The sequence below is a fragment of the Plectropomus leopardus genome, chromosome 3 (genome assembly GCF_026936395.1).
Source record: "Plectropomus leopardus strain MGB_pleo_1.0 chromosome 3, ASM2693639v1, whole genome shotgun sequence".
NCBI classification, from domain to species: domain Eukaryota; kingdom Metazoa; phylum Chordata; class Actinopteri; order Perciformes; family Serranidae; genus Plectropomus; species Plectropomus leopardus.
Genome location: NC_142178.1, coordinates 2,526,314 through 2,641,899, shown reverse-complemented (window position 1 = coordinate 2,641,899; position 115,586 = coordinate 2,526,314). Strand labels below are relative to the sequence as shown.

The following is a 115,586-nucleotide window of genomic DNA, read 5'->3' as shown; positions in this document are numbered from 1 at the left end:
AAACACCTTCTAAGATGCTGATTTTTCCAAACTATCATGTGGTGCCAGTTTATGTTGCAGCTGGTAAAGGTGGCGCTCATTTTAATAATTTCATACAGTGGAGCAGGAGTAGCATAACATGGAAATTACCCAAACTCAATATATATCTATATATATTATCTAAAAAATGAAATAAACATTTCTTCAATAATATAGCTTTTAGTATGTACCAAGGTCCAGCCGCTCTGTATGCTGCTATATTTTGATTTTTTTTCTGTGTCAAATTTTCAATAAAGCTTTTTTTTGAAGTGTGGGGGGGTTGTATCGTCACTTCCTTAAAGTGTGTACGCTACTTCCGCTAATTTCAACACCGCGCCACCGTGGAGAGCAGCTGATAAACAGGCGCTTCACGACGCTGGAAGTTCTTTGTTCGTCTTCAGTTTAGCTCGGAGCGTTTTAACAGCATGATGGCTGATAAGATGAGCATGTCTCTGGACGACATCATCAAGCTCAACAAGAAAGGAGGCAGCGACCGCGACAGAGGATCGTCCGGCTCGGGACGAAGTTCAGGTCGGGCCGAGGGAGCATCGAGGCCGGTGCGGAGCCGACAGAACAACTTCAACCGCGACAGAAACAACAGATCTACTCCGTACACCAGGGTAGGACAGAAGCTCCAGAGTGCCGCACAGAGGCTCCTCGATAGTACGCTCTTTGTAGACTCTTGGTTACTAATAGTGTCACACCACAACGGATTTCCGCCAACTAACGTTACTGGGCGAGTGCAGTTTGAAAAGGGTTTCTCACCGGAGTTTCCCGGTTAAGGTTTTTTCTTGCCCCGGGTGCGTTCCTGACGATCAGGGCCATAAATAATACAGTCTTAATATTATGAAGAAAAAAAGTAGGAATACTTTGAAAAAAAGGAAGTAATATTGCGAGAATAAAGTCGGAATATTTTGAGGAAAAGAATTAGTAATATTATGAGAATGATGTCGTAATGAAGATAGAAAAAAAGTCATAGTTTTAAATTACGTTATTCTCGGAAAAATTTCAACTTTACTCTCAAAATATGACAACTTTATATTCATAAAATGATGGCTTTTTTTCTCAAAAAAATTACAACTCTGTTCTGGCAATATTACAACGCTATTCAGAAAACAACTTTTTTCTTATAAAATTAAAACTTTCCTCATAATATTGCAATTTTAGTCTAACAGAAATAAAAATAAACCTAGAATAATGTTTGAAAAAAAGAGCAATTTAGTGAATGTCGAATGTTCTTTTTCTTTCAGTTCAAAAAGAAATTTCTTACCCAATAAAAAAAAAAAAAAAAAAAACTCACATTGTAGCTCTGTGCGTCCACCGACAGCGACATTGTTTTTCTGTAAGTTCTGGATCTCAGAAACATTGGGAGAATCTCAGCTAGATCTGAAAGCTGATAGGCTGTCACAGTGCAGCGTCATGCAAAAATTTAAACTTTCCAACCTACGCAATGGACGTGTAAATGCGAAATATGTGTTTTCGCGTCCATCGTGCTGCCTGGCGTGAATTGAATCTATTCATGTCTTTGCATTGACTTTGTTTGTAAACTCGCTGCAGGAAACACTTGCTTTAGGTAAAGTAGTATTTCTCTTCTCAGCAGTCCACCCTCTGAGACTTTGTTTAGCGGGACACTGGAAGCTGAAGACATTGTTTTCTTTTGTTGCTCTTCGCAGCCCAGAGAGTTACCGGACAAATGGCAGCATGACATGTTTGAGGAGCACACCAGTGAACGCAGAGGACAGAGTGCAGGAGCAGAAAGAAGTGGAGAAGCCAGCGGCAAACTGCTGGTTTCCAATCTGGACTTTGGCGTCTCTGACTCGGATATCAAGGTAATTAACTAAACCCGATGAATCCGCTTTGCTAACACGGACGTGCTGTGAACATGACTGACGTTTCTGCTCTGGTCCGCAGGAGCTGTTTGCAGAGTTTGGGGCATTACAGAAAGCATCTGTCCATTACGACCGCTCCGGGCGCAGTAAAGGAACCGCAGACGTTCACTTTGAATCGAAGGCAGACGCACTGAAAGCCATGAAGCACTATAACGGCGTCCCACTCGATGGTGAGGATTCGGTTGGCGTGCTGCAGTAGCATTGTCATACTGTGATTGTTTGTTCAGACGTTCTAATGAAAAATGCTCTCTCATGTGTTGTTATTTTTTTAGGTCGTCCTATGAAAATCCAGCAGGTGACGTCAGAAGTCGACGCACAGAGTAGAGCGTCCTCGCGAAGGTGAGTCGTGGTGGAAATGGCCGTTCACTCTGAATGCACTTTGAGTTCGAGAACATAGTTGAAATTGCAAATATGAAAAACGCCTAATGGAAAGCCGTGAGTTAAAAAAAACTCCCATTTATCGCAAATAAGCGTTTCTACTCAGGCGATTCCAAAAATGCACATTTTGCAAAAATACTTTTTTGGCTTTTCTAGGTCACATGATGCTATGGTTATGTGCTTGTCAGTAGGAACTGGCTCCCTCATGATGCAGCAGGAGCTACAAGAGGTGTTATTGCATCACATATTTCACATATTTCGCATTTCACATTCCTCTGTGAAATCATGGACTATCACCTTCCAGTAATCCCTCGTATGTGGCCACTAAAAATGTCAAATTCCAAGGCGAAAGACCAGAAAGACACCCAGAAAACACATGTAAAATGCACCAAACTGTCCGTAAAGATTATATTGCTAACTTCCATTAGCGTTAGATAAGTAAACTCCAAAGCTGCTGTAGCTAACGTGTGTGGAGTTCAGCCGTGTGGTGGCCCCGCGTTGTTTCTGTGGTCAAAACAGACACACAAAAATCAATGTAATGTTGTTGTAATATAACATTACGCATTCTGGACCGTCCTGCTGTCATTGTCTACGACTGCTTCTCTTTCCTCTTTCCTCCTCGGTAATGGTGGTAACTGGCGTTTAAGGGTCATCACTGCCCCTCTCTTCTAGTGTTCATGTGGTTTACAAAAAGTCTGGCGAAGCAGCGTTTTGTTTTTATGCAGCAACAGCCTAGAACAGACAAATAACAGAGGAAACCTCTGTAGATTTCTGTGCTCCTGCATTCAATTAATTCCACCTTCATTTCACCTTCACTCTGCTGTTTAAGATTTCTTTTATATTTTATTTTTTTGTTTTCCACCTCTGGACGGTCTGCAACTTATTTTAAGAGTTATGGTGTCCATGTGCTGTATAATTATTTTATTGTATTGATTTTTAAATACATTTATAAATATATGTATTTCTATATATTGCAGTTTTAATGTTTGACATTATTGTATCTAAAGCAGTTTGAGCTGCATGTCATGTTTACAGGGAGCTAAAGAAATAAAAAGTATCATACTTATATACTATCTATATATATATATGTAAAGTAATTGGAGGAATTATTATATCTCAATCAAGCAAAATTGTATTGAGAAAATTATTATTGTTGTTTTATTGCCCAGCCTGAAGTCTACACATTGTCTTTTTTTTTTTTTTTTTTAAGGAAAATACTGCGTAGTTTATCCTTAATTCACTGTAAATACATTGTCATGATCTTTTTTGACTTTTTGCAGTTCAAACAGAGGGTTTGACCGCAGCAGGCTCGGACAACCTAAGTTTGAAAGGAGTGAAAGGAGTGACTGGAGTGAAAGGAGCGATAGGAGGCAAGGTGGCGGCGGTGGAGGTTTCAGAGGGCGAGGGCGAGGACGAGGAAACAGACCCCAAGTCACTGCAGAGGAGCTGGATGCACAGCTGGATGCTTACAATGCCAAGGTACGTACTCAGCCTTTAGGAAATATTTTTATTCTATATTTTAACCATACTGTCAAGATTTATGGCTAATTTAATAACATTTTTCATATTTTAGTTTCAGATGGACACCAGTTAGAAGTGCTGAGAAACGATTCTGCTGCTGGACTTTTCTTTTTATTTTGTGTTAAACTTGATTGATCACATATGACGGATCAGACCATATTACACTTTGGTGTGTTTTTAAGCCATTTTATTGTAGGGACCATCATATTCTTTTGATTTGATTTTATTTTTTTCAGGGTATTTCTGTTGCCATGTTTTCTAGAGCAATTTTATGTTTTGGGCGATTGTCCTCCTTGGCCACCAGCTCCTGTGCTCTTGTCCAGATGTATGGACGATTGTCAAAAACCTGCAACATTATAGATCTTCATTTTCTTAACTTGTGTAAACATGATTTATTGTTTGACAGACTGTCTTGTGTAATGTGAAAAATGTTAATGTACATTAGTTCTGTCATTTGGTACTGTACACTTGACATATTTCAAAAGGTTTTGTACATAAATAGTTCTATTGAATTGTTTCTCTGTTGTTTGTTTTTTGTTTGTTTATTTTGCTTCTCAGTACAAAGTGCAGTTTCTCCAATGTTTCTGTCTTTTTAAGAAATGACAACCAAATTTGACCAAATGAAAACAGAATTGTCATATATTTTCTATTATGTATATTTCTTAATATGTCAGTCAGAGTAACTTTAGTTATTTAGTAGGAGATGACCAATATTGGTTTTTTAGAGCGAATACAGATTATTAACAGTCAATGAGACCGATAACTGATATATGGAACCGGCAAAATAAAATTGAAAATCTTTCTGTCAATATTTAAAATTTACAATATAACAAAGTCCATCAAAACAAAACAAAACTTTGGTTAACTCCTTTACCAAATGTTTAACCAAAACCGAAATGTTCAACATCATATACAGCAAGTTCCCATGAAAAGTCAAATGAAAATTTTAATTAAAAAATGAATAAGTAAAACAGCTCCCTGAGGTTTTACAAAGTAAAAGTTCCTCCCATGCTGACACTTTCTTCGCACTTTTTAATTATTAAAATTTATTGACGATGATTGAAATAAAACGCTGATACAGATAATCGGCAAAATGACAGATATCGGCCCCGATAATCTAACGACCCCTATTATTTAGATGTCAGCTGGGACAAAACTATTATGGGATCATGGTAAACGATGCCAACACAGTGTGACACAAGAAGAGAAGATTAATGTCTGTTACACAGCGGCATTCACTTAATTGGCTTGCAACAGCCGTCACAGGCAGGTGGTCATTCCAGCTGTTGCAGATTTTCATTTCTAAGTGGAGGATTCCGTTATTATGTCTGAGGTCACATTTGATAAACAAATCTAACCATTATTTAAGATTCTTTTCTAAGAACATTAATCGTAGGTTCTCTAATCCTAAATACTGCGATGTTGAAAGAGTTTTTGAGACACCGTTTTTAGGTGTTGTAATTGATCATTGATGATTGATAATTAATTGATATTAAATCTTTAACAGCTGAATTGACATCGGTTTTCCTGTGCTGTGTTCAGATGCCTTTCATAAGCATTTAAACCTCTGAACCTGAGAAAATTGATTTGATTTCTTTTGAAAACAGGAAAAACATAATGAGCAACTTGGGAAGAAATGTCCCATAAATTGCAAAGAAGTAGTAAAAGATTACAAGAAAATGACTTGGTAACTAGCTTTGGGGGATTATTATTTGTTTTAAAAAAAAAACTACGGTAAAAATGTTGAGGAAAAATAGATTTATATATTTAAAGTGATGTTGCAGAAGATCCCTGTTTAAATCTGGGCATATTATAAAGTATAAGGTGTTGTATAATTTATTTATTTTGTATAATCTGTTTTTCATTTATACCTCTTTATATGTCTAATTGTATGGAATTTTGGGATTCGCCCTCTAAAACAATTACAAATTCATTAGTCTTGCTACAAAAAAGAGCCATATGCATCATAAATAAGTCTGATTACTGTCACATTACTGCATAAGTTTTTCAATTCCCAAACCATGAATCGATATATTCGAAAATAATCCAAATAATGTTCAGAGAAAAAAACAGTCATTCCCAGTCTCTGTACAGATATTTTTAGTACAGGATAGAAAACATGATTTAAGAGGTATTTATAAGTTTACCATGCAAAAAGCTTTAAAAAAAAGATTAAAAGGAGATGTTTTTGTATTTTCGGGGTTAATTTTCAGCATTTGTAAAAAATTTTTCTAAAGAATGGTGTTCAAAGCTATTTTTGAGGGCTCAAGTCAGAATGATTTTTCTATGTTTATTTTTTTATTCTTGGAGGGTAGCTTAAATTGTTAAGAACGGAAAACAGGCTTATATAAGCTTTTATTTCTGCCTGAGCCTTTTCAATCACTACTTAAGACTGTTGAGCTGTACTGTTGCTTATTGTTTTATGTGTGAGGACTGAATAAAACACATACTCTCTAATTAGGTCAAAGATTGGTGGTGTCCAATACTAAAAAAATGAAACCGAAAAAAACTATCCGAGTATTCATGGAGTTAATGGAAGAATTCTACAATTTTGTTTGTAAACTAAGCCTATATGCAAAAAAATCAATGAAACATGGTTTTGGGTGGCGCGCGGCACCGCGCTGCACGTCACTGGTGTGCAGCGTGCGCGGCATGGTGCGCGGACCTGTTGCCGGAAGCAACATTTTTTCCAAGGATGGCAAAAGCATGACCCGCCTTACTCTACTATAATTGGCTAATACCACTGAGATTCGTTGGTTTGATTGGTTGAATTTAAGCATGGCGAATAACATTGGTCAGAATTGGGAAAAGAATAAAAAGATAAGCCAATCAGTACGCGAGTAGGTTGGGTCGTTCCTTCGCCGTCTTAGGAAAAGGAAAACTCGCGCGCGGGGCGGCGCCGTTCCCTTGTTCGCCATACTTGCACGGGAGCGCAGAGCAACGAACGCACTTACTGCAACGGCACCTGAAATCACTACTGCATCAAATATAAAGGTACGTCTCCTCACTACCAAAGGCAGCTAAAAACATCTCCTCTGGAGTAACCCCAACCGGCGGACATCGCTGAAACCGCTTTCATTTCACTCCTGCGCTCCGTTAACTGATGACAACTTGTCCGGCTAACGGTAGCCGCAGGCTCCGGTTAGCTTGGCTGAATTGTTCCCGGCGAACCAGCTAGCATCTTGTCTCTTTCTTCAGTCACACCCTGTATGAGAGGGTCGGCGCCAAGAAAAGTTGAGGCCCTATTGTTAAGTATAATTTATTTAATCTCACTGGCTCGTTAACTTTAATTTTGGCGAGCAGGTTGCCGCCGCCGGTTGCACTGTTAAAAAAGATGTCGGTTTTCTAAAAAGATATCAGTCCACAGCGGCACTGTTAGCTAGCTACCACAGACATGACATGCACCGTGTTAGCGCTGTGGCAGCTGCGGTTAGCCTCTTGACAGCTATCTCGACTGACATTCTTGTGGAGGTTTCTTTTCATTGGCCTCGGCAAAAGGACATAATCACGTTATCACGTTTCTTCCATTATTGGTCATTAACACCGACTTCTAAATGCTGTGATTTGTTAAAAAAAAAATCGTACTCGTGAAAACTGAAGTAACACATTTATTACAATGGCAAAACATTTTTTTGTTTATATTATTTACATATAAGGCTTTATTAATTGACATGTCTTCTTTGTATTAGTCCAACAGGGACCGAAATGACACGATAGGTAGTGCTGCTACCTGCAGGTTATTGTTTAATGCAAAAATAGATTTAAACAGTAGAAGGCTAGGCCAGACAGAAGAGGTAAACTCCAGCGAGAGTCCAGCTTCCTGTGCATTTCCTCCGTGTATGTGGATTTGACTTTCTAGCTTTGTGTCTTGTCATCCTGAGCTGTTAACCCTCTGAAACCTGTTGAGATTATTACCTCTTCAAAATATTTAGGACATTGTTTCTGCTGCAGTTTTGTGTTTTCGATGCTGTCAGCACCATTCACCTCCACTGTGCGAGGGGTGGCAGCACATGTTTTTTGGATACCTCAAAACCCAGATATCTAAAACAAAACAAATAAACATAAAATGGCTAAACACATAAAGTTAAAGAAAATATTTTGAGTTAGAAAACAAGTAATGGGATTTTCTTGTAACCAATTTCTTGCTAATTTTTGGGCCAATTCTTTCATTGCTTATTTCCTTCTACCCATGTTTTTAAAAGAAATCAAGCTCATTTTCTCAAGTTTCGAAGGGCACATTGGATTACAATGCAATCCTGAAATTTTCTCATGTTGATGTTTTTTATGACAGTGCTAATAACGAGGCCTATTACATTAGTTATGATAAACTCCTCAAGTATTGACTTTTTGAACTGTAGAAACAAGGCAAACAAGATGAAGCTGAATAAGTCGATCAATAAATCATACTTCCTCTGAGGAATTCAGAGGGGTATGCTAAAAAAAATAAAGACCATAGACATCTCTCATCAAGATCAACTTCCTCCCACTGCAGTAATGTACATGAAGTCCTTCCACTGAAAGTGAAGGGAAGAGGACCTTCTTGATTTTTCACCAGAGTAACAGAGTTTAATCCCAGCAGTTACATAATGCATTCACTCTGAAGCCCCCTCCCCCACCAGCACCTCCCCTGTCATCACAAACAGCCTTAATCCAAGTGTTGTCTCTTGCATAAATCAAATTTAGTTGTGCAAAAACAGCGGGGTGCATTTTGAGATCAAAAGAAAGGTTCATTCAAAAGAGTCTAGACTCCTTTGTGGCAGTGTTTTGTTTTATGACCCACCCATCCTGTCTACACAGTCATTTCTATAAAGGTTGAAAGATCTCTGCAGTCACATTCTTATTATCAAAAGGCACCACTGATAAACTGTATTCAAATTTATTGTATTAATATTTATTATAAAATGCATCTCATTTAAAGAAAATTTGATCATAGAAAAATCTGTGCAACTAGTCGAGGTTTCATTTGAGTTTGATATTACACAGATGCTCCTTCAGATACTTATTTTTGGTTCCGTCAGGTACCAGAATTTGTGATGGAGTATTAAAGAAGAGGAGAGGACATATTTTTCAGCGTGTTTTGGACCCTGCTCAGGCTCGTTTACATGACTGCAGACCTTAACTCCTCAGTTGGCAGTGTTCGTTCCTTTACTGCATGCAGACATTCCTCTGACGGTTGCTAGTTTGGGCAGGTCAAAGACTCTGGAGGTTTGTTCAGAGATTCTCACTTCAAACCAGAAGGAGGAATCTGTATAGTGTTAATCAAAACTGGCTTTATAGATGTTTACAGGATTGTTGTGAGTAATTGTAACTCAAAATATAAAATACTTCACAGCTGTTTTCGCCCCCTTATTTTTAAATTTCCAAAGTCCAAAAGTAATTACATTTGTAATTTGTAATATACAGTTGGTTGTGCAGCTGCTATCGTGGCCTCAAACTTTCTCAGTCAAGTCCACACACTTAACTGAGCTCTGTGTTTGAGGGCACCAACTGAGAGCATTTAAATCCCTCAGTGGTTGCTGCTGTTGTGTAATGTAAACTGATGTCTAGTAGGTATTAAAGCACTGTTACTGGTTTGCAACTGTAACACACAGTTAAGTTTCTTCAGAGCTAAATGCATGTCTGCAACTAGAGGTCACTCTCTTCATCAATCATTAAATCGTTTTGTCCGAAAATAGTTTTTTTTTTTTTTTTGTTTGTTTTTTTAAATAGACTGCTCACATTTGAGTGACTATTGGTTAGGGTTGCTTCAGTTTGATATTTTCATGGTCTGGTAATCATCTCTGAGAATATCATGGTTTTTTACGGTATCAGGGCATACGGTATTACACAATTAGTATTACCATTATCAGTTACAATAAGCTTTAAATGAATGATGACAGAAGTGGTTTTTTTTTTTGGTTGAACAATTACATTATTGTTATTGAAACTTGAGACAACTTTTTCAATGAAGTGTGTGTGAAAAGGCAGTTGAAGGGAAAAAGGAGATATGTATGTGCAGGAAAGATTCCCAACCTGATAGCATTTTTTTTCCAATTTCATAGCAAATACACATGATTCAATATCCGCCAACTTTAATACCATGGTATACCTTTAAACCGCTATATCGCTGCAACCCTACTTTTGGGGGAATTCTTCTTTAAAAATGGCTTAAAGATTCATGAATCACTAACAACTATTTTCATAATTAACTAATCTGCTGATCATTTATCCGTCAAAAGGCATATCACAATTTTCTAAAACCCTGTGTGAACCCAAAGATGTTAAGTTTACTATTATGTAGAACCCACTTAGTCATTACATTTACATTACTTATGATTAACAAAACATCCAACTCTTCCTGGGGATCACACATTTCTAATATAGTATAGAGAAAAGCAGCAAATCTCCAGTTGACTGGCACAGATTGTTTAGCATTTTTACTTAAAAAAAGACATAAATGAAAAATTGATCATCAAAATGGTTAACAGTTTTCTGTTGCTCGACCAATAGTTTAATGGATTAATGAATCAGCTGTAGTTGAACGTGAAATGTCTGGTTTGTTTGCGTGACAGGTTTTCAGTGCCATTTGTTGAGGCCAGCTGAATAGCCACATATTTGGCACAACAGAGAGGGATTAGACTCATTGCACAGTTTACATCCTTAATTCTCTCTGCTTGTTTTTCCACATTACTGCAAATTTATGTTGTGCACAGAACCATTATTTACAGTTCTCCTCTGGACGGAAGAGCCCAACATGGTACTGTCGTTACTATTAGTAATAAAATTGATGCACTTAAAGCTAAAGGTGATTACTTTTATAAAAGTAACATGTTGTATTTGCTGAAACTGTCCCGTGTCCCTGTGTGCGTGTCCCTTTTTTGATCATTCTGTGCCCTCTCTCTAAAATGTGACATTTTTGCAGGACCGTGAACTCCTTTTGAATTTGAGTTGTGGTGTGGTCAACTGATCAGTTGACTTGTTAAGAGCTGATCAGATTAATGGATGAGAGGAGAAGCGCAGTGCAGAGCGAGTGAATGCAAATTTCTAGAATCAGTACAATGAATGGTTAACTTTCACTTTCACTGCACCTGGTATTAAGCTGCTCTGTCAGTGACAACCATGGTCTGTGGGGACAACAGTCAGCTCAGTGCTTTGTGGGTGTGGTGTCATTAATAAACACATGCTGTGTATATTTTAATAGCCGTATGAAATATGTTTGTGGAGGCAGGTGTTGTAATTGTAGTGGCCCACCACAAGTAAACGAATATGTGGAAAACCCTGCAGTAACAGAATCTAGATTCATATTTGATCAGTGCTGCCTAGTTTGCCATTTCATGAAAAGTAATTGATATGACTAAAAGCTGTGTTTGAGACTCTTAGACTTTGATTGGTTGTTTTTGTTCAGAGGAATATGTTTTTTTCTCTGACACTATCTGTCTCATGTACAGCTGTGTGGATACAGTAACAGTTCCAGTAAACATAACAAAAAGTAATTTTGATAAAAGTTAGCAGCTGTAGCTTTTAGTGATTAAAGATTAACAACCAGTACTGGGGTGGTGTAGGAGAATGTAACTTAAAAGAACAGAGTGGACATAATATTTCAAATGTCTCTTTTCAAGGCTTATGTAGTTCTGCTGGTGGGATGGCCTCAATGTGAATGTCAGGTCTTTTGGTATAAAGCTCTTTTTGCTTTTGTTACTTAAGTTTCAGTAGAGGGGTTTTGTCCAGCATTAACCTTCTCACCAAGGTATGACCTTGTCATTAGGGAAATACATAATGAACACATACGTAAGAATATGAACTGTCACAATGAAATTTAAGCCCATTATATATGCTTTAATGTAACCTGTGGATTTTTGCTTTGAGACTTAATTTCCTGATAGGAATTGAATGTTTTATGTGCCTAAAAGTAATCTTGTGTTTGCATTTCAGGATTTTTTTTTCTTTTTTAAATCAGGCAGGCATGCAACTGGGGAATATATATATTAGGGCTGCAGCTATCGAATATTTTAGTCATCGAGTATTCTACTGAAAATTAGATCAATTAATCGAGTAATCGGATAAAACATATTTTTTAGTTAAAGAGCAATTATAAATATACATAGGACAATAAGACATTTCACCTAACAATGAACCATTGGTTTCCTTTTTTAACTACCCAGTTAGCTTTATTATGTTTTTATTTTCCACCCCCATCCCTCTACAGCGCTGTGTTTTTACAGATTAAATAAAGCCTGTATGAAAGGCACATTAGCCACGCATCGACAGTAGTCATAATTAATAGAAACCTAGCCCTCCGCAGGGCTAACATTATGTTAGCAAGGTACAGTAACGTTAATCTCATTAATTAGCGCTACGTTAACTTCATTTTGCCTTGTCTCGGGTGACGGTCCTCCGCTCTCGGAGTAAACGGGGCCTTCGGTGGAGATGCTGCAGCATTGAAGACGTACTGTTGTGGTATACAAGCGCTGTCTTACAGTGAATACACGCAGCAGTGTTCGCCTTGGTGTCCAGCTTGAAATGCTCCCACACTTTTGACATTTTCTGCCTTTTCTTTGTGCCTTTCTCTTCGCTTTCGTCGCCTTCTTCGTCGTTACCTCTACATCCATGGTTAAAACCAAACATATCCGCCGCCTCTTTCTTCTTCCTTTACGTGCGTGACGTCAGCGCGTTGTGCCGCATTAAAAGTAGTCGGGGCGGAATACCATGCTTTGAGCTGGCAAAATTAAACGATTCCTCGAGGCAGAGAAAATTCCTCGATCATTTTTTGTAATCAAGTTACTCGAATTATTCGAGGAATCATTTCAGCCCTATATATATATAATTTAGATATACTGCATTGCATGCCGTTTAAAGCCACTTGTTAAAGCCTCTGGGAACCCAAATCACCAAAAACTTTATTAGTGTGTAATTTAGGGTCTTACATGCATAATAAAAAGTATAAAAAATTATCAGGCATTAGCCTCAATCCAAATCTGAAATATTGTCATTTTAATTTTTTCACAGTTTTCTGAAGCTGGGTTGATTTGGGCGTGGTTATCGCTGATCCATATCTCAGAATATGGATGAAGCCAATCAAAAATTCAAAGTCAGTTGTCTGTTGATACTAATTTAACATGACCAATTAAAATCCCTCAACACTCCTTTAAATGCTGTAGATGTAATGTTTCAGATGTGGTGATGTCATTCTTCAGCTAATGTAACGTCCTATGTGCAGCACGCAGTATTTGTGTGTTACCTGGCTTTAATCAACATTACACAGATCCACACCAATGACTGTGGAAAATGGGAAAGCAATAATGTAGTAAAAATACATTAATAATATGGCTCCAGCGGTAGCTAACTCTACAGTTCCACCATTTATCATTGCATTCATAGGTTTGATAACAAACAGGTGCATCTCAGCTCATGTCACATGTGCTACGATATGCTAACTGTATACTAAAGTTGTGACAGAGTGAACTGTATTATTTTGAGAATCTTCTGATTCTGAAAGTTCAGAGGGTGCATTCAGAAACACTCACTCTGAGTGCTGGAGTGCACTCTGGCACAAACTGGACTGTTAATGGGGAGCACTGTTGGAATGTACTGTTCTGTTATACAGAGCATGGCAGTCTTGAACAATATGGGCTGCACCACACCTACTCTGCTTTGCTCCATGGCTGTCATCGTGGAGACGAGAGACAGTCGATAAAGGTGGGATCCATGTTGGTGTCAATCAAAACGTGATCTGCCACGCCCACACAGTCTGGAGAAATATCCTCAAATCCTCAAAATGAAATGTTTTCAACTTGGTTTTCTAATAGTTGGAAACATTAATTTTCACTCAGTTTCTTTTTTTTCTTGAATTTCCCCTCTGGGGATAAATAAAGGATCATCTTATCCTATCTTAACTTTGATATAATATGTGCAGTCTTACTATTTCAAGTCACGTTTCCAGAGGCTTTAAACTCTTCTTCTTGCATGGAAGTAGCACCAGAAGTGAGAAAAACATCCCTGTGGGTTAATATTCCTCATGCCAAAGGAGCATGCTCCCTTTTCTGTGACCTACATAATGCCTGGGTCTAAGAGGGTCCATACCTCCCCAGTGAGCGGCTTTGTATCATGTGATGCGTGACGCCTCATTCATGACTTTCCTAGTGGTGATGATGTTATTTCAGAGAAATGTGTTTAGGTGATATCACACAGCAGCTAGAGTTAGGTCAGCAGAAGCAGGAGGGAAAAGAGAAGCTGCTGCAGCCATCTTATCAGCACAAGCTCACCTTGGCACAGCAAAGCAGCTTCAGATCCAGAGATCCAGTAGGTTGGACACTTTCCATCAGTATTCCTCACTTGCATTACTGTTGTGGTCATCTGTTTGTTCAGTGATTTACATCTTCCCCAAGAGGCCAAGTGTTCCAGAAGGAATACAAGAGGAATTCTCTGCACGCTTTGCATCAGAAACTCTTTTCTACTTATTTTTCTTCCCTTTTTTCTTCCTAAACCCTACCTGTTTATGTCTCCAGACATGGCGGAGGATGACGTGACTACGGAGCAGCTAGCAGCCATTGCCGCCGAAAATGAAGAGCCAGAGCCGGTGAACTACAAGGCTCCAGCCCAGAAGACAGTGAAAGAGATCCAAGAAATGGACAAGGATGATGAGAGCCTACGCAAATATAAGGAAACCCTGCTTGGCTCTGGGGCCACTGAATCTGGTAATTGTGTGTGTGGTTGTTAGAATATGTCTCAGCTGTAGAGCATAGATCATAGATCCATGTCTCTAGAATTAGATAGACAGACAAATATTTTGAACATGTAAAACACACAAACAGAAAAATATGAAAATTAACCAAAATGGCAATAACAAAAATGAATGAATTAAATATGGTTCTGTATGGAAAGTTTTGGAAAAGTCAATCTTCTGCCATATTTAAGTAGCACATACAAAGACATGAAGAAAGCCTATTAACTGCACAACAGCCAAAATAATTCAGATTTTAATAGAATTAACATGTATTAACTACAGCTGTGAGTAAATCTCCTGGTGACGGTCTTTATTATAGCTGGCAAAACCAGCACGCAACATCTTAACCTGTCTACATCCTACAGCTTATTAACATACTGCTATTTACGGGACTTACAAATTATATTGTAGCTCTTTCAAAGTGCAACTTTTAATGTGAATAAATAATCATTCAGCCCTAAATCAGAGTTGTAGCTGACATTTGGGAGTTAAAAGTAGTTCAAGGTTTGTTTGTATCACAGCATTTTTGTTTTGACAAAATGAGCTCTACATTTGAAGGAAAGTTTGATATTATACCATAAGATTACATCTTGTCAGCGATGTTGTTTGCAACTTAGATTAATTGAGGGCGGTCTAAAGCGGACTGGAGGTTCACATCCTGTTAGTTCAGTGCGACAGCCAGAGCAGTGTGTATTCAGTGTGCATGTATTCATGGCAGCCTCTGACCTACTATTTAGCAGTATGTTGAGCTCTTGATAGATTAGCATGCCCTCTCACAGTGAAGAGACACAGTTGCTTCAGTGGGACTGAGAATAATCGTAAGTGTAATTAATGCAGAGGCTGTCCCAACTACAGCAGCGCTGTCCTGATTTCACTTCCCCTGAGCCCTCTCACTCAGACAGCTGTTTCTTAAAGGATGCATCGTGCAGGCCGTGTTTGGAGCCTGCTGTTGTGAGCAGTGTTGTCACAACAAATGCCAGGACAGTCTTTGTAAGATTGAACTCTAAAAAATTTCTGACCAGTTTGAAGTAGAGCAACAATGATGAATTGATTAGCTGTCAACTATAAGTTTAATCACAAAGTAGTCTTAAAAATGTTAAATCACCTTGAGTAATATTTAAAGAAAAAAGAATTTGTAATTTCTTTGATTCAAGCCTCTGAAATGTGAATATTTTTCAGTACAGGTCGACTGATGCTGTTTTTTCAGGGCTAGTACTGATTATTAATAGCTAATGGGGCAGGTAACTGACATGTATTAATGAAATGAAAATCTTACTGTCAAAATTTAGTAACTGGAATATAACAAACTGCAACACAAAACTTTTTAATGGCAAATGTTTGATCAAAACTGAGACTTTCAGCATCATATACAGCAAGTTCACAGCAACTTTTTTTTAAAAGAGAAAATGTGAATAAATAATGAATGAATAAAACTAGCTCCCTGATGTTTTACAAATTAACAAAATTCTTACAGCTTTTTAAGGGCTCATTTACTTGCTTGATTTTTAACTTAATCCTTCTTAATACTTAAAGGGTTAATCGAAAATTAACAAAAATCGGCATAAAATTGAAAAAAAGCAATCACATCAGTGGTAAACAGTGGTGAATACTCAAAGGTGTTTAATTAGGAGCTGTGTGAACAGTGTCAAAAATGTCCTGTCTGGTCAGGTATTTTTGTCTTTATTGAACCATCTGTTTCTCTCACCCAATCTCAGATCCCAGTATTTCAAATGTCCAAGTGACCCGGATGTCTCTGATCTGTGAAAGCGCCCCAAGTCCGCTGGTCCTGGACCTGCAAGGTGAGTCCTGTTCAGACTGGGTTATGAAGCAGAAATGAAGATTACCCTCTTATTACATGAAATGTAATTAATGTCAGCAGTGTGGGTGCCCTCAGATCGTCCTCACAGACTGTTGTCAAATTAAAAGAGGTCATGAGCAGCAACTACATTTGTGTCAGTCAAATATAGCATCAGCAGTGATCCAAGCACCCACTCTGCCTACTCTGACTTTCATCTAACATCACTGTACTTAAAGATCCATGTGTGAAGGGTTGAGTCTGTGCTGAGCATGCTGTAAACAAGTATGGATTCACTGGTTACATACAGAGGTAGAGAGGCATCAATAAGGTACATAGATTTTTTTTTTTAACTGTTTGGCTTGTGAGTTTTAAAACTGTACTTATGATATTCCCAGTAGCCATTGAGCAGTTCAGACCCTGCCTCTGGAGCTGCTCCTGCCTCAGCTGACCCAGATTTGATTCCATCCAGAACATTCTGTCCTGTTCCAGCTTTCATGCATCACTTTTAGTTCTCCTGCTTTCTTTGAAAGAGGGATCCCTCATCATCCTCTGCCGCTCTTCCTGAGGTTTCTTCCTGTTTTTTCCCCCATTACAGGGGTTCTTTTTTTCTGGAGTTTTTCCTGGGGTGGCAGAGGGATGTCGTACACTATAGAGCCCTCTGAGGCAAAGCATGTTTTGTGATAATGGGCTCTATAGATAAAATTGACTTGACTTGACTTCTAAGGAAAGATTAATGACTGCCCAACCTGCACATAGAATTAGTAGTCGACTGATATTGCTTTTTCAGGGCTAATGCCAAAACCAATTATTTGTAGTCAGTGAGACTGATGACTGATTTTTGGAACCAATATGCATTTACAATATTTCTGTTAATATTTAGGATTTGGAATACAACATACAAGATAGATTTATTGGTCATTTTCAAAATGTATTTTACTTTCCTGAGGTTTTACAAAGTAAAAGGTCCTCCAATGCTGACACTTTCTCTGCACTTTTTAATTCTCAATTTTATCAGCCATCATTAAAAAAAATACCCATACAGATAATTGGCAAAATGTCAGACCTTTCTGTGGATAGTTTGCAGTATCTTTCTTTATGATATATGTTTAACGTACAGTATATACAGTTATATACTGTAAGTTCTGTCTATCCCCATATATATAGATGAGCGAGACAGATGCTCAGTATAAAAATTTGACACTCCTGGGATTTAATGCAAAAATAACTAAACTAACTAACTAACTAACTAAAACCTTCATGATATCCATAGGCTTCAATAAAGTCCTCATATCACAAGTTTCACATGATTATGATATTTCTCAGAGTTGTTGGATGCTGCTGCAGATGAGTCATCCAAACTTAGTAAGTGAGTCAGATCAGTGCCAGTAAAGGACTCAGTGCAGCTTCTGCATGCTGAAGCCCATCTGAATTTGGACTATTGTGGCTTTGAAAGTCATGCACCAGGTTTAGCTCAGAGGCTTTCTAACTGTGAGCCGCCCCCCTCAACTAAAGGGGCTCTAAAACAGGGTGTAACACAAAGCTCATTGAGTCAGATAATACTTGGGTCAAAGTGGGTCCCACTTGGGTCCCTAAGTTAAATCTGATGCTCTTGATAGGAATACCATTATCTTATGTCCACCACAAATTAACCTCCACAAATCTGCAAAAAAATCATAAACAAAGACACTGCCATAACTTCACTACATGGAAGCATTATAACAGGAATGAGGAAGTGTTGTTGTCTTGATTTTGCCTAAGGGGGCCCATGGTGTCAGACTTGGACAACCCACTGTTAGCAAATAATATGAACCCTGTGACATGGACGCATATGTTGTCATAAGCCAGAAAACCTCTCAGAAGTCCTTGTATAGAAAGATGGAGGTAAAGATGAAAGATAGAAATGGACATGTGTGTGCATGCATGTTTAGTGTAAATCCTCTGTGTGAGTGTCAGTGTGTGCACGTATGCAGGTATATGTCTTTTTCACAGGTATTAACTTATATTGTTATTATCATCATTATTTTAAACTTTGGCCACACTTAATAACATTGTAACTAGGGCTGTCAAAAACATTTTCATAGCAAGAAATCACAGGATTTCTAAATTTAACCCCACTTAATCACATTTTTAATGGCATGCTTTCAATTCCATTATTTCACTTTACAAAACAGTTTTGTCCATATTGACAAGGTGAAGCCATTCTTACCAGATTGTCTTAATTAGGAATCAAATGACAGCAAAAACCTGCATAAAGTGGGTGTGTCTGTAAAGGGGAGACTCATGGGTACCCATAGAAACCATTTTCATTCAGAAAACTTGAGGTCAGAGGTCAAGGGACTCCTGTGAAATGGCCATGCCATTTTGCCATCACCAAAATTTAGCCTAACTTTACCATTCTCATGCTCAATTATGTGTCATAAGATGTTACAGCAATTTTTGGGTTGATACCATTTGTAACACAGCTTTAGTGCTAAATTTAAGCATATATTACCACTCAGGTATTGATAAAAAAAATTGTCAGACTCCCTCCAAAATACCACATGAAGACCTTTAGGAACATCACTGAGAAAGCCATGCAGATTTGGGATCAGAAACTTCTGACATTTGGAAGTATCTGTAAGAACTCTTTCTGCAATTTGATGGCGAACACTTCCGTTCTGGAAACTGCAGAGAAGCCTCTTTGTCGTTAACATTCCTATGAAAGCCCTGAAACCCCGTCCCAACATCAGTGAGGAGTACTGATTTTGGAGTTTGTTGTTGCTAACGGCTGGAAATTCATTAGCCAAAGATAAAACAAGTTTTGCATTTTTTTGGTCCATTGAGAGCACTTGATGGTGACTCGGTCCATAACACTGAACATGTTTCACTTGAAAATGTTGTGTGAAAATGAATCTCTGTATGTCTGAGTGAAGGTATGCTGCATTCTCCTGATGATCATGATCAGCATCACTGTGGCTGTTGTGAGGAAAACATTGATCGTGTTTTTTTTTCTCCTTTGGTTTGTAACAGGAGACCTGGAGACCTTTAAGAAACAGGCGTTTATTCTGCAGGAGGGAGTTGAGTACAAAATAAAGATCAGCTTTAAGGTGAGAGCTGCTGTCCACAGAGATAGTCATATTCCATGGAGACAGACTATGATCACGTTCCCTGTCTCTCTATGTTATTCACTGCCATAATAACAATGTGATGTCTCAATACATCATAGTTGGTAGTATTTAAAGATCTCTAATATTTGGATCATCAAAAAAAGTTGAAGTCATTGCACATCTTTGTCAGTAAAGACACAACTTACAGAAATAATAACGAAACCACTTGATAACAAAATGCTAGTTTAATGTTGAAGGCATTGGACTGCATATTTTGATATTAATAATGGGGCCATGGGAATATTTATGATATTGATTTAGTATAAATCCGGCTCTTCTCAGAGATCCCATGTATCTGGACAAATGTCGAGCAACAGTCATGAGGCGTCTTTTGATATGTCAGTGAAATACTCTGTAGATTCCCATTCTTTCCCTGATCAGAACCTGTCTGCTGGTGTCTAACAGTGTTTGTCTCCTCAGGTGAACAGGGAGATTGTTTCGGGTCTGAAGTATGTGCAGCAGACATACAGGAAAGGAATTAAGAGTAAGTGAACAATCTGTCGATTTGTTTGAAAACTTACAAGAACACCAGTTCATCCTGTAAACACAAGTAATTAGGTGTGTTCCAGCCATGTCTGGAATCAAGCTTAAATCCTAGTTTGTAAATTTCACCAACTTTTTGACATTTTGTTTTCACATTGCAAAGCATTATTTGCCATATAAAGATATAGTGGAGTAAAGGCATCCTGAGCAGAGAATGAAGTCACACTCCCTCTGTGTGTGTGTGTGTGTGTGCGTGTGTGTGTGTGTGTGTGTGTGTGTGTGTGTGTGTGTGTGTGTGTGTGTGAGCGCGTGCGTGCGTGTGTGTGTGCGTGTGTGCTGTAATCTGAGCCTCTGTCGTTTGTTGTGGGAAACCACTCATGCTCTACATGCATGTTAGTGTGTCAGTGTTTTCCTCTCCTGGACTGTATATAAAGATGGACGATGTGTCTCCACTTAGGCCTGGAACAAACTGCATGCGTGAGCAGTGGGTGACATAGAGCTGAGATCTGGTCTAAAAAAAAATCAGGCCCCACCCTGAGCCCGACCCATGGTAGCCGTTTTGGGCCTGATTTAAAAACCCAAATATGTACTGTAAAAATAGGGCTATAGTTTATTACATTTTATATATTATAACATAAATATTTTTTAATATTGAAGAGGCCCTATTATGCTCATTTTGGGATCATATTTGTATTTTGGGGGTTTACTATAATAGGTTTACATGCCTTAATGATTAAAAAAAAAAAACGTGTCTCATACTGCCCTCTGCTGCAGCACCTCTGTCTGAAGTAGTCACTCTGAGTTTATGTCCCGCCTCCTGAAAGCCCAGTCTGCTCTGATTGGTCAGCTGGCTCTCTCTTTGTACATTCTATTCTGTTTGTTACATTGTCATATCACCAACATAAGACATACACTATATTACCAAAAGTATTCTCTCACCCATTCAAATGATCAGAATCAGGTGTCCTAATCACTTGGCCTGGCCACAGGTGTATAAAATCAAGCACTCAGGCATGCAGACTGTGAAACAAGACATTTGTGAAAGAATGGGCCACTCTCAGGAGCTCAGTGAATTCCAGCGTGGAACTGTCATAGGATGCCACCTGTGCAACAAATCCAGTCGTGAAATTTCCTCGCTCCTAAATATTCCACAGTCAACTGTCAGCTCTATTATAACAAAATGGAAGCGTTTGGGAACAACAGCAACTCAGCCACGAAGTGGTAGGCCACGTAAAGTGACGGAGAGGGGTCAGCGGATCCTGAAGCGCATAGTGCAAAGAGGTCGCCGACTTTCTGCACAGTCAATTGCTACAGAGCTACAAACTTCATGTGACCGTCAGATTAGCCCAAGTACAGTACGCAGAGAGCTTCATGGAATGGGTTTCCATGGCCGAGCAGCTGCAGCCAAGCCACACATCACCAAGTGCAATGCAAAGCGTTGGATGCAATGGTGTAAAGCACGCCGCCACTGGCCTCTAGAGCAGTGGAGACGCGTTCTCTGGAGTGATGAATCACGCTTTTCCATCTGGCAATCTGATGGACGAGTCTGGGTTTGGAGGTTGCCAGGAGAACGGTACATTTCAGACTGCATTGTGCCGACTGTGAAATTTGGTGGAGGAGGAATTATGGTGTGGGGTTGTTTTTCAGGAGCTGGGCTTGGCCCCTTAGTTCCAGTGAAAGGAACTTTGAATGCTTCAGGATACCAAAACATTTTGGACAATTCCATGCTCCCAACCTTGTGGGAACAGTTTGGAGCGGGCCCCTTCCTCTTTCAACATGACTGTGCACCAGTGCACAAAGCAAGGTCCATGAAGACATGGATGACAGAATCTGGTGTGGATGAACTTGACTGGCCTGCACAGAGTCCTGACCTGAACCCGATAGAACACCTTTGGGATGAATTAGAGCGGAGACTGAGAGCCAGGCCTTCTCGACCAACATCGGTGTGTGACCTCACCAATGCGCTTTTGGAAGAATAGTCAAAAATTCCTATAAACACTCTCCTCAACCTTGTGGACAGTCTTCCCAGAAGAGTTGAAGCTGTAATAGCTGCAAAAGGTGGACCGACATCATATTGAACTCTATGGGTTAGGAATGGGATGGCACTTCAGTTCATAGTATGAGTAAAGGCAGGTGAGCGAATACTTTTGGTAATATAGTGTATATACGTAGAGACTACATTCACTGTGTTGGCTCATTGCTGCGATACATCAACGTGTCCACTATATTGGATGTGGCATGTCTGCACTGTAAACAAATACAATTAAACGAAAAAACTAACGCACTAACATTTACATGTATTTGATTTTGATAAATTGTTTTTATATTCAGTGATTTATATTCATTTGAGTACTAATAATGACAATTATAAGACAAAAAATGAATAAAGTCTGCAAATCAAAATAAGACACTGCAACAGGCAGCGAGTCTTTCTTTTTTTGCAGTGAAGTGATATACTCCATTGAAGAGAGTTATAGACCTTTATTTCATTGTATACAATAACATGGTATAAACATGGTAAAAAACAAAAGTAAAGGTGCAGTAGGATGCTATTATAAACATACACAATATATTATGTAAGTCAGTTGTCCATATTTTGTTTGATATCATATACGGACTAAGTGATTTTTTTTTTGTTATTTTACTTGATTTGCAAGACAGTAGATGCAATATAAAACAGCAACAAGCAAAGAACGAACAACCATATAAATATGCAATGGCAGGGGTTATTTAAAAAAAACTGTTAGACAGACACAAATGCAAACTGAAAACAGGGTTATAAGAATGTAGGTAGATAGATAGATTTTTATGTGTACATAATTGAATCTCTTAAATCCAGTCCCTGTTTCCTTCTGACCATAATGTCTGTTCTGTCTGTTAACAGTTGATAAATCAGAATACATGGTGGGCAGCTACGGGCCTCGTTCCACTGAATATGACTTCCTGACCACGATGGAGGAGGCTCCTAAAGGCATGATGGCCCGCGGCAACTATGTCATCAAATCCAAGTTTACCGATGACGACAAGCATGACCACCTGTCCTGGGAGTGGAACCTCAACATCAAGAAAGACTGGAAAGACTAAAAGAGGCCTTTGTGTTTGGGGGCAAGGGAATCCAATTCCCCCAGCTCTGTGCGTTACTCAGCCGCTCCCCCCATCCATCCTCACCCCGCGTCCACCATGTCTGCCTTCTTTGTTTTTACTCGTTTTTACCTTGTCGTGCATTTCATGCCTTCGTTACCACCTCACTGTCTTAACACCCCGGCATCCTTCCCACCTCTCTGTCAGCATCCGTAGCAGCATCCGTAGCAGCAGTCCCACCTCATCCGTCCGTCCATCCAGCACCACCCTATCTGCCCAACGTTTCATCGGTTGCACACTTCTGTTCACCATCCTCACTGACTCCAACCCCCACCAAGCTGTGCCATGTAGCACCTTACTTCCTCACACCTAGCACCTGTTTTTATTTTGTCCCAGATTTTTTCGCTGCTTGAAGAGATTAACCCCCGCCTTCCACCTCTCCTGAATGGTGTCTTCCTCTCTCAGTATGAAGTACATGTGGAAAAGCAACTGTACAATCAACTTTTGTTTGCCTTTTTTTTTTAAATATATAATTGTATCAAAGGTTGTGTAATGTGACTGTATTCACATCACTGTTAATCAGCTGTGTCCATAGCAGGCCCCACCACATCCACCCGCCCCCCAAAACCTCTCTATCTGCAGCTTTCTTTGCTTGCTGTCTTTTGATATAATTACCAATACCTGCCTTGTAAAAACATTTCATTCAGAGCTGCTGTACGGCTCCTCTCTCCCTTCCCTAAATGTATTCACCCATTCCCCTTCAAATGGGGACTGGGGCCAAAGTAAAAAGGGAGTAAAATGTGGGTAAAAAAAAAAGAAAAGCTGCCTTATGTATCAAGTATGTAAACTAGGCTTGGGCGGTATATAATGTTTCATACCTTCATACCTTAATGAAATTTTACGTGGATATGCTGTAAATGATGGTAAAAGTTTGTTGCACTAACCCTCCGATGGCAAGCTACTTTCATCTTTACGGACTAATTAATACACAATAGAAACCCACAAAATGTTAAGAAAAGTAATATTCTCATACCTATTTTACAGAGAAATACAACTGTACACCTTTTAAATTCAACTTTCTCTCGGTCATGAAAGACTGATAAGGCTTAATTACCTCGTTTCACGTCATAAACTTAATTCAGACGTGACAGAAACAATAAAACTGTCTTGGTTACTCTTGTTAGTAATCTAGTTAGTAAATCCACTGTTCATAACATTCATCAGCTCCACTGTTGGAAATAAATCCTTAATTCACCAAGTTAGATATAAAAAAACATGCCGTTATTCCCAACAATCTCTCTGCCTGCTGACCGCTGGCTGTTTACAGTCCTTTAACTTCTCCCTCCACCACTAGGTGTCGCTGTGTCTTTCAGCTCAGCTGCCTGTTCCACCAGTAGAGACTGGACACTGGGCTCTGGTGGTGCGTGCTATGCACTACATACAATGAGTTTAATAGAAAGAGGAGCACCTGTATTTATGACAGTATTGAAAAACATACCTTCGGGATTTCATAATACTGTGATACCACCCAAGCCTAGCATAAAGCTACTAATGTTTATTTAGCATGCATTGTGATTATGAGCAGTGCTTGTTATCAGGTAGTCTGTATATTAAGGGCTTACTCTCACTAACAACCAATAACCATCTGTAGCCCTGTTGTAGTAGAGACTGTCTATACAGGTTACTCAGATACAGGCTCTGCGAAATAAACTGCAATTGGACGGGACTGAATGTTAAGAATTTGGGAAAAGAAACCAAACAAGGTGAAAATCAGTATTGATGAATCTCGGCACACTTGTTCCTTTTAGCCATGAGGCCTTAGCACTATGATCATGTGGAGAAAAACATTTCTAATTTAGCATTTTTTTTTTAATTTGTCATTCCCCTTTGCCTTAATGTACATCATTCCCCCTGCAAAGCCCCTCCCCCTCTCACTGGATCAAATTGCTTCATAGCTGGTAGCCTGCAGTCAGGAGGTGTGGAGGAGTCAGAGAAAGCACAGGAGGAGGCTGAGCCAGGCACCGTCTGCTGCTGCCGGAGACCTCGGCGGTGTCCGCTCTCACCCACAAACGTGCTGGTAGTGAAGAGAGAAAAGTGATGAGCCTTTTAACCTGGTGCCCCTTTCAGAGGGACAGCAAGGACACAAAGGTTCAGGTGACACTACCAGAGAAACAGGATTAATGTTTAATGAGAGAGGAGGAGGGTTTTTAAAACACAGCTGACCAGAAACATTAAAAGATTGAAATCGACTCGTACTGTACCAGAGCATATGGATGTAAAACTTTTTGTTTGTTTGTTTGTTTGTTTGTTTGGATAATGTATTCCTGCTCCATACATTCCTTCACATTGTACAGTTTCTATGAAAATGCTGGCATGCTGGTGGGGTTGTATATTCTGTCATCATTTGTGATTGCTCTTCTCGGTCAATAAAGATTTTGCTCAAATTGGCTTCCAATGCCGTGCTGTTTTAAGTTGTACTGCTTTTACCAGGACAAATACTGTACAAGTCTCAAAGTTTACTGTGTTATTGTGTTCCGAAATGGGCATAACAAAGATTCAAAGTTTGATTTACTCATCATAACAGGCTCATGAAATCAACTGTATGTTCTCTGTGGGTGTCAAGCATGACAAAATGACCTTGATGGTATCATAAGGGTTGTCTCAGCTTGGTCTTTGCCTGAATTCTAATGTCATAGTATAGTATGTCATCCAAAATAGCGAAAGTCATAGTATGGTATGTCATTCAAAAAAAGCATTAAAAGTAATATTATAGTATGTGATCCAAAATAGCATAAAAAAGTTATAGTATAATATGTTGTCTGAAATATCATAAAAAGGTCAGTATATTATGTCATCCAAAATGGCATGAATAAAGTCATAGTATAGAATGTTGTCCAAACAAGCATAAACTATTCATATTACAATATGTAATGCAAAAAGCATAAATAACATCATAGTACAGTATGACTTCCAAAATAGAAAAAAAAGTCCTAGTATGTCATCCAAAATAGCATAATTAGTCATATTATAGTGTATAATTCAAAATGCCCTTCAAAAAGTCATGGCATAGTATGTTAACCAAAATACCATAAAATATTCATACTACAGTATGTGATTGCATCGAAAACCTCATAGAACAGTATGTTGTCCAAAATCATGAAAAAAAAATCATAGTATAGTAGCCGTCCAAAATCATGAAAAAAAAACTTTAACGTCGGTACGTCATCCAAAATGATGAAAAAAATCTGACCAAAACGTCATCATATAGTATGTCGTGAAATATCTGACCAAAACCTTACAGTATACTATGTCGTCACAATATACAATAGTATGACATTTTGGCGAGATTTTTGATGACATACTATTCTATGACCCCTTGGTCAGTTTTTGTCGATATTTTATACCATGTCCTTTTCGACAAATCTTTGCCAATGTATTACAGTATGTTGTTTAGGTCAGATTTTCGACAACATAGTATACTATGACGTTTTGTAATCATAGCATACGTCAGATTTTTAATGACATACCATACTATGACGTTTTGGTCAGATGTTTGACAACATACTATACAGTGACGTTTTGGGCAAATTTATGACAACATAGTATACTATGGGGTTTTGGTCAGATTTTTGACAACATACTATACTATAATGTTTCAGTGATATTTCACTAGCAAGGACCACACCAATTAAAAGTTCAGTTCGAGAATTTATTGACACAAATGGAATTGGTATGAACATAGATTGACTAAATTATTTATTGTGGGACGGATGGTTGAGTGCAGTGTGGGAAAGCTTTGGTGGGGAATCCACTGTGGCTTCCGGGCACAACAGACCCCCAAAGATGCACATTATTCGAGACTGAACAAAGCAGATTTGAGATCTTTTAGGTCAGAACGGATGAAATGGTGATAGGCTTGGGAGGATTATCAGCCCATGATCTGAATCAAGAGTTCTGGGATGCTGCTGCAGGAGGCCGAGGTGGCGGCTCCGATTCTGAAGGAGTGTCCGGAGTAGTGTATGGGAGAGATGCCAGACAAAGAAGTGTTGGTAGAACCAAAAGTGGATAACCACCTGGCCAGATTCGGAGGCAAACAAAGGATGTGCTTTGGGACGTCCTGAAATGTAAGTAGTTAGAGAGAATTAGGAAGGGATTTAGTACAGAGTGGGTTGGCCAGATTGGTTGGTTTTGGTTCATTTCAAGTAATAAACTATGGTGTTGTTTGAGAAAAAGGAAAAGTCCAAAAGGCAGGCGTGCCGACGTGGATCATAGCAAAGGGTCGAAGCAGTGAATTCTGAGCATCTGAGAAAACTGAAGAAAGTGAGAACAAACATGGCTTCTAGAGTTTGGGTTACATGAGGAATGCTATATCCAGAGCGGATGGTGTGGAGGCAGCGTGACAGCAAATCCATAGTTAGTGGAAGTCGGTGAGGATTTTGGGTTTGCTCTCGCAGTGAGGTGATCTGGGGCTGACCATGAGCTGGGCCAAGGCTGCCGGTTTGGAGCTTGGAGATAAACGCAATGCTGCTGAGGTAGACTTTCGTGTAATATGATGAAAGAGTTGCAGGGGACAGGCTATTGATAATGGAGAGTTGCAGGGGGACAGGCTATTGATAATGGAGTTCAGGGATTCCATGATCATAGGCATTAGAGCCAGATTTAGATGTTGAAAATCAAGGCCGAAAATGGAGGAACCAGAGTCGGGTGTTCGTCTGCATAAGAAGTCAAGCTTCTGAACTTCTGAGAAACGAGAGAGTGAGTCAGCGATAACATTGAAGTGGCCTGGAACGTAAGCTGCATAGAGGATATACTGGTGTGTGAAAGAGTGCCCGGTTAGCCAACGCAATAACAGCATGATAGATGGGGAGTTGGAGCGACCTTTTGTTTATGATATCAATGACTGCAAGATTTTCTGAGTAGATAAGGAAAGATCTGCGGCACCATTCGTGGCACCATTCGTGGCCCCATAAGATGGCGACGACTATGATAGAGTAGATCTTGAAGACAGCAGATGAAATGACCTGGCATTCTTGGGGCAAGGAGAAAATTCGAGATCAAAAGGTTAATGCGATTGAGTTTTTTAGTTGGAAGTGAGGCCTCAAACAGTTCTTTATTGAGGGTGAAACAGAGGAACTCAAGGGACATGGAAGGGCCCTGAATTTGCTCCACAGACAAAGGAACGCTGAGGTTGGAGAAAACTGAAGCTGGCAGAGAAGAGGGAGGGGTGACAACAAGGAAGACGTCCAAAAGATGGACAAGGAATGGAAGGTTGTGGGTGTTCAACAGGATCCAGCCAAGTGCTTCTGACAATTATTGAAGAGTTTTGGACTGCTTTTACAGCCAAAGGTGAGCCTGACGGCAAAGTAATAAGCACCACGCCAGCGGATACCAAAGAATCGCCAGAAGTCAGGGTGGATGGGAGAACCTTGAAAGCACTGGTGATGTCTGCTGTAGAGAGCCAGGACCCTCTCCCAGCACGTTTGATAAGGGCTATGGCATGGTTGACAATAGCGTAGTGGAGGGAAAAGTCTTTGCTTGGGATCAGGCTGTTAATGCTAGGGATGGTGCAACCATGGGGAGCTGAGAGATCTATTATAATGCGTTTCTTTACGGAGTACTTTCTGGTTGCGATGCCGAAGGGGCTGATGCGGAAAGTTGGAGAAGGTGGATGTGTGAACGGACTGCTCATGAAGCCTTCATTGACTTCCACAACAAGCAGGTTATCAACAGACTCCGGTACATTTGTCGCTGACTTGAGATTTTTGCATTGCAAAGATGAAGACAGAGAAATCAAAAGTCCAGGGTGGAAACCTTTTTTGAAGCCCCTAATGAGGAACTGCACGAAAGAAGCATCGGGGTGTCTTTTGATTGCGGCCACCAAGGCTGGAATATTAATGGGTGTCGACAGGTACTTACCAAGATTCTGTAAAGTAGAGTTATAAGGACAAGCTGGACGGGCATGGCCACCTCCGCAGAAGGAGCAGACATGGAGAAAGCGGCACTGTGTGATGTTGCAACCGGCATCGTTGAAGTTGTTGCAGATGGCTCGACCCCCTTGGTGCATAATGGGCCTGCCATTTTTGTCTATGCCAACGATTGCAGGACAGATAGTGAGATAGGCTGATACCAGCTTTGGAGCTATGGGTGCCAGAGGGGCTGCCGCTGACAAGTGGGAGAAGGATGTGGGTCGTGCTGAGGGTGGGCGAGGCTTGGCATGGGCGGGAATGGAGCAAGAGGAGGCTGGGTGAGAGGACTGGGTGAGCACCACACAGGGAGCATTGCAGGACTGCATGAGCAGCAAAGATGCAGCAGTAAATTTTATTGTCCAGACTGCCCCAGTGAGTGTCTTCATTGAATTGTTGGAAACAGGCTGCAGCTTCCGAAGCAAAGTGGACATGATATTGGAAAAAACCATTGCCGCCAAAATGGAGGGCCAGATTGAGAATGACTGCCAAGTAGTCGTCCATTTCTTCTCTACGGGCAGGGTAAAGGGAGCACAGAACGTCCCTAAAGAGGGAGAACATATATGCAGATCTGCCATAGTTTCGGTGTCTCATGATTTGCCTGAAAGTGCGTGTCTCCGCATTGGGGACACAATGAGCTGAAAAAAGTCGAATTGTTTTTTAAGTCATCAGTTTTTCTATCAATCACTTTATATGCACGTTCGAGGCTGCTGATTGGTCCAAATTAACTCTTTGCTTAGCCCAGCCCCACCCCCCTATGTGTTAATCTTTCACGCTTTGCTTGAGTGACAATTGCAAAATGATGAGAAAAAAGAAATTGGAGAGCGATGCCCACAAAATAAAATTAGTGAGAGCAAAGCAACAGCGGGAAAAAGAATTACTAAAGAGCATCCAAAGCTCACAGGATTTTTTAAAACACCTGCGGAGGATGATAGTGGGCCCACAGGAAGCTCACTATCTAACCCACCGGAGAGCAGATGAGGCTGCGGGGCCCGTGCAGGTGGAGGTAACGGCCACAGGGGGAGAGGAACAGAGAAGTGGAATGGTGGAGGAGGCATACAAACATCAGAGAGGCGGAAACAATGGCCCTTACAGCAGTGACCCGAGCTGCTGTGAAGACGACTTTGACCGGCAGAAAGTGAGCACATACTGGGCAAAAAAGGGACTGGAGCCATGTCAAAATAAAAGCGCTGACCTGTCTGCATCGGAGCGCATGTATAAACATCAGAGGAGATTTTTCTCAAAATCACATTTCAATTGCAAACTGAGTAACAGGGAGTGTGTAAGCAGAGAATGGCTGTGTCACTCACCATCAGCAGGCAGTGTGGTTTATTTTGCATGCAAGATATTTGGCAAGAACAAGGAAAAGTCAGCATTTGTTAGTAGGGGTTGCTCTGACTGGAAACATGCAGGTGATCATACAGCAGAACACGAAAGCAGTGACATTCACAGAAAAGCCATGATTGCTTACATCAATCAAGCAGCTGACTGTGGAACAGTGAACTCAGAACTCAAGAGACAGTTCAATGAGGAATGTGAATATTGGACACAGGTTCGACAGAGGGTTGTTACTGTTGTGACAGTACAGGGGTGACAGCCACAGGTTTGGAGACACCAACAATGGCAACTATTTGGGCAGCATGGAACTGATCAGCCAGTTTGATCCTTCTTAAAGGCTCATATTGAAAAATATGGAAATTCTGGCAGAGGAACTCCATCCTACATCTCTCTGAGTGTGTGTGAGGAATTCATACAGCTGATGGGAGAGAAAGTGCTGGATGAAATCATCAGCAGAGTGAAACTTGCAAAGTATTTTGCTATCAGTGATCACACCAGATATCACACGTGGACCAGCTGACTTTCATTCTGTGGTATGTATCACCAGAGGGCTGTATAGAGGAGCGCTTTGTAAAGTTCCTCCCCATTGAAAGCCTGACAGGAGAAGGACTGTTCAACTCAGTTATGAATGTTTTAGAGGAGATGGGCATTGACATTAATAACTGTAGAGGACAGTGTTATGACAAAGCTAGTAATATGTCAGGAGCCTACAAAGGCATGCAGGCCCGCATCAAGAAGATAAGCACATTGGCACAAAGAGTATCCTGTGCAGCACATACCCTAAACCTGATGGGGGTGAACAGGGCCTACAAAACCTCTCAGCCCTGGGGCCTAGCACTAAGTTAAGGTGGCCCTGCGGAGGTCAGTGGCCGCGAAAGGGTCCCCGCCAACGGCGTACGCCAACAAGCTGGTTGGACCCGAGGGGAGAAACTTGGTGAGGCTGGCCTGACTCGGAGTGTGAGCTGTTCCTCTACCAAGCCTTTCTCTGTCTAGTGCCTGATCGCAGGTGAGTGAAATAGATGAGATGTGATTTTGGATTGCTCAGCAACAGGAGATCTGGGACTGCTCTGCATACATCCTCATAGAGACATGGTTAACACCTGACATCCCGGATCAAGCTGTTGCACTGGATGTACTGACCTTGTGGGGTCCATTTGGACACAGGACTGGATGCAGGCTCAAAATTGCACTGCAGGAATTGACAATGCCATCAGCAGCAACATCACCAAGCAACCAGATGGAATCTTCACAGTAGCTGTTAAATTTAATCAACTCATCCTTCAGCTCCAAAGATGTAGCAGGATCAAGCATAATTGTAATTTCGTTTTTTAAACTTCAATAAATCTGCCTTCTACCTTTTACCTACCTTCTACTATGACGTTTTGGTCAGATTTATGAGACAGTATACTATGACATTTTAGTCAGATTTTTTACAACATACCATACTATGACATTTTGGTCAGATTTTGACGAAATACTATACTATGACATTTTGGTGAGATTTTTGACAACATACTATACTATGACGATTTGGTCAGATTCATGAGGACACAGTATACTGTGACGTTTTGGTCAGATTTTTTGACAACATACTATACTGTGACATTTTGGGGTCCTTCCTTTCTGCTGCTGTCAGACTGTACAATCAACACTGCAGTGCACTGCATACTGCTGTAGACCACACACACACTCCCCAATTGGACTTATACCAAAAGTGCAATTTTTCACAAGTGCAATTATTTCCTCCATGTGCAATTGGTGTACATATTTTATTTTTATTTTTTATATTTTTTGACAAATAAGCATAAAGAAGTCATAATATAGTATGCTGTACAAAATGAAAAATTCAATGTCTAGAATCAATTTGATTTCAGTTGGCAATGTGTTCCAGAGATGACAGCCCTTTAAAGAGAAATCCGAATCCAAATTTAGATTTACGATATGCTACAGTTTCTATTCTTGTTGCTCCTTCTTACTCTGCTCCAGTCTTGTCTTTGAATACATCTAGAAAGAGGCGCTTGAGCTTTAAACTGTGAATGCATTTGAAAACTAATTTTTTTTTAACTAATCTTTTTTTTTAGGAAACAAAAATAATAAAGCTGTCAACGCTGAGAAGGTTGTGTCATTCTAATATGCGACAGTGATGCAATCGGACAGGCTTTCTTTTCATTAATTTGAGTGGCTGGTTATGTATAGATGTAAGGTGTGTGATTATAGATGGTGATGCCTGAGCCCACACTGTCATACAATATGAAAAATGAGGAAAGAAATCACAGAATGCATGAAAAACTGGGCTGCATTTAGTTGCAATAGCAGGTTTACTTCTTTAGAGAGCAGAAACTATGCATATTTATACCCAATATGTAGAATTTTAATACTTTGCACTTGGATGTCAAGAGTTGGATCTGAATGAATTAACACTACTAAATACTCATATATATTGCTTTTCAGCTGAAAAAAGTGGTTTAGGGGTCTAGTTACCCTTTAACTCTAAGAGCCTGCTTTAATATTACACACACAAATTTAACACTTAAAAAATATTATACATTATTTTCTGCTTTCATTGCCTAAATGTTTTAATCTACATCACTCCTAATCATTCATAATTATAATATGATAGATGTTATAGAATATAATAAATATTCATTAATTTTCAAATTTTTAACCCTTTAAATGCCAGGTTTTTGTCATGATGCCACTGTGATTTTAAATGAATTCAATTTACTACATACAAAGTACATTTTCTGTTTTTATCATGATTATTATGTGCACAGACTGGGATATGTCAATGATTTGCAGCAACATTGATTGTGACTGTGCACCGAGTGGAAATAGCATGTATTTTCTCCATATGCCAGATATGGTTAAAAAATGACGTCAGTAGGTGAAAAACAGTAAAAATGACAAATTCCAAGGCAAAAGAATAAGAAATAATACAATGCATGTTTTTATGCTTTGATGGCTGTGCGATCAAAAATGTCACGTTGAATGGGCTTCAACGGCACATTTTTTGCACTTAACAGTCTGAATGTAGCAGTTTAGTTTCCACAGTGTGTTTTAAAGTTACTGTAAGGAGCTGAGCTGGAAATTCACAGATTAAACAAAAATACACAATATTGCCAACATTTATGCCACATGCGTGATCACAGCCAAAATTATCAAAAAAATGGAGGATGAAAAGAGCATCAAACAATCCTATATGACATTAAATTTTCACTAATGGAACAATCAATCCCTGTGAAAATAAATTGCAGACATCTCTGTGTTGTCAAGATGAAGTTCAGTAATTCTTAGACTTGAATTTTTGACACTTGTTTGAAATCTGCCTCTCCACACACCAACTGATCTTCAGAGACACAGTGTGAAGCTGCCTGCTGTTTTTCACCCGACAGGTACCTCTGACATATCCTCTGTGCCTGAGCTTGTTAGCTGGAGCAGAGCACAACTTCTGGAAAAGACCCATAGACTGTAGGCATATAAACATGGACAACATGACAGCTCCCCCAAATTGGAGCTTTTCAATCTGGATCACCCCCTGGTGTCTGTCTGCAGTATAGGTCATAAAGCCCACCCCTCCACGTTAGTAAATGGGACATAAGCCAAATTAAAAACTCAAATTACATACCAAATAAATTTTTCCCAAAGATGGATTCTGTCACTGAAGGTAGTTCTCATCACCCTGATGTTTGTTCAAGTGTTTGTTTTTATGATACGTTCGTATTTAATGAGTTATTCAATTTTACAAAAAGGGGATTCTCTGCCATGTTTGACAGCTGTGTAAGCCAATTCGTGTGCTCGCATCCAATGGGGCTGCTGCTGTGATTGGTCTGACGGGTGTTTTGGCAGGAACCACCGTGGATATGACTTCTCCGCACAGTGTTCTGTGTGTGACGTCTAGTTGTTCTTCTGGATGTGCAGGCCACATCAAGGCCATGACCACTTCACATTGGAGTCTGATAATTGGCCACATTTTAAATGATAATGTGAACAGCTACATTAAAAAAATCGGATCCACACAAAAATCTGAATGCAGTGTATGATGGATACAAGCTTTTGATATTTCTGTGTAACTGACATTAGTGAGGTGACTAAATGTGACTCCTTTCTAATACCCCTTCCCCACTGAAATGAGCACATGCGCAGAAGTTTTTCAGACACGGGTTTGAAAAACCTCTGGATTAATCCAGCTAAATATGAGTGGGTAGGGTAGGGACTGACTGCGTTCCCACTGCTAGTGAACACGGCGCTGCACACAAGTCTGTGTGTTGGAGCTCACAAATGTTATGAGGAAAACACAGGAAACACTGTAGATAAATGAATAGTCAATGGTTTGGACTGATTTATTCCCTAACACACACACACACACACACACACACACACACACACACACACACACACACACACACACACACACACACACACACACACACACACACACTCCTCCTCAGCCGAGGAGGAGGGGCTGAGATTTAATGTTGTGCTTACAAACACTGAGCTTTGTATTTAAAATTTGACAAATTTTAAAAATACTCTAGCCCTCCAGTTATCATCTGTCCTGAGGATAGAGGAAGACATCTACCAGCTGGCTGCTGAATGTTGCACCAATGTGACACCTGCACACACACACACACAGCTGCCGTGTGCATGCTGTGTTTCAACATCTAAAGTTGTCTTGACCTCACTAAGCACACGAGGTTTGCTTTCTTCATGTGACAACTTCTGAATCATTGATTGGACACACAATCACAACACATGTGACACACAACGCCCACACTTCTGCTGTACAGCACTACATGACCGCTGTGATCTTTAGTCCATTTGGACACAGTGCTGTGACAGAAAACCCTGAACAGCCAGGATTATATTATAGCATCTCGGAACAGCACTGAACCAAAGTGACTAGCACACCAACACGCTCTCATCCCAAGTCATCACGTTTCTCTACTTTGTCAGTGGACTTTGGCGTCTACATATTAAGCTTGGGTGTCCTCCTGTGTCTGCCGTTGACACCCTGGCGCTGGCTGCAGCAACAAACACCAGGATGTCACTAAAGCACATGGCTACTATTTAGCAAGAAAGGCAAAAAAACCCATCAAAGTTTGCCTCTACATTCATATGGAAGTGAACACCAGGCTCCCAGGTGAAAATCCAGGATTTGTTAGACTTATCCACTGTCCCTCCCTCCTGCACTATAGGACCTCCTAGCTCCTTATATTGTGCTGTTGCTGACAGCGTTTCAACCTGATGTTATTCTGCGGTGAATCATACTGCCACAATAGGTGGCTTTTGGTGTTGGTATCTTACACAGAAAAAGTAGGCGGGTTTCTGTTACAGTTTTGCACAAAAATTAAGTAATATTTTCAAAATGTCAACAAAACACAGTTGCGGGATGACCGCATTTTCATTAAGTGATGTTCTGTGACTTCTCCACTGGTGATAACATTCAAAGAAGCATGGTAATGGATTTTCAAACATCAGCAGCTTTATTTCCAACCCCGCACTAACCGTCATTATTTCCAATCCACGTAGGCGTGTTATGTGAGCAATAATGGAAAGGCAACTCCTTATACATGGAAGCGGCCACATATGAGGGATTTCTGGGAGGTGATAGTCCATGATTTCAGAGAGGAACTTCCCAATGATCTGATCAACTTTTGAAGAGTTATGTGATGCAGTAACACCTCTTGTAGCTCCTGCTGCATCATGAGGGAGCCAGTTCCTACTGACAAGCACATAGCCATAGCATCATTAGAGCTGGAAAGGTCAAAATTGCAGTTTTTGCAAAATATGGCTTTTTGGAATCGTCTGACATACCACCTCATGCCAGCGTAAATACTTTTTTGCAATAAACAAGAGTTTTGTTGAAACTGGCATGTTTCCATTAAGCATATTTTATACTGACAGTTTCAATTTGCACAGTTTGAAGGTTAATGGAAACCCGCCTACTGACAAAGCAGCGGTATTTGACAACTTGTGAGCCAGGACAGGCATTTGTTTTTCAAAGAGCGGACACGTTGTAGTCGTTGAAATTTTCAGCTTCGTCTGTGTGTCAAACATCCATCCATCCATTTTCTTCCGCTTATCCGGGGTCGGGTCGCGGGGGCAGCAGCCTAAGCAGGGAAGCCCAGACTTCCCTCTCCCCGGCCACTTTGTCCAGTTCTTCCCGGGGGACCCCGAGGTGTTCCCAGGCCAGCTGTGAGACGTAGTCTCTCCAGCGTGTCCTGGGTCTTCCCCGGGGCCTCCTACCGGTGGGACGTGCCCTGAACACCTCACCAGGGAGGCGTCCTGGAGGCATCCTAATTAGATGCCCGAGCCACCTCATCTGGCTCTTCTCAATGCGGAGGAGCAGCTTCTCACCCTATCTCTAAGGGAGAGCCCAGCCACCCTATGGAGGAAACTCATTTCGGCCGCTTGTACCCGCGATCTCGTTCTTTCGGTCACTACCCAAAGCTCGTGACCATAGGTGAGGGTAGTAACGAAGATCGACTGGTAAATCAAGAGCTTTGCCTTTCGGCTCAGCTCCCTCTTCACCACGACAGATCGGTGCGGCGTCCGCATTACTGCAGACGCTGTCTGTCAATCTCCCGTTCCATCCTTCCCTCACTCGTGAACAAGACCCCGAGGTACTTAAACTCCTCCACTTGGGGCAGAATCTCATCCCCCATCTGGAGGGGGCATGCCACCCTTTTCCGGCTGAGAACCATGGTCTCGGATTTGGAGATGCTGATTCTCATCCCAGCCGCTTCACACTCGGCTGCGAACCGATCCAGTGAGAGCTGAAGGTCGCGGCCCGATGAAGCCAACAGGACCACATCATCTGCAAAGAGCAGAGACCCAATCCTGAGGTCACCAAACCGTACCCCCTCAACACCCTGGCTGCACCTAGAAATTCTGTCCATTCTGTCAAACATGCAGTGAAATTAAGAAAACATCCTCAAAGTTTCCATCCCATGTCCCTGGATCAGCTGTCCTGCTGTCTCTATAGTTTGTCCCAAATATTTTCAAAGACGCACCTTTTTTTAGTATTTATAGTTGATGAAGATCCCTCGTTTGATTCTCCTCCTGTGAGACGCTGGACTACTTCTGATGACTCATCCAGGATTCTCTGTAAACTCCAAATTATCCAACTTGGCACTAAACAGCCTGTTATTGCCTGAAAGTCCAACAAACAGAGTCGAGCCAGTTACACTGTTAATGCAGAGTATTTTTAAATGTTCACTCTTTAAACCCTTTGAAACCTGGAGCGACATCAGACACCTCTCATAAGTACCTAACCATTGACACACATTAGTGCAATTTCTTTCATAAACATGATAAAAAAAGAAAATGAGCAACTTGGTAAGAAATGTTCCACAAATTTCAGGACATTAATAGATATAAAATGTATGTTTAACTAGGGAGAAATGTATAAGGGAACAAAAGAAAAAAAACAGGGGAAAGCTATACTTATAATTAGAAGAAAATTTTTTTTTAAAATTTATGTTACAGGATTATTACAATTTTTAAGTAATTTTTAACGCATTTTCCCTTTTCCTTGTTTGTTCGTTTTTCACATTCTTTCCCTTCTTTTTTTGTTTTTGTTTTTAAACAGATTTTCAGGTAATTTTCTTGTTGTTTTTACTTATTTCTTGCTAATGTTTGGGTCATTTCTTCTATTGTTGCTGATTGCCTTCTTCCCATGTTTTTTAAAGACAGTCAAGTCATTTTTTTTTCAGGCGTTAAGGGTTAACTTGGATCACAGCTGCAACCAAATGTTTCCATAGACTGGCTTTTATTTTTTAGTGATTGTAAACAATAAGATCACAAATATACACAACAATTCCCAGAAGCACATTACACAGATTTAGGAGAAGAAATATGATTTTTTTTCTGTGGGAATAACAGCAAGAGTTTCAAATGTAAAAAGATCCACACACTCTCTCTCTCACACACACACACACACACACACACACACACACACACACACACACACACACACACGCACACACACACACACAGAGTCATGCACTTCTAAAGAGCTAAAAACAAAGTCCTTACAGTGTCCTTCCCCTCAGCAGCAGCTCCACAGCTCCTTCTCTGGTCTTTTCTTGTTGATGACTTTAAAGGATCCGTACGCTGCTGTGTGTGCTGCTGAAGGTTTCTTCTGTCTCTTCAGTTTGGCAGCGACGGCAATAACGATGTCCTCCACCTTATCCTGGTGAGACGCCCCCTCTCCATCACCTCTCCGACCGCTTCTATTTGGCGGACTCTTGGCAGACGTCTCGAAGCACATCATGTCGTGGGCTTTGGCAAAGCTGGTGGCCTGCTCTCTGCTCACCTGGCCCTCCATCCTGCTGGGGTCACGGAGATCACTCTTATTACCCACCAGGAACCTGGGAGGAGCACAGAGGGATGATGATGGTAGGAAGGGTTGCACGAAAATGTCATATGGTTGTAGGATTTCTTAACAAGAACAGTTCGATGATTGAAGGAAGACACCTGTCCTTTCAGAGAGCAGCGGACATTACCTGGGGACTTCCTGTCCGAGCGAGTTCCGCCTGCACTCTTCTATCCACGACGTCAGGCTGGTGAAGCTGGCGGGGCAGTTGACGTCATAGATGAAGAGCACAGCGTGGACATTACGGTAGTAGTGCTGCACCATGGATTTACGAAAACGCTCCTGTCCTGCTGTGTCCCACAGCTGAAGCTGGTGGCGAGGGAAGGGGGGGTGGAGAGAGATTGACATGACATTGCGCTTTGTACATTTCCATGCACAGTAAAATGGAGCTACGGGAGGCCATTTATTTGGACTACTGTCCTTGTCCCTGTATGCAAGCACCGGGGGAGAATCCATTTATTGACAGAAGTATGTCCGACTCCGCTACAGTAGGACCTTCTTCTGATTGACCTATTACATCATAAACCAAGCAAGTTAGCAAGTGGCAAATGGGCTGCATGTTGAACAGTGAAAACATGGATAACTTTTCGGCGCTCTACATTTTGTATGTATTCTATGCTTTACCATAAGGTTCATCTTATTTTGTTTTCTTCTCTTCTTCATTTGTTTTTCGGGGCTTTCCTCTATGAATTTATGCTCTTTGACTTCCCCGGTCAAAGTCCAGCGTGGAGACTATGGAGCATGGGCAGAACACCTAGGCCACTTCAAGTCCATTAAGGCCTAAACATGAACAGGTAAAATCGACCTCCAACCACATTATTAGGTGTGTTAGCCTGACTTTGAAAACTCAACTTCGTACAATTTCAGTCGGACTAATTTTTTTTAAGTTAGTTTAAGTTTTTTTTTAAACACAAAAATTCAACTTATTGTACATCATGTAAATGTGCTGAGTGAGGGAAGGGTGGCAGAGACACAAACGCGAGACAGCAAGTAAAGAGGAAATGTATGGAGAAGAAATCATGTGTTGAAACATCCTAAACCAGGCATAAACACACACACACACACACACACGCACAAACACACACACACACACACGCAGTGAGTCATCACTGAGAGGGAACAAAAGAATGAACAAGCTGATCTGATTATTACTTTGTCACAGTTTGTGAAGAAGATAAATCAATCAATCAGTGATAAACCCTGCCACTCTGATATATCTGACATGACATGCCAAACAACACCAACATGATTACTGCTTCTAGGCTGCTTCTGCTTCTTGAAAAGACCTTTACTTCATTAAAACCTGTGCAGAGGTTTGAGAGGACACGCTGAGTCATTTGTCAGGCTTTGAATACCTGATTTGGACTTGTCTCCTGGGACTTGAGTCTTGACAAGATTCGGCTTATTGACTTGAGACTTGATTTGGACTAAGACTCTCGTGAGATGGTGCCGCCCTGACGCCGCCCTGACGCCGCCCTGACGCCATCCTGATGCCATCCTGATGCCATCCTGATGCTGCCCTCTCACCGACTATTCTGTGTGTGCGGCAGGCAGGGAGGTGCTGTGGATCAAGATGGTCAGGTGACTGGACGTGTTTTAGCCCCCCCTCATAGCCCTGCCCATTTCTGAGCTTTTTTTTCACATTCCAAGGAGGCATTTAACCCAAAAATGGGGGGTTTAGTTACTCTTTAAAAAAAGAGAAAGATTCATAAGAAATGTATCAAATTACTAACGAAAATTGCTAAGAAATTTATATCTATAATTAAATATAATTAGGTTATTGAAAAAATATATATTATTACTATTATTATCTATATTTATCATTGGATTTTAGCACATTTTCAGGTCATTTTTCTGTTTTTGTTCTTTTACTCTTCTTTTTTTTTCTTGCTAATTTCAGGTTATATACTTTTTGCTAATTTCTTGCCCAGTTTTAGGTCGTTCCCGTTAAGCTGCTCGCTGCAGTCTGTCCATACTCTTTAAGGAAATCAAGCGACTTTGTCCAGGCTTCAAAGGGTTAAATTACACATTCAGTCTGAATCAAAAACACAGTGTTTATCCAATTTCTTACCAATATCATACACTGGGAACAAAGCCTGAAGCCTCCTCTACCCTAAAGCTATAAACAAATCCTCAGTCAACCCTGACAGACACTTCCTCTGTCATGTGGTCATTTCAAAACAGTCAGGAAACAGCAGGAGCCAACTAACACCTACGCTTTCATATAGAATCATCACAGAAACACACAGTCCTTTACTGTGTTTACACAGTGAGCTTCTCATGAAACTCACAACTGAATCATAGATTGATTTATCTATCCGATGGCTCAATGATGCTGTTGATCCAACACAAACACGCTGCCGGAGACAAACTTGTAATCTGATTTAAAGGCTGCGTTAGTTCTGCAAACACACAGTGAACTCAGTCAGTCTGAGATGACCAACTTAACAGAGACACAGGAATATTTAACAGCAGATAAGAGAGGCAGAATGTAGAAAAGGAGCAAAAATAGAACATGCTTATTATTATTATTATTATTATTGTTGTTGTTATTATTGTTATTATTATTATCATCATCATCAAAAAATGAATTAAAAACATCCCCCAACCCAGAAATGCCCCAGGTCATGGTTAAAGAACTGTTACACAACCTGGAAAAAGGGGAAATATATATATATTTGCATATATATGCACTCAAATACGTTTGCACTGAATTCAAGTGTTTGTTCTTTTACTGGTAATCAACCTGCTTTATATCAGATCTTCTCCCATATTTTTGTGCTCATATGAGCTTAATCCTCCTATCCACATTTTACTTATTTATGTATGAAATTTTATTTTTGCACTCACATCTCAAATCATGTGCAGTGCTGTTTGGGGGAGGTAACTATTTTAATCTGGAGAGCACTTTGTGTTGAAACTTGGAAAGTGCTATATAAATAAAAAATATTATTATTGGGCTGTTTAACATTTTTTTCATCTCTAGTCAATAGACCTTTTTGACTGCATTTGTTAAGTATTCTGTACTCATTACTAAACACAAACAACTATTAAAATTGGTCTAAACCCAAGTCACAATGAACGTGGGAAGTTAAATAGATAAAAAATAAACAGAACTTGTTCATAAATAATAATAACAATAATAATAATAATAAATAAATAAACGCCCCTGGTCATGGTTAAAGAAAGAAAAGCACGCTGTGAATTCACTGTGAAAAGTACAAGTGAGGTGATGAACACGCAACCTGAAGAAGTCAAACATTTGGTGGAAAAGTTTATTATCACTGAGTTCATTTAATCTCAATAAAAAAGTGACAGTTAGCGTGTAAACTTTGGTGCTCAGTGATAGTTCAGTTTACCTTGATCCTCTCTCCGTGGACATCCAGCTGTCTCTCTCGGAAGTCCACCCCGATGGTGGCCTCCACCCTGCCGGGGAACTCCCCGGCGCACAGCCGGTGTGTGAGGCAGGTCTTCCCGACCCCGGAGTCTCCGATCACCAGCACCTTAAAGGTCCGACAGCGGCTCAGCAGAGAGGACACGCTGCCCAGAGAGCTGGAGAACTCCAGAGAGGACTCCATGGACCCCAGCAGGACACAGAGCGCAGCACCGCCTCACACAGCGTCTCCAAGAAAGACTCGGAAGAGGCTCCTTGACCAGGACCCAGCTGAAGTTCTCAGGACCTGTGAGTGCTCAGCCGCTGTCTTCACATTGTCAACTGTAACTTCTCCGCCCAGAGCTTCCGTGAAAGCTACGAGCAGCTGGGTGAGGCAGAGACAGCCTGTGGCGGCTCGGGACACAGCCCGGCGCTGATTGGTCAGGGACAGCAGAAGATGACATGACCGCAGCACGTGGCCGAAATATCCTGGCTCTTCTGACAACAACTTGTCTAATGCATTTGTTTTGTTACAACTTCCCCAAAATAGTAGTCAAGATCAAATCGTCACGAGACCTGCCTGAATACTTGCGCAGCCAACATATGACACAGGGCGCTCTGTGTGGTAAGTGGCTATAAACAGACACTTAGGGACTATTCCCTATTTATGAGAAAAAGGGGGTGGTGCAAAGCGGGGGAGGCACTTCAATTTTATTTATAAGCAAAGGGGAGAGAGTTTAGTTTTTGTTTTAATTTGGCTTAGGGGAGAGGCATTCACCTTAAATGGCCATGCTTTATATTTAAATACCTTCAGAACCCCGAAAATCCACAGGTGGGTTAAAAAAAACCCAACATACTTTCTTTCCATCTTAAATTTTAAGATTTCCAATATGTTACTTCTATAGCCGTGGAAAGTTTAACCAATATTTATGAAAATGGGCTCCTCTCTCTCAAAGCCAGAAACCAGAGAAGGAAGTCTCAAATTTTGAAGTCATTGAGTATAAAGTCTGGAGCTGCTCCACAGACAATGAATGCCAGGCCGATTTTATTAGTTTTCTTTTTCATACCCAAATGATCTTTGTTATACTGAGGTGTTGTCAGTTGTGAAGCAGACACCTTTTCCATATACTCAGGACTACTCTCAGTGTCATCCAGAACAGTAATACTCAACCAAATCTGGCCCCTGGGAATTGTTTTTGTACTTTTAGTATACATGAGGTACCAGAGTGAATAAAACAGCATCAAAAATAGAGCTTGTTTATCACAAAAAGTGCCAGTGGAGGATCCCCCGCATTCCCTGACAGAAGTCCTAGCTAAGACTCTGATGTCCTAAAATCCTAGTCAAGTCAAGTCAAGTCAAGTCAATTTTATTTATAGAGCCCTTTATCACAAAACATGGTTTGCCTCAGAGGGCTTTACAGTGTACAACATCCCTCTGCCCTTAGACCCTCACATCACCCAAGGAAAAACTCCCAAAAAAGAACCTCTGTAAAGGGGGGGAAGAAACCTCAGGAAGAGTGGCAGGGGATGATGACGAATCCCTCTTCCAGGACAGACAGACGTGCAACATCTGCGCAACCATGACCAAGACCATGATCAGGGCAAGCGGGGGGGTACAGTATCAGTGCAGCCACAGCACGAGCACAACCAAAGGCAGGGTCACAGCACCAGCACAGCTATCACCACAGTCAGGCACAGTCAAGGTTGCAGCCAGGATCCGGGAAAACTAGGGACTAAGGGAACAGGAATGCTCCGGAGAGGCAATGGGCTTAACGTAATGCAGTTCAATAGACCCAGGCTCCATAATCGCGAGCCCCAGGTAGTGACAGTCCCACATGGCTATCACAGATGCAAGGCTAGGCTAAACTACTGAGGCTAAGCTAAGCTAACAAACTGCTATCACATATACAAGGCTAAGTAAAGCAGCAACCGTAATGCAGTAAACAGACATGCACAATTTTCAGATGGCGGGAGTAAGAGAAGGAAAAGGAGCTCAGCGCATCATAGAAAGTCCCCTAGCGGATTAAACCTATGTCAGCCTAACTATGGGCTGGTCCAGGCAGCCTGAGCCAGCCCTAATTATGAACTTTATCAAAGAGGAAGGTCTTAAGTCTACCCTTAAAGTCTAAATCTACCCTGTTCTGCACCAGTTGGAGAGACCTAAGAGATTTGTTGGGGCAACTGAATAATAGGGAGTTACAGTAATTCGGCCTAGAGGTGACAAATGCATGTACTAATTTTTCAGCATCTGTTTGGGACAGGATATGTCTAATTTTTGCGATGTTAAGCAAGTGAAAGAAAGCCGTCCTTGAAGTTTGTTTTATATGGGAGGCAAAAGATAAATCTTGATCAAATAAAACTCTGAGGTTCCTTACAGTTGTGCTAGAGGCCAAGGTAATGCCATCTAGAGAAATTACATTGTTAAAAAGGGAGTTTCTGAGGCGTTTGGGGCCAAGAACAATAACTCAGTTTTGTCTGAATTTAATATCAAGAAAGTATGGCTCATCCAGGCTTTTACGTCCTTAAGACATGTTTGAAGTCTAGATAGCTGATCAGTTTCATCTGGTTTCACAGATAGATATATTTGCTTATCGTCAGCATAACAATTGAAATATATAGAGTGTTTTCTAATCATGTTGCCTAGAGGAAGCATGTAAGTAAAAAGGATTGGTCTAAGCACAGAACTCTGTGGCACTCCAAAGTAGACCTTAGTATGTGCGGAGGATTGATCTATGATGTGAACAAATTGGGAACGATCTGATAAGTAAGATTTAAACCAGCTTAGTGACGTTCCTTTAAGGCCAATTAAGTGTTCCAGTCTGTGCAGTAAGATTTGATGGTCAATGGTGTCAAATGTGGCACTGAGATCTAATAGGATTAAAACAGAGACCAGACCTGTGTCAGAAGCGATAAATAAGTCGTTATTAATTTTTGCAAGTGCCGTCTCTGTACTATGATGAACTCTGAAGCCTGACTGAAAGTCCTCGAATAAATTATTATCTTGCAGAAAGTCACAAAGTTGATGAGCAACCACTTTCTCAAGGATTTTAGAAATAAAGGGGAGATTAGATATCGGTCTATAGTTAGCTAAAATCTCAGGACCGAGAGTGGGCTTCTTTAAAAGAGGTTTAATGTCAGCTACTTTAAAAGACTGAGGTACATAGCCTGTTAATAAAGACGCATTGATTATATCTAATAAAGAATTGTCTAATATGGGTAAAACTTCCTTAAGGAGCTTAGTTGGGATGGGGTCTAGCAGGCATGTTGATGGCTTAGATGCAGAAATCAAAGTATAGAGTTGATGAAGGTCAATGGGGGAGAAATGGTCCAAATAAATTCCAGGGCTTGCTGCCATATCCAGGCTACCTGTGTCCAGGGTCAGGTCAGTTGAGGGCAAGAGGTGATGGATTTTATCTCGAATAGTTATAATTTTATCATTAAATAAATTCATAAAGTCGTCACTGCTTAGGGCCGAAGGAATACAAAGCTCTATGGAGCTGTGATTCTGAGTCAGCCTGGCTACGGTGTTGAAAAGAAATCTGGGATTGTTTTTATTTTCCTCAATTAATGATCTGGCATAGCGGACTATCCAGCCAGACTAAATGGGACTCCTCCAGGTTGGTTGAACACCAATTTCACGCCAATCCTAGAAATGTTCTGAAATCCTAGAAATGTCCTAAATCCTCCAAACGTTCTAAAATCCTAGAAATGTCCTAAAATTTAAAAACAAATGCCCTAAAATCCTAGAAATGTCCTAAAAAAATTTTCAAAATGCCCTAAAATCATAGAAATGTCCTAAAATCATAGGAACATGTATGGGGCTCCCAAGCAAAGCAAATTGAGTATCCCTGATTTAGAACATCTTTCACTCTGTGGAGCAGCCCCAGACGTTATCACATCACACATTTATATTTTAGAACTAAAGTTTCTGGATTTGGGAGGGAGTCGTGCATTTTTAGTTTTGGATTGTCCTAGACCACAGAAATAATGTATGTATGAATTTTGAAAATGGGTAAAATTTCCCTTTAAACATCTTCAAAGTCACACCATTTATCACAGCCAGAAACTGTGAAATAAGGTTATTTATGGTGGAGCAGGGGGTCATGCATTTTTCCACAGTCAGGGAAGTTCAAGGGAAAGTTTTATATCTCCTAGAAGGGTCAAAATTTAGGTAAAAAATAAATAAATAAATAATGAAATTTTACACCAGCCATGTCCCTCCTCTGATAAGTACAGTCCCGTACTATGAAACACATTTCCCCCATACATGCTAAACTAAACTTTAGTGTATTTTTAGCAACTCTGCACCTCAACTTCATTCATGTCCATGGCAGCAGCTACCTCATGCTCTCAGCTGCTGTCAGAGGGACATGCTGCTGCCCCCTAATGGTGGAATCATTTACAATCACATCATCTCCTGCTTTCCCTCTGACTGCTGCACGCACTGCTCTGTCAACTTTATTTGACTTAAACCTGGACTTAACACTGGCTGTTTGTGAATACAAAACCTTTATTCTAACCAGAAAACTTGTTTTCCGACAGTCTCCCCCACAATGCTCAGTCTAATCATTTATCTAGGACAGGAGTCCCCTACTTGCTCTGGCTAGGACATTTCTAGGATTCTAGGATGGTTTTAGGATTTTAGCACATTTCTTTTTAATTTAGGATGTTTTTAGGATGCCAGCAATTTTTCAGATTTTAGGACATTTCTTGCACTTTAGGAACTTTCTAGGATTCTAGGACATTTTACATACAGACAAAAAAAAGTCAAGTTTTCTTTCAATTGGTTTTAATACAAAAATCCAGAGGTATCATACATCGCCATCTCAGATTTCATCGTTCACATTAGAACCCAAATCAGAAAAAAAGGGAAAGAAAAGAGATTGGGGGGAAAAAGGGGGAACAGAAAAAGTAAAACAACATATTTCAGATGCTCATACTTTCACTTGCATTGTAACACTTTGACTTGTGACAGCACGGGCAGCGGGCTGGGATGCTGCCAAGGAGCCATTTCCATTAGCAGAGAAGAGCCCTCTGAAGTAGGATGTTTTCACTCTGACTGTTCGGTCTCTGTGTACATGCAGATAAAACCATGTCTAACAGTGACAACAGCAACGACACAAGTGACTGCCAGGGGGCTCCTTGTAACCACTCCAACCAGATGTAGAAAATGATTATCAATAACAAGAGCTTCGTTGATCCATTCTGGACAGGAAGGTGTCTATGGTATTGCTTAGATCTATCCAACTCTCTCAGAACTACGTAAAAATGTTAAAGAGTAGCAGTGTATTTGAAATGGAGCACGACTCACAACCTTTACAGTTTTTAATCTGTGCTACAAGGTGCTCCATATTAACAGACAGAGGATTACATATTCCCAAGTTTAACCAGGAACAGCGAGGGAAGCACAGTCTGCCCCCCCCCCCCCCTAAAAAAAAAACTGTCCACATGTGAGGTGACGTTTGTGCTGCGCCCTTGCAGAGATGGGGCATCCTTACACAATGCACTGCCACATGTAGGTCAGGGGTTTACTGAAGCAGTACAGCAGATACAGATTTGCTCGTGGTCACTGGATGTCGTCGGTATCTCTTCCTGCTCAGCTTCCTACAGATCTGTCAAACATCAGATCCACTCAGCTCAGTCTCCGGTCCCCCAGCAACTTTTGTGTCCTATTTTCACTTAAATTATCTTTTAAAATAAGGGACGCACAGTATGCGATAGGCGTGTGTTGGAGCAGCACCAAGTCAAACTCGAGTGGCTGCTGTCACCGTTATTGATCATCTCAGAGGAAACCGTCAGTCCATCACAGTTTCTCCCACAGTTTGCCAATAACTACTGTTTATTTTCATATACAGCTTGGTTGTCAGCTTTATTAAAAAAAGTTAAATGGCCATTCTGTTATCCCCCTCCCTCCCTTCCCACAAATATACACAACCTCACACATGCTCTCATCTCACAAACACACGTACACACACATACACACAGAGTCCTGATTTTCACCATGTGGGAGAGAGCCAAGCCATGCCAGGACAGACCCCATGAAGCTGAGCCAAAGAACCAAACACACACTTTTGCTTCCCGTGTCTGGCTCTACAAAAAGTCTGCCAGGCGTACCACAAGGCTCCATGCTCGGCCCAATTCCTTTTCTCATCCGTCATCGTTCTGTCACGCTCACATCTCATTGGCCAGCTCCTCCGTTTCTGTGGAGACATCTCCGTTGGCGATCTTTGTGTTCTCCTCGTATCCGGGAGGTGTGAAAGCTAATGTGTAGGGGTAAAGCTTGTGACACTCTGCGCGGTACGACTCGGCACGCTCCGTACAGTCACCCAGCACGCTGCTCCGAAGACACTCCAGGACCTCTGTGCAGATCTGATGAGGGAAGAACATCAATGAAAAAACATGATATGGATGCTCTACAAATTGGGGAATTTTATTACTACTTTCACTTTATTGTAACTCGGACTGCTTCAGAGGCTTTTTTTGTTTCACTTGTTTGCCATGCAAGTGAATCTGAATCAATTATACTTTGGTGCTTATGGTTTCCTTAAACTGAATGATTGAATTGTGGAAAAAATGACAATGTTCTAATTGACATGTAATGCTAAACTGCTTAGAGGTAGCTCAAGTGGGTTGGCTTTTAAGAGGTTTTAACCCTTAGGGCCCACTTAACCCACACTCGTATCGCTTTGCACATAAAATGCGATTTTCAAAATATAACGCATTAATGATTTTCTACTTTCACGGAGTCCATTTTTTAACCAACATCAGTCCTTATCATAAATATCAAACATTCATTAATTTTAAGAATTTTAACCCATTAAATGACAGGTTTTTGTCATGATGCTAATGTTTTTATGGTAAAAAAAAAAAAAACACAACAAATTGATTATTTTCAATATACTACATGCAAAGTAGATTTTTTTGATGATGATCACAGTGTGAGATATGTCAATAATTAGCAGCAACACTGGTTGTGACAGTGCACCTTGTGGAAATAGCATGTATTTTCTCCATATACCAAATATGGTTAAAATGAGGTAGATCAGGTAGAAAGTAGTAAAAATTACAAATTCCAAGGCAAAAGCCCAGAATGATACCCAGAAATAATACAATGCATGTTTTTATGCTTTGGTGGCTGTGGGATCAAAATTGCAGTTTGAATGGGTTTCTATGGCACGTTTTTTGCATTTAACAATCGAAATGTAACAATTTTGTTTCCATTGTGTATTTTAGCCAAAATGTATGTCAAAAATCCACCACAGACCATACCTTGTCACTGAAACATTAATACCTTTCATTCATAATTTCAGGGATACAGAGAGAGAGGCAGACTAGTTTGTCATAACAGATTTGGTATACAGACTTGTATTTAAATAGCCTCTTTCTAGCCTTTTGACACACACACACGCTGTGATGGAACAGCCATCAGGCACAATTTGAGGTTCAGTATCTTGCCCAAAGAAACTGCGCAATGCAGACTGAAGAGCCAGGAATTGAACTGCTGATTAGTGGATGACCCGCTCTATCTCCTGGGCCCATAAATTCCCTTGAAAGCTTCAAAATTGTATTTATCATCTGAATTTGGTGCTAAGAGTTTAAAATTCTAAGGGCTTACAAAACCCCTAAATTATCAACATTTGAGATGTTCACATAATTCAAAGTTTATCTTGAAATGTGTATAACACATAGGGACTATATTGTGTTTACCATATTTTTGTATGCATTTTTAAAATGTTACCAAACAGTTGTCACAATGCAGAATTCCATAACTCTTTACCTCTATGGTTCTGTTGTTGAGTGACTCATCTAGTGCAGTGGCCAGCTCTGCTGCCTTCGTTTCCGTCGATGAATCCAGATACACCATCATCTTAGCAGCTGCAGGGGGAGAAGAGTGCCAGTGAGTCTGAGCTAAAGTGTGCGTCTCTGTTCCAAAGCTTTTTAAAACTTGCCAAGGAATATGACATGGAGAGGAAAACTATGGTTTTCGATATCCGAAAATTAGAGGCGCACCAAGTGATTGGCTGGTGACTGGAGTCAGCTGATTTTCAGCTTCATTGAGCATGACCTGTGAGTGGCAACACACTTTCAGATACAGGCGATCCTGTGCTCATCAAATTTACTACATGTGCAGCATGGTTGTTCACCAGCAGCACAGACAGTCACCCACTACTGTCAAAGCTGCTGCAATCCACTCTCAAAAGTTGTAAATTCTTCTAATGAATGCGGCGAATGCATTGAAAGCCACTTTGTATGCAGGATTTTCTTAAAAAACAAACAAATAAAATAAAATAAAATAATACAAAAGGTCTATATTTAACTTAAGTAAACAGAAATCAGCTCTCTTTTTGTCTCTTTCTTGTCATCATGCAGTTGGTCACAATCGTTGCATTTTCCAGAATGACTTTTCAAACTTTGACACAGTAGCACTGTTCATTCCAGATCTTGAACAAAATAAATCTTTTCTGTCTGTGTAAATTCTGTTTATTGATGTTTTTACCCATGTTGTTGCGCTGCAGCCTGCAGTCCAGCCAGAAACCAAGTAGATTAGAGTTTTGGCCACGTTTCAGTCAACAAACATGCTCATCTCGATAATTATACAGATCAGTATAAAAATATCCAGTTATAAATACACAGAAGAATTGTGGCTGTGTTTGACTTAAAAACATATCCATCTTAATAATTATACAGATGAATATTTAATAATTCAAGTCTGAAGGAAATTGATATGTAGGAGATTGTAACTGCGTTTTTGTTTAAAATTAAGTACAGTTCTTACTTATGATCTACTTTCTGTCTATATGTATTATGTACAGTGGCTCTTGGCAGGAGCATCAATTCTCCTGCTGGACAGAACACAGAGGGCTGCTGGGAGGAGAAGCAGCAGATACTGTTGATGGAACATCAATTTAGTAAAACATGATCCTGAGTTCATGCAAAGCATTTTATTTTGAAAATTGACCAATTGCACCGCTGCTTGACTTTCTGCCTGGTACGATCTGCTTTGTGCGGCTTGATATGGCTGCTGTTTACCAAAAATACATTACACAAGAGCGTCCGGTGGCTCAGTGGGTAAAGCAGGCGCCCCATATATGAAGGCAGTGTCCTTGCCGCATTGGTCACGGGCTCGATTCCAGCTTGCGGCCCTTTGATGCATATCATCCCCTCTCTCCCCCTTTAATGCTATCGATCTTCTGTCTTATCTAATAAATGCAAAAATGCCAAAAATAATAAAAATAAAGAAAGATTCCACGCATATTCTCTGCAGGCAGACTGGCAAACCACATCTGGGACACTGCTGAGATGCTCCGAGGCGTGCCCGGTGGAATCACCAGCATCGTCCAGAACGTCCATGTCATGGCCTTAACGCACCATTGACAGACCCAGTGGAATACAGGGGTTGTGACCTAAATGTTGACAACTGCGTGTGTGTGTGTGTGTGTGAGAGAGAGAGTCCTACCAGCCAGTCGGTGTGGTATTGAGTTTGAGTGCTTGGTGAGGTAGGCCTGGTTGAAGCTCATGGCGTTGCTGTCTCCAAACAGCCGGGTGATCTCCTGCTTCAGCACCGTCCTGACCACCTCCGGCAGCTCCTTGCTGTCCGAGACTGAAAGAAGGGAAGCGAGGAGGAGGAGTCAGGCATGTGAGCAATGGTGGGAGGAATATAAAGAACAATAACAATGAAAAAAAGTAGGGACAATGGAAACAGAAGGTGGTGGGATGTAAGTTAGAAAGACATTTAACCAACAAAAGATTTTGCTGAAAAGATTCTGTTTTTCCTTCTTTCCTTCTATGCTGCTCTTATCATGTCACCCAATGTAACGCGTACTGTGCTGTCTTGTCTTGCTTTACTAAAAAACAACACCACCAACAAAGGATTGACTCCATATGGAGCACAGTGAGCAGCTTTAGAGCTGTTTTAAATGAGGACACCTCTTTCTTACCTCCCTTAAAGAAGCGCACTAGACACTGGTGTAACCACGGGTGGTCTGGGTCAATGGCCAATGCTCTCTTCACTGACTGGAGCATCAACAGGTATTTTTCTGAAAAGAGAAGAAGGTTTGTAAATCTGTGTTACCTTTTGAAACCTGGATCGAAATCACTTTTCACACACCTTTCATATATTCAAGTATTTAAACCTTTAAAATCTGAGAAAATGGATTTGATTTCTTTTGAAAACATGTTGAAAAGGGCAAGAAATGTTATATGATGATACATCACTTATTGTCATATTAGTATTATATGTATAGTACTACTAATAATAACAATCTTTATTCATAGAGAACTTTTCGTAATAGGGGTACAGCTCAAAGTGCCTTTCAATTAAAAAAAATGCAACACAAACAAAAAAAAGACAAGTACTCAGACATAAGAAAAGTAAAAATTAGAGAATCAATATAAAATTATAAATCTGAATTACATTAATTAAAAACCAGGAGAAATAAATACATTTTCAGCTATCATTTAAAAATGACATTATTATAAATAATATTATTTTCAAGCACTTGTTTCCTTGTTTGTTTTTTAACTTTTAATTTAACCAATTCTAGTACTTTTTTATTATTTTCTTGCTATTTGGGGGTTATTTCCTATTCCGTTGCTCATTGCTCATTCAGTTTGCACAGGTTTTAAAGGGTTAAGGTGAAAATTAAAAGAGAAGTCAGTGAAGTTGAGTCACTGGAATGTGCTTTCCAACCTTTCCTGAAGTAGATCTCAAAGGCCAGCAGGTGTGTGTCTATTTTGTCCTTGACCAGGTGTTTGAGAGGCATCAGGAACTTGACGGCTTCTTCCAGTGGATTTTCTACCTGGAAACAGGAAGTGAGCGAGAGGGAACACGAGGCAGAACGGTAAACATCAGCAGAACTGATCTGCTCACGCCAACACTTGCTGTTGTATGTGTACCTGAGTGAGCACTGTCAACGTGTTTTTGCTGCATCGCCACTGACAACAAACTGATGATTTTTGCTGTTCCTGTCTCACCTTGACCAGCTTGTCAGGTATTAGCTCCTCCTTAGGCCCCCCGATCTCCTCATCATCGTCCTCCTTTTTCTTCTTTTGGTTCTTCAGCTGCTTCTCCTTCTCTGCATTCTTCTTCTCCTCCTCCAGCTGGGCCTTCTTCTGGGCTCTCCGCTGTTTGTTTCTCAACTTCTTCAGCTCTTTGTCCGACAGGTTGGCTAGAGAAGACAGCAGGGCGTTAATGGTTTTTCCAGGAGGCAAATTTGCGAATCCTAGGATGGTGAAGGAATAGCAGCTTTTTTTCTGTCTTTCATTGGCTTACCGTGACATTTTTATGGGTTGTCTACACCAAATGCTATGTGAGTGTTTTATGCAGCGAGTTTACATACAAAGTCAATGCAAAGACACGAATAGATGCAAATTCACGCCAGACGGTGCGATGGAGGCATAAATGTGTATTTTGGGTCTTTGCGTTCATTGTGTAAGTTAAAATTTTTCAGCTTCAATTTTATGTGACACTGTGTTGTGCCTGTTGGCGTAGAGATCTAGTTGAGATTCTCCTGACACTACTGAGATCCAGAAATGAAGGATAAACAATGTCCCTGTCTGTGGAGCTTCACTCAGCGTCAGGACTGTACAGAAAAAAAAAAAAAAAAAAAAGAAAAGTCTAGTGGACGTATACGTGAGAGTAATGCCACATGAAAATTTTTATCATGTTAGATGTGGACACGGCTTTACCCAAACCAATCCCACTCCTCTTTCAAAAACTCAATTCAACCAATGATGGCAATGAGTAGGCTTGGACAATACAACAGTAATACAGTATACCAGGGTATTTAAAAATAGGTGTCTCACACTGACACCGTTATATACAGTAAACCCTGTTGAAACTCCATGAAGGTATGAAAAAATAGATACTGTCCAAGCCTACTACAACCACTAGCTACTCATAGAGTGAAGAGGGTGAGTCATTTCTTCACTTTCCTCGCAAGTTTGCATCCAGGAGAGCACCTCTAGTAGGGGTCGACCGATGCTGGATTTTCAGGGACGATACTGATACAGATTATTAGTACTTAATAAGACTGATAATCAATATTTGGAACCACTACGCATTTACAATACACATTCAAATATTTCTGTCAAAATTTAGAATTTGGAATATAACAAACTCCATTGCAAAACTTTTTTAAAATGCCTTTAGCAAATGTAACATCAAAACAGAAACATTCAACATCAAATGCAGCAAGTTCCTTCATTTTTTCCTAAAGTTCAGTGAAAATTTTAAGTAAAAAAATGAATGAATAAATTACCTCCCTGAGATTTTATGATTTAAAAGTTCCTCCCATGCTGACAATTTCTTTGCATGTATTTTAGACTGGCTTCCCTGGTGTTGGTTGAGTGTAATATGCAGACTTTTTCATTGATTAATTTCATTGGCGATCATTAAAATAAAATGCCAATACAGACAATCAGCCAAATGCCAAATATCGGCCCCGATAATCGGCCAGGCAGATAATCTGCCGACCCCTAATTTCTAATCTACCGGAAACTCAGCAGCATGAACAGGCCTGGCCCTCACCGGTGTCAGCCTGCAGCTCCTTGCTGTCATCAGTCAGGGGATTGTCGTGGAGGCTCAGGTAGATCTGGATAGCGCTGATGGCGGCCTTGTAGTAAAAGGGATGCATCCGGAGCACGTCCTCCAGCTTCAGCAGGTCCACGTAGGAGCGTAGCGTCATCTTCCTCATGCAGTAGGTGTGGAAGTCAAACTGGTCATCTGTGATCTCCACAAAATGCTGATGAAAAAGGGAGGAAGATGGGTGTAAACAACACATGTAATGTGTAGAGCTAAGGAGTGTTGTGCAAAAACTGCAGGTCATAATGCACCAGTCCCTGGTAACTCACCCTTTCAATCTCGTGGCACTTCTTCAGGGCCTCCCCAAACTTGTTCATGGCCTTGTAGGCAAGAGCACACTCCGTCTGGAACCACATACACTGCATCTCGTTGAGGTTCTCGACTGCTGACGCTCCCTCCTGAACAAAGACAGTAGAAACACAAGCATGAGCAAAGGAAATTACCAAACAGGGACAAGCTAAATTACTGTGCCACCTGCTGCACAATGACGAGTCTCCAACAGACAAATTATTATATCAGAATAATAATTTTCTGTTCCTGTGAATTAGGGTTGGGCAATATATAGAATATAGTCGAGGTACTGTGGCTTGTTCCACATGCGATATATAAAATGACTATCTCATGAACATTGAGCATTAATTGTCACGTTGTCTATATAAGCCACCAGTCTTTGGGCTCCCTCGCTCTCTCCTGCAGCTCTCTGCCTCTCACAGACACACACAAAGCAGGGCTTTTGCAGAGCTCCAGACTGTGACTATTCAGTCACATTTTGCAAATATGGAGCACCAGAGCAACTTGGAAATATTAGTAACATTTGAACTGGAGAGCTGTTTGTTGCCCGCTCACAGTGAATGAATCCTCACAGTTAAAGGCGCAGTGGTATCTGTTTAACTATCTGCTAACGCAAACATCCAACTGTTGACCGGAAGCCACAGTGGAAGTCCACAGCAAAAACATCAAAACACTTCCTGCCTGAGACGAGCCAGGTCCTTCAAAATAAAAGCACCAAGGGTCCAGTTTTGATTTATTCAATCATAATAGTACTTGTTAAAATTTCATTAAAAGTACTTCATTTAACTTTCTTATAACTGTATTTTATTAAATGTTATGATAACAATAGTGTTTTCGACTCTATTATTTGACAGCAGCCACGTGTTTAAATCCCTTTTTTTGTAAGAGGACACACTAAATATCTTCTGACGGCACAAAATTAAAGTCAGCTCAGCTCCACTACTGGAAGAAATCCCAGGAGAAACACTGCCTAAGTGAAAAGAATTACATCCTCATTTATTAAAGGTTGTAACATAGTAATATAGTCGTGAGGTCTCTCGTCGAATGAGTTTTTTGCAATTTGACTTAACAGAAAAAAAAAATCTTTGATTTTGTTTTAACATTTTCAGAAGTTTTCCTGAGCTTATTAGCTGTCCGTGTGTATTTGACAGTTTTCCTCACCCGTGTGAACTTGGAGCACATTTCCTCGGCCTCTTTGACCATGCCAGCCTTCAGCATGTACTTGGCACACTTGGAGTTGATGAATCTGTCAGCAGTGTCCAGAGCCTGGGCTTCATCCATCCACTGAGCAGCTTCTTTAATGTTCCCAGCATGCTACAAGAGGATAAAGGTCAGTACAACAGTCCTGACAGCAGCACAGCAACACGCTGCTCTTCATTGGGAACAGTAAATACATTGGAAAAACGTGGAAATGTGCACTCCATGTTACCTTGTAAATCTTGGCTTTGATGAGGAAGAGCTCGATGAGCGTGGGCGTACTCTCAATAGCGGCGTTGATATATTCTAGCGCCAGAGTCTGTTGGCCAATCATGTCGTAGTGCTGTGCCAGGAAATACTGCACCCAGAGCAACGTGGTCGGTGGTTCCTCTTTACCATCATCTGCCACAGTGCAGAGAGATTGTGTAAGTTTAAATCTTTGTGGTTATGAACAAGACTCCAACAGTTTAACTGTTGTAAATCATAAACACTACTGAACATACTTTTATTAGTCTGCATTTTTCTGCCATTTAGTCTCTACTAGGGCTGCCCCTTGAAAGTCGGAAGCTCTAATGTGTGCCTGTGTGCCTTGTACTTCTGGGGACATTGTGGTCCCCAGATTTTATTGCGGAGTTAGTGCTCTTGATATTCACACTTCTCTGTGCAGCGGCAAATATGCAGGCAGCGGCAAAGAGAGAAAGAAAGAAAGAGAGAGAGAGAGAGAGAGAGAGAGAGAGAGAGAGAGAGAGAGAGAGCACCATAAGGTGAAGAAGTGGTGAATTCACAACTCACAGTAAATTCACACGACACAGTCTCTGGCTTTTGTTTGATATCTGGTGTCTGAAAAAAATGTTGCACAGTTGCACTGGATATTCCTGTAACAGTGTTTAAATAGTATGTGATTCCACTTGCTATAATAGCCATGATATGATGTATATTTTTTAAATTTATTTGTGGCTCAATGGCTCCCCTATTAGAGCTGATGAATGTCACTGACTGATTTTGAATGCTGCCAGTTGGGGGGGGCAATACAAATATTGTGTATTATTACCTGTAGGTCCACTGTATAACCATTACGTGCACTGTGATGTAGGGAAATGTTCATGAGGAGCATTACCGGTGTGTTGCTGTGCTTTTAAGTGCTAAAATATTCAAAAAACACCACAATGTAATTGCTAAGCTAGATAGTTAGCATCTGTGCTAACTGTTTACTTGTGTGTCTACTGTCAGAGCTGCCTGCTGCGAGCCAACTGTGTGAGCGACCAGTAAATATCCTGTTTCTGTGGAGGTACATATTTTTATATTATTGTCATTGTTATGTTACTTTGTTGAGTGTAAAAACTTTTGTTGCGATAAAGTTAAGTTAAGTTTTCCTAAATTAACATGTTTCCATTGGGCGTATTTCACATTCGCAATTTCAATTTGCGCAATATGCAGGTTAATAGCAACCCACCTACTGATTACAACACACTCAATATTGTTGATTACAAAGACATCAGATTCATTATCATCATTCTGATACATGAAGGTTCTCCTCACCGTTCTGGTTAAACATTCGACAGCTTTTTAACGTGGTTTCATAGCCGACTACCAGCTCCTCTATTATTGCCACCTGCAGAGAGAAAGAGGAGACAGTCCATTAGCTCCCCTGCAGTATGGAACACACATCTGTGACATCTTCCCTTCACATTGACCTCTCTTCCTTCACTGCATTATACGATGTGGTTTCAAAAGAAGTGAGGACCAAGTGTCCCTGTGGTTTATTGTCAGAGTAGTCACCTTTTCTTTGTCGTTGTACAGAGATTTGAGGGTGGTGAAGACGGGCGGGCAGCCTTTACTGAAGTTCATCCGAAGGTACCTGTCCAGACACTCTCGGAACTTCTCACCTGCACAGGAATAAAAACTTTGCTCAGCTTCAACCACAGTTAACTTCATTCACGGTCAAAAATAATTCACAAAGGCAAGCGGAATAAAAAGACTTAAAAAACAAAGACTAAGAACTCAAATAGCATCTTAAAGAACTGAAGATGAAGATATTAGCTTGGTCATTCCCTTCTACGATATGGATAAAAATGTTGATCGATGCTTCTGTTTTAGTTTAAAGGAGACGTGTTTTTGGCCACACCAGAGAGGAAGTTGAGGGGCAGCCGGCGAGGAACCAGTCCTTTGGGAAACTTCTCCCAGGCCTCTTCATAGATCTTTTGTCTCTCTTCTACACCACCTGAAGAAACCCGCCCCCCAATTAAAAAAAAAAAGGAATAAATCATCAATGTTTATAAATGTAGTTTGAACAATGCATGTGAATATTTTGAAAGTCAGGATAATGTGTTGTACCTGGCTTTAGGGCACTTTCCAAGCCGTGGTAATAGGACCAGTTCTCTGGGTTCCTCTCCTGCAGCCGGCGGTACACTTCTGTCGCATCCTCCAAACGCTCTAACTTCAACAGTAACTCTCCTGCAGCAACACGAGAGAAGAGCTCAAAGTACACACAAAGAGACAAAAACTACTCAAATTCAGCTGACAACCAAAATTCAGAGAAAGTTAAATAAAAAAAAGTTAACACTGAAAATAAATGTTTGAATTTTGCAAAAATTCAGCCCAATAAAAATACAACCATCATGTCAGCTGTAAGATTCTCACATTGAAATGCAGCAGGTACAAAGCAACCGGAGAGAGCATGACATCAGCTGCTCTGCTGAGCATTTCATCTCATAACATCCACACTCTGACTCTGCTCCTGCTGGATTTCTACAGTCAGAAAAAGAGTGGTGGGAAATATACCTACAGTCATTTTCAAAGCTAACTTGACTGTCATGTTTTAAGGTCAGGGTTCCAAAATATTTTCATACACAAAATCTCTAAACCTTTCAATGACTTGTCAAGGACACTTTTTCCCCCTTGCTCCACTTGCCCAACGGTTTCAATCATATCAGATTCAAAGATATTAGATTCGAAGACAGATAAAGAATTATTCAAAGATAATTCAAGTTGTCTGGCTTACATGAAGGGAGAACCCAATGTTACTGTACAATTCTCTGGTTTATCAGTGAGGTGTGTGAGCTACGCTGAAGAGTGGATTCACCAATAACAGTCAGGATGTTTACATGCACAGTTAAGTGGAGATACACTTATAGCTTGATTAGGGCATTTAATTGTACAACTACACCAGGGGAGAATCCATCTATTGATGAAGTATGTCTGCCTCCACCACAGCAGGTAGAGATATGCCCCCTTTCAGCTAGTTGGACCTTCTTCCAGTTGGACTATTACTTCACATACCAAACAACTCAAAGGGTTGCATGTCAACAGCAAAAACATAATTAACTTTTTAGCGCTGTTTATACCTTCTTCTTGTTTTGTTTTCTTCCTTTGTTCTTGAAAAGTTTTTCTTTGACTTTATGCTATTTGACTTAGGTGTGACTTTGTGTGTGTCTGTGAGAGGCAGAGAGCCGTAGGAGAGTGACGGAAAAATGAAACGCAGAGGCGAGTCTCATGCCGTTGGCTAAAAACAACAACAATGGTGTCAATGTCTTGTGCTGAATCCCCACATTCAGTATCACATTCCAGCTCGTCCATGTTTGTTTGTTTTGGTGCCGTGCATTTTGTAGAAGCCCCCTCAGCCACCCAGAAGCACGCAAAGCATTAACAGATGACATAAATGAAAAAAGCGATATAGCATAATGTGAAACAACAGATATTTTTTTATTGTCAGTCAATATATTTCCTCATACTGCACAGCCCCAGTGAGAGTGACTGTTTACTCAGATGAACTGGTCTAACATGAGTTATATAGGCATCTGTAGACCCACGTCTCATTTTCTGTTACTGTGACCGAGCAATGTTACCAGCGGAAACACTCAATGATTTAGCAAATTCAGCATAGAGGTTGTTAGAGGTTAGAGGTGTTTAACAGCTTCAGTAATATCTGCTGTGAGGTACAGCAGCCGTCAGTAGTGTTGATAGGTGCAACATGTAACCAATCAGATGCTGCTGTGGGCGGGACTTAAAGTGAGACTACAGAGTGGTGACTACAGACAGAGGTGCAGCTACATCAGAAGCACTGTGGCAAAGTTTTAATCAACTAATTGTATCTGTTATGTGATAAATAAAAGATATGATTGTGATTATTAGAAAAATACTGAATATAGGAGCCAAAAGTCAGATGAACCATGATATCTACTATAGTAGTTTTCCTGTAGTAGCTCAGTGTCTACTAGCATATGCCTCTACTGTGAGATTCAGCTGAGACATGCAGAGCCACCAGTGACAAATAGGGGATTTCCAAGATTTTGGATACCTTGTGACATTGTCAGAGGGAGTATAGGGCACAGTGACCTACCTCGTGTCTCCTCCACGGCCAGTTTGTCACAGATCTGCTTCTCATAGTTGGACAGATGCTCCAGCGCCTCCTTATACAGGCCTGCTTCCCTCAGCACCTGGTTCTGGTACAGCAGGAGCTCGCTGTATTCGTAGTCCACTTTGTCTGGAGACGTCTGGACAAACAAAAGGCTGTGAGTGAAAGCAACATCTTCTACAAGCCACAGTGAAAAACTACTGGAGCTGCTGGGTGCAACCGTTCAGGAAACTGTTCATTGTGTATTTGTGCAGTTGCCTAGTGACACAGGCTTCTTGTATTGAATTGATGTTATAGAGACAGGAAGCTGACTGGTCTTATCAGGAGCACGCCAGAGAGACGGACAGAGTAAATTCTATTGTAGTTGTGACCGATACACAGATGACAGAGTCAACAGCCACATTTAAAACTCTGTTGGGAGGAAAGGCTGAACCATGAACTGGAACTCAGACGCATCAATCAACAAGTCAGATGTGAGGAACCTCGTTAATCATCCGACACTGCTGAGTGTTCCAAGTATCTGCGAAATACTAAAACCTCGATAATCACAACTCTTTGGTGCATCAGTTTCTCAGTTCTGATCATAATCATGTCTCACCTCATGTATGAAGAATGAGAAGGACAAACTTTGCAAGGCCATCATGTGCTCTAACCTGTTGTGTTTTCCTGAACTCCTCAATGATCTTGGCAGCCATCTCATAGTCCTCCAGGAGGTGATAGGCGATGGCATAGCCGATCCACGAGGCCCGCTGCGCTGGACGCAACTGTAACAGCTGGTACCGTGTCTCCTGCAGACAAAAAATACACAAACGCCGGTTTATCATCAGAACCAACAGGGTGAAAAAAAGACTCCTCTTATGTTCTCTCTGACAAATCTCTCATATGTAGCCCAAAGGATTCATAATGTGGTGTGCATTTCTGTTGCAAGGTGGAAACCTCTACAGACGCCTCTTTGTCAGCTCCGCAACATTTATGCTAACCTATGTTATTTCATTTTAACCTCCAGAGACTTTTATCATTATTGTTATTATTACACTGCTTTGAATAAGCATGTTGATGAAACTGGCAAATTGACTGATGGATCGCAGCTGCAAAGATAAAGAAGAAATGAGGTGATGGTTGTGACCAGGCTTGGGCGGTATCACAGTATTACAGTATACTGGGGAATTTAGAAATCCTGAAGGTATGTTTTTCAGTACCGCCATAAAAGAGGTGCTCCTCTTTCCATCAACCCATTAACGTCCTTATACTATATTTAGTACAGGGCTGGCTCTACCCAATATGGTGCCCTAGACGCCCCAACCCTAACTCGCACCTCTGCACCCAATAACGACACAACACATGCTCACACATAATTTAGGAACATGTCACTGTTTATTTATTTGTAATGTTAATATATATTTTTTCTAGACAGAAAACACTAAGTGAGGGCGCCAGTGGGCATAGAAAATTATTATTTTATTATTATTTTCCCACGAGGCCAAGGGGGACTGGCGTCGCCCCTCCAGCAGATGGCGCCCTAGGCGACCGCCTATATCGCCTATGCCAAGAGCCGGCCCTGATTTAGTATGTTAAATAAACACCCTATAAATATTTTTCTGTTAGAGATAGAAACATTACATTTTCTGTGTCAAGACATGTGGCTACACATGTCAAAATCAGAATTTTCAATATCTGAAATTTATCCTGCCTTAATTGATAGACAAAGTTGAAGGATGAAAAAAAACCCGCAAAAATAACTAGCACTAATTTTATATGCTTTATATTATACATACACTAGAACAAAGACACACACACACACACAGAATGAAACCCAAAGTCAGACGCTTACTAACAAACATCTTTGTGTGTGTGTGTGTGTGTGTGTGTGTGTGTGTGTGAGTAACTGAGTGACTGAGTGAGTGATATTAAGTAGAGGTGCAAGTCTAAACAGATATTGTCATTTAAAACCCTATAGAAATTCATTAGAAAATGCCTCTATACTGTGCACAATGTCACATTGGAGCAAGAAAAATCAATGATTATCATTTTTCTTTTTAAATCTGTATTTTAAGAGTCTGGCCAATGTGTGTATGAAAAATTAATAAGATCTGGTACTCCTAACCTTATGTTTTGGGTGTGTTTTCATGGAAAATCAAAAATGAGAAACCCCTTATGACTAAATACTAAAAACAGTATGTTACGAAAAAAGGGCGCTGTAGCCTCATACTTTGACCGATTTGAAAAATTCAAACTTCCAAATTCTTAGGTCAGCTGGTACTTTAAATGTTGTGAAGGAAATTTTGAACTTCCACTAAGAACATAAATGGGTTAAACTCATTGTATGTAGTGCAAAGCACGTGCCATCTGAACTCAGTCTCCAGTCTTTATTGATGGAACAGGCAGCTGAGCTGAAAGACACAGTGACACCTAGTGGTGGAGGGAGAAGTTACAGGACTGTAAACAGCCAGCCGCCAGCAGGCAGAGAGAGACTGCAGGGAATAATGGCATGTTTTTACATTGAACTTAGTGAATTAAAGATTTATTTGGACCAAACTGTAGCTGGTGATTTTTGGCAGAGTGGACTTACTAACTACATTCATAGCAAGAGTAACTAAGAAGGTCTGGTTGCGTTTTATTTGTTTTTGTCGAGTTTGAATGAAGTTTATGATGAGTTCACAGGGCAATTAAGCCTCATCAGTCTTCTGTGACAGAGAGAAAGTTGAATTCAAAAGACGTACAAATGTATTTCTCTACTTAATAAGGAAAATAGATGTGAGAATATTCCTTTTCTTAACATTTTGTGGGTTTCTATTGCGTATTATTAGTCTGAAAAGCTGAAAGTAAGGAGTGCACACACCGTCAGGGTGGGGGGTGGGTTGGGGGTGGGGGTTTAGCGTTGCAAACTTAAACCATTATATAAAAGGTATTTCAAGGAGGTCTAAAGTTATGAAAAATCATATGCCGCCAAAGCCTAGTTGGCAGCAAAAAGTAGAGAAGAGAAATTTTGCTGATTCATGGTATTAAAACCAGGATGGTACTTGAAGGCTCAAGGAGCACTAAAAAAATAAATAAAAAAAAACACATCTCGCACACTCTGACTCAGAGCCCCTCCCTTTGACTCTTTCATCCTTATTTTTAATCCTTTTAAGCAGATCTTTCCACTTTATACCTCTCACTAAATAACCGTCTAAATCCCAGGCTGTGTCCCATGGGAGCTGTTCTACATTATGAAACCTGACTGCTTCCTGATACCTGCCTACTGATTTGCTCCGTCCTCTCCAAATCAGTAAAATACTGCATCCTGGAGCAGGCAGAGCGACAGATGGTAGTGTGTATTAAGAAGGTTTTTTTCCCCCACAAATTATTTAAGTCAGTTTTATTTTTGTATTAAAAATTTAAGTTGCTACATTTCTTTAATCAGCTTCTTGCAGCTTGGTGTGCACTCTAGCCCATGCTGTTCTCCAGATGACCCACGGCCCTGACCTTGATTGGGCCAGGTGACTGAAAATGGGTTTTCTTTATGATAATCCAGAGTGTTTCTCAAAATATTTTTTTAAAGATCGAAAACAGTCCTCACCCTGTAGCCCTCTAGGTCTCTCATCTGGATCTGCAGCAGGGACAGGTCTCGCAGGATCTGCAGGTTGTCCTTGTCCCACTTCAGAGCGTTCCGGTAACACTTGATGGCCTCATCGTACTTCTTATCCGAGCGCTGCAGCAGGCCATATACATGCCAGCCTGGGGCCAACGGTTAAGGAACATAGGGACAATCTCCTCCACCCAATCAGATGTTATCAAGCTGCTATTAAAGAGAAATGCTGTGGTTACTGGTGTCACTTTGGCCCCTTAAGAGGCACATTGCCAATTTTCAACCTGCTTTGTGTCTTAAGTATGTGAATATTGTGTATGTATGAACTTTGGTAAACTTCCATCCATCATACCAGCACCCAGATCTCCCTCCTCATCTCAAATCTGGCTCTAGGGCTGTTGCTCAAACAACAGATTACACTACGCATACTCGTATGCTCGCCACCATGCACACAGTGAGTATAGAAGCGGATCGAGACAGATACCCTCACCCCTCTCAAACTCAGATCACACAGTAAAACTAGGCAGTGCCCATTAAATATAGACCAAATATATGTTACTGTATTGCTTATTTCTCCCCTAGAGAAACATATTTTAGTGCACTGTTTGGCTGAAATATGAGAATCTGTAAAGTGGGAGTGGACCCTGCAGTGCTTCCTGTACAGTGAAACACAGGCTAGAAGAAAAATCAAACATTCCGGCCTTGTTGCTGTCTCGAGGGAATTTTTCTGTCCCTTTAACAGAGTGTTCTCAGTGTTTGTTGCTTTGGTGCAGCCTCGGTTACCTGAATGGACTGTGTTCCAAAGAGTGTTTATTATAGTCGTCTCTACATCTTTTGCTCAGATTAGGCAACATTATTATATGACTCTTATTGGCCGCAAAAGACTTTTGTTTCACGTACGTGGTGAGTGTTACAGACTGCTATCTGACTCTCCACAGCCCGTGGTGAAAAACCAGCGCCATAGAAAATACAAGAGACCGTTACACTGAGCTGAAATGAAACGAGTGCTTGTAACTTCAGTCGATAACATGAATAAACAGACTCGTACTGTGCATTTGTGTGTGTGTGTGTGTGGTGTTTAGCGGCTCAGCCCCGGCTCTTCATCGGCAGAGTGGAAGAGCGAGACAACGGGCAGTTAAGATATGCCGACAGCGGCACTGTGTTACTGTGCATAAAAGCCTTGTGAGTAGAACGTTCCACGTATAAAACTCAAAAGGATGTCACCACAGAAGCCTTATTTCCATGGACCTAGAGATTGTTTTTTGCAGCCAGTCTGCAGTGCCGGAAGATGTTGCGTTCTTAATAAAGAGCGGGCATGGAGGGTGGCAGGGTGGAGTCGGTTCATGACAAAAAAAAGGCTCACTAGAAACCAATCAGCCAAAGCAAAATTTAATTGCAATCGCAGGTTTTGACTATTAGAGGGCATTCACTATACACATTTATAACACAATGTGTAGAACTGTATTTCTTTGCAAATGTCAAGAGTTGGATCTGAATCAATCAAAAACTAGGGCTCGACCCCAATATTGGGCTATTCAGGTTTTCGTTAATTAGGTACGTATTTGAGTTTGATTTTAGGCATTCAGATTGATGATGAACACCATTTCAGTGTTTGTGCCTGTCACACACAAAGTGACAGGAATGATAATTTTGCGGTTTTTAACAGGTTTATTGAAGGATTCAAGCCATTTCTGTGTCTGTGTGCCCGTGTGGAGCTCTGTCCTACAGCACAGAGCCGGCGTATTTCAATATCTTCCATGAGGACACTTAACATTTTAGAGGCACACTTTAATAATTGACAACACTGGACACAGATTACTGTCTTGCATAACTGTTTTTTTTTAACCTTTACGAACTACAAAATGTCATCACCGCTGACAGGCAGTCGGAGACTCACTGGGCTCTCTCACACGTGACACTGAAGCTCCGTGGCGTGCGGTGTGTCTCTCCCTCTCCTGGAATGCTGAAACTCTCCCTCACCTTCCTCATCGATGGAGCACATGGTCTCTCCCTCACTCACCTTAGAGTGAAGGTCTGGTGCGGTCTACCCACCATTGCGCCAGCATAAGCTCTGATTATTCACTTTTGATAAATGGCGAAGCTCCGGAGCACAAAAAATGGTATTTGGGACAGGTCTATCAACACTACTAAATAGCCATATATATTGCTTTTCACCTGAAAAGTGGTTTGAGGGTTTAGTTTTAGTTTTAGAACCCAAAGCATATCTCCTTCGCGAACACACAAGTTCTGCGTGGAGTGACATGATTGAGGATACAGACGTGGCTCCTGAGGTCGTTGCGCAGGCCTCTTCTCACCAGGTCGTAGGCCTCCTCCTTCTTCCCCAGACAGTTCAGGGTCAATCCCTTCATTGCCAGGGTCTCTGCAGAGAGACAACAGGACAGCAGAGGGTAAGAGGGAAGGGACATATTGACCATCGACAGGAAAACTTCTCTGTTTGTACGTCTGCTGCTTACCTCCATGCTCGGCAAACTTGGGGTTGGACAGAATTTGTTTGCAGAACTTTAGCCCATTTCTGTACTGCTTATGCTCGTAACATCGCTGTCAAAGGAAGAGAGAGACCACATTAAGCCAACAAATATTAAAAATATATAAGTATATCTCATAATTTATATTATTATGCAATTTATATTATAATTTTAGAAAATGTTTGAATGCATTTTTCATGTGTTAGCTTTATTTACACATATAGCTGCAACAGAGACAGTAATTTATTGTCTTATTTTAGTGGTCGAGCAAATCAAAGTGCTCAATGCACAAAGAAAACAAAGACTTGATTGACTTTAAAGGTTGTTGTTTTTTTTTGTTTTTTTTAAATTTTTTTTTAAGAAAACATGTTGAAAAGAGGAGGGGAGACAGACTCATGCTCATACCTACAGTCAATTCAGAGTCCCCTAACCTAACCTGCATGTCTTTGGGCAGTGGGAGGAAGCTGAGAGCCCAGAGAAAAACAACACTGACACTGGGAGAACATGCTAACTGCACAGATCACACGCAAGCCTACCCACTTTCTTCTCTGGCTCTCTGAAGCTTAGCGCATCATCATTTCCTTGGAAGGGTGGCAGGAAGGCACGGAGGTCCCCAAATACCATTTAAAAAACTCGTGCATAGTTATTGCTAGTGTGCCATTAGGTAAGCTACGGCCTGCAGATGGTGGCACGCGTGCCCAAAACTGCCGACCCCTGATCTAAGCATGGTTAGATGGCGGGAAGTTAACCACACTTGGTGTACACTAGGGATGCAACTAATGATTATTTTGATAAACAATTAATCGGTCAGTTATTTTTCGATAAATTAGATTAATCGTATTTTTAAAAAAGTAAAAATAGAAATACTAATAAAACAAGCATTTTTTTCTCCCATTGCAAATTATCATTGACAACAGTGCAACAAGTGCAGTACATAAACAGGTGTTTGCTTAAACATCCCTGAGCTGTCAAAATCATTTTAAATTAGAAATAATAAATAACTACAAAATCAAACATGAAACAATTCAAAAACTAAATGTTGACAGCTTTTACAACATACCATTACATTTCTTTTAAAATTGAACATACGATTTTTGTTAAGGCCCGTTTCACAGTGTGCATCAGGAGCATGTGAGCAGCGCCGATTGCGCTGTTTTTATTTCGGCACCAATGTTATCAAGCATGCACACTGCTCGCCTGAGCAGCGCTTGTCAGGAGCGTCTCTGCTGTGGGTCAGCTGCAGCACATCTAGAGAAATGGTGGCTCGCTGATTTTTTTACGCGTGATGCGTGCGTTTGTCAGCAGTTTAAAAGTCTCTGTCACAGAGATGAGGAAATACAAAGACCTCTGTTTTACTCAACGTCCCTGCTTCCCTTTCAGAACAAAAGCCCTCTGACAGCCTCTCTGTGGACAGAATCCCATCAGTTGCTGATTCAAAGCATTTTATGTTGAAACATTTACAAGACCTCATTGTCGGCTGTGCAGGAGCTTGCACGACTTGATAAATGAGTGGGCTGTGACGCAGCAGCAACGTTGCAACAACGCTACATGTGTGAACACCACATGCATAAAACACGCTGCAGTTCGGCAAGGCCTAAATCTCGCACTTCTGACGTGCGCTGTGTGAAATGAACTGCTTTCATTTTAGATACTGCGTCACAACCGTTGTGCTCGCTTGCCATGCCGTGTCACTTTTGCATATTTTGCAGCTAATACACTTCCTTATTTTGCATAAAGTGAAGTGCTCCCAAAATTCGGAAGTTTTTTGTATGAAACGCCCTCTCTGCCTCCGCCATGTCTCTTCAAAACACCGGCTTCTCTGGTCTGCATGTGACATAAACAGTCCCGCGACACAGCGAATGACGTATAATCGCGCGACACAAATGAAACGATAATTTAATTCTTTGCCAACATATTTAATAATTGATTACAATTGATTTTATCGATTCGTTGTTGCAGCCCTAGTTTACGCATACTATCGTCAGTGCAATGAAAGAAAGCTGATTGAAAATCTGCAAAGTATCTCTTCAAATGTTGTAACAGACTCTTTACTACGACACACAGTATTACACCACCTTAAATGAATTACCAGCTTTTGCCCTAAAGTTATATTTAGTACGCAGTTGCATAATCAACAGTAGACTACCCCTCTTTTTAAGCTGTTTACTGAGTGTGAGTGTGTGTGTGTGTGTGTGTGTGTGTGTGTGTGTGTGTGTGAGCGAGTGAGAGGGATAGAAAAGCTGGCAGATGGCATTTCGTTGTCCCACCATCGACTTCATTAATGGTGAGAAAAGATGATGTCAACAGCACATATGGGTGCCAAAGTTGGTTATGAAATCAGAAAGCACTAATTCACAGCTGAACTAAATAGAGGAGCTTGCCTTGGACCAGACCTGAATCAGCCCACTGGTTGACTGATTCGTCTGACATCATGGCATGAAACAGTGCTTTCTTGGTTGACAATCCTTCGATCCTTCGGCTAACACTTCGCCAATTAGCACCACCAGCAGAATGATATTGTTGCCAAAAATTCCCAAGCCAGGGCTCTAAATATTACCAACATTACCAAGACCCTGCCCACCCTCTAGTAGGTCAGTTTTTTTTCATCTTTCTCCACTTTTAGCAGAGAAAAATAAAAAGACAAGGAAAGAAAGAATAAGAGGAACAAAAACAATAGGGCCCCAGCAGTAAAAAATACAGAGGTGGAAACATATCCGCCCATCTCTCAGTGACAGACTGGGATAACCAATCACATTCCATTTGGCCAATTTAGGGGTTGCAAGATTATCCGCCTGACAGATTATTGGGGCCGATATTTGGCATTGCAGAATATCTGTATCTGCGTTTTATTTTAATGACCGCCAATAAAATTAATTAATCAAAAAAGTGCAAAGAAAGTGTCACCATGGGGGGAGCTTTTACTTTTTAAAACCTCAGGAAGTTTTTTTTATTTATTTATTTTCAGTTGACTTCATAAAAAAAAGTTGCAGGAAACTTGCTGCATATGATGTTGAAAGGTTGCGTTTTGACTGAATATTTGCTGACAGCATTTAAACGAAGTTTTGTGTTAGAGTTTGTTATATTCCAAATATTAAATATTAACAGAAATATTTTCATTTTTATTGTTAATGCATATGGATTCCAAATATCTGTTGTCGATCTCATCAACTACTAATAATCAGTATTGGCCCCTGAAAAACCTGTGGTACAATTGCATTCTGTAATAACATGACTGATATTTGGGGTACAACTTTATTATTTTGCCTCTAGGAAATGAACTGAATTCAGGTGAAGAAGACCTTTAGTCTAAGTTTCATTTTGATGCAAGGATTTGTCTATTAGCAGGAATACAGCCCAACCTAAAGTTAGAGCAGTGCTCTGTAGTTTAATTTTGGGTATAAGTTTTGGTACCATTTTTTATATACTTTCTGTCTAGTAGATGCACTACGAATATGGTCTCATTTTGACACACATTAGCAGGAATGTAGCACAGGGTCCCCATACATTTTGATGGAGAAAAAAAATTAAAAACATTTCCATGACTATTCAAGGACCTGTAATGTTTTTTTTTTTCTTACCCTGTCTGGCTGTAATTTTAATATCTGCTTACATGCATTTATGGAGGAGGAACTACATGCTGCGAGAAAACTAACCAACATGCGTGACGGTGAACAAATGTTAAATTTGCCATTATGTTACATTACGTAGACGGTTATCCACTGGAGAATGCTGTAACTGTTATATTGCAAACAACAAAAATACATGACTTTTCCAAAACTTTCCATTAGTTTAACTAATTCCATGACTTTTCCAGGCCTGGAAAATGTTACTGTGATAGTTCATGACTTTTCCAGGTTTTCCATGACTGTGGGAACCCTCGTAGCACAACATGGAAGTGAAAGCAGTAAACTCTCATTATTTTAATGTGAAAGTACAATACAATCACTTTTTTAATCTATCAACAAATACTTGTGATAAAAAATCATAATCATAATATTGATCAAAATAATTGTTATTATCACTTCAGCCCTAAATGTGCAGCCTGGGACTGTGGGATAAGTTGGCTAATATATCAAAATAATTTTACTTTAAATTTGGATTTTGCATTCAACACGATACCTTATCTCAATTAAATGTAGTACACAATATTTATATGACACAAAGAGGCATTTTTGCCTGTAAAAAATATAATTGGCCAGTGGATTTTTTTTTTTTTTTAAATTTCAGACACTGCTATTAACACATGTTGTCACAGGAAACAAGCTACAATGCTGCATGTCAGCAATGTCTACAACAAGTATCAGTCCCAAAAAGTCACATGTATTATGTAAGCATACAGATTCTCGGACACAGCCATACTACAGTACCTTTTAAATAAATGTAGCAACATTAACACCATCACTCCAATTGTGCTTATGCAGCATGTTCTCTACCACACCCAAAATAACTCGGCCTCCCAAGTTATAGAGAGAGTACATCAGAGCAGCGGCTCTACACTGCAGGGCTCGCTGCAAGCAGTGCAAACGTCAGATTCAGGGAAAACATTTTCCAAAGCACTGATGCCACATCTGCATTGTGTTAGGAGGCAGGTAGTGAAGAAGAAGAGTCTTGAGTTACAACTCACAAGCATTCACATTAGTTAAGAGCAACTGAAGATCATGATGGTGCAAAATTGTATCACAGCCTCTCATTCGGTCCTGGCATCTCAACCTATTTTATTACCTTAAGAGAGTAGGTACATTGAAATGTACATGGATTCTGCTAAATTAGGACATTCATGATCACAAGGCTTTCAGACTCATGTTTATTATGCAGCATCTAGTCAGAAATATGAAAGCCAGCAGGAATAGTTGAGTACTTGTAATCACACTAAGCAATAGCTGTATGACTAAGATTAATAGTCCAGGGATCGTTACTTTATGCACCAAATACTACCCACAATTCACCTTGACAGTTGTGGATAACTCATTTCAACAGGTAGACTCAGTTCCACTCTCCCGAACCTGTCCTGCAACATGCTGAGCACTGAGCAAAGAATGTGAGGGGCTCCCTTTGGGTGTGGGCGTGTTGCTACAGGTATCAGCGCAAAGAAATTAAATATGTGAAAGTCCGGTTTAAAGAATTAGAATCATTAGTCAGGATCAACATTTGTCAGTGCACTGTGTGGCACCATGGGACCTTTTTAAGATTTCCTATCAATCCTGTTAGATTTGTTTTTTTTTTTTTTACTCTATCCCCCTCTGCTTACAATACAGTTCAATCATTTGTTGCTGCACTTTAGGGAGAAATTAGAGGAGTGCTTGAATGCAGTTCATCATAGGGATACAACAATATATCCACTGCACATTGGTATCACCCCCGATATTCGCCTTGTTGACTGCCATCAGCCTGTCGGCAAATAATGTGACATTCACTGGTGGCAGCATCAGATGTTTTTCTGTTGTGTCACACCAATTTTGTGCAGACTAAAACCACAGGGCTCCATACTAACAGTTTGTGGTCTTCCCAGGAAGAACAGAAAATGTGTTTGGGACAAAATGATCTTCCCGGGGTGTCTATGGGGCCGTTTACATGGCAACAGTTCTCGCACGAAACGTTAAACTTTTGTTGCAGTATGGCCTTTTGCTCACCTGAAAAAACAAACTTTTGAAACCGTGTTCCAGAGTGTATTTTTTTTTTCTTCTGCCACTGTGAAAACTGACAATGCACATATCCTGTGAGAACGGTGGCGTTACGGTTGCACTTCATCCATTACATTTTGGACAAACAGCCATGCGTAAGCAGAACGTCAACAATAACAACAACTGCTGAGCTGTGTTTGTGCTGCTGACTTTACTGAGGTTAATAACGCTGTCGGTTCTCGTGCGTGCTTTTGCTATCGTCTTCTTGTTTGTTTATACTTCACGCTCTGTAGAAGAAGGCCTTTACTTGCAGGAGCATGGTGTTCTTCTATGGTATTTTTTTAAAAAGTAAATAAAAGACTTTTCCATTTTTGTAGGGCCGTGCTCATCTAAAGGTAGTCACAGTAAATTCACATCATGACCGCATCAGACAGGCACCCTGTTGTCCTCTCATTATACTACATTGTGAACAACAAATCTGTAGTGAAATCAGCAGAAGGACAGTTAGTTAATGTTAGCTGTTAGCATGGCCAGAACTAACAGTTTATGAAGGTTGCATTGAGTTAGATTATAATGTTTTAACTCTTTATTGAGTAAAAGGGTGAATCCAGCAGTGGTAAATTATGACAGTACCATGGGTTCAAATGCAGTCTTGTAAAAAGCAGTGTCTGGTAAACAACTGAATGAATATAGCAGTTTGAAGTAGAAATTTGATGTTTTGGTTTTTTTTTTAATGCTTTTCATGTGAAAGAAGGCTATATCTGAGGTTGTTCATATATTTATGAAGGAGAATTTGTGCTTATTCAAAGATAGTGTGATGAAGGGCTAATTGACTTCAGAACAGTTCAGTTATTTTTTAGGGAAAATTTCTTTGTTCCTCTAGCACAAAAGGGGTAATAGTAATAACATAAAATGTCGGTGCATCCATAGTTCAATGCCCTGCAGCTTCAGATCCATTCCGAGAGTTTTCATTTAAGGGCAAGACTCCAATGAGACGCTGATAAAAAGTATTTAACTATTTTAATGAGATTGAAGATGCAGGTCTAACTTTAGGTTAAGCTAGAGTAAAGAAATGCATCTCCCCCCAATAGAACGGAAGCTCATTAAAACTCCACTGCCATACAGAATTTGGAGACTGGCCAACTCCAACTAATAATGCATTTGGCATGGGCACTGAGTCTGGGAAATCAAAAATTAATAGGGGTGTGGTCAAGTTCAACTCACTTTATTATGGTGTGTAGTGTTGACTTATGATGTTTTACTTAATAACAATAAAATAAACTCTAATAAGTGCCTTCTATAGACCGTTCACTGGAATTGCAGTGCTGGGCAACAGCTTGCGAGTTTGAGTTTCCTAGGACAGTGAAGGAATGACCCGCACTCCTCTACCTGGTACCTGGTTGAGTTGGTTAGGTTTAGTTGAGAGGAGTGAGACTGATTAAGGCTCATGTCTTTTATAAGCTGATGCCTGACGTTATGCTTTGCCCCGGGTCCCTTTACCAGAAACCCTATGGGAAATAAAATCTGTGGCAAACAAACTTACTCACTAACATGTTTTGTTCAGCAAGATCATCTTCACAAATGAACACTACTTTTAAGATTTTTAAGCCTAGATGCCATTGACACTAAGAAGAAAGCTAACAATAGGTTATTAACAAAGTACACTATGGTCACATGACCCAACATCACCATGACAACGAGGCTGTTAAGCCGTGTTTGATTTGGCTTGGTGTGATGACATTATGCAGTTGATTTAGCCACTTGTTAGCAACAGCCCTTTTTAAGATATATAAAAGCTTCAAAATTCACAGCAGAGTATTTACTGGTGTGTTTTATGTCATGGAACAAAACATGACCTTATTTCAAAACCACAGACCTTATTTCAGACTTCTAACCAAAAACACATTCAAAAAACCTATTAACTTTGACCTTAAATCCTAGGAAACAAAAATCTGTCAACAGCTTGGGTCCATGTGTACTTCCTGTCAGCTGGTGTCATTCACATGCAAACTATTCAAACTGGGAATACAAAGCCACCCATTAAAACGGTTTATGTTGTCAAGGTTGAAACGCTCTGTACTCATCTACTCATCTTAGATGCTCATGCAGAAATTAAAACAATAAGAAGACTGTGAAACCAATTGAACTGTTCTTTAAAAAAAAGTAGCAGTGCCAGACACCAATTAGAACAGCTTTTCTGTTAAATGTTTTCTGAATTGCTGTCTGGCGCATACACACAAACACATGATTATTAATCTCAGCTAGGGGTCAACCGTTTTTTTCCAGGGCGGATAGAGATTATTAGTAGTTAAGAAGACCTATAACTGTTGTTTAGAACTGATGTGCATTAACAACAAACATGAAAATCTTACCGCTGATATTCAGAAGTTGGAATACAACAAACTCCAACACAGAACTTTGTATAAATGCCTTTAGAAAATAGTTTATTCAAGTCTGAAATGTTCAACATGTTATACAGCAAGTTCCCTGCAACTTTTTTTATAAAGTCAAGTGAAAATTTAAATAAAAACATCTCCCTGAGGTTTTTCAAAGTAAAAGTTCCTTCCATGCTGACACTTTGCACTTTTTAATCAATAATTTTATCGGCAATCATAAAAATAAAATGCTCTTAAGGCTAATTGGCCAAATGCCAAATATCAGTACCAATAATCTGCCAGTCTGATAATCTATCGACCCCTAATCTCAGCTGTTATTTCTGGAGTTATTTAACTTTTTAAATATGATCTATGACACATTTCTGCACAAATTCTACACTGTGTTCCACAGGAACTTTACCATGACATAAAATTTGTTTGTTAATTTTAATGAGATGAGAAAAACATGATTGTTATTCCATCACGCTAAAAACTTGCAGCCCAACAGTTCAAAGAAAAGCAAATAGCCCCTCTAAAGTATGCAGCAGATACAGGCTCCAACTTGTCAAGATCAGGTGCAGGTCACAGGTGTGTTTTTCCGGCCAGCAGTAACAGAGGGAATGAATGCCCTCTGCCAAATGTGCTGATAAACAGCCACCAACTCCCAGCAGAGCCCCTGCCTTTCAACACAATGAAGGTTATCTGAACAGGTCAGTGACGTTAAACTAGTCACCGCCACCGTTCTCCACACACTTCCAACCAATGAGCATGGCAGAGGAAGAGAGAGACCGGTTTAACCTGCAGTAAACTACACTGAGGTCCCACACAGCTCACTTAACACCACATCCTACTGCAACTAGAACCACATTTCATCCACATATAACCAACTATTAACGTTTCCCACAGAAAACTTGGTGCAGATGGCAAATAAACAGCAGGGCGACACAGGAGTCAAACATGGACGAGAAGGATGGATGGATGGGTGGATAGATGGATGGATGGGTGGGTAGCTAGCTGCCAGAGCAGAGCAGGCCTGAAGCAGCTACAGATTTGCTGATACACTCAAACCGGTCCCTCACGTATTCCTCTTGTTTTCACACATACACCCCCATTTCAACCTAATCTAACCTGAACCGGTAATGGTCATACGTGCAGACCGAGGTCCCACACAGACGGATTAAGACTGACAATCACCTAAAGTCGGCTAAACCAACATATCACATGCTGGTTAACTAGCGGTAACGTTAGCTGTAAGGCTAACCTCAAATGGCCTGTCAGTGGGCTGAGCTCGTATAGCTGGTTAGCACGGTATGACAGAACCCAAACGTAACATTTTGTTTTGGTAAACACCCCCGCTATGTATGATAATAATAGTTTGAATGGTAGTTTGAGAAGAAGTTGACAACACGAGTGACCGTTACACTGGCTAGCTAATTAGCCATCGTGGGAGCTAGCGTTACGTTACTGGTTGTTGTGTGTGATAAACGGTGAGGCCTGTTGCAATAGTCTGGCTTTTTAATCCGGTACATGCATACTTCTAGTTGTGATTCATTTTAATAATTAAAAAAGACCACCAGAATCACAACAAAGTCAACCATTTTGGCGTTGCGGTGACAGCGCATGTCAGGGCCGGGCTAGCTAGCCCATTCAATGATGCCATTTTGCTAAAACGCTGAAGCTAACGCTAGCAGCCGGAGAGCTGCACTGGCACACAGAGTACCGCGGAGTAATCCTCAAACTCGTCAGCTGTCTGTGAACGAAACCTACAGCTGTGCAACACTTCAACAACAAACTCACCAAAATCCTCTTGAAGAGAGCGTTCTCTTTCGGCGGTAAAGTAACTGTCGGCATTGTTGCGGTTGAGATCAGTTTCCCCCTCGACCTCCGCACATGTAGCTAAAGTTAGCCCGGGTAGTCCAGACGAGTAGAGCTGAGTGCAGGCTCGGGCTCCACTGCTCCAGCCGCTCCGCTCGATTGCTCTTCTCTCCTCACACTTCCTGCTCATGTGGTGACGGAAGCTCCGACACCTTTCAAAATGGCGGCTGCTGCTGCTGCTGCTGATAATAATAATAATAATAATAATAATAATAATAATAATAATAATAATAATAATAATAATAATAATAATAATAATAACAACACAACTTATTTGTGTTGCCCCTTACATACAATCAATTCATCTCAAAGTGCTTTACAATAAGGAAACAGAAAAACCCAGGAATGAGTCCTGAAGCTCCGGTTCTTTTTTCTTTTCTTTTTTCAAAGTTTTTATTAACACCAAAGAGGTAAAACACTTATAATCATATTCATACAATATGCCTACAAAAGAACTACAAAAATACCAATAGTCTATGCATTTTGTTGCTCCTCACATGTTCAATTGAGGCGCAGTACTGTTGAAGTTCAATGGTAAAATAATGAAAACAGGGTTTGGAGGCAGTTCATTTTGATTTGTGGATGTGAAACTTTCTAAGAATTATGAGGAGTTGAATTATATAATTAACATTAACAGAAAACCCATTGAAATCAACATATAACATAGCCTCAAATACCCTAATTCTTACATTAGTGTATCTACCAGTTTTTCTGTTTATATTGTCTGTCATATCTGTCCAAAATGAGTCTGAATGTTCACAGTGAAAAAAGAAATGCATTATAGTTTCCTTCCTCGAACTGCAAAAATCACAGGAATACTCCAAATTAAGTTTCAATCTCACCAAGACTTCTTCAAGATGATTGATTCTGTGCAAAATTTTGAAGGATATTTCTTTCACTTTGTTAATAATAATTTTGCTGCACGAGGTGTAACACAGTTAAAAGCACTTCAATGTGCCGTTTACTGCATGGTTTATTCTGAATATTAATATCACCAATAAAAATGTGCTCATCTCTAATGACAGATTACAGAGTTTGATTGTCTTGTGAGATAAAACTGATTTTTTAAAAATAAAATTTCCTTATTGTTCCAGATAAGGTATTTATGAGGACTTAAATTGTGTGTCCAGGCCAAAAGGGCTTGCCTGTGAAAGTGAGTCAGTTTAACTGGGACTGTATCAACAGCAGAATTACATTTTTACAAAAAAAAAAAAAAAATGATGATGCCACCAGTGTCATTAAATAAATATACAGGGTAAAACAGATCCGAGTTCTTTAAAAATTCTATGATCCACTTAATCTTTAAAGTTTTATTCAAAAAAGTGAAATCCAAGACCTCAAGTCCACCTTCTTCTCTCCTCATCTTAGGCTTGCTTCTTAATCTTAACCAACTTCTTAAAAACATTTGTCATTGAGTAACAGAGAGACATAAACTGATCTAGAAATCCCTTCTGCTTACTCAAAGTCAACACATACAACATATAGTGCAGAGGAGATGTTCACAATGAATTCACATACTTATATTTTTAGTCTTTTCATGTCCATCTTCCACACTACTATTTAATGATAATACCATTTCCCACAAAACATTCACTAACTCAACGTTTAACTCCCACCTTGCCGTTTACAGTCTTAAGACAAAGAGCACAAAAAATATGCAAGTATGACAAAACAGTAATAATAATGATAATACAATATGAACCAAAGTTAAAAACAAAACAGAGAGAGAAACAATAAAAATTTAAAAATGAAAAGCAAGGCTGCTGTCAAGAGCAGAATCCTTAGTAAATATAACATTTTTTTTTATCTGCCTTGTTGAATCTAACATGATGTCAATACCTAATAACCTTTTGATTTCACTTTTAATATTTTGTTAGCAGTCCTGTATTTTGGGGTATTCCCAGAATATGTGTGTCCTACCAGACCACAGCCCCTCCACCATGTCTCAGATGCATTATAGTATTTTGAAGTACTTACTGTAGTTTTACAGTACCTCATTTTCACCTTACATTTTCATTCTCTCCATACAGGACAATTGGTTAAATTCTGTCCAGCTTTAAATGTTTCCTTCCATTCGTCATCTGTAATTTCTTCATTTCCATTTTTCTTTGACATCCCAATTGTCAATAGATTCATGTTGTATTGTGTCAGAGCACTGATACCTGTCTGTTCTATGGTAATATATCTGAAATAAGGTCTGTGGATAACACTAACTGAGGACTTTGAAAATGTTCTATTTATCTTTGAATCTCTTAAAAAGGCAGTTGCAAACAAGTGGCTAAATAAGAACGTCTTCATGTCAAGATGCGCCCAACATGACTTTGCAGCCTTGTTGTGGTGGCAAAATGAAATAATGCGACTGTAGTGTAGTTCGTTTTTCAGCACATTAGCTTTTTTACTTCTGGCAGTGGCATTTGGGCCTCAGAAATCCTAAAAGTGATGTTCAACTGTACAAATTATCTTATTGAACAAAAAATTTGTAAGTATAATAAAAGTTTGTTTGCCACAATGTCTACAGTAGTCCAAAATCCAATGGAAAAATCCTAAAGACTTTTTGTGGAGGGAAGAGAAACACGTCATCCCTGCAGCATGAAATGCACTGAGTGCTCTCTAATCCACTATCTGCATTATTGTATGAATGCTGATTCAGTATTTAAACTATTGTTATCCAAATCATCTATGTGATATTCTACAATGTCTTTATTGGAATAAAACATAAACAGATCTTCCAGCACATAATAAAGTTTATAGGTACTGGAACCATTCACAGCCTATGTTACTCTATGATTTATTTATTGTGTGAATGCCGATTGAGCATTCACACTACTGTCATCCTAATTTTTGTTCATCTTTATGAACGAATGAATGATCTAAACCATTATTACAACATTCTACTATATTTGAACTCTTGAGTATTTCAGCTAGGCCACAGATCAAATATTATTCAGAAATCAAACAATATTCAGCTCTGTAATGACATGTGTGCTTGTCTTGTGTTAAACTTTTTTTTTCTTCTAGCCTATGTAAACTTGTTCAGCTTTTTAAAAAATGTAAGCCTATAAAGAAAATCTTCAGATCCACTTAAACCTACTCCACTCTGAAATGCCACCACTATACGGAGCCTTCATTTAAACTTTATACAAATCACATGATTTTGAACTATGAAACTTCTGTTCAGTTTTGTTATCTTTTCCTGTTTTCGTCAAATGGCAGTTTACATTTTGTGCTGTTTTTTAGACATGTTCTGAGTTTAAAATGGGTGTCTATTGTGCCACTTAGAATGGGTGAAATCACTGATGACATCACTTACTCTTGACCCTTCTACCTCTCAACTTTTGAGAAGAAGACCCGACTTGGACCGAGAGCTGTTCCTCTACCAAGCCTTCTTCTGGCTAATGTCCGGTCACAGGAGAATAAAGTGGATGAGATGCAGCTGAGGCTCCCTCAACAACAGGAAATCAGAGACTGCTCTGCACACATCATCACAGAGACATTGTTAAACCCCTAACATCCCGGATCAAGCTATTACACTGGATGGGCGGACCTTGTTCAGAGTCAACAGGACACAAGACTCTGATACAAATTCACAAAATGCACTGCAGGAATTGTATGATGCCACCAGTAGCAACATGCCCGAGCATCCAGATGGAATTATCATAGTAGCTGCTTATTTTAATCAACTCATCCTTCAACTCTAAAGATGTAGCAGGATCAAGGACACATGAAATTTCATTTTTTAATCGTTGTTTAAAAAATGAATAAAATATCTACTTTGTAACCTGTACCTTGCACACACACACACACACACACACACACACACAATTACAATTGAAGACAGTGAATGAAATTAACAACTGTAATAACAAAATAGAATAATACATATATGCACATTGCATATATACACATACATACATACAAACATATTGTATATGTCTCAAAATGTCTCATTTATTAGACCTATAAATGCATGTTTTGCATGTGTTTGTATGTGAGTGTGTGCTACTGTGCTTTTTTGTGAGAAATAATTCTGTGATTTAGGACTGACAGGGATATACTAATCTGTGTGTGTGTGTGTGTGTGTGTGTGTGTGTGCGCGCTCGTCTTGTCACAGCCATATTTGTAGTACAAGTATTACTGCGATGCCAAATATCGCCACAGGGCGGTGCCTTGTGTTTGTTTTGCTGTGATTGACTAGAGGTGAGAGTTGAACACAGGCCACACAGCTCTGACATCCGCCTGAGAGGACTCTCAACAGTCATGAGTTTAGTGCAGGTTATGTGTCTGTTCTAAAGCTTGTGCCGTGCTTTGGAGACCTGTTATGTATGGTGGATGTTAAGTAATGCAGAAGAAAAAAACTGTGTGGAAATCTCTATTTCATGATCTGTCAACTCTCTGAGCTAACTTTCTATCCTGTAGCTCCAGCTACATCATATGCTCCTGCTACATATTATGTATGATTTTTATGCTTTTTTTGGATCACATAACATAATATGACTTTTCATGCTCTTTTGCGCCACATAATATACAGTTAATTTTTTTATGCTATTTTGAATGATATACTATACTATCTTGTTTTTTATGCTTTTGTAGGACTTATATTTTTTTTATACTATTTTGGACAACCTACGTTTCTTTGACTTTTTTATGCTATTTTTGATGACATATTGTGCTATGACTTTTCCATGCTATTTTGTACAATATACCATATTATGACTTTTTTATGCTAATTTGGAAGATGTACTCTGACTTTTTAACACTGTGACATTTTTATGCTACTTTGCATGACATGTTACACGACTTTGTTATGCTGTATTGGAAGACATACTATACTGTTGCACAACGTTATTCACTAGGATAAACCCCTTGAGATAAAGCATCTTGTTTTGGAGGGGGGTCCTATATACATACAAACAGAAATGAATAACAAGCAACAAAAAAAGACAAAATAAAACAAAAGTCTACAATTATAGCGACACATTGCTAAAATCAGCACAAAAATCGTTCGAGAGAAAAATGAATATGTACTGAATTCTAGAATTCAGAATTTTCTATACTATAATATGACATTTTTACTTTTTTTTTTTACTATATGATGACTTTTACTCCATTTTTGTAATATACTACAACATTTCATGCTATTTTGTATGGAGGGCCCTAAGGGTCATGGCGAGAATTTTTTAAGAGTAGTTTTCCTATCCCTTGCAATATTTTTGTACAATTTCAAGTCATTGTTGGAAAAACCTGACACTGAGGTGAGTTCATAAATACCAATTCAGAAAACAACCAGTTGAGTGTTTAACATCTGGTGCTGACATGATGAGTGCAAACACATTTAACATTAGTGTAAGAGAATAGTGTTATTTTGACTCTGTGCATACTGAAGGCCCACATTAGCTCTGTGACAGTGTGTATTATGTAACCACGGTTCAGCATCTCTTTCCACGCAACCACATGGGACTGTAATCCACTTGGAACCAGCATGAGGGAATGTCTGATCCTTCAGCACTCAACACAATTTCATCTCATTACACAGCATGACACACACTAAACAATCTACCTCACAAAACCAGAAGCACAAACACCATAGGCCTATATTGTTTATCTTATGAACTTCAATATAGTTGTTGAATGTAACGAAGTACATTTACTCAGTTACTGTGCTTCAGTGCAAATTTGAGGTACTTGTACTTTACTTGGGTCTTTTCATCTCACTTTATAATTTGAATCCACTACATTTCGGAGGGAAATATTGTACTTTTTACTTCATTATATTTATCTGGCAGCTTTAGTTACTTTACAAATTCAGTTGGGTAGTATTTTTTATAATACAAGTATTATAAAATGAATGGTTGATTAAAAACGAGCTGATCAACAGAAAATGAATTGCTAACTATTCTGATAAACATTTAGGTAATTTTCTTTTCTCTCTCTCGAATAGTTTTGAGTATTTTGTTGTTTCTGATTTGAGTACTTTAGCAACTCTTTTAATAAAAAAATCAGTCATTCTCTTTTTCTCCCAGTCTTTCTTTCTTGATTTTTTTAATTTTTTTTTTTAGCTTTTTTGTTTCAACTTATTTTATTTTTCTGAATTGGAAACTTTGGCACCTACCCTGATTTCAGTCATTCTCTTTTATCTCTCTCTATTCCTTTTGTATTTGTATTTTGTTTCTTTTTGCATTTCATTTAAAGCATATTTGAGTACTTCAAGCACTGTATGAGTCCTATCTATTATTATTATTATCATTATTATTACTTTTAAATAGTGTGTTTTTTTTTCCTTTTTTCATTTTCCTGGGCACGTTGGCAACTATTTTAATAAGCATTTGGTCATTTTCTTTTTCTTCTTTTTTGAATAGTTTGGAATTTTGGAGGGCGTGATTTATAGATTTTTCGGAATAGGGTACTTTTCATACTTGCATTACATTTCCTTCCTTACTTCTACTTCACTAGCTATAATTTTTAATGTAGGACTTTTAATTTCAACCGAGTATTTTCACAGTGGGATACTAGTACTTTTATTCAAGTAAAGGAACTGAATACCCCCTGCTTAATTACGAAGTTTTAATATCACTTAAAATCCATAACATCACAACATTGTGCCAAACCCAGCACACAGCGCATGTTGTTGCGGCAACTGGCCTGCAGGGAGCGCGCTGGTGCGCCCGTGCTCTCTGAGAGGGGGTGTCCCCTGCAGTGAGTGTTGGACAGCAGCTGAGTGCTCCTCCTCAATCATCTTTAAAAGCTGCTGGAAGCACTCGGACACGCACTCAGAAACCTGCTGATAACCGAGACAAGATGTTCTGCAGACGGGCTTTGCAAAGAGTGGGGCCGCTGGCACGGAGGGTTTTCAACCCAGCAGCCAGAAATGGTGAGTAGCTGATGGTTTTTCACGGAGTTAATGACTTTTCAATCAAGTTTCTGTCATGTGTCGTCAAATTAATGCAAGTAGAGAAAAGATTGCAGTGTAGTGCGTCTATCAGCTGTTCAAATTAAAATGAGAGGACTAATTGAAGCATCTCGTTGAATTGAATTTTCAGAAAGACTCATAGATTGGTGTTCAAAACGGGTCACAGCCGCTCAAATGACATGCTCTTTGAAAGTGAATTTATGCAGCTTCCCTTTGAAACTCACATTTTCTGTGAGAAACGTGTAAAAGTGTGTTTCCATTGTGCAGAGAGCAGTTCGAGGGAGGTGTGTCCTGCTTCGGGAACACACCGTTCCTGCGCGCTGGTTATGAAAGAGCACAGCGCACGCTATAAAAACTCTTTCTGTTTTAAAGGTTTTTTGACCAAACTTAATCAAGTGCATTTGATTTTTTGAATGCAATAATTCATGTCTCGTGTTGTCCGATGTTTGTCAAAAAAATGATTTACTGTCGATTCTTTGTCCTGGTAACACGTTGTTCTTAAATTGTGAGCTGGAGCACATGGAGATCAGCTGTGGCCTGCACAAATGTCAGCCCCCCTCATAACCATTGAAATATTGCATTTAAATAATTCAGACATTTCTGCTGCACCTGAATCACACATTTATGCAGCTTAACTGTATTTTAAACACTGCAGTGTTCCACGTTGAACGGGATTCACTGGGATTTTTTAGGACTCCTTCTCTCTTCGCACAGCCATGCCTGGATCATCCTTTAACTCTGGGATGTGAGCATGTGGAATTCAGCCTGCTTTAATTTCCTGTTAACGCTTTGAGCAAGTTGACTTGTTCTCCTTCAAAAAACATGGACGGAAGGCAACAAGCAATGAAGTGACCCCAAAAATTGCGAGAAATGAGTGAAAGGTACAAGAAAATTACCTGAAAATTGTTTTTTAAAAGTTGCCAAGTTGGTTTTTGAAAGAAATCGCAACAGTTTGCTCAAAGTTCAAAGGTCCAGATTTGTGTGAGAGGCGTCTGAAAGCAGCACAAGAAAAGTCATGTATCTCCAGGTTTCAAAGGGTTAAACAGTTGCTAAAGTTCTGACTGATGGTGCAACAAAACCCCAAAAACCTGAGTTTGTGAAAAACCGTGCAGGGGTGACAGGGTCACAGCGGGCCTGACCTTGTCGTCCTGCAGATTCTCCTCTGACTCCGTCTCAGCCCGTCAGCTGACACAGGAGGAGAGCACACGCATGCTAACACACGTGTCATGTCAGCAGCCATCTTATGTGTTGTTGCCATGCGTGTCTGTTTTTACAGGCTTGAACCTCACAGCAGGGATTAACTGATTACCTGTATAAATAACCTGGACTTGGACTTGTCCCAACATTACGCTGCTGTGTCACAGGTATTAGAGGCAGGAGGATGAGGGGGGTACTCCTGCAGGAGTTCATCCGCAAGAGGACAATGTCCAGCTCAGTTAAAGTTTGATACACACACAGCTTCATTAATTTGTCACTTAGAATTAATTGATGCTGTAGTCTTACCTCCACTGCATGGTCTGGCGCAGTTCGACTTGCAAGGATCCGTTCTGTAGTGGTTTTTCATCAGAAAAAGTTGTGGATAGAAGGCTACCTGGTACTTTTCAATTCAACAGGCTTTATTGGCATGAAAACCCAAAACTGCTGCAGGCAGTGATTTTTTTATTTTTTTTATTTTTGGTGGTCAACCAAATGGTATTGCCATGATTCCCTTGTCGAAAAAGTCAATGGGATATATAGATATATTTTTTAATTGTCTTTAGGGTTATTGCAGAAAATAAGCATCATGACAAACAAGTTTTACACTTTTGGTTCATTTTTTTCATGTTTTCTGATTTTTTGAAGCATGCTAATGTAATGTCCTTGACAACCTCTTCAGTCTTATTTAGCAGCTTTATAGCAACCACCTTTTATAAGATGCGTAAAAATGCATGAGTGGGGTATTTACTGACATATTTATGTCATTGAACAAAATGTGAAAATTAATAAATATTGATATTTTTTTAAAACCATATAAAACCCATGTAAAAAATCCCATTGACTTTGAGACCAGGGAAGCACAAGTACAACAATGATAGCTTCTTTCTTTCTTTTTTTTTTTTTTTTTTTTTTTGGTGGCTGTGGTTTGCAGGATGCAGCATTGTGCTTTCCTACCTCCCGTCTCTCTGCCTCTGGTCGCCTTGTTCAGACCTCAGCCATCTTTAAATTCTGCTTCCATTTCGATTTCAGTGACACACTTCTAAGGTTTTGTAACTGCCTTTTGCACAGCTGTGCTGAGGCTGCAAATCCTGAATTATTTTTGGTTTGATTAAACTGTGTATTTAAACCATGTCTGTATTGCTGAGGCTTGGAAAATTAGGCAAACTAGATTGAAAAGAACATGCATACTATATGACATCAGTTTATTTGATGTATGTCAAGTATGAAGGCATACAAAATATACTATTCATGTTTTCTTAAAGGTTTAATCTCTCGGCGTTAAGGCAAAAGTTTGGTCAAACAACTTTTGAGGTAACTGTTTTGCTAGCCTCTCCAAAAAGTCATGAAGTGACCCAGCATGAGCCGACGAATGTGCGTCAGGTACACAGCACTCTGTGTGACTCAGGATGTAAAGCACCGCCCCCAAGTGATAATCAAATATTTAGGGAGTCTCATTCGACTATGGCGGTTTCTCTTTTTTCTTCATACATTCATACCATACTGGAATTTCACCAGGGTATATCCTATATAATGGTATCTGTGTGCAGCGCCAACACCCAACCCCGAGCACTGCAGGCTGTCCTGCCATTTTCAGTCTACTCAGTACACAATACACTCATAAGACGTCAAAAATGGTAATATATTTACACATATTTTCCTTAATAAGCAGAGAGAAACAACCATACACCTTCTGGTTTAATGTTTCTGTCTTTTACCCAACTAAAAGTAGCTCAACCACCTCGTTAACTCATCATACACGGCGTGACACACCAAGCTGGCATCTGAGAACTAGCAGCAACGCAAGCTGCTGCTTAGTTTCAGTCACCACTTCTCAGCCAAAAAGTTGCACAGAACGCCAAACTGATGGCCAACACGCACCTGTGCCTGCTTCAGAGGAGTCTCTCCTCCATACCAGCAGATGGCAGTTGTCTGTATTCATTATGCAAAACAAGAGAGCAGAAGCCCGCCATTTAGCCAGCTAACGCAATTTAGCCAGTTAGCCCATTAATAAAACAAACCAATAAGAACAAAGTAAATTTACTAAGGGCCAGTGAAGTTTATTTCCACCCTCCTTTGTTTTGACTTTGGTGGTTAGTTTACTTTTTCACTTCTGTTTTTCATCACGTATACTGAGCTGAGTGGCCAGTCAGTGATTTCACTGACTGACTGATGGGCTCCACAGCTGCTCCCGCCGATCAGAGTTGTCAGACTGATAGTGTTAAACTATTGTGCCAGTGGCTCAAAATTATGGTATTTTTGAGAAAAATTATTATACCCCAGTCACAATCATGTGAACAAATAGGTTAAATTTATAACTTTATTAAACAAGTATTATATGTGACTTTATGACACATCTACAAATCTACCCATTCTGACTGTCTCAGAGAGAGGCTTTTCATATTTTCAGTCTTCTCAGTCTGGCGCTGGCGGCGAAGTGTTTATGAAAAAAGTCGACAGCGGTGCGTGCTCGACAAACATGACCCGAACGTGGCCTATCTCAAACATTATTGGCTGTAATTACATCATGTGAGAGATGATCTATAAACAAAGATGTAGGAGCCAGGAGCTGAGTTAAAATGAGATGTGTAAACTAAACTTAAGTGCTTACTTTAATTGTCAAAATGGTCAAATTATCGTAAATTACGGCAATTGTGGCACTATTGATCATACAAAAGGCAAATTATCGTACAAATACGATAATTATCGTACATCTGCCAACACTGCCGCTGATTCAACTTGCTGAATTGTTTGGAGCGGCTGTAAAACACTAAAGTGAAAAAAGCTGACGAGGGCCAACAGTGCAGGACACATCTCACCGTCGGCCCAGTGTGAGCCCACAGCCAATGGTTGGCTTGGTGTGCCGTGGCCTTAAAACACTTCCTTCAAACTCGAAAATAAAACTCACCAAAACTGTGTTGGTGTTATTGTTGAGTCTCATTCCCAGGTCAGATACTGATGCTGTTGGTTGGTGGTTCAGTCTGACCACCAACACAAAGCATCGGTATCTGCTGACCTGGGAACAAAACTAAATAATCAACTCTCTCCAGAGTTAAAAACATAACTGATTTTTTTTTTTCTAAATCTTGAATATATAAATTGGAATGTGCCGTAAATGTTTGACTGGTTAAAGATTTTGTGTATGTGACAGGTGAACAGTCATCCATGTCTTTATATAGAGGAGAGCTGTCGGGGAAAAGTCACAGGATGAGTTATGATTTGCCTGAACACATATGAGACATGCTAAGGACAACAAGGGATGGGCTGTGCTGTACATTGTCTTCTCTCACACCTTAAGATGGCCTCCTCAGGTTGCTGAGTCAACCATGTGCACGTGCAAACACACACATGGTGTGGATCATGCTAAACATATCGTATGTACTGTGACCGTGTGCATGTTCACTCTTTGCTGTGTGTGAGTGTGAGAGGGAGATCTAGGTAGGAAGAGATTAGGCTGAGGCAGTGCTTTGGATGCAGGCTGGTTTTATTTCCAGCCTCCTCTGCATGCACCACTGGCAATCCTTTAAACACCAGCAAATCTGTTGACAGGCTGCTCAGGCTGCAGCCACATCACTACAGCCTGTTAAAAAGCATGGGACAGCAACTCCTGACGCATGTCTTCAGTCACTCATTCATATGAATTTCAATTGATTTTTTTTTTAAAAGATGTTTTTTTTAATTGTAAATCTAAGATATGGAAGCAGGAAGTGTTTGTGTTCATGTGTGTTAAGGATTTAAATTTAAGGGACAGTTAGGTGTTTAGCTTGGCTGCTTCCAAATCTTTCCATGTCCTCTACAACAAATGAGCAGGGCTGTATTGTGTAACTGGATTAAGGGATGGGAACATGTTGATGCTTTCAGAATGCACTGGTCTGTGCTGAGTTGTACTTTTATGGAACCGTTTCCCCGAAGAAAACACAGAAAGATGATAGTACTTTGTCTTCAGTTTGGGCAATATCTAATTTTTCATACTTTTCTGAAATTTCGCCAGGGTATAGAGTATAAGACCGTATGAGTGTGCAGCGCTCACCCTCTACTTTCAGTTTTTCAGACTAATACAGAATAGAAATATACAAAATGTTAAAAGTAATACTCTCACACCTATTTACCTTAATAAACAAAGAAATACGACCTTTTCAACTCAACTTTCTCTGTCGCAGAAGAATGACAGGGATTGATTGCCTTGTGAACTAATCAAAACCATTATTCAAGCTCAACAGAACCAAAATAAAACTCACTCAAACCGTCTTGGTAACTCTTGTGAGTACTCTACCATGAAACTTAAATTAATAGCCCAGACTATTATTTGCTTCAACCACTGAAGTCAACAGGGTTATGTTTGGGACAGGCATCTATGTGGGATGGGCTTTTATTACCTTTCACACAAAACTGTTGCTCAGCAAAGATAGAAATACAATTAAATAGTTTATATAAACCTCTTTTTTGCATCTCTATTTTTTACTATGCTGGTAGTACTGTCTGCACTTTGGTGCTCATGGTTTCAGTAAAATGAATTGTAGAGAATCTTACCAAGCTAAATGTATGCATCTATATTGACAAAAGTTAAAACATTCAAACATTGTTTACGCAATTTAAGCAGCAAATTAATTTAGGAAGGAGCAGGGAGCCAAAAACTTTTTATAAAAATGAACAGCATGCTAACCAGGCCTCTAATTAAGAAGTGCTTTTATTTGTCAAAATTTGAAGCCACACCAGGCTAATAAAAAGGGACTTGCTTGTATTTGAAGTTTAACGGTAGTTGGTAAGTTTGCTGTTCCAACAAAACATGCCGTTATTACCCACAGTCTCTCTGCCTGCTGGCTGTTTACAGTACTGTAACTTCTCCCTCCACCCCTAGGTATCGCTGTCTTTCAGCTCAGCTGCCTGTTCCACTGGAGACTGACTTCTAGTGGTGCGTGCTGTGCACTACATACAATTATATACAAGTTTAATAGAAAGAGAAGCGCTGTATTTGTGATGGTATTGTAAAATATACCATGGGGATTTCCAAATACTCTGGTACACTGTGATACTGCCCAAGCCTATGTTGTCTCTTATTTTCATTTGTGATTGATGCTTATTTTGGATCTCATGATATAAAACAGCAGGCATGTGTTCAATCAGTGGTTGGATGAAGGTGCACACAATTCCATCCCAGTTCAGAGTTAAAGTTGTGTGTTTGTGTGACAATTAGCTGAAGCTTCAGTAATTACCAGATATTTCTCACTGAAGTGTCAAACTCCAAAAGTGATTTGGGGGACAGCCTTGGGATTCAGCTTCCCATCATATGTCCCACCAAACTAACCCTGTACCTCTGGTCTCTTAGCAGCTCCAGTGCGACACATGGCCTTTGGCATCCCCGGTGGCTCCAGCAACATGGCATACTTTGTTCTGTGCGGAGGAGGCCTCACTGCTGCCGTTGTCTATGTGAGTATCTCTGTGAGGTTTAACCTGATCTGTCAGTCAGCATTATTACTCTTTTAGTGCTTTTGTTTGGATTCCTTAAAGTGGTATTCCATTCACAATCTGTCTCCGTAGTTTCAGCACTTTGTGTGATGTCAGTATTTCTTCAGAAATAGTATTTGGATGCTTTGAGAGAGTAATCACTTGCTCCTCTCCTTATTCCACACTGTAAAAGATATTAAAGTGAAAATCTTATCAAAGATCTTAAAGGTCCAGTGTGTAGGATTAAGGGGGATGTATTGGCAGAAATGCCCCTCCCTGAGCTACCACCTTATCGTGGTGGAGGGGTTTGCGTGTCCCCAGGTAAAAAGAAATGAAATATAAGTGTTTTGTTTAGTATATAATCAGCTGAAAATAAGAACTGTGTTTTTGTTACTTTAGAATGAGCTGTTTATAACTACTTAGGGAGCAGGTCCTCAGCTACGGAGTCCACCATGTTGTAACAGCATGTTTCTACTGTAGCCCAGAATAGACAAATCCAACACTGGCTTTACATAGAAGCATTTGGAGTTTTTGTATCGGCCACCAAAGTTAGCAGCCCCTCCACGATGAGCAGTGAGAACTTTGTCACAGAAGACTGACAAGGCTTAATTGCCTTGTTAACGCAACTCAACAGAAACAAATTCAATCACCAGCTCCCATTTGATCAAAGTAAATCCTTAATTCACCAAGTTAGATGTAAAAAAACATGCCGTTATTCCCCACACTCTCTCTCTGCCTGCTGTTTACAGTCTTGTAACTTCTCCCTCGACCACTAGGTGTCACTGTGTCTTTCAGCTCCACTGCCTTGTCCACCAGTAGAGACCAGAGACTGTGATGGTGTATGCTGTGCATACTACATACATACATACATACATACATACATACATACATACATACATACATACATACATACATACATACATACATGCATACATGCATACACTACATACAATGAGTTTAATGGAAAGAGGAGGGCCTGTATTTATGACGGTATTGAAAAAAATGGCACTGCCATGCCACTGACATGTTTGGTTCTTTCCATATACCTAGAAATGCTGGTGTGCATCAGTCAGAGATGGGAAACCATGAATGACTGGTGCAACTATTGACATCCACTTCTGATTCCAAAATCTGAACCCCAACACTAGCTGTTTGTGATCATCAGTCTGTCCAGTGTGCTGTTTTGGCTGGTGTAAACTGGGAGACAGACTGGACTGTGTTGCAGAAATCAGCACAGCTCAGAGACTGGAGGGGACTCAGAGGGTTCTTTGTGCTTTCTGCAGACAGTAAACCAGAGCAGGTCTGCCCAGACAATAGCTGTCAGCACAAGTGTGTATCAGCTGTTTGTTCATGTTAAACAAAATGTCAGTGTAAGCTGTTTTTATCATTTGAATGTGTGCTGGAATGTAATAAGTGCATATCTGCTCTCTTTTTCTCAGGCCTACAAGGCAGTCAATGGTGATAGTGAGGACAAACTGGCCACTGTGGACAACGCAGCAAAGGGTCAGTGGTTGAGAGAAGCACATGCAAATGCACGCGCACACACACTCACACTTACACTTGGTGGGATTCCATTACAGATTTGTGCAAAACTTAAGTGATATTTTGGAAATGTTGATAAAACCCAACATCGAGATGACTGTGTTTCCACTGAGTGATGTTCTGCGACTTCTCTCTGGCGATAACATGAAGCATGGTGATGGATGTTCAAAATATTAATAGCTGTATTTCTGTTGCAGCCACTGCACTGGCTGTCATTGTTACCAATCGAAGGCCACGTAGGCGTGTTATGGAAGATAATGGAAAGACAAGCCCTAGTATTTTGGATAATAGTTAAAAGCATGCACCATTGTACAGTATCCCCAATTCTACATATACCCAACAAGCACATTTTTATCAGATTCTAGTAATTGTAAAACAAAATGTTGGGGATCCTTGGTGTCAGTGTTTCACCATTTAATCCTTAGAAACCTGAGCAAATTGGCTTTATTCCTCCCGTAAAAACATGGTAAGAAGGCAATGAGTAAATAGTCAAAGGCGTTTGGATGCAGTACAAGAAAAGTGAACTCCATCCAGGTTTCAGAGGGTTAAATAAAACATTAGAATCAGTACTTTGCTGTATGTCCATGAAGAGTGAGGGCACTTTTTAATGATTTTGACTCCTGTTTTGAAGTTCTGAGTTTGGTATTTTGTCTGGCTTCACCACCCAAACATCAAACTCTGTAGCGTTAGCTCGCCTTCCTGTTTTTATTTCTGTCTGCAAATTGCCCATTCAGCCAGTATGAGTTCATGGCTCCACGCCCAGAGCAGCTAACTAGCCTGTATGGGGATAAGCTGCCGCTGGTTCAACGGTGTCCATGCAGCCTGGAGGAATAGAAAGCTGTGCTCCCTACAGTGACTCTACTGCTCTGCTCTTAAACTGACTAGTGATCGCATTATGTAATGGAGTACAAAGTCACAGAAACGTCTTGATGCACATGGTAATGGTGATTAAAGTGACTGCGATGGAGGATCACATTGTACTGTCACATTAATCTGAATACACACCACTAAGTATCAATAGAGTCCGGGACACATGCCACATCTTTAACCGCCTGGAAAACGCGGGTTTGGACGCTCGGTGCCAACTTTCAAGAGCATGGAGGCAGGTTGTGTCTGAGGTTGCTAAGCAGCACCATGTCATCGCACTCTGACCAGAAATCCTGAGTGCAGAGCTGATCTTGATCCAGGCCTTAAGTGTGTATTAGATGTAATCTGTGGGACAGATGTGGTCCCCATGTTTCATATTTCACAAACTGCAATGGAAGCACTTTTTTGGCTTTTATAGCTCACATGATGCTATGGCTATGTGCTTGTTGGTAGGAACTGGCTCCCTCGGGCATGATGCAGCACACGCTACAAGAGGGGTTAACTGCATCAAGTAACTCTTCAAAAGTTGAGCAGATCATCCAGAAGTTTCTAATTCACAATTCCTCTGTGAAATCTTTGACTATCACCTCCCAGAAATCCCTCATAAATACATGTTCTGAACATCCATCGCCATGTTTCTTGGAATGTTATCACCAGAGGATAAGTTGCATAACATCACTTAATGGAACGTCATCTTGCAATTGTGTTTTATCGACATTTCGAAAATTTGGCTTCAGTTTTGCGCAATGCAATGTAATTGCAAACCTGCCTACTGGTGATACAGAGGGACACATGCATCTCGTTTGTCATCCACCTAACAGTGTTGCATGCCAACATTTTCAAAACAAAATAGAGCAGGCTAGAGTGAGAGTCTCTCACATGGGGATATTTGAAAATAGCATATTTGTGCATTGACTCCTCAGGCAAAATCAGGAGTGTAGCACAGCTGGAGAGCACCAAAACAACACTCTACCAAGTTTATTTTCTCCAAGCATGGTTTGGAATTTATGATGGTTGAAATTCATATTCACATATTAACAATTAATGAAGACAAAAAGGTCAAGAAAGATTGCTGTTATTCATTTCTGATTCCAACCTCTTGTTCTTATGCTCCAGCAGCTGAGGCAGCACCAGAGGTAGCAGCTCCTGCAGCTGAGCCCGCCCCAGCGGAGGAGGCGGCGCCGCCCACAGAGGTCATCGCAGAGGTCGTCCCAGAGTCTGCCCCTGCCCCTGCTCCTGCAGAACCTGTAGCAGAGACCGCTGCTGAACCCATTGTTGAGGCCGTGCCTGAAGCAGCCGCTGAGGTGGTTGTTGCTGAACCTGCAGCAGAGCCCGTAGCAGAGCCCGCAGCAGAGCCAGCAGTCACAGAGGAAGCTGCCCCTGCAGAGGTAGAGGCAGCTCCTGGAACCGCTCCTGTTGCTGCGGAAGTCGCCACCATGGAGGAAACCCCAGCAGAGGCCCCTGCAGTGGAGGCGCCTACAGCAGAGAGCGCTGGTACGGCAGCAGTAGCAGTAGAAGTCCCTGTTGCTCCCCCTGCTGAGGCAGAGACTGGGCCCGCAGCCCCTGAGGCTGAGGCGGCCCCTGCCGCTGAGGTGGCTGCGTAGAGCTTTAATGGTAGAAAGCAGAGCCACCTTGTTAGTTGTGCTGTGTCCCACCTCTCTGAGCCCGAGGAAAAAAGGACTCATGAACCCCTGATAAATTGGGGGGGGGGCGGCATTTAGTTTTCACTTCTGCGTGGTTAATATATGTCCCAGTTGGGGGTTCACCAGTCCAGTTTTTGGGTTCCTTCCTTCCCTTACCTCACCCCAAACTCCACACCCAAACCAGAAGATTTGGCGTTTGTTTAAATTCAGTTTGGAAAATTCAGTTTCTATAGGAATTTTATAACCAGAGCAAATCCAAATTATGGTTTGTGTGTTGAACTTAATGATAAGGGATAGAAATGAGCTGATGACTAATCTAAGTGCTCTTAAAAAAGGACAGCCTCACATTTCTTCTTCCTCATCTAAAACCGTCAGCACACTGAATGAATGCTGTCCACATGATAAACTCGTCTGTCTCATTCAACATTTGCTCTTGACCTCTATCTGCTCAGCCACTGCTTACATCCAGCTATATCCCATCAGTCTCTGCTCACATCAGGACACTTTGCAAACAGTAGAGATTGAACACAGTCCGCACGATTAATTCTGTTAGCAACAGTTTGCTCTTCTTTTCATGACTGCAGCCTTTTAGTTTTCTTAATCATTTTTTGCATGTCTTTCCCTATTTGACTCCAGAATGACATGATATTGGAATAGTTGCTCATTTACCAGACATTTTATTTTCAGTGTGAAACTCATTTTTCCGGTGTCTTTACTCCTTTAAATGTGAACTCTTTCAGGGAACATTACCGAACATGCATTCACTTGTCTCTGAGCAGTTTGTTTTCTGATTAATAGTCAAGTTTCTGAGAATAAAACATTAAGAGAAGGAAGTGTCTCAATATCGCATTTTTAAAAAGTAGTATATTCTGTTTATGGTTGTGTTGTGAATGTATGATTGTATCTATGATTTAGTTTTTATTTTTTGTGTTTTTATGAAGAACCTGTCGGTTGCAAAAGGACCGGTTTAGAATAATTATCTTTTTGGATCAGAATTAACTGTGGCCTAGAATTTATTCAGCCACTCTGGTGGTCGGTACGCCCCTGGTTTGCAGAAACAGACAGTGCATGCACCCCACAGCTCATGATTATTATGCTGTACAGAGGGGCTGATATAAAAATGTATTTTAGCCACTATAAAAAAAACACCTATCTACGAATTTGTAAACCTGAAGTTGTTACCTGAAGGAGGAAGGAAGTTACCTGAAAATTAGTTCAAAACAGAAAGTAAAAACACGGACTTGGAAATTAACTGGAAAAATACCCTGAAAATTATAATTCTGTAACATAATTTTAGATATGTAATTATGGTCATTATTTGGGTGGCTGTGGGTCAACTAATTGGAAGGTTGGGGGTTTGATCCCCGGCTCCTGTGACCAAAGTGTCCTTTGGCAAGATACTGAACCCCAAATTGCTCCCAATGGCCTGTCTGTCTGTCTGAAAAACTGATTAGCAGGTAGGACCTTCTAGTGGGAAACATCATGGAGATGAATTATTTCTTTGCTTGAAGATAAGGGATTCAGAGAAAGATCCAACAAGCTATGGGAAGCTACCTCCAGTAATGACATACTGGGTGTCCTGCAAGAAATGATTTATGAACAAATTATTTAACAAATTTTATTATATTACATCATTTTGTTAGCACCATAGATTTTTAGGGGTCACCAATGTTTTATTTTTGCTTTTCTTTGGTAAGAAAATTCTTCTCTTCAACATCTCATGTTTCTCTTACCAGATAATTACAAGAAAATATAAGTCAATATAAGAGAATGTTGCTGCATGAGGCCCAATGAGTGTATCATGGAAGGCAGTAAAAGCAATGATAAATGGAGAGTTAACATCATATGCACAAACAGAAAGAAATGCATTGTGATTACAAAGGACGCATGAAAAAAAAGGAAACCATAAGCAGCCACAGAACAGTGTGTTTTTTAAGTTAAAGATACAACCTGGAAGCCTACCTAGAAATCTACCTAGCTATAGTCAGAATAAGCAGAGCCAGGGAGAAATGAGCTGCAGGCAGCACTCAGTCAGAAACCGCCAGATGGGCGTGGCAGGTCTTGCTCACCCCTGCCAGCACTCGTCCATGTGAACGTTTTTTTCTTTCTAAATGTCTCTCAGGTTTGTGTCAGCTTTTTTCTTGCTTCCTCATTGTGACAGGTGCAGTTTAAAGCAGTCCCACAGACAGGTTAAGACTAATCCAGATTACAATACTTGTTTTAGGATGTCCCTGTGGACTGGCCGTTGGTGGCAGTCCCTGCATGTTTACTGTCTTAACAGCATATAAATGCATCACTACAAAAATCCTCACCTTTGTCTAAAAACAAGACTTTTGTCTTGGGTGTTTTGGTGTTTTTGAGTGTGAAGCTCAGTGCTGAGTTGACACCAGCAGAGGGAGCATGAACTGGCTCATAGTTGCCTGTAGATTATCTCCTGAACCTGTGCAGACTGTAGACTGTGCAGTAACAGACACCTGCTCAAGGTAAGTAACAAAAGAGCACAGTGATGCTCTACAAACAAAAGTGCTGCACACGTGTTCACAGTAAGGCAGTGGTGGTTGAAGTAAGCCATACTTGAGTAAAAGTACAGATATTTTATTAGAAAATGACTAAAAGAAGTTAGTCATCGATTGCAATATGACTTGACTACTTACTGTACTTAAGTATCAAAAGTAATTAAATGATATTAACTACTGAAAGTAAAAGTACAAGCAAATGCTGTTATTAACCCTTTGAAACCTGGATCAACATAAATTTTCTTGTGCTGCGTCCAGGCGCCTTTTGCAAGTTATTTAACTCTCCGGCCCTGAGCAAATTGGTATGATTTCTTTCGAACACGGAATAAAATCAATGACCAACTTGGCAAGACATGTCCCACAAACTGCAAGACATTAGTAAAAGTTGACGAGTAAATCTCCAGCTCAGCTCCTACAATAAGACTGAAATACACTGTGGAAACTAAATTGTTACATTCAGACTGTTAAGGTCAAAAAATGCTCCATTGAAACCCATTCAAACTGACATTTTTGACCCCACAGCATCAAAGCATAAAACATTATTCTTATTCTATTATTTCTGGGTGTCATTCTGGGCTTTTGCCTTAGAATTTGTCATTTTGAATATATTTGGCATGTAAAGAAAATACTTGCTATTTCTACTAGGTGCACTGTCACAGTCAGTGTTGTTGCCAATGACTGACATATCCAAGGCTGTGATCATCAGAAATAGTAATTTACTTAGCATGTAATATATAAAAAATACTGAATTTTCTTTTTTTTCCCATCTAAAAACATAGTGACATCATGACAAAATCCTGCATTTAAAGGGTTAAAATTCTGAAGATTAATAAATATTTGATATTTTTGATCAGGACTGATGCAAAGGGAAGTATAAAATGAGATTTATGTTTTTAAAATAATGTTTTTAAAAGCTTGATTTTGAAAAGCATTTTGTGCACAGAGCGATCTGTGTTTAATACTAAAGCACGCCTAAAGGGTTAAAGGAATGTTACAGCACATGAAGCTTATTCATATTCAAATATTGAGACCTGTTGTGGTGTGTCAACCATTGTCCTCCTGTACTCCATCTGTCCCTCAGAGTCTCTGCCAGACCTCCTCACAGCTGTGAGGATGCTGACCAGCTCTACAGCTGAGATTGCAGCGGCTTCAGTCGGAGACACCAGTCTGGTCACAGCTGTCCAGAAAATAGACGACGATGGAAAAGGTTTGGAGCTAACAGCGGAGGCGGTGGAGCCAGAGGTCCTGGAAGCATCCACAGAGGGGGGAGCTGAAGGAGCAGCTGAGGAGGCGGCTGGATTGAACAAGGAGAAGTCTGCAGAGGCCGAGGCAGAAGCTCCAGCTAGTGAGGAGCTTGTTGAAGAGGAGACATCTGCTCCTGGAGCAGCAGAGGAGGAAGAGGCATCTGAGGAACCTAAAACTTTAACAATGGAGGAGGAGGTGGAGGCTGAGACTGAAGATCAGGCTGCAAAGCCTGAAGCTACACCGGAGGAGGCTGGCTCCTCTGAAGAGACCTCGCCAGAAGATGCTGCTCCCACTGAGGACGCCACCAACGCTGCTGAAGCTGCTCCACCAGAGGAGACTTCACCAGGTGAGACCATACCTGCTGCTGAGACATCCGCAGTGGAAGCAGTGGCAGAGGAAACAGCGGCAGAGGAAACAGCGGCAGAGGAAACAGCAGAGGAAACAGCAACTGAGGAAACAGTTGAAGCATCAGCAGCTGAAGCATCAACAGAGGAAACAGCAGCATCAACAGAGGAAACAGCAGCTGAGGAAACAGTTGAAGCATCAGCAGCTGAAGCATCAACAGAGGAAACAGCAGCTGAGGAGGCAGATGACGCTGTTGTGACACCCAGTGCAGCTGCAGCAATTGTGGACACAGCTCAGCTGGCAGCAGCCTCCTCTGGCTCTGACCTGGAGGTCCTCTCAGCTGCTGAACCAGAGTCAGAGGCTGCAGAACCCGAGGTGAAGCACTGCCACTCCTGCACTTCGTCAGCAGCAGAGGAGGAGGCGCCGCCTGCTGCTGTGGAGGAGCAGGAAGCTGTGGATCTAACACATGAGGTCAAGGAGGAGGTGTCACTTGTGGAGGCACAAAGTAAGAACTTAGTGTATGACCTGTCAGTCCATAAAGCTGCACAACAATTCAATCTGTGTCAGTGAGCACTTCTCCTTTTCTAAAATAATCTATCCACCCGCATGTGTGACTTATTAAAATGTTGGTTAACCCTTTAAAACCTGGAGAGACATCACTTTTCTTGTGCTGCTTACAGACCCATAGAAAAAGTATTTATACTTTTGAATTCTGAGCAAATGGCTATGTTTTTTCTCCTTCAGAAACATTGGGGAAAAAGGCAATGATCAATAAGAAATGTTCTACAAATTTCAAGAAATCTGTAGATTTAGAAAGTTATATTTTAAAAAGCTAGGGTAAAAATGTCTGTAGAAAAAATTCTCGGGAAACAAGGAAAAAGCTAAAAAAAAACTGTATTTATGATAATCCAAATAATTTTTAAAGCACTTTTTGCCTTGTTTTTACTTTATATTTTATTTTAATTTTTTTATTTGTTTGTTTGTTACTAATTTTACAACTTTTAAAACTTTTACTAATTTCTTGCTAATTTTTGGGGTAATTTCTTTCTTAAGTTGCTCATTGCCTTCTTTCCATGTTTTTAAAAGAAATTAAACCAAGTTACTCCGGTTTCAAAGGGTTAAAAAGCATATTTACTACACAGGTGTGCTTTGGGAATGTCCCAATAAAAGGCCACTTTACTGCCAAACTGACGGAAACAACACAAGAGACGTCTTTCAAGCAATTTAGGACATTTCTTGGATTTTAGCACATTTCTAGGATTTCACCACATTCCTAACATTTTAGGTAATTTCTGGGATTTAAGCACTTTCCTTAGATTTAAAAATATTTCTAGCATTTTAGCACATTTCTAGAATTTTAGTGCATTTGTAGGATTATAGGACAATTTTAGGATTTTAGGACTGTTTCTAAGATTTTAGGACTTTTCTAGGATTTTAGGACATTAGGGGCTAAGCTAGGACCTTGGTCAGGGATGCCAGGGGCACTTTTTGTTCTTTTAGTATACACAAGGTGCCCAAGTGCATAAAACAGCACCAAAACAGAGATGCTGTTTATAAATAGAGTTTATGAAAAAAAAATCCCAGTTTGAATCACTTTATTTGTATTGTGAATTACAAAAATGGTTGGGGAGCCACCCAGCACCCTATTGAGGGCCAGAATTGCTGTGGGGGAAAGTATCACTGTGTTACACAATAAAAACATTGTCAGTACAGAGAGATGCATTTAAAGGACCTTTCTCAGTAAGTGCTGTTAGATTTCTAGATTGAAATAAATCTTAGTTGTTGAGCATCACATTAACATGGCACAATAATATATATATATATATATTTAAATCTGGCTAAATGTGCTAATGTTGAGTTTTGCCATAAAGACAGCTGATAGGACATGAGTCTTCCCTGTGTTTGGCTCTGACCACATGTATCTCTGCCTATATCCACAGAGCCAGGGGTGTCTATCTGGACTGTAAAAAGCTGCTCAGTGATGTAATAGTACAGTTAAGAAGGTAAACAGTGAAAACCAGCTCAGCTACAAGCACAGCTATCTGTGTAGACTTAGAGACAGTAGAATGGATGTATTATTCTCAGATAGACACATTTAGATCCTCAGAGCTTTCAAGGCCATGTGACTCATATACACCATTACTCTATTTTTCTTTGATCTCTGTTAAAACCATGCTGCCCATGTCCATTCTTCTTATTGAAACTAGGATATTTATTTTGCAAACTGACACAGTCACATAAGCATTATACAAACCTGTGTTGTGCTTGTTTGTTTCAGCCACAGAGAGTATGGCGGTGATGACGACCCAGTCATGACATGACAGCGTGCCTTCCACAACACGTACTTATCTGTCAGCCGGGCCAGGACGAGCACTGGAAGCAACACGAGGAGAGCCGACCACTGCTTTCACTAGCTGATGTGTCCTTTATGAAATGTTATCACAGATCTGTTGTTGTTTTATATGTTTCACCCCCTGTTCCTGTTGTATCTGTCTTAGCATATGTTCAATGACTGCCATTCTGTATGTTGTCCTCTAGGTGCCACTGTTGCAAAGCTTTTCAGGACCAGTTGACTGGAACACCAGTTTCTCTGCAGTTGTCTGTTGTGTTTGGCAGTGGAAGGGCTTTGGTGTTCATGTAATGTTGTAACAGACTGAACTCATAGATATTAACGAATAACATTGATCAACTGGACCAATATTTTGAAGCGTGATTGCACCCTCATGTTTTCTTCAGTTCTTGAAGTCACATCAGCTCACACCATAGCATACAGACACGCATGTGGGGGACTGGACTATCTTGATTCATCTCAGTCACATCATTACACTTTTTGTGTTTGAAAGTGGTACGCTCCTGGATTGAGGGATCGAGGATCTTTATTTTTCCCAGAGGGGCAGTTTGTTGTAGAGCTAGTAATAACCACATAACTGAGAGTAAAAACAACACACAATAAATAATATAAAAAAAGAGAAAATATGTGTAGAAAATATTGCACCATTGCTGATGTTTGCTTATATTAATTTATGATATCCATATTCTGGTGCATATCTATGATATTTTTTGTAGTGTTATTGTTGTCAGTGTTTTATCTTCCACAACAAAATATATATTGTAATAAAATTGATAAATTATATACAGGTTCATGCTGATTTGTACACTTTCACTTGGACGATTATATTCAACAGTAACCTGCAACAACATGCAACAAATTCTCTCAGAGCTGAAGATGGATTCTTTGTTTGAAATATATTTCTAGCTGCACTGCATATAGTATCAAATATTAACTAGACTATGTATTGTATCACTATATGAAGTCATTAATATAAAAAAATGTATTAGTTAATGATGATGTCTCTGTCTTCATGATAATATGCTTACGTATACACTTTAAATAAAGCCATGTTTTAACACTGCTTTTCTGTGCATGAAATGATTTGTGTTATTAACATTGTAATGCACTGTGCTGTAGTGAATGTTGGCGAACTATCCACCTAAAGCAGCATTCAAAATCATTTGTCTAAGATGTTTATCATGAAAGTGTAAGCAGGAAAAAAAGCACATGAAATCAGATATTCTCAAATGACCTGAAGCCCCAATGTGCCAAGTTGTTTTGAAAAACATAACTGGCGTCATGTTTTTAGCCTTCTTGTAGCTTCTAGCCTTTAGCTCAGGTTGGGGAGCCAGTTTAGGTGTACGTGCGTGAGACCAATGACAGCTTGAGAAAGCCTGTGTCACGCAGAAAGACCTGTTGAGTTAGACCAAGCAAAAAGTCCTTTTGTCAGATTTAAAACTGTGTGGGGGGAGGCTTCCATGTAGCATGTAAACACTGGTGTGCAGATGCAGCAAGCTCTTGATGGTCTTGTGAGCGCACACATGCATGAATGCGACTCCCACGCTATGAGCTAAAGGCTATAGGTTACAATCATAGGCTGTATATAAAGATGGATAACATGACAGCTCCCCCAAAGTGTAACTTTTCAATCTAAATTGCCCCTTGGTGTCTGGCTGCAGTATGGGTCATAAAGCCTGCCCCTGCATGTTAGTGAACGGATAAAGGCCAAACTAAAAACTCAGAGTACACGCCAAATACATTTTTTTAAAAGACAGTTTTTTTCACTGAAGGTAGTTGTTATCACCCTGATGTTTGTTCAAGTGATCCTGTTTATGATAAATTGGGTTTTGATGAGTTATTCAGTTCTACAAAATGGGGATTTTCTGCAATGACTGACAGCTGTGACAGCCAATCCATGCGCTCGCATGCAATTGAGCTGCTTGCAATTGCTCGGACGGGTGTTTCAGTGCAAACTCTCCCACCACGGATATCGCTAATGTGCAGGATGTGGCTCTCAATGACATCACCATCGCAAGATGGCAACACCCATACCTGGGATACTTTAACCTCACTTAAGCATAATGTTGGTAAGTTGGGGCCGTATTGTCCATCTTTATGGTCACCTGACATGCATAGGCATGAGGGTGCATGAATATTGACTGTACTCTCTTTTTCTGGGTGAATATCCTTTATTGACATATTTACACATGCTTGGACAGTGGAAAATATAACAATGGAGAATGAGGGCTCACACCAATTTGTTTGCGCATGTGCATTGTTTCAAGGGTATGCAAAGTTTTAGTGTGCGTAAATGCAGATATTGGATTTGAGTCACATTTAAGAGTAGATGTAAGCAGGTCGTTAAAAAAGCCAGCCTAACGTAGTGATACTCAATGTACAACACGCAGGTCTAATCTGTACCCTTTAACCCCCCTAATGGCGGTCCTGTTAGGGATCTCAACATTTTGGAGCCCTAACAATAAAACAAATGTAAAATTCTCAAACCCCAACATTCTGTAAAAAAAAAATTGAGACTTGCATCAGAAAATTCTAGAACTACATTATTCTAGAACTGTCACATTCCACAATTAAATCATACCAGTCTAGAACTGTACAACAATAACATTTCAGAATTGCTCATGTTGTCTATATATAACCACATGCTGCTTCATCTCATCATGTGCATTTGTTGACATCATGGTATGACGCAGAAGGATACCTACAATGTCATAAATTGATGCAGAAGTTCATGGACAAAGTGGCAACATGTGACCAGTTGGGATAAGAACATGTTGAACAATGAAGAACTGAAACATTCTAGACCCGTAACATTCTACAGTTACATCACAGCACTATAACATTCTTCAGTAATATCATAGGATTCTAAAACTGTAACATTCATTCTAGGACTGTATCATTCTACAGTTACATCATAACTGTCCAGACTGTGACATCGTCACATTCCTCTGCCTGCTCTTTTATGTGTCCTCCATTTAATGTTTTCCTGGTGTCTTCCCCTGTCTGTCAGGTGTGTGTGTGTGTGTGTGTGTGTGTGTGTGTATGTGTCTTGTCTGTCTTTGTGTGTCAATTAGAGGCGCTTCACTGCTCTCCTGACACTGCTGCACAGCTGCTGCCAATCAACTAATCACCACTACTACAAGAAATCCAGGCATTCCTCCACTCAGCACCAGATTATCTTGTTGCCACATGTGGTATTGCAGTCACCTGAACCAAGTTTATGACTTTGTGCTTTACAGCAAGACTTTGTTGGCTGTGATCTAAACTTTATCTTCCTTGTTCTCAGATGCATAGCCTTTTCCAAGAACATCTTGCCAAAACCCTGACCAAAGAATCCTGTCTCTCAAACTTCAAGTCACGTCTGCCTGTCTGCCTTCATACGATACATTAATTTTAGAACTGTGTCGTTCTGCAGTTACATCATAACATTCTACAACTGCATTGCTCTACAATTACATCTAAACATTCTAGAACTGTATCATTCTAAAATTACATCATAACATTCTAGAACCGCATTGTTCTACCCTTACATCATAACATTCTAGAACTGCATCATTCTAGAATTAAATCACAACACTCTAGAACTGTAACGTTATTCAGTAACATAATTCATTCTAGAACCTTAAACATTCATTCTAGAAGTGTATCATTCTAAAATAACATCATAACATTCTAGAACGACATTGATCTAAATTTACATCATACATTCTAGAACTGTATCATTCTACAATTACATTATAACATTTGAGAACTGTATCATTCTACAATAACATCATAACATTCTAAAACCTTAACATTCATTTTTAGAACTTTATCATTCTAAAATTACAACATAACATTCTAGAACTGTATCATTCTACAATTACATAACATTATAGAAATGCATCGTTCTACAATTGAGGTGTATTATGCTCAGTTTCTTAAGGTTCTTATTTGGGTTAGGCAAGGAGGCCTTGAGGTCAAAGGTCTAGGGATGGTTAGGCCTGGGAGCCAAGTGTGCAGAATACTGGCGCCAGGCTAAAAGAAACATGGAATGAGGCTCCTTTCAAAAAAGGACATATTTGTGGGGTCTTATGATTGATCACAGCAGGTAAGAAGTTCCTTTGCTGACAAATGTATTGATGCCTGTACCTATATAAGAGACTTGCATGAGCTGTAAGATAGAGAGATTCACATTGATCCTGAATCCTCTCCCAGGCAAACCATGGTGCCTGGTGGATGCTGAACTTTGTTGTAATAAATTGATTCTTATGCAACCAAGTCGGTGTCAGCGGAGGTTTCTTCATCTTCCACACATCATTGCTACTTAAGAAACAACTACACAATTACATCACATCATTTAAAAAAAGTAATCATTCATTCGAAAACCTTAACATTCATTTTAGAACTGTATCATTCAACAATTTCATCATACATTCTAGAATTCTGTCATTCTACAATTACATCATAACATTCTAGAACCGCATCATTTCACAATAACATAACAACATTCTAGAACTGTATCATTCTAAAATTACATAATACAATTCTAGCACTGCAATGCACCACAGTTACATTATAAAATTCTAGAACTGTATCATTCTACAATTACATCATAACATTCTACAACTGCATCATTCTACAACTGCATCATAACATTCTAGAACCTTATCATTCATTCTAGAACTGTGCCAATCCACAATTACATCATAACATTCTAGAACTGCATCTTTCTACACCCACATCATAACATTCTAGAACCTTAACATTCATTCTAGAACCATATCATTCTACAATTACATTATAACATTCTAGAACTGTATCATTCTACAATTACATTATAAAATTCTGGAACTGTATCATTCTACAAATACATTATAAAATTCTAGAACTGTATCATTCTACAATTACATCATAACATTCTAGAACTGTATCATTCTACAATTACATTATAAAATTCTAGAACTGTATCATTCTACAATTACATTATAAAATTCTAGAACTGTATCATTCTACAATTACATCATAACATTCTAGAACTGGATCGTTCTACAGTTACAGTATAACATTCTAGAACTGTATCATTCTACAATTACATCATAACATTCTAGAGCTGCAAGGTTCTACAGTTACATCACAACATTCTAGAACTGCATTGTTCTACAGTTGCATCATAACATTCTAGTACTGTATCATTCTAAAATTATGTCATAACTTTCTTGAACTGCATCGTTCTACAGTTACATCATAACATTCTCGAACTGCATTGTTCTACAGTTACATCAAAACATTCTAGAACCTTAACATTCATTCTAGAACTGTATCATTCTGCAATTGCATCATAACATTCTAGAACTCTAACATTCTACAATTACACCATATCCTTCTAACCTTTGCACTACACTAGTGCAAAGATTCCCGTTGCCTCTCCAGAGCATTCCTGCTCCCTTGTTTCTTAGTGTTCCTGGATTCTGGCATTCTACAGTTACATCATGACATTCTAGAACTGTGACATTCACTCTTTAACTGCATCATTCTATAGTTATCTATAATTACCTCAAAACATCATAGGACTATGACATTATAGACCTCCAGCTCCACCACTGCAGTGATATTTGACATTGTGTCTGATTTTACCCTCTGATTCATCACTGCAGCTCAGAATAACATGAGACACCTGTGTAATGGTCACTGAAAGCAAAAAACAAAGATTACATTTTATTAGAAAAATCTGTTCACTGCTAATTGGCTCTTGTGATTATAAATGCAACATTACGGTCAGATCGACCTCATCTGTCATAATACTTTTGCACTCCTTATCTCAGTACCAGAAACAGTCTGACATTACATTAAATTGTTTGATTTGACATTCAGAGTAGTTAACTTCCCAATGACGTAGCGATAATACTCAGACTATAGCCTACTTATTTAATATATCATAATACTTACATGTAGGTAGTTTTGGCCTATTTTTAATAGTTGGAAACCATTTCCAGTGTTTCTACATCTTCTTATTCTATTGTAAGAGTATAAGTGAACATTTACATTTCACTTAGAAAGCATAAAACAATAAAATGATTCTACAAATATAGGCTATAAAGTGCCTCAGGGATGATGTTTTTCTATGGACAGACCAGGACGTTGGAATCATCAGAAGTAAAAAGCTAAACAAACAGTCATGTTGCCAATGTTATGAGGCTGTAAAGCCTGTTCGTCATTTTTAAGACACATAAGAGCTTCAAAGTTCACAGAGGGCTTTTACTGACTACCTAAAGTTTTCTTTTTATGGTCACTACCTAATTAACAAACGCACATTTAAAATATTGGCATAGAAGTGGAACTATTGATTATTTCCTTGAATGATCTATTCTAAAGCAGTGATAGCGAACTTTCCCAGAATTTAAAAAATGTGAAAAACACATTATTATTATTTATTTATTTTATTTCCAGTGTAAAAAAACAGTGGCAGTCATTTCAATCTCACAACAAAAGCTTCAGTTGAGCAGTTTGCTCCAATTTTCAAAAAGAGAGCAGGGGGAGTGATCAATAAAAACTTAAATACAGGAAATTAATAACTCCAGCAACATCTGAGTAACTTCTCTTCTCCCCGTAAGAAACCCTTAATTCCATCATTTAATCACTGATGATATCAAAAGAATTTCAAAGGATCTCTGGTCTGGCACTATCATCTCAACAAACCACATACACGCACGCACGCACGCACGCACGCACGCACGCACGCACGCACGCACACACACACACACACACACACACAAAGATTTTCAAAAACTGTTAAATCTCTTGCTCTGTCATGTGTGCTGTTTGTCAAAAGTTTGTCAAAGAAGAAAAATGTTGTCTTTCTAAACCTATTATAACTGCAAAAAGGACACAATTTCTGTAAAAACAATAATGAGGTAAGAAACTTTTAAAAACACCTAAAGCTTACAATAATTTAAGTTTAGTTGCTTTCTTATGGTAGTTTGGTTATTAAGAGACTGAAAATTATTTTTTGGCCGTGTTAGCATGTTGCAGTCCTGCATTAAGACAGGTTATTGGGTCCTTTGAGGACAGTCAGACTTCAGTCTCAAAGCTTTAGCTGTAAATGTAAAGGGTTCGCACAGGGTTCAGGGTTCAAGTACTTCATTATTATGGTGTGATGGCCCCGGTGAAGTTGTTTCTTTTTTTTTGCAAGAGATTAATGAAATTCATAAATGGAGCAAACACATGCTACCAGGGCATAACTTATGAAAGTATTATTAATTAACTGGATATTATTATTATTATTATTATTATTATTATTATTATTATTATTATTATTATTATTATTATTATTATTATTATTATTGTTGTTGTTGTTGTTGTTTTGAGGATTTTGCAGGCTAGTAAAACAACCTGGTACTGACTATTTACTAGCATTTACAAGCCTGTTAGCGCAACTGCTAGGCCAGAAAAAAAAAGAGATCAGTATCAGGTAATAAAATGAAGTTTCTTGTTCTAACAAGATGTTTTTCACATTTTTACAATATGTTTTCATGTTATTACTACACAGAGCTCTCTCTCACCTGGAAAAGCCTGGGAACACTGTGAGAATCATGTTCTTTCATTTTTCCAGTGCTTTCAATAGCATGCAGCCTGTGCTTCTGAGGGACAAGCTGGAGCACACCCCCATCTCTCATCCTGGATACTGGACTACCTCATCAACCGACCACAGCAGGTGAGGACTCGGAACTGTGTGTCTGATATGTTGGTCTGCAGCACGGGGGCCCTGCAGGGCACTGTCTTGGCCCCTTTTCTCTTCCCCCCACTGTACTGGAGACTTCATTTACAGCTCCACAAACTGTCACCTGCAAAAGTTCTCGGACAACTCTGCAATTGTCAGCCTCATCACAGATGAGGATGAAACAGAGTACAGAAGAGAAAATGTCATTTTCGAGGTATTTCAGTACTTATTGTGTCAAATTCAAGCGCCTCAAGCGCCTTGTACAAACCTTGCTTCGGGATGCAAAAAATAATCTCAGGACTTCTCTTTTTATGGGCTCATACCTGTAGCCACAGCTCCATCAATAAACTCTATTTTTTCTTTACTTTTAGTAATTTGTGTTCAGAGAACTCTTAGAACTTAAGAGGTGACGTGGTTCAGTTGTTCTCAGAGAGAAGTTGGGCTCAGCTTTGCCTTGTTAACTCATGCAAACTGTCTTGGTCTTGTTAGTAATCTAGTTAGTAAGTCCACTGTTCCAACAATACCAGCTCCAGTTTGGTCCAAATAAATCTTGAATTCATAAATTTAGATATATAAAAACTGCCGTTATTCCCCACAGCCTGTTTACAGTCCTGTAACTTCTCCATCCACCACTAGGTGTCACCGTGTCCTTCAGCTCAGTTTCCTATTCCACCAGGAGAAAACAGAGACTGAGTTCAGATGGTGTGTGCTGTGCACTATATACAATGAGTTCAATGGGAAGAGGAGCACTTGTATTTATGACGGTATTAAAAAACATGCAAAAATTAACCACTACGGGACTTGCACATCCCGTAGTGGGTGCTGGATCCAAGGTAAACCAAAATGACAAGGTAAACCAAACGCTCTTCCTCAGACTCAAGTCTGAGCCAAAACACTCTTCCTCAGACTTAGCATTTTGGCTCCAAACGTCACTGATTTTGTAGAATAAAATCCTTTAAGGGGAGCTCCCTGGTGTACAGATCTCTATCTTTTCACACTTTGGAATTAAAAAACATACCATAGTGATTTCTAAATACCCTGGTATACTGTAATATTGCCCAAGCCTTACTATTATTAGAAGTATCTGACAGTGTGATGTGACAATTAATTGTTGTCAACTATTAAATTAATCAGCAATGTAATAATTAATAAGCAGTCTGATGGATTTTTGAAGGTCAAAAAATGTCTGACTCCAGATTCTTAAATGCGACTATTAAGGTTTGGCTCCTTTTTCAAGTTTAAATACATAAATGGAGCAAGAAGTTAAACTCCATCAGCTGCACTCAGTATTGGAAAGGTAACTTTTGAAATGTAATTGGTTTTAATTTACATGTTACCCTGTTAAAAATGTAATAAGTTATGTAAATATTTTAATTACTTCATCAAAGTAATGTAACTCATTACATTTGAGTATGTTTTGATTACTTTTCTAACAAATGTTTTAAACAGGGCAATAAAGCTGAAAAGGCCTAAAAAATATAAATGCATAAATGTTGCACTCAAATTTGTCTAAATGTTTTGCCGACCTATGTTGTCCAAAAATCTGCCAAATGAAGGCATTTCTGCACAGTAAAGAGAATAAATGTTTTTTTCAACATATAAACTTTTTGCTAAAATGAATTTCTTCCATATGCAACCCTTTTGTAATCACCAACATCTTGTTAAGTAACTGTAATTTAATTAAATTTTTTACTCAGTAAATGTAACAGTTACATGTATTTTTAATTAATTACTGTGGTTACATGTAACTATACAGATAGCAATGTTTGGTTGAAAAAATGAATGAAAAAAGATTCTTCTTCCTTCTGAGAACAGTACAATGCAACCACTGAATGTTTCAGTAACGTTTTTAGCAGCAAGTTTTATTTATGTTCCCAGAACGTTCTACTTAAAGTTCAGGCAACATTCTGTGTAAACTTAAAAAAATGTTGATTTTTATTTTTTTTTATTTTTATTGTTTATTTATCACATTACATTACATTTTCATCTAAAAAAGAATGGCCTGTCATCTCAGCCCTCAATAATATCTTATGAGTGTTGCTTTAAAAACGTTCTTCTTTTGTTCTCATGTAACATTGTGGGAATGTTTTATAAAAGAACTTTCTATGATCTGTCACCTCTCAACATCACTAAATCATCCTCAGAATGTTGCAGTTATAATGTTACGTCTTCGTCAGCATTTAGCCTTACAGGAACATTATTTGAAATGATAAACATCCTTAAAATTCTATTAGAACATTACATTAAAATGTTTTCTTTAAACCATTATTGCAACTTGTAGGTAACATTAGCCACTGTTAGAATATTCCCTGCTAGCTGAGTAGTTACTCCCCAACACTGGCTGCACTGTCACATGAACTGGCTCTCATAAACATGTTGAGCCTATTTTCCTCTGACCAACCTACCACATGATTTAATCTAAACCTATCAAATGTAATATTTCTGTTGATGTTTAAGAGACATTGTGTCGGATCAGCCTGGTAATCATTTGCCCATTCAGAGCATGTAGAGCTGAGGGTGAGCTAATGACATTTTTACTATCACTAAAAAAAAGATTTGTAACAATAGCTTTGTCACGAGTGTTAACATAAAACAGCCTTTAACAGTTCCCAGTTAACTTTCAAACTTCCAGGTAGAAGTGCAGAAAATATTCAACTTGCACAAAATAATAAAATAATGTTTATGGTGCACCAATAAAATATTTGTTTTTTCTAGCCAATAAACATAAAGCTCAATTTTTTAGACACGTGACACCCTGTTTTATTGCCAATAACTTCTCTTAACCAACACTTTAATGTATTGCTATAACCCTTTAGCACCTGTAGTGACACCAGTTTTCTTGTGTTGCAAACAGATTCCTTCATAAGCATTCAAACCTCTGAAGAAAAATTGATTGATTTCTTTCAAATACACAGGAAAAACATAATGAGCAACTTGGCAAGAAGCCTCCATCAAATGCAGAACAAACAAACAAAAAACAGTACAAGGTGACAACAAAATGATCTGAAAATTACCCCCCCCTCTCTATATATATATATACATTCTTTTAATTATGTATTTAAAATAATATATGTTTTTATATTTTTATCACTTTTTTTAGGCAATCTTTGTGTTTTTTGTGTTTTTTACTTGTTTGTTTGTTTTTACTTATTTTCCAGTAATTTTATTTTAACCTTTTTCTCATCTCTTGCTAATTTTTAGGTCAGCTGCTCATCACTCTCCCGAGTTTGTTTTTTTTTTCCTTAAAAAATCAAGCTATTATGCTAAATGTTTAAGTTCAAATGTATTGAAGAGCTCAACATGATAGTGGAAGACACAACTTAATGGAAAATAGGTTACAAATATAGTTCATAAACTAGCCAACTCAAGTTACTCGTGTGAAACAAATTTCTATTAACGTTAGCTTAAACAGACTAATAAAACTAGGAGAGATTTTTATTAGCCCGGTTAATTACTGAATAAAGCTAAAATAATATTGAGAGAAAAGTTTTTCAAAGAAGTAAAGCAGAAAAGGGTTTGTCCAATAGTGGAAGCTTTACCAAAAACCACAGCTGAAACGCTGCAGAAAAGTCAAGTTCTGCCTTGTCAGTAAGCATACCTGTCAGTGTGCCGGTGTCCCCGCTGCTCTGTGGCCCCGGGGCCGCTGATGATGTTCTTCTGACCCTAATACTATTATATCTGTTATATATACTGCTAATATTCTATAAATTGTATTTACTCTTAGTAGTAGGGGTTGTTGTTTTCATGTTTTGTAATCGTTTCTCTCTTTTGTTCGGCCTTACTTCTGCATTATTGTTTGGCTCTATGTTGCCTCTGCAAGAAACCCCTCTTGCTTCTGCTTTGCCTTGTTTTCACTTTGTAAACACTGTTTTTAAAGTTGCTATATAAAATAAGTAACTGCTATTACCACTGAAGTTATTTTCTGAAACATATAAATTTTTAAACATGGAAAATAATTGGCCTACATTAGGAAGGTCACAGGTCACCCTAACAAAGGCTAGGACTCTCCAAGTGGTTCCTTGGAAAATATATAGGGGGTCAAATTGATAACTTAAGTTATAAGAAAGAATTCATTCATTCATTCATTTTCTGTAACCGCTTGTCCTTGCAGGGGTCGTGGGGGGGGGGGCTGGAGCCAATCCCAGCTGTCATCGGGCGGAAAGTGGGGTACTCCTGGACAGGTTGCCAGACTATCGCAGGGCTGACACATATAGACAGACAACCTCTCATGCTCACAGTCACACCGAAGGGCGATTTAGAGTCACCAGTCAACCTGACCTGCGTGTCTTTGGAATGTGGGAGGAAGCCGGAGACCCCGGAGAGAACCCACGCAGACACGGGGAGAACATGCAAACTCCGCACACAAGGGCCCCCACCCACGGACCAGACTATAAGAATGTATTTTTCAAAATTGTTACAGAAAAATACAATAAAATATATAAAATAAATCCTTTTAAAAAAACAATTTTAGCACTTTTAAAGGTCATTTTTAGGTCATTTTCTCGCAACGGTTTTACTAAGTTTTTTGCTAATTTTTGGGCCATGTCTTGTTAAGTTGCTTGTTGCCATCTCCCCATGTTTTCGAAAGAAATCAAACCAATTTGCTCAAGTTTCAAAGAGTTAATATACTTTTTAGGTAGGTGCTGGTGTGTTTTCTAAATTTGTTCACAACTGTACAAGTCATTGCAAGTCAAGTCATTACAATGACAGATGGCTGTAAAGTCAACACCCTGGTGAGGATGATGATTGAGGTTGGTTGGATGTACTGTCAAATTGATGGAAACAACATCAGAGACAGCTTAGCAAGCCCAGCTGGGGCTCGCGATTACAGAGCCTGGGTCTGTTGAACTGCACTACACTAATCCTGTTGCCTCTTGGGAGCATTCCTGCTCCTTTGTTTCCTAGTTGTCCTGGATCCTGGCCGTAACCTTTGCTGTGCCTGACCGTGGTGATAGCTGTGCTGATGCTGTGACCCTGCCTTTGGTTGTGCTCGTGCTGTGGATGTACTGATACTGTTCCCCCCGCTCGCCCTGATTGTGGTCTGGTCCTGGTTGCGCCGATGCTGTGATCTTGCCTTTGGAAACCTCCCTATCAATATACGCATGAGACTCTTATCATCACCCTCAACATCATCATAGAGTGCAATTAATAATTTCACACCTATTGTTATTGTAATATGACATCTGTTTCTATTATTGCTGTGCCTCCCCCCCCCTCTCTCTTTCTTTTTCCTTTTTGCCATGATTGTATTTCATTTGTTGTTTACAACATCTATTGCACGTCTGCCTTCGGGAGTTTTTCCTTGGGTGATGTGAGGGTCTAAGGGCAGAGGGATGTCGTACACTGTAAAGCCCTCTGAGGCAAACCATGTTTTGTGATAATGGGCTCTATAAATAACATTGAATTGACTTGACTTATGGTCGTGAAATGAACATTCAATTTACAGGCAGCAGCTCGGCTGGACATTCCTGCAGTCAGCAGCCAATGGCACGCTTTCTCAAAACTTCTGTCATCTTTATAATTGTGTTGTGATTAAAATGCACATGTTCGAGTGTCCTATTGTTTTGACCACCCCAAGTCAGCCCTGTGTAGTAATGATGATGTTTAATCCACATGTTGATATATCACACCTGTCAGGTGGATGGATTATCTTGGAAAACTAAAAATGCTCACTGGTGATTGGTCTATCATAAGTATTTTAAAGTTGCTACATGACCCATTGCCCACCTCTTCCAAAATCAGTGTGGAGATGGACATTTTTTTATGTGAGCTTAATCTGAAAGCTCCTAATTCATGGTTTGTAAAGGACATGTTTGTAACCCATCTTTCTCAGCATGTGTGCAATGACTGCCATTCTGTGTGTTGTCCTCTAGGGGCCACTGTTGCAAAGCTTTTCAGGACCAGTCAGTCAGTCATTTTCTGTCTGTAATCGCTTGTCCTTGTAAGGGTCGCGGGGGGGGGGGGCTGGAGCCAATCCCAGCTGTCATTGGGCGGAAGGCAGGGTACACCCCGGATAGGTCGCCAGACTATCGCAGGGCCACTTTTCAGGACCAGTTGACTGGAACACCAGTTTCTCTGCAGTGGTCTCTGCTGTGTTTGGCAGTGGAAGGGCTTTGGTGTTCATGTAATATTGTAACAGACTGAACTCATAGATATTAACGAATAATATCAACCAACTGGACCAAGATTTTGAAGTGTGATTGAACCCCCATGTTTTCTTCAGTTCTAGAAGTCACATCAACTGATATTGTAGCATAAAGACATGCATCTTTGTCGCTTTCATCATAGTACAAATGTTTCATGACTCATGAATCATTTAAGTGTTTTAAGTTTATTAATGTTTTTATGTTTGAGAGTGATGCACTCCTGGATAAGGGGATTGGGGATCCCAGAAGGGCAGTTTGTTGTAGAGCCAGTATTAACCATATAACCAACTGTAAAAAAACAATAACCAATAAATAATATCATAGATAATGACAAAGAGGAATAAGTACTTAGAGATGCAAACCTGTAATATGTTTAATGTATGAGCTTGAATGACAAAATGCCCCTAATTGTAATATGCATGTAAGATCTGTGTGCAAAGTGTCTTGTGTCTGAGAAATTGTTTTTTGCAACTTTTAATTTGTTTTTTGTTTTCTTTTCCTTGCTGTTGTTTTTGTTTTGTTTACTACACTTATGCCACAGTGTGGGCTTCAGTTGACAACATACATATCCATATGTTTAATATATTAACTGTAAGTATACATGTGTTTATATAACAAAATTTAAATAATCATAATGTTCAAATAAAAAGAAAACACATGGGGAGAAAATATTGCCATTGCTGATATTTGCTTTTTTAAAACTGATTTTGACTGATATTAATATATAATGTCCATATTCTGTTGCATATCTACTATCTGTTTTTTGTGGTAATATTGTTGTCAGTGTTCCACCTTCCACAGCAAAAGTTTGATAAATTATGTACAGGTTTGTACTAATTTAGGCTGATTTGTACACTTTCACTCAGACGATTATATTTAACAGTAACTCGCAACATGCAACAAAATCTCTCAGCGTTGAAGATGGATTCTTTGTGTGAAATATATTTCTAGCTGCACTACATATCGTATGATATATTAATTATATATGAATCATGTCAATAGATTAAATAGTTAATATATCAATGTGTATTTAGTTCATTACAATGTCTATGTCGTCATAATAATCGGTTCTCGTAGACAATTTGAATAAAGGCATATACAAACACTTTAACACAGTTTTTATGAACGAAATGAATTGTGTATTCACCCTTTGTAACCTGAGCAAATTTGCTTGATTTCTTTCAAAAAAATAGGAAGCAAGTTAATTGGAAAAGACCCAAAAATCAACAAAAAATTGTAAAAGTACAAGAAAATTACTTATGTCTGTTAT

At 39.8% G+C, this 115,586-nt stretch overlaps 5 protein-coding genes across 8 annotated transcripts; 3 read left to right on the top strand and 2 right to left on the bottom strand.

Moving 5' to 3' along the window:
- Positions 1-328: 328 nt before the first annotated feature.
- On the top strand, positions 329-4,318 carry LOC121938535 (THO complex subunit 4-A-like). The gene is made up of 6 exons (XM_088075333.1): positions 329-638; positions 1,692-1,847; positions 1,930-2,077; positions 2,180-2,246; positions 3,566-3,764; positions 3,859-4,318. The coding sequence occupies exons 1-6, from the start codon at positions 444-446 to the stop codon at positions 3,877-3,879; spliced, it is 786 nt and encodes a 261-aa protein (XP_087931459.1). The 5' UTR covers positions 329-443; the 3' UTR covers positions 3,880-4,318.
- A 2,322-nt stretch (positions 4,319-6,640) lies between these two features.
- On the top strand, positions 6,641-25,464 carry LOC121942525 (rho GDP-dissociation inhibitor 1-like). Its single transcript, XM_042485751.2, has 6 exons — positions 6,641-6,800; positions 14,291-14,479; positions 16,224-16,307; positions 19,316-19,392; positions 19,873-19,936; positions 22,820-25,464. Exons 2-6 carry the CDS (start codon positions 14,293-14,295, stop codon positions 23,017-23,019), a joined length of 612 nt encoding a protein of 203 aa, XP_042341685.1. The 5' UTR covers positions 6,641-6,800; positions 14,291-14,292; the 3' UTR covers positions 23,020-25,464.
- A 12,605-nt stretch (positions 25,465-38,069) lies between these two features.
- Positions 38,070-42,567, bottom strand: LOC121942456 (ras-related protein Rab-33B-like). Its single transcript, XM_042485670.2, has 3 exons — positions 42,054-42,567; positions 38,825-39,003; positions 38,070-38,689 (listed from the first exon to the last, which is right to left on the bottom strand). Exons 1-3 carry the CDS (start codon positions 42,270-42,272, stop codon positions 38,368-38,370), a joined length of 720 nt encoding a protein of 239 aa, XP_042341604.1. The 5' UTR covers positions 42,273-42,567; the 3' UTR covers positions 38,070-38,367.
- A 4,272-nt stretch (positions 42,568-46,839) lies between these two features.
- Positions 46,840-76,552, bottom strand: naa15b (N-alpha-acetyltransferase 15, NatA auxiliary subunit b). The gene is made up of 20 exons (XM_042485151.2): positions 76,340-76,552; positions 66,535-66,619; positions 66,336-66,440; positions 64,052-64,209; positions 61,146-61,280; positions 60,478-60,631; positions 58,473-58,592; positions 58,264-58,359; positions 57,918-58,024; positions 57,678-57,750; positions 56,371-56,540; positions 56,103-56,255; positions 54,920-55,048; positions 54,597-54,810; positions 53,042-53,235; positions 52,758-52,866; positions 52,006-52,104; positions 51,525-51,668; positions 49,845-49,942; positions 46,840-48,436 (listed from the first exon to the last, which is right to left on the bottom strand). The coding sequence occupies exons 1-20, from the start codon at positions 76,391-76,393 to the stop codon at positions 48,239-48,241; spliced, it is 2,595 nt and encodes an 864-aa protein (XP_042341085.1). The 5' UTR covers positions 76,394-76,552; the 3' UTR covers positions 46,840-48,238.
- Positions 76,553-83,082: 6,530 nt separating this feature from the next.
- LOC121942337 (uncharacterized) lies at positions 83,083-101,534 on the top strand. Of its 4 annotated transcripts, none has more exons than XM_088075330.1 (7): positions 83,083-83,285; positions 89,848-89,945; positions 91,403-91,466; positions 93,489-93,866; positions 97,613-98,626; positions 100,062-100,124; positions 100,400-101,534. In XM_088075330.1, exons 1-6 carry the CDS (start codon positions 83,213-83,215, stop codon positions 100,106-100,108), a joined length of 1,674 nt encoding a protein of 557 aa, XP_087931456.1. In that variant the 5' UTR covers positions 83,083-83,212; the 3' UTR covers positions 100,109-100,124; positions 100,400-101,534. The 4 variants fall into 4 exon arrangements, with proteins under 4 accessions (XP_087931456.1, XP_087931454.1, XP_087931458.1 ...); XM_088075328.1 differs by having other exon boundaries at positions 83,092-83,285; positions 89,845-89,945; XM_088075329.1 differs by having other exon boundaries at positions 83,099-83,285; positions 89,845-89,945; positions 93,492-93,866.
- The last annotated feature ends 14,052 nt before the right edge of the window (positions 101,535-115,586 follow it).

What these genes read in the sequence shown, in the direction of transcription:
- LOC121938535 (XM_088075333.1), top strand. Translation starts at nt 444, where the DNA reads ATGATGGCTGATAAGATGAGCATGTCTCTGGACGACATCATCAAGCTC. An exon ending in GATCTACTCCGTACACCAGG is followed by an intron (nt 639 to 1,691) that starts GTAGGACAGAAG and finishes TGCTCTTCGCAG; the next exon opens with CCCAGAGAGTTACCGGACAA. An exon ending in TGGATGCTTACAATGCCAAG is followed by an intron (nt 3,765 to 3,858) that starts GTACGTACTCAG and finishes TTCATATTTTAG; the next exon opens with TTTCAGATGGACACCAGTTA.
- LOC121942525 (XM_042485751.2), top strand. Translation starts at nt 14,293, where the DNA reads ATGGCGGAGGATGACGTGACTACGGAGCAGCTAGCAGCCATTGCCGCC. An exon ending in GCTGGTCCTGGACCTGCAAG is followed by an intron (nt 16,308 to 19,315) that starts GTGAGTCCTGTT and finishes GGTTTGTAACAG; the next exon opens with GAGACCTGGAGACCTTTAAG. An exon ending in AAATAAAGATCAGCTTTAAG is followed by an intron (nt 19,393 to 19,872) that starts GTGAGAGCTGCT and finishes TTGTCTCCTCAG; the next exon opens with GTGAACAGGGAGATTGTTTC.
- LOC121942456 (XM_042485670.2), bottom strand. Translation starts at nt 42,272, where the DNA reads ATGGAGTCCTCTCTGGAGTTCTCCAGCTCTCTGGGCAGCGTGTCCTCT. An exon ending in TCCACGGAGAGAGGATCAAG is followed by an intron (nt 39,004 to 42,053) that starts GTAAACTGAACT and finishes CCTCGCCACCAG; the next exon opens with CTTCAGCTGTGGGACACAGC. An exon ending in CTCGGACAGGAAGTCCCCAG is followed by an intron (nt 38,690 to 38,824) that starts GTAATGTCCGCT and finishes TGCTCCTCCCAG; the next exon opens with GTTCCTGGTGGGTAATAAGA.
- naa15b (XM_042485151.2), bottom strand. Translation starts at nt 76,393, where the DNA reads ATGCCGACAGTTACTTTACCGCCGAAAGAGAACGCTCTCTTCAAGAGG. An exon ending in TCGAATGTTTAACCAGAACG is followed by an intron (nt 56,541 to 57,677) that starts GTGAGGAGAACC and finishes GCACTGTGGCAG; the next exon opens with ATGATGGTAAAGAGGAACCA. An exon ending in AGTGCCACGAGATTGAAAGG is followed by an intron (nt 54,811 to 54,919) that starts GTGAGTTACCAG and finishes CTTTTTCATCAG; the next exon opens with CATTTTGTGGAGATCACAGA.
- LOC121942337 (XM_088075328.1), top strand. Translation starts at nt 83,213, where the DNA reads ATGTTCTGCAGACGGGCTTTGCAAAGAGTGGGGCCGCTGGCACGGAGG. An exon ending in TCACTGCTGCCGTTGTCTAT is followed by an intron (nt 89,946 to 91,402) that starts GTGAGTATCTCT and finishes TCTTTTTCTCAG; the next exon opens with GCCTACAAGGCAGTCAATGG. An exon ending in TGTGGACAACGCAGCAAAGG is followed by an intron (nt 91,467 to 93,488) that starts GTCAGTGGTTGA and finishes CTTATGCTCCAG; the next exon opens with CAGCTGAGGCAGCACCAGAG.